Below are 144,179 nucleotides of genomic sequence, written 5' to 3'. Positions count from 1 at the left end.
AATGACACATGAAACTTTGGAGAGATGAGATGCAACAAATCGTGAGGAGGGCGTGAGCAGGAAGGCGCCGAAAAATGCGCCATGATGTTGATCATGCTCCTCCCTGCCTGCAAACAACCCTCCTGTTTGACATTGGCCCTTGCCTACACTCCGTATGCTGATCATATCGCCGCCCTTCGCCCGTCGAATGGTGGCCTGGTTTGAAATTTCTGATTCTAGTCTTTCTCTCTCCTCCCTCTCTCTCTTCTAAAGGCAAGATCATGTGGGGAGAAGAAGGAAGAAGAAAGAATGATGGAGGCTTGTCCGGCATGGACCGGATTGCTCCACGGGCTGAGAATGGTGATTTGTGATGTTGCTGGACATGAAGTGTTGCTGTTTTCCAAATCTACAGCCATGGAAAAAAAAACCCGAAACACGCGTTTAAGCGGTAAACCAAAAAATTACAAAGAAAATTTAGTGTTTTATGCTTTTGATTGATGGAATGCTGTTCATATGGACTAAGATTTGATTATGCTGCTGATTCTTCTGAGTTCTTACTGTTTATAACCAGAAATTATGAAAAACATGCATTTCATGGCTCGAAATAATGTCAAGAAACCCGAAAACGCATGAAAAAGGGGGAAAAACAAGGGTTTTGGGCATATAAATGGGGAAAATCGTCGATACACATCAACTAATCTTTCAATTTTGTTGCAAATGAACTAAGGGCCACAGCCCACAAACTGGTTTTCATTTTCAGCAATTTAAAAAATACAAGAAAATGAAGAAAATGGGGGAAAATGATAAAAAAACCATGAAAAATAGGGGAAAAATACATTTGGGACTACGAAAAATATAGAAAAATAGGATTTATGTTTGTTGATGTATAACAAGGCTGGGGCATGAAGTTATGCTTCAGTTCAGCCTTGTTTATATGTTTTGGTGCGTGTTTCCTTCCTTTCTCCACATAAAATGACAAGGAAACCCTAAAAGAAATGAATGCAATGATGCACTATCAACGGGGAAGGGTAGAGTTGTGGGAAAAATGGTTAAATGCCACTGAGCATGAGGGATAATTTCCTGATTTTATATGCATCGCATCTAGGACGGAATAATAATGATAAAAATTAAAACCTAGTAGCACGAAGATCACTTCGGTGCTAGGTGTTGCAGGGAAGCACAAAGCGGTTAGAAAGAAAAGCATGAAAGAGATGTTTTTGCACTTGCACGCTGCTGGTTTTTAAAATGTTTGAGCACTAGGCATCCACCTCTTTGCATGATCATTTAGAGGAAATTAAAAGTATCAGAGTTAGCCCCTGGATATGCATAGCAATTGTTTTCAGTAGGCCTGTGACCCACCGTTGAGAGCGTGAGGTTCCTATGCTGTAGGATAGACGAGGGTTAAAGGGGGAGTCAAGTAAGGACAATGGTACATTCCTGGACACGTTTATTTGGTACCTTGAGTGACGTTTGTGCGAAATGTCTAAATGTGGAGCGACGCATCGAGGGGCCAATCCCCAAGGTGTAGGAGAGTCGCAGAGGGTTGACGGCATTCAGCCGTAGGAGGAACCCCATGTGTATGTGATTCGAGCCTTTTGGCTATGTGGAAGGGACTCCCTCTGAGGAGTAATATTGGGTTAGGATCTGTTGGACTACAACGTATTACAAACGCAATGTTTAGGAAGGCAGAGATTTTGATAGATGCTCCTGGCCGTGAGGCCGAGGGGTTGTCTTGCGCATAGTGACGAGGTCTGGCTAGTGCATGAGCCAGTGCCGGCCCATTTTTAGGTCCATCAGTGGTGCGTCTGCCGGGAGCTGCTCAAAAGTGGCGGTTCTCGAATCCTGGTTGTTTAAGGACCAACTAGTAGTTTATGCCAGAGGATACTGAGCTTGATCCGTTATTTAGTGATAAGCATCGTCTAGCAGAAATCCAAAAGCAAGAAAGAGACGAAAGAGCTAGGCGACGTGCTGAAATCTTTAGGAGATATTCCCCTAAGCGTAGCGGTGCTGAACCCTTACGAGGGAGTGGATCTAGTGGTCTTAGGACCCCAAGCAGTAAGTTAGGAGAAGGTGGAAGCTCTAGTGCTCCCCTTCCTTCTATAAGCCAGTCCATGTCAAGTACGGGAGGTGTAACCCCACCGGTCTTTATTCCTAGTGCAAATCCAATCCGCGTCATGGCGCAGCCTATTGCAATTCCAGCAGGAACGACGGATTTGCCGGCTCTAGGTTACCCGCTACCCATTTTTAATGGGCTAGTTGAGGAAGATGCGGAACTCCACATTAGGGAGTTTCAAAAGTTGATGTTCAACTGTCGCATTCAAGAGGAAGGACATTTAATGATGTTCTTCAACATGACTCTCAAAGGAAGAGCCGCTATATGGTATCATGGTTTAGAAGCCGGAACCATATTGAACATTGATGCATTTTATGGAGCTTTTCGAAGGGAGTTTGCCCCTGAAAGGGGTGGGCAATATTGGTTGCGTGTACTCAACGTGACCCGCCAAGATCCACACGAGGATATTCGTGCTTATGCGAAGAAGATAAAAGAGGTCTTCCGTAAGTTGGACACCTCTATTCCTATCCCCGCAGCTGCCCAATTGCAATATTTCCTACATGGTTTGGACTTTAATATCCAATTGCAGTTGAGTAGTGTTCCCTTGGGGGATATAGATACTGCCATTACACGAGCACAAGAGGTGGAATCCCGACTACAAGCAGCCTATGCTTCTCGCGGCAATTCGAATATGGGTTTAGTATTGGGAAACAATGTGGCAATGGCCAATGGCAGTAGTGGCCAAGGGATAGCGATGGCTAACCCTAATGGGAGAGGAAACATGATGCAGAATGTTCCTTTATTACCAGCTCCCCCTAGCATATCGATGCCTACGGGCAGCCAAATGGCTCCAAGTGGTGGAGGCCAGGCGGTCAATTCTAATCCCATGCCTGTGGTTCAACAACCAGTGCCTAATCGAATTGTTAGGCCGATGGAGCGACATGGTAATGACCAAGGCTATGAGTCGAGTTCTTCCAATGTTCTTGGCAACGTTAAGGACATGATGAAGCATTATACCGACATGATTACGGAGCAGTATCGACAAATAGCCGTTGATGTCAACTTCCTTAAAAAACAACAAAATTTAATAGGAACTGGATACCCAGAGGAGGGTGCACCGTCGAGGTTTAGTTGCAAATGGTGTGGCGGGCAGCACTATCCAAGAAATTGCCCAAATGTTAAGTGCGACATTTGTGGAAAATCCGGCCATCTAGCAGCTACTTGCTGGAGTAAGATCAGTTCCCTCCAGCGTGGTAGTCGGCAACCAGGGCCTGTTAATCATCGTGCCCAAGGAAATGATTCCCAGCCAGAAAATGGGCCTAAACAAATACTTCAATGACCAAAGACTACAGTGGAGGAGCTACCAAGTGGTAGTGGGGTTAGTTTGATTGAGGCTGTACGCGTTAATGATGCTGAAACCTCTAATCTACAAGCTGTCCTTACAAGAGGTAAAAAGGGTAGAGAAGCCGACATGGATAAGCCTGTCGACGGAAACCCTAAACAAGGCGACAAAGGAACGCAAGTTTTGGATCCTGCCCTAGAAGGGGGACCTTTGAAGCCCGTAGAGAGTAAAGCCGATAAGGAAGCACCAAAGAAGAAGGTGAAAGTTAAGAAAGAGGCAATAAAGCCAGCTCAGCGACCTAAAGAGCGGATGATTTGGCGTGAAAAGCGAGCTCTTTCGAACTATCATGAATTCGATTTGGCGGGCTCTCTTTGCGAAGTCAAGCCGGATGTGAACCTTTTCAGCTTATTAAGCTTTCCCTAGGAGTACGCAAGGAATTTAGAAAGATCCTACGTACCGGGTATATCGTAGAACCTTTGGGTATTGCGCGAGTTGGTGATGACTGGTTTGAGCATGCTGAGAAGCATTGCCCAAGGGTTGCAGCCTATGTCGATGGGATATTAGTAGATTATGCCATTGTCGACACGGGATCATCTGTTAACATTATGAGTTCTGAACTGATGGAAAGGTTAGGTCTTGCGATTCAAAAAGATACCTCCACAATTCTCAGAATGGCAGATGACAGTTTGAGACAGCCGGAAGGCTGCATTACTAAGGTCCATGTCACTGTTGCAAATGTAGAATGCATGTTGGACTTTAGGGTGATTCGTTTTGCAGGGCGGCCAAGTTACCAAGTATTACTCGGACGACCTTGGATCTTGCAAGCAGATTGCCAAGTTGATATACCTGTCGGTCGATTAATATTCGGCAGAGGTGCCCAGCGTGTGGTGGTTGATGCTTACCCTGAGTCCCCGCAGAGTGAGAGAGCTCCTCTATCTTCTACAGAATTGGAGACATTAGAAGATTTATCTGCTAGTGAGACATCATCGAGTGATGAGTCCAAAGAGGGATCCACCACGGAGGACATCTATCAGATCACTTTGAACGAGCCGATAGAGGGCCAAGAGCATATAAGAGATGCAGATGTTATCGAGCTAGACCTTGGTACGCTTGATGATTCGCGGCCAATCAAATTAGGCTCTATGCTCAGCTCAGCAGAAAGGGAGGACTATGTGGCCTTGATCCAGGAGTTCCGTGATATTTTTGCCTGGAGTTATGATGAGTTGAGAGGCATCCCTCCCAGTCTTGCTGTTCATACAATTCCGTTGAAAGAGGGCAGTCGTCCTGTACGGCAGAAAGTAAGGCGTATGCCTTTCGAATTGAGGGACGGGCTGTTTGAGGAGTTGCAGAAGCTTCGAAAAGCGGGTTTGATTTTTCCTGTGCAACACACGGAATGGTGTTCGCCAGTTGTGATTAGAAAGAAGAAGAATAATCAGATCCGTTTATGTGTAGACTTTAGGGAGCTGAATAAGCAGACAGTTAAGGACTACTACCCATTGCCATTTATTGACCAGATTTTGGATCAATTAGCGGGTAGGGAGATATATTCGTTTATGGATTGCTTTGCAGGATATAACCAAATGGCAATTGCAGAAGAGGACAAGTTGAAAACAACTTTTATCACTGTATTTGGTACTTTTGCGTACCATGTGATGGCCTTTGGTTTATGCAATGCGCCTGGTTCGTGGCAACGAACAGCAGATAAGACATTCGGTGACATATCCCCTGAAGAGTTGAGGGTGTTTATTGATGACTTAGGGGCCGCCACCGTGAGAGAAAGGCAGTTGATCATTTTGAGAAAATGCTTTGAGCGCTGTAGACAATTTTGCATCGCCCTAAACCCACGGAAGTGTGCTTTTGGAGTACCTTATGGGCTATTGCTGGGCCATGTGGTCAGTTCGGTAGGAATTGCGACAGACCCCGAAAAGGTCAAAGTTATAATTGCCATGGGTCCACCACGCACTCCGAAAGAAGTTCATAGCTTTCTGTCTTCAGTTGGTTACTACCGTAGATTCATTAACGCCTTAGCAGAAAGAACGTTGCCGCTTACAAATTTATTGTCCTTTAGCTGTTCGTTTGTATGGGGTGACCCTTGTAAGGTAGCATTCGAGGATGTGAAACAAGAGCTAGCAAGAGCGCCCGTTTTAAAAGCACCTAAAAGAGGTGAGGTGTTCTATATATTCTCAGCAGCCACCATGTATAGTATCAGCTGTTGTTTAGCCCAAATTTGGGAAGAGAAGTGGTACCACCCGATTTCTTTTGCTAGTCGAAAGCTGGGGGTATCCGAAATCAATTACACCTACATGGAGAAGCTGTGTCTAGCGATGGTCTTTGGGACCAAGAAATTCAGGCATTACATTCTCTATGAAAAAGTGGTGCTTTATACGAAGGCGGAGGGACTTCGACTATTGATGAATAAGTTACAGCCGCCTGATCGTTTAGCGAAGTGGTTGATCACTTTGCAGGAATTTGATTATGAAATCAAGAGTAAGCCACCAAGGTTGCAAGGCATCGTGGAATGTCTAGTGGACTTTGGGGAGCCGAAAGAATCTGTGGCTGAAGGTAGTGACATAGAGATGATATTTAAAATAGATACGGCATCTATTCCCTCCTGGTATGCTGCAATAACGCATTATTTATCAACAGGAGAGGCGGGATCCAAATTATCTAAGGCTGAGAAAAGGAAAATTAAGCAGCAAGCGTTAAAGTTTGCCTTGATCGCAGGTACATTATATCGGCAAGGGGTTGATGATATCTATCGCCGATGTGTGACGCCTGATGAGGTGCCATTCATTTTGGAAGAGTGCCATGATTCTGCTTGCGGTGGCCATTTTGCTGGACGGCTTACAGCACAAAAGGCTTTAAGAGCAGGTTATTGGTGGCCTGCCATCTTCCAGGATGCGTTTGCGTATGTTAAGAGATGCGATATTTGCCAACGACATGATAGTCGAGAGAATAGGAAACGACCACTCACCCCTATTATGGCGATACTTCCATTTGAGAAGTGGGGAATAGACTTTGTGGGTCCTATTACTCTGTCATCGACTACGCAAAAGCGGTACATCATTGTAGCAACTGACTACTTCACAAAGTGGTCAGAAGCACGTGCAACAAGGAAAGATGATGCTAAAGAAACTGCTAGTTTCCTTTTAGAGCAGATAATATGCCGGTTTGGTCCGCCGAAAGAATTAGTGTCGGACCGCGGAACCCATTTCCTGAATAAGGTGATCAAAGGTTTGACAGAGTTGTGGAACATCAAGCATAACAAGACAACCCCATATAATCCGCAAGCCAATGGGCAAGTTGAAAGCACCAACAAGCAGCTTGTGGGCATCCTGTCCAAAATTGCATCGGAAAAGAAACGGGATTGGGATAAAAAGTTATACGTGGCAGTATGGGCTTATAATACGACTTTCAAACGAGCCACTGGCCATACCCCGTTCAAGTTAGTATATGGGGAGGAGTGTGTCTTGCCTCTAGAAATTGAGCTGCCGACTATTCGGTTTGCCATCAATCATTCTTTGAGCGATGAAGACGCTCTTTTTGAGCGCTTGACGACACTGGCACATTTAGATGAGCTTAAGTTGCAGAGCTTATTGCACCAAGAAGTGGCGAAGCGCCGAATGAAGAAGCTACACGACCTCAAAGCCAAGAAATACACCTTCAAGAAAGGACAGCTTGTTCTGTATTATGACGCACGACGAGAATTATTTCCAGGCAAATTAGAACCTAAATGGGATGGGCCCTATAAGATCGTTAGAATAGGAAAGAATAAATCTACAGTGTTGTTAGCTGACCTTGAGGGGATAGAATTTAAAAATAAGGTTAATCTTAATAAGATTAAACCTTATTACTTCTCATTGCACTAATGCTATGACTGCCTTGCAGGTCTAGGCAAGATTGATCAAACATCTGCAAGGAGATCGTGATAGAGGTTGATGGGTCGTCTGATCCCTTATTTAGAACACCCATATTTGGAACAGAGATATCATTTGGGAAAGCTCATTTGGTGGAGCAAAGGATACAAGGTGATTGAGCAAGAAGGCGGGACATTTACTTGGGAAATTAAGGTCTTCTGCCATCACTGCTTACAAATTTTGACGAGCCTCCCTGTCGAATTCAATGATGATGGAGGGATGGAGCCTACAGTCCACCCGTTGAATATGCTCAATTTCGATTACCATAATTACGAGTCAAGTTCACGATGGCAGGATATGTAAACCCTTTATGGACGTACACCTTGTACTTTGATGGGGCGTCCAGGGGTGCATGCAAAAAAGGAAGTGTAGGAGTTGTCATCCGCAACCCCCGACGACACATTGTCATGAAGTTAGCTGCTTATCTCGGGGCGAATTTTACCAATAATATGGCAGAATACAAAGCCCTGATTATGGGTTTGAATATTGCAAAGAAGGGTGGTATCCGCCAGTTGTTGGTGAAAGGGGACTCTCAGTTGGTTTTAAATCAACTCAATGGGACGTACATGGTGCGGAACCCGATCCTTTGTATGTACCATCATACTGCCATAGCCCTGCTAGACGAATTCGATCGAGTGTCTTTTCAGCTGATTCCACGAAATTGGAACTAGTTTGCCGATTCATTGGCTAATCTTGCGTATGAAGAGGACCTCTTCTTTAATTGTGGCCCTTGTCCCGATATATCTATTGATGGTGAGACAGGACCTGGTCGTTTGTGGGGTATGCTTTCTGAACATGCCCTCTTTGGCAGACGATGGTTGATTTGGGTGATGCAGAGGGTAAGCGAGACTCATCTACCTTTATTATCTCGGACCCACAGACTGATTCGACAACATGTGATGCGAACACCTCTTGCGATATACGCAGGAGGGATAGGTCATAATTTAATGCACCTAGTTTAGGGCTACAAGCCCTGTTCCCCTGGGAATAGTATGCTTTGATGTCTATCATGGTTGTTTCCAGGTGGATGTTCTGCATAGTATTGTTTTACTTCATTAGGCCACGAGGGCCGATTTAGTTTTGTAGCAAAGTCATGTCTGATTTCATTAGGCCAAGAGGGCCATTTCCCTGTCTAGTGCGGGTGCGTTTAATTGGGTTTTGGTTTAGTGTTGTGCTGGACAGGTTTCGCGGGTTGTGGAATTTTGTGGAGCCTGGAGGAGCCTTTGCTGCGATGGAAGCTTCTTGTGGCCATTCCAGGTGATATTTCTCCTTTACGGGTACCTTTCTTTCCTGTTATATGTGTATTTGTACTTGTCGAGGGGATCTATTTTTTTTGGGGACCGGCAACCAAGGCATGAAGTCCCAGGTTTAGGCTAAGTATGTTTGAGGGAGGTCGGAGTAGTCATTACCTCCTGTAAAGACATTGTTAGGCATTGAAAGACCTGTTTTAGAAGGAAGTCCTAGTGGCCCTGTTCTGCCAGCCTGCTAGGTAGCCGTTCTAGGAGTTCCTGTTAGTAGTGAGGCAGTTAGAGAAGCCTGCTAGAAGATAATAATGATGATGCCAAGAAATCCTGACTGTCCTAAAGGATGACTATTAATACGAAGGTGTGTAAAAAGGGGTTCTAACCCCTATCAAAGAAGAGGAGAAAAGAAATGAAAATATATAAGCAGTTGATCATTGCCTTGCGCAGGCCTGGTAGGTTCCTGGGGACGAGTCAGACCCGGGGCCGATACCTTGTCTTCCTAGGGGTGGCTTCTTGCTGGATAAATAATACCAAAACCAGGAAGGTTGGAGCGAAAATAAAAGTGAGCGTTAGAAAAGGATTAAGTGTTGCCTTGCGAGGGCTTGGTAGGTTCTTGGGTGCCGAGACAGGTCCTGAGACCGATGCCCTGTTCTCCTTGGGTCACTCCGCTCAGCTCCCTCCTTTTTACATGCCCAAGTATGTTCATCCAATAAAAACCCCAAAAGAAGACATGTACTGAATGAAAATATTCCTTTGCTCAGGCTATAGGAGTCCTCGCCTTGTAGGAGCTCCTAGTTGTGTTGTCTTTAGTTGGTAAGTAGTTCAGACTACCACTTAGGGCAACCTCTTTGGCAGTTCTTTTTAGTTTGGCTGTGTTGGAGCAGCTGGTTAGTGACTTGCTTCGGATCTTCTATTAGATGATGGTAGGCCCACTCCTTGTGGATGTTATGCCTTGGTTCTGTCTAGGGATAGGGGGAGCATTGTGCTGAGTTTTATGATGATAATTGTTTTGTATCAGTTTGATGCTTCTTTGGTTGTTTATGTGCAGATATGTTCGTGGATTCGACGGGCTGAGTCGCCCTATCCCGTGGTCGCCAATGAGAGCGGAATTTAGGTGACGGGAAGTGCTTAAAAATAGCTAAAAATTATGAAGATCAAGGGAAAAATATTCACTGTCAAAGGCGGCGGCTCGATCTAGGACGATTTTAAGCGCCAAAGTGCTTTAAAGGCGCCCGAGCGACATTTGGTGATTTTTCATAATTTTTCAGACAGTCGTGCGGGTTGACACAAGCTACTGGCCAATGCGGGATGCTAAGCCGGACGCCCAGGATTTTTCAGAGCTCAATTCCAAGTCCGGACGGGGAAATGGCCAAGAAACCGGTCAAGATTTGAAGAGGTGGACAAAATTTGGCCAAAATGGGCAAGTGACCTTTGGGAGCCCAAAATTTAAATGACACATGAAACTTTGGAGAGATGAGATGCAACAAATCGTGAGGAGGGCGTGAGCAGGAAGGCGCCGAAAAATGCGCCATGATGTTGATCATGCTCCTCCCTGCCTGCAAACAACCCTCCTGTTTGACATTGGCCCTTGCCTACACTCCGTATGCTGATCATATCGCCACCCTTCGCCCGTCGAATGGTGGCCTGGTTTGAAATTTCTGATTCTAGTCTTTCTCTCTCCTCCCTCTCTCTCTTCTAAAGGCAAGATCATGTGGGGAGAAGAAGGAAGAAGAAAGAATGATGGAGGCTTGTCCGGCATGGACCGGATTGCTCCACGGGCTGAGAATGGTGATTTGTGATGTTGCTGGACATGAAGTGTTGCTGTTTTCCAAATTTACAGCCATGGAAAAAAAAACCCGAAACACGCGTTTAAGCGGTAAACCAAAAAATTACAAAGAAAATTTAGTGTTTTATGCTTTTGATTGATGGAATGCTGTTCATATGGACTAAGATTTGATTATGCTGCTGATTCTTCTGAGTTCTTACTATTTATAACCAGAAATTATGAAAAACATGCATTTCATGGCTCGAAATAATGTCAAGAAACCCGAAAACGCATGAAAAAGGGGGAAAAACAAGGGTTTTGGGCATATAAATGGGAAAAATCGTCGATACACATCAACTAATCTTTCAATTTTGTTGCAAATGAACTAAGGGCCACAGCCCACAAACTGGTTTTCATTTTCAGCAATTTAAAAAATACAAGAAAATGAAGAAAATGGGGGAAAATGATAAAAAAACCATGAAAAATAGGGGAAAAATACATTTGGGACTACGAAAAATATAGAAAAATAGGATTTATGTTTGTTGATGTATAACAAGGCTGGGGCATGAAGTTATGCTTCAGTTCAGCCTTGTTTATATGTTTTGGTGCGTGTTTCCTTCCTTTCTCCACATAAAATGACAAGGAAACCCTAAAAGAAATGAATGCAATGATGCACTATCAACGGGGAAGGGTAGAGTTGTGGGAAAAATGGTTAAATGCCGCTGAGCATGAGGGATAATTTCCTGATTTTATATGCATCGCATCTAGGACGGAATAATAATGATAAAAATTAAAACCTAGTAGCACGAAGATCACTTCGGTGCTAGGCGTTGCAGGGAAGCACAAAGCGGTTAGAAAGAAAAGCATGAAAGAGATGTTTTTGCACTTGCACGCTGCTGGTTTTTAAAATGTTTGAGCACTAGGCATCCACCTCTTTGCATGATCATTTAGAGGAAATTAAAAGTATCAGAGTTAGCCCCTGGATATGCATAGCAATTGTTTTCAGTAGGCCTGTGACCCACCGTTGAGAGCGTGAGGTTCCTATGCTGTAGGATAGACGAGGGTTAAAGGGGGAGTCAAGTAAGGACAATGGTACATTCCTGGACACGTTTATTTGGTACCTTGAGTGACGTTTGTGCGAAATGTATAAATGTGGAGCGACGCATCGAGGGGCCAATCCCCAAGGTGTAGGAGAGTCGCAGAGGGTTGACGGCATTCAGCCGTAGGAGGAACCCCATGTGTATGTGATTCGAGCCTTTTGGCTATGTGGAAGGGACTCCCTCTGAGGAGTAATATTGGGTTAGGATCTGCTGGACTACAACGTATTACAAACGCAATGTTTAGGAAGGCAGAGATTTTGATAGACGCTCCTGGCCGCGAGGCCGAGGGGTTGTCTTGCGCATAGTGACGAGGTCCGGCTAGTGCATGAGCCAGTGCCGGCCCGTTTTTAGGTCCATCAGCCAATTAGAAGAGTTCGTGGACATGCGATCGATGGATTGCAGGAGCCAATCGACCACTCGCAAGGCCCATCTATACCGTCAATGCCAGAGGAGACAGACAACCTTCCCGACTTGCCTACAATCTTAGAGCCTGAGATGGAGGCAATGATTGATGCATTGATTCCCATGGATGTTGAGACATCTGACCCGCTTAGAGAGGAAGCATCCATACCATTATATGATGGGTGCCGAGTATCTCGGTTGAAGACATTGCTTGCACTCTTAAGTATGCAAGCAAAATACGGTTGGAGCGATACGAGTGTGACTGAGTTATTCAGGTACCTTGCACACAGACTTCATTGTTTTTTTTTAAAAACAGTATTATTGCAAACATGGATGGATTTTTCGAGGTGTTTTATGATTTTTTCAGGTTATTGAAATATCATATATTGCCACCTGCAAACACCATGCCTGAGTCTCGTGATGATGCACGATATGTTTTACAGAAGCTTGGCATGGACTACAATAACATCCATGCATGTATCAACGACTGCATATTGTTTCGAGATGAATACGAGACTATGGAGACATGTCCAAAGTGTGGTGCTCACAGGTATCGACAGGACTTGCAAGGGCAGACCATCCCTCAAAAAGTCCTCAGACACTTTCCGCTCATCCCCCGCATAAACCACATGTTTCGCACGTCTGCCTTGGCAAGCTTGACAATGTGGCATGTGCAGAATAGGTCGATGGATGGAGTGCAACGAATATCAGCAGATTCGCGCACATGGAGCCACATTGACTCTACCTTCCCAGGCTTTGCGTGAGAGCCAAGGAATCTTCGGCTCAGTCTCGCCATGGATGATGTGAACCCATTCGGTCTGCGCTCGACTTCTTACAGTGTGTGGCCTATAGTGCTTGTCAACTACAACATTCCTTCATGGCTTTCTACGAAGAAAGGACATCTCATCCTTAGCTTGCTCGTCCTGGGCCGCTACAAAGTAAAAAATATAGACGTGTATCTTCGTCCATTAGTCAATGAGCTTAAGATTTTGTGGGAGGAGGGGGTCACAGTGCAAGATATGAGCAGGCGCGATGGTCGGCGGTCAGCCAACATTCGAGCCATTCTCATGTGGACGATGCATGACTTTCCGAGATTGGGAGAGTGCTCAGGTGAGCAGACCTTTGTTCTCGCTGGTAATATCTATATTTTATTTCATTCAATCAAGTACTCACTAGGTCGTGGATCGCCTTGCAGGTCTCGTTACCTCAGGTTATCATGCATGTCCATTGTGTGGGCCACAGTTAGACTCCCGAAGGTCACGAACCATGAAGGAGATGGTATATCAAGGACACGCCACTTTCTTGCCGGAGGATCATGAACTCAAGGAAGGTTTTCTTGGACAACCTCCAGCACGTATGAACGCTGCAAGTTGGTACGAGCTGAAAATGGTAAACCTGGAATCACATCCAAATGGAATGCGACAGTTCTCAGTTTTCTACGAGTTGCCATATTGGACCCACTTACAGGTCAACCACTTGTTGGATCCCATGCATATTTTCAAAAATGTGGGCAGCTTGCTATGGGACCACATCACAGGAAAGAGAGACACTATAGGGTCACGAATGGATTTAAAGGAGGTAGGTAAGATGGAGGCGCTTTGGCCGCAGTTGAGTGCTAAAGGGGGAGTGCAGCTTCCTCGCGCTCCCTGGGTTTTGTCTACCAAAGAAGAGCGCATTGTGAAGCAAGTAATCAAGTCTATCCGCACTCCGACGGGTATGATGCGTTCTCTCAGGTCCGCATTTTCTAAAGATGACCAAATGTCTGGGCTAAAATCCCATGATTGGCATAAGATATGTCAGGTTTGTGAACAGAACGGATTTTAATTAGCGTGGACATTTTGAAATTTGTAATCTTCTATCCAAATCCCCGACAACCTCGATGGTGGTATATTATACCTTCAACTCCTCGAGGTGCGAGAGTATACGATCAAAGCGATGTTCCAGGCATAGATGAAGAAAATATGCAAATAGAGGGATCGAAATTAGAAGGGGTGGAGGCCACCGCAAGCTTGGAGCCCGCATCGGCTAACAATGATGGAAATACAAAAGTCGTAGAATTTTTTGAGAACGAGGCAGACTCGTTCTTTTGTGGTGACATGTCTATCGACCTTCCAGTGTATGCAGAGTTGTGTCAGGAGATTAACATGGGACCATAGAATACTTCATTCTTGGAGAATTGTATTACTCAATTCGTTGTTTAGATCTTCCATAAAGGTAGATAAGATATGCATTTTAAGAGGGATTTTTCAAAAATGATTTATATTAATGTGCTTTGTATAGTTTAAATTGATTATTCTAACATCATTTTTTATCTGTGCAGGTATCGACATTTTCAGGATGAGTTGAGGGATAAGCGATGAGGAGTTTCAAGACATGATGGCACGCATGTCTCCAGATCAGCTCGCGAGATTCAGAGAGATGGCAGATCAGGATCTGTCTTGTTCTTCGTCAGGGCGCTCTGCTAGATCAGCTTCAACGCGATCAGATGCTTCAGCTTCGAGCAGACGATCTCGACGCTCGTGGCTTGGGCCAGAGGGAGGGACTGGGACTGCAGGAGGATCAGGGGGTGCTGCTGTGGAGACACGGACGCGGTGTCTCCGTCTCGTCGTTCAGCTGGAGCTGCGTCACTTCCAGGATTTGTCACACCTGTGGGTTGCACAGCCATCGGCAGATGGCACACCTTTTGGTGGCACTCCTTTTGGTGGCACCCCTTTGAGTAGCACTCCGGGAGAGGGTACCCCCGTCAGTACACCGGATATACAGGGGTCTCCTGGATATGCCCAGGAGCATGGACGGAGATGGGAGAGAGCCCATCTTAGGCATACTCTTAGGGGTTATGGATACCTAGTGGATGGCAGGTCAGGAGCCATCATCATGAATGATGAGGGGAGGAGGGTGATGGCTCACATGAGGGAGTTGTGCCAACAAGTTTTTCGGCACAACGTCCTGGATCATTGGAGGAACATACCGAAGGGGAGCAAGGAGTACATAGTAGCATCCTTGCACGAGGAATTCCCGGTGCCAGCCGCAGTGGATAGATTCTCTATGGGCTGGATGATGGATTGCATGCGTGCATACATGTCACATAGACGATCCGACGCACGCAAGGCAATCAAGAGTGGGGCTCCAAAGCCCGAGTGGTTAGATGCAAACGACTGGCGCCGACTGAGGGAGGAGGCTACAAATTCACCAGGACGTTGGAGTCAGTAGGGAGGCGGCGAGGGCACGAATCGAGGCCGGATCGGTACATCATCTTGGGAGTGGCGGCCACAAGACATATTTGGAGGACTTTGTAAGTTTCTCTTTTGTTTTGCTTATTTGTATTTTTGAGATATTCTTTGTACTGACAATCATGTTTCTAACAATTAGTATTTTGTTTTCTTTGTAGCACTCCATTACAAATCGCGATCCGCAAGGCCTTGAGACTCGATATGCAGAGAGGCATGGTCTAAGATCATTGATCGACCGATTGTATAGATGCGGCATCCCAGTAACTCACTCATCTTTCTTGTCCGTAGTTACCATGAGATATTTGAATGCATTATTGTATGGTGGATTGATATGTTGTTTCTTTTTCTACAGAGTCTATTTGATGCTCCTTGGCAACGGGAAGAGCTTTCGGGGGACGAGGATTTGTAGCTCGCCCTTGGATCCTTAGAGCTCACATACCTTTAGTTTTTAGTCGCCCGATCTATGTAGACATTTTCTATATATTAGTGATATTGTTTTATGATTGTACCAATCGCATTTTATGTGATATCATGTATTTATTTCATCTATCAGTTTTATGATTTCAGTATACATTCTTTTTGTTTGCAAACGCTTTGTATGCAGCAGTGCAGAAACTATTTTCTATGGCTCTCATACAGCACATAGTGCTATATGTGGCAGGGCAGCTTGCTCCCCTGCCACAAATTTTTTTTTCTCTCTGTTACCATCGCTATTTGCGTCGCAAATTTACTGCACGCATCGCTATTGTCGTCGCTATAAGCATCGCAAATTCTCTGTAACCGTCGCTGTAACATGTCCACTAGAATCATCCCAGACACGTCTTAGCAGTCCATCGGAAAGGATGTCTAGAAAGCTCCACCCGGCACTCCCATGGAATGTTACGCGACTTGCGATCTAGGTCTTCCCGCGTCTGCCACGTAGCGGAAGTATCCTGGCCGTTCCCACTTAGGATCGGCCTGAATTTGGGTTTTCCTGTTTGGTCAGCAACTAGCGTCAGACCCGAGCGAACTACTTTACGCAGAAATGCCAGGTCCGAAGCGGATTCACGCTGCACTTGGTTCAAGGAGAATGGGAACGAGAGGGATGCAAAACTCAACCTCTCTGCCATAAGGCATAGTCCCATTCCGTTCCCCTAAAACAGCGTAAATTGGGTAAAACATAATTCTAGGTCATTGCTTTCGATGAACCTCCCGCTGCTCTTCGAGATTTTTGAGAAAAGTTCCCAGCTAACCGGGACCACCCAACCATAGGACGGACCCATGGTCCATCCTCCGCACTTTCCTCGGTTTGTTTTAGTTATGTAATTATCTAACACATGAATTTGACATATAACAATCAGCTTCTTTAATTAATCCTGTTAAGCACTGGTTCCTTCACGTAATCTTATCACATGACATAGAAAAACAATATCAAACAAGTTCTTTTTTTAACATTTCATCATTTTATCTTTGAAATACAAGGAGTTCCGCCCGTAGGCCTGTCCATAATCCGCCCGAAGGCTATCCAGTAATCCGCCAGGGATCACTATTCCAAGCTTCCGCCCGTAGACTAGTATGCGAGCCTCAAGATCCAATCCCGAGTCACGTTAGCCTCTTGTGCAGGACCCGGAAGGCGAGGGATTTACGGCCAGAGCCCCCCCTCGCACCCAAGCATCCTCCTGCTCCAAGTAGAGCTCAACAGAAAGACCTCTCGCGGCGGGTTCGGTCCACGTTCCCGGCGCGGTCAACAACCCCCTTGGTTAGGGTCAGGCAGGCAGTCGGGGGTAACTGAAGCTGCCTCTCCCTTCAGGCCTTCAACCTGAAGCTTTAGATATCTTTTCATCCTTTAGTTCCTTGAGCAAACAATGAAAACAGTGCTTTCTAAACTGTTACAAGCACAATCAATTCCAGGGGTCGTTTATTTGGCCAATTTCTAAGGAGTGAATCCTTCTCTCCGAATGCATCCAGCATTCGATCCGGGATCAATTGCGACTTGGTAAGATCCCCAAGGGTTTGTTTGTTCATCCTATTGTCCTTGGGTTAGGGCCGTACCCTGTTAACCCAACTTAACCAATACCTTAGGTTTTATTAACAGTAAATCCTAGCGACCATGTTGCTCCAATTTATTGATTGATCATTTGCTTCCAAGCAATTACCTAACTTCCCTTTTCTTGGCAATTATTCCCCAAGAAAGGTGATGTAACAGGATGATTACTCATCTTCTTGCAAGTTAAACTTGCGCAAGAACTTGCCAACCTCATTTCAAGAAATGGCAAAACTCTCTTGTGAACAAATCACAAGTCTATGCGACGTTGTAACTTTTTGCACAAGTGTCGCATCTATTCCATGGGATCATTTTACCCATTGAATGGCGTTTTCTGGTCACGGAATTATCTCTAGAAGAGAAGCAGGGTTTAGGGTGTCTTCTTACCCAACCCATTCCTAATTCCACTAGGCCGACAACGTTCGGTCCTAGGAATTCCAACTCAATCCGAGTTTCATCATTTGAACGAGTGATCCTTAGGGTAGAAACCTTAGATCGTTCTATGCATGAGCGTCCAATTGTACCTACATTCCGTGAATGTGGGTAGGACCTTTGGTTCAAGGGTTCGTCTTGGTAACAAGTGCGTGAAACTAGGTCAAGTCCTTAACGTGCTAAACCCTAGTTAGCACTTGGGGTATTTGGTATCGATTTAACCATCCTAAATGAGTCCTTTGCGGTTTAGATGTTTTGGGTAAACCAATTTACTTGTCTTACGACAAGGACGAACTATTCCTAAAGATATTGTCTTGATCGAAGAGGGGAAAAACTAGTAGTAATACATCATAATTCATGTAAGCATGGGATTCATATCCTGTAGATTCGCAATCCCTAACTTTTCTTATTAAGACCAAGCACATGTTAAAATTCGCATAACTTCCATTGATTCTACTAGGATATGCATTCACAACTTATGCTTCTAAGCTTTTAAGGTTTTATGTTAAACAAACCATACAACCTTTTCCTAACTTCATTTTTGAATGAAATATTTGTACGTTGATTGAGAATTACGCAATCTTTCCTAACCACTACGTAGTTGAATTGACTAGAGTTAATCCTACTTTATGCAACCTAGAATCATTTCCATGCCTTGCAATTTCCTACAATTGTTAGCAACTTTCTTAATGAATCATTACGAAGAAAGATTTGTCTAATAATATGACATGCAATGTTTTAATCTTTCCATGGCCAATCGAAGGTGTACAACAATAATCTCGACTTTGTAATGATAGTCATTAGTTATTCTAAATTCGTTACTTTGTAATATACAAAAGCAACTTGCTAAAAATGCATGGACATATTTCGTTCATTTCGTTGGAAAATTACAAATGACCAATCTTTAATCGTGAGTTATTTCTTTTTGAAATAGCCAATGTAATTCTTTCTCATCAAACTAGGTGGATCTAACAAGCACAAGTGTATCCTAATTCCATGAATTAACCATGCGTGATTGTAATACTTCAACGTAAATCAAGAAATAGGAAGAAAACCTGGATTTGTGGGTTTGGTAAAATATCCACAGGAATATTAGGAGATGATCCTCCTGCGGTTGCGCCTTGTGACTTTTTAGGGTCCCATCGTGAATTCGATCTTCGGTTAGCCTTCATGGATTTCGAACTTCTTGCCTTGGCTTGCAGTCTTATGATCTTGGCCCGTCTCCCTCTTACGCGAAAATCCCCTTTGAAGTATAGATCCTTGAAGAAGTACCGGCTTGCAAGATTTGGCTTACGGAAAGCCTAAGGGTTTGGAGCTTGGACCTTTTTTTTTGTGGGAGAGGAGGGAATTCGCAAAAAGGGCTCTTGTGAATGGCCTTGGGGCAATGGAGACTTTGAGAGTTCTTCCTCTTCTTCTCTAAAAATCCCGAGGCTAGGGATGGGCTTGTGGGTGATCAGTGGGAAGGGCTTTATACTTATTTTCTTCAAAATCCCGGGGGTAAAGATCTTGTGGACAGGGGGTTTAAGAAAATCCTCCTGTTCTCTACAAGACCCGAGGGAAAGAAATAGGGATGGCTTATGGGGGGTTTAGTGGGAAGGGTTTAGAGAAACCCCTCTTCTTCTTTACAAAGAACCAGACCTAGGCCTTGTGGGAGATTCGGTAGGAAGGCCTTATAGGCTTCCTCTTCGAAACCCGGGGAGGAGAAAATGATTTAGTGGGAAATCTAGTGGGAAGGACCTTTGTCGCCTCCTTTTCTTCATGGGCTTATTGTGATTTGGTAGGAAGGGGTGTTATGGAAGCCCCTTAGAAGCTTCCAAATAAGAAGCTTCTAGCTTCTGATCATGGACAGCAGCGTGGTATTACCACGTGGGTTGAAATGATGTCGAACAGCCAGATGGGAAAGGATGGACGTTAACTTGGGATGGTGGCGGCGTGGAAGCATATGGCTTAGCTGGCGGCTTTGAGCGATGGCAGTGGCGGCCTCAGTCACAGGCGGCGGAAACTTACGCAGCTCCTTCACCCCACGCAGCTTTGACGTCTCCTTCAGCCTCCTATTCACACGATGGCCTTTTCAGACTGTCGCAGCCTCTAGCTTCTTCCCCTTCGTCAACAATAGCCTCCATAGCCTGTCGCCTTCCTCCTCTCACCTCTCAAGTAGCATGTCGTAGCCTTTTTTCCCCCCTTCAACATCTTAGAAGGTGTTTTTATAGTTTGGGGGGGGAGAGAGGACCTCCCCCCTACGTGGCCCCTCGCATGGCCTCTCCCCCTCCACCTCTTAAATTGCCATAAAAGCCCATCCCCTTCCCTCAGCCACGCATCGGCTGGGGGAAGGTAAAAAAATAAAAAAAATAAATTGCAACAATTTTATCCCAACATTATCCTCTTGACCTCCTCCCAAGAGGGAGTTTACCTATGGTTATGCGGGTTTTTAAACCTCGGTCACCGATTGACCAATGCGGAGTACTCCTTTTCTCGCGTACGATCATAAATCAACTACCGGAAATGGAGATTAATCTTTTCACGAATTTGCGATGTGCGGGAGGTTGGTCTAGTAATATTTCAAACGGAAATATTACATTCTCTCCCCCTTGGAGGAATCGAGATGTCCTCATCTCGAGATGAACTGGGGATATTTATGGTTGAGAGTGCTTTCATCCACCCAAGTGGTATCCTCCTCGGGATAATCTTTCCACTGGACGAGGCATTCTCTCAAGGTTCTGGATCTCTGTTGTCTCTCCCTAACATCTAAGATTCTGTCAGGCCGTAGCTCAAGGAATCCTTGGCTAGGCATTACAATTTGTTGGTCATCAAGTACATGGCTAGGATTAGGTACATATTTCTTCAAGAGGCTGATATGGAATACATTATGAACCTTTAGGTTCTTAGGAAGTTGCAGTCTATAAGCATTAGGTCCTAGGCACTTGAGGATCTTGTATGACCCACAATACCTTGGACTTAGCTTCTTGCAATCTCCTAAGGATAGAGAACTTTTCTTTGCCCATACGTGAATGAAGACCATTTCTCCTTCCTTGAAGATTCTATCTTGACGCTTTAAATCCGCATATGTCTTGTGTCTATCCTTGGCAGCTTGGATGTCCTGTCTTATTTGGTCATCCATCTCTTCCAACATCTGCCTTGAAGCTTCAACCCACAAGGTTGGATCTGAGAAGTTTAGGGAACTTCGATAGTCATAACCATTCAATGCATGGAAAGGGGTCATCTGAATACCTTGTTGATAAGAAGTATTGTAGGCAAATTCAACTGAAGGCAAGTATTGAATCCACCTTTTTTTTTTTTTGGCTTACGTCAGCAATGTGCCCTAAGCATGTCCTTGATGACTTGATTTATTTGCTCCGTTTGGTCATCAGTTTGGGGATGGTAAGCTGTACAAAAATAGAGTTGAGTCCCAATGGCGTCAAAGATAGCTCTCCAGAAGTGTGATGTGAAGAGAGAATCACGATCACTAATGATTCTTCTGGGTAGCCCATGTAGCTTGAATATCCCCTTGATAAACAACCTTGCAATGTTTGAGGCTTTATAGTTTGTCTTTACAGGAATAAGGTGTGAAACCTTAGTAAGCATGTCAACCACAACCATGATGGAGTTGTATCCTCTCAGGGCTTGGGGTAGTCCTACAACAAGAATCCACACTGATGAATTCCCATTTCATTTGGGGAATGTCAAGCGGTTGCAGTTTCTCTAACATCATGACATGTTCGGCTTTGATACGTTGGCAAGACAACACTCAGTGACATATTTGACAATGTCACCCTTGAGCCTCTCCCAATGGTAGCTCTTCATAACTGCATTAAGAGTTTTAGCATAGCCAGGATGTCCTATGAAAGGAAAATCGTGAGCTTCCTACAATATCTTCTGCTTAAGTGACTGGCTTGCTAGTATACACAGCCTTGTTCTCTAGTAGACAAGTCCATTATCAATGGAAAATTCCTAATACTTAGCTTGCAACTTCTGATTCTGCTCCTTGGTAGATATTTTCTTTATCATTGTTTGGTAGGCCAAATCATGGCATGCTTCCTCTCTAGATAGTTCAAGTATGGGGTTGTTTGGCATAGATACTTTTGTAGCTAGAGATCTATCTGTTGATGGATTTTGCAAGATTAGAAAATTAAGGAATGCCTTGTGGCGACTGAGTGCATCGGCAACTACATTTTCCTTTCCTGGTCGGTACTTGATTTCAAAGTCATACTCCTCCAGCACTTCAATCCACCGACGTTGCCTCATATTGAGCTCATTCTGGGTAAAGATCCACTTGAGACTTTTTATGATCAGTCACTAGAGTAAACTTGTTACCCAACAGGTAGTGTCTCCAAAGCAGATGACCTTCTTGCGTGAGCACACATCATAAGGCAAGCATGCTAGTATCAGTTACTACCTCAAACTCCTTACTGTGGTCTAGAAGTTTTTAAGGATCTGTGCTGATACCAAACTTTGCTTCAACCTATGAAAGCTAGTTTGTTCGGCAGTTGACCATGCAATGGACGTTTTCTTCTTCAGTAAGTTTGTCAAAGGTGCTGCAATTAAAGCATAGTTTTTAATGAAGACCCTATACCATCTTGTCAATCCAAGAAAGCTGCGTATTTCTTTGACAGTTGTTGGTATTTGGCCGTTCTAGAACATTTCTGACTTAGGCCGGCTCCACTGAGATTCCTTCTGCTGATATGATGAATCCCAAATAACCAATTTGACGTTTGAGGAATGCACATTTCGTCATCTTAGCATACAGCTTGTGTGACCTCCTTGTCTCAAGGAAAATCCGAAGTTGGGGTTCATAATCTCCTTCCTGTTTGGAATAGACTAGAGTGTCATCAAAGAAGATGAGCACGAATTATCAAGATATGGTCTAAAGATATCCTGCATTAACCTATTGAAGGTGACAGGCACATTCGTAAGCCCTAATGACATAACTAGAACTCAAAGTGTCCATATCTAGTGTTGAAGGTCGTCTTTGGGATATCTTCTTCCTTGATTCTTATCTGATAGTAACCAGACCTAAGATAATCTTGGAGAAGATCTTGGCATCCTGAAGACTATCAAGAAGCTCATCTATTCTGGGAATATGATATTTGTTCTTGACTATTGATTGATTCAACCCTCTGTAATCAATACATAGCCGAAGTGTTCCATCTTTCTTTTTCTGGATCAGTACTGGTGATTCCCATGGTGAACTGCTAGGACGGATGTAGCCCTAATCTAGTAGTTGCTTGAGTTGTTCCTTCAACTCAATTGCTTCCGGTATAGACATTCTATAGGGTCTTCTTCACAATTGGCGCAGCTCCTATTACTAGCTTGATCTCATGATCTACTTCTCTTTGAAGCGGGAGTTCTGTTAACTTTTCAGGAACTACGTTCGCGTATTCCTTTAGCCAAGTGACCAAATAACTTTACTTCTCTATCAATATTCACAGTCAAGACAATCATTGATTTCTTTTTAAAAAAAATATTCCATTCATATCAGCATAGCCTTTTCGAGGTACAATTATTTCTTGGGGCGATAGAACAAGCTGATACATTAATTTGAGGAGAATAAGATGTTGTTGCATTCAGTTACAGGAACTGAGTAGTAGTACGGATTGGGGTCATCGATTTTCAGGAATGGATAGTTCATTGGAAGATTAGGGTATCTTTTCCTTTGATATCCATTCTTCTCATGACGTCCCAACACCTTGATTCGGTCAGCAGGGATTCTTCGAATCACTTCCCCGTACACATACTTATTCTGGTTAACCCTTCGACCTCCAACCTGTAGGGTCGCGTTTGCGTGAGCCTCAACAAAGATGAACAGCTTCACGATCTTCAAATCCTCCATCCACTTGATTCTCTTCAAGTTAATTTGAAGGTACGCAGGTCGATGGGCAACTATGTAATAGATCCCTGAAACACCCATCCATCTCCGTTCCATATATACAGGCGATGGATTGTAAATGCGGTCTAGGATGTTCATCATCTCAACCCTTTGTTGATAATCCGTGGAATGCATCGCGGTCATAAACATGACTCGGAACACTAAAAACCTATTCCATGCTTCATAATTCTGCAAGACAGCATTGAAAGTAAGGAAATGTTTGGGACAATAACATTTGCTTTACTTCTTCTTATTAAAATTTCTCTAAAAAAAGTCCTTTGTTGGTTTGCTCTGATACCAACTGTAATGTGTCCACTAGAATCATCCCGAACACGTCTTAGCAGTCCATCGGAAAGGATGTCTAGAAAGCTCCACCCGGCACTCCCATGGAATGTTACGGGACTTGCGATCTAGGTCTTCCTGCGTCTGCCACGTAGTGGAAGTATCCTGGCCGTTCCCACTTAGGATCGGCCTGAATTTGGGTTTTCCTGTTTGGTCAGCAACTAGCGTCAGACCCGAGCGAACTACTTTACGCAGAAACGCCAGGTCCGAAGCGGATTCACGCTGCACTTGGTTCAAGGAGAATGGGAACGAGAGGGATGCAAAACTCAACCTCTCTGCCATAAGGCATAGTCCCATTCCGTTCCCCTAAAACAACGTAAATTGGGTAAAACATAATTCTAGGTCATTGCTTTCGATGAACCTCCCGCTGCTCTTCGAGATTTTTGAGAAAAGTTCCCAGCTAACCGGGACCACCCAACCATAGGACGGACCCATGGTCCATCCTCCGCACTTTCCTCGGTTTGTTTTAGTTATGTAATTATCTAACACATGAATTTGACATATAACAATCAGCTTCTTTAATTAATCCTGTTAAGCACTGGTTCCTTCACGTAATCTTATCACATGACATAGAAAAACAATATCAAACAAGTTCTTTTTTTAACATTTCATCATTTTATCTTTGAAATACAAGGAGTTCCGCCCGTAGGCCTGTCCATAATCCGCCCGAAGGCTATCCAGTAATCCGCCAGGGATCACTATTCCAAGCTTCCGCCCGTAGACTAGTATGCGAGCCTCAAGATCCAATCCCGAGTCACGTTAGCCTCTTGTGCAGGACCCGGAAGGCGAGGGATTTACGGCCAGAGCCCCCCCTCGCACCCAAGCATCCTCCTGCTCCAAGTAGAGCTCAACAGAAAGACCTCTCGCGGCGGGTTCGGTCCACGTTCCCGGTGCGGTCAACAACCCCCTTGGTTAGGGTCAGGCAGGCAGTCGGGGGTAACTGAAGCTGCCTCTCCCTTCAGGCCTTCAACCTGAAGCTTTAGATATCTTTTCATCCTTTAGTTCCTTGAGCAAACAATGAAAACAGTGCTTTCTAAACTGTTACAAGCACAATCAATTCCAGGGGTCGTTTATTTGGCCAATTTCTAAGGAGTGAATCCTTCTCTCCGAATGCATCCAGCATTCGATCCGGGATCAATTGCGACTTGGTAAGATCCCCAAGGGTTTGTTTGTTCATCCTATTGTCCTTGGGTTAGGGCCGTACCCTGTTAACCCAACTTAACCAATACCTTAGGTTTTATTAACAGTAAATCCTAGCGACCATGTTGCTCCAATTTATTGATTGATCATTTGCTTCCAAGCAATTACCTAACTTCCCTTTTCTTGGCAATTATTCCCCAAGAAAGGTGATGTAACAGGATGATTACTCATCTTCTTGCAAGTTAAACTTGCGCAAGAACTTGCCAACCTCATTTCAAGAAATGGCAAAACTCTCTTGTGAACAAATCACAAGTCTATGCGACGTTGTAACTTTTTGCACAAGTGTCGCATCTATTCCATGGGATCATTTTACCCATTGAATGGCGTTTTCTGGTCACGGAATTATCTCTAGAAGAGAAGCAGGGTTTAGGGTGTCTTCTTACCCAACCCATTCCTAATTCCACTAGGCCGACAACGTTCGGTCCTAGAAATTCCAACTCAATCCGAGTTTCATCATTTGAACGAGTGATCCTTAGGGTAGAAACCTTAGATCGTTTTATGCATGAGCGTCCAATTGTCCCTACATTCCGTGAATGTGGGTAGGACCTTTGGTTCAAGGGTTCGTCTTGGTAACAAGTGCGTGAAACTAGGTCAAGTCCTTAACGTGCTAAACCCTAGTTAGCACTTGGGGTATTTTGTATCGATTTAACCATCCTAAATGAGTCCTTTGCGGTTTAGATGTTTTGGGTAAACCAATTTACTTGTCTTACGACAAGGACGAACTATTCCTAAAGATATTGTCTTGATCGAAGAGGGGAAAAACTAGTAGTAATACATCATAATTCATGTAAGCATGGGATTCATATCCTGTAGATTCGCAATCCCTAACTTTTCTTATTAAGACCAAGCACATGTTAAAATTCGCATAACTTCCATTGATTCTACTAGGATATGCATTCACAACTTATGCTTCTAAGCTTTTAAGGTTTTATGTTAAACAAACCATACAACCTTTTCCTAACTTCATTTCTGAATGAAATATTTGTACGCTGATTGAGAATTACGCAATCTTTCCTAACCACTACGTAGTTGAATTGACTAGAGTTAATCCTACTTTATGCAACCTAGAATCATTTCCATGCCTTGCAATTTCCTACAATTGTTAGCAACTTTCTTAATGAATCATTACGAAGAAAGATTTGTCTAATAATATGACATGCAATGTTTTAATCTTTCCATGGCCAATCGAAGGTGTACAACAATAATCTCGACTTTGTAATGATAGTCATTAGTTATTCTAAATTCGTTACTTTGTAATATACAAAAGCAACTTGCTAAAAATGCATGGACATATTTCGTTCATTTCGTTGGAAAATTACAAATGACCAATCTTTAATCGTGAGTTATTTCTTTTTGAAATAGCCAATGTAATTCTTTCTCATCAAACTAGGTGGATCTGACAAGCACAAGTGTATCCTAATTCCATGAATTAACCATGCGTGATTGTAATACTTCAACGTAAATCAAGAAATAGGAAGAAAACCTGGATTTGTGGGTTTGGTAAAATATCCACAGGAATATTAGGAGATGATCCTCCTGCGGTTGCGCCTTGTGACTTTTTAGGGTCCCATCGTGAATTCGATCTTCGGTTAGCCTTCATGGATTTCGAACTTCTTGCCTTGGCTTGCAGTCTTATGATCTTGGCCCGTCTCCCTCTTACGCGAAAATCCCCTTTGAAGTACAGATCCTTGAAGAAGTACCGGCTTGCAAGATTTGGCTTACGGAAAGCCTGAGGGTTTGGAGCTTGGACCTTTTTTTTTGTGGGAGAGGAGGGAATTCGCAAAAAGGGCTCTTGTGAATGGCCTTGGGGCAATGGAGACTTTGAGAGTTCTTCCTCTTCTTCTCTAAAAATCCCGAGGCTAGGGATGGGCTTGTGGGTGATCAGTGGGAAGGGCTTTATACTTATTTTCTTCAAAATCTCGGGGGTAAAGATCTTGTGGACAGGGGGTTTAAGAAAATCCTCCTGTTCTCTACAAGACCCGGGGGAAAGAAATAGGGATGGCTTATGGGGGGTTTAGTGGGAAGGGTTTAGAGAAACCCCTCTTCTTCTTTACAAAGAACCGGACCTAGGCCTTGTGGGAGATTCGGTAGGAAGGCCTTATAGGCTTCCTCTTCGAAACCCGGGGAGGAGAAAATGATTCAGTGGGAAATCTAGTGGGAAGGACCTTTGTCGCCTCCTTTTCTTCATGGGCTTATTGTGATTTGGTAGGAAGGGGTGTTATGGAAGCCCCTTAGAAGCTTCCAAATAAGAAGCTTCTAGCTTCTGATCATGGACAGCAGCGTGGTATTACCACGTGGGTTGAAATGATGTCGAACAGCCAGATGGGAAAGGATGGACGTTAACTTGGGATGGTGGCGGCGTGGAAGCATATGGCTTAGCTGGCGGCTTTCAGCGATGGCAGTGGCGGCCTCAGTCACAGGCGGCGGAAACTTATGCAGCTCCTTCACCCCACGCAGCTTTGACGTCTCCTTCAGCCTCCTATTCACACGATGGCCTTTTCAGACTGTCGCAGCCTCTAGCTTCTTCCCCTTCGTCAACAATAGCCTCCATAGCCTGTCGCCTTCCTCCTCTCACCTCTCAAGTAGCATGTCGTAGCCTTTTTTCCCCCCTTCAACATCTTAGAAGGTGTTTTTATAGTTTGGGGGGGAGAGAGGACCTCCCCCCTACGTGGCCCCTCGCATGGCCTCTCCCCCTCCACCTCTTAAATTGCCATAAAAGCCCATCCCCTTCCCTCAGCCACGCATCGGCTGGGGGAAGGTAAAAAAATAAAAAAAATAAATTGCAACAATTTTATCCCAACATTATTCTCTTGACCTCCTCCCAAGAGGGAGTTTACCTATGGTTATGCGGGTTTTTAAACCTCGGTCACCGATTGACCAATGCGGAGTACTCCTTTTCTCGCGTACGATCATAAATCAACTACCGGAAATGGAGATTAATCTTTTCACGAATGTGCGATGTGCGGGAGGTTGGTCTAGTAATATTTCAAACGGAAATATTACAGTCGCTATATGCGTCGCTATGTACGTCGCAAATGCGACGCATATAGCGACGATTCTATGGCGTCGTCAATAACGACGCTTTTTGCGACGACGGGGGGAAATTTTGTTCTTTGTATTTTCGTCTCTTTAAACGTCGCTATAAGGTCTATATCTTGTAGTGGTGAAAGTGCGAAGACAATTATTTTCATGATTTCCTTTTTTCTATAATAGTGCTTTGTTACTTAGGGCTAGCACCGAGCTTCCTCGTACTACTAGTCCCTTTAATTTTAAACAACCACAAACTCTATATAAAATGCAGCATAAAACATCAAAATTTAACGTAATTTATCACTCAACAACCCCTACTCCCTACCGTTGAAAAATTTTCTTGCGTTGATAGGTGTAGGCGTTGATAGCTATGAAACCTCACTCCAACGAAGAGATAGGGCTGAACGAAGCCTCATGCTTCAACTTCATCATATGTCCACGCACATTAATATTCTTTTTTCTTATTTTTATGACGTGAAAATATTATTTTTTTCTATTTATTTATTACAAAATGTAAATAATTACTGATTCAAGTGTAGAGTGATTACTTTTACACAAAATGATTTTCTTAGTATGTTTCATTCCATAGAACGATGGATGCACACCAAAAACCCAAAAACCGCATATTCCCCTTAAACCATCTAGTCTCGAGTTTTGCATGTTTTGCATAAAATTATTATACGTGTGATTTTTTATGATTCTTTCAATATGACTAATCAAAGAGAGGATTGGCAATTAAATCCAAGCATTACTAACCATTTCAACAAGAATCCATCATAAAACGATAAAATCTATCTTTTTCTCATAAAACTACTCATTATGATGTGCATTTTTTTATGTTGGAGGCCCTCTGATGCTCTTCCATAGCTGTTGATGATCCATCCAAATCTGATTCACTTCTTTGTCCACTTGTGCATAATCATTTGACCAAAAACATGTATATGAGTCCATCCCCCTCTCTTTTACATTGATCCATGAGAATAAACCATAAGAGGAGAGAGGAGAGGGGAGAGAGAAATACTAAAATCCGATGTTCTTGTATAATGCATCATTTCGAGCACTGTTTGTCATAATGTAGAGCGAGGAATTGGAGCATCCTGCTACCTTGAGGATTCTTTCTTATGCTGATCATAAAAAAATGGCATTATTTTAAGCGTCGAAAAAAACACCCCCCCCCCAATGTTTTCGTTAGTTGTGTCTTTTCATTTTACAAGCTTAAACGAACTTAAAGCTTTTGGTTTAAAAAACTGGTTCACTACTTTGTGTTCACACTCCAGTCCAAGTGGTTTTTTTTCTTTCAAAGGAGCAAACATGTTCGAAATCGAGATCCATCTAGACAAATGGCTTCATGACGTCAAAATCTATAAATTGGGCCACTGTGATGACCTTTTTGGCTCTCGGATCACATAGCTGCTTCATAACACGAAACCTTGAGGGGATGAAATGGGAGGTCAAGTAGACTCCAATCGATAAACTGAGACTTACCTTGGGTTCTTGGCATCGAACTCCATCCAAGAAAACTCTAGCCCATCTAACTACAATCATTTCATTTTGCACGAACATTTGGTCTTTTACAGCCTTCCCAAGCTCTTTTTTGCTTTAAGAATAGCCTTTAAAATCCGCTGTCATTGGGAACCATGGGATAGAGAGAATCATCCCATTGAATCCCACAAACTAATCTACACAAATAACAACCAAAGAAAGCATCAAGCTACCACAAAAAATATACACAACAAAGCATAAGAATAGCTCTCACCCTACCCCCAGCAAAACCAAGGCATGAAAATCCTGAAGGGATAGGCCCATCATAAACTGATAAAAAGCCAGAGTAAGTCGTTAAACCAACTACTCCAACACAGACAGGCTAAAAGAACTATCAAAGAGGTCAAGAACTAAGCAGGAACTCCTAGGTGAGAACTCCTATAGCTTAGTCATCATAAATTTTCTTTTAACACACTTGCTTTCAAAGTTTCCATACTGAGGTGTCTAAAAAGGAGGGAGTTGAGCTTAGAGTGACCCAAGAAGAATAGGGCCCATACATTACCTTTTGAATATACAACCACTTCTAATTTATTTAAATTCTAATATGTCAGGTTATTCTTGTTGGACATAGCTTGGGAGGAGGTGCCATCTCTTATGCAATGGAACATTTTCCAAATAAAATAGATAAAGCAATATTGCTTTCTGCATTTATGCCAAGGAATGGGGAAAGCTATATACCCATACAATATTTCGAGGTACTAGACATAAGACCTATGCTTTCTACAATGTGATAATTTATTTCATGTTTTATTGCATTTTATGACACTCATTTCATACATCAGAATATCATGATTATCATAGCAATGGCTATGGTAATGAATTTAGATGTGCTTATGTTGCAAATATGTAGGCATGTCATGATGGAGTAGCCATGACTAATGAAAGCGTTGTCTAAGGGTTTTCGAAAGCAAAGTCGCGACCACAGAGGACCTTGACTAATTTCACGATAGAAGATCAATCAAGTGAGTTCAGGTTATGCAGGACAACTTGTTCGTTCTCTAGGCTCCCACATCTAGCATACATGTCAACAAGAGCACCTCCAATGAAAAGATCCAACTCTAGACTACTTTCAAGAATATGATTATAGATGTTTCTGCAGATACCTTGAATCATAAAATGATGGTGACCCTATGGAAACAGAGACTAGAAAGATGGAAGTAGAGAGCTCTGAACCCAAAATAGGTGGATAGGCATGGCTTTTAGAGACTCTACGTAACTATGTCAGGCTGCTAGAATATCTGGTGACATCCTCCACCCTATTGGTTCCTTCTACTATGGCACAACTTTTAATTCAGCCTGTGAGTTTGAGTATCTGCATATGAGAAAATCCTGGTCTGCAATAGTTTGTCATTAGTGTAGTACACACCAGGCACTCTTGCACTGCCAATCGTACATGGCTTTTTCTGCTTTTCTTCAATTCTCAAACCCTATATCTCCAAGATTTAATGGCCTCCTTGGTCAGCAGTGGAAAACACCCAATGCAATGTGAAGTTCCAGTATAGAACGTAGACCACGAGCTCTAGTGCTCTTTGCTAGTGCTTTTTGAGCCACTCTTCTCAATGTTGCCTCAGTGTAATGCCGCTTCACATTGTTCATGAAAAACAACTTTTTGTACTGTTTCACAAGGGCATTCTTGGGTTCAGTTAGAACCTGAACTAGCTGTTTTTTATCCAAAGATGACAGACTAACTGGTACAGGGAATCTTCCAACAAATTCTGGTATTAATCAGTATGTGATAAGATCACTACTCTCTGTATATTACAAGAGATTTGACGTGATTGTCGCATTAGTCAAGCCATTAGTCCTCATATTTGCATGCACAGGTTTGCTGGAACTTCCAGTGTTTCGACTAATTCATCATCTAGTACTACATCATCTACTTTTTTCGCATGCACTTACCACATTAGGAGCCTCCAAACATTGCTTCCATAAGAAACTGTTCCAGTATAAATGCATGCACTAAAATTAGTCTTCAAATTTTTTTAAAAATTGAGCTTTCTTCTTCTGGAGACACCTGCCACATGAGCAGGACCATCTTTTATAAAAAAAGAAAAGCATTTCCAGTGAATTGGATTCAGTAGATTGAGATGCCCTGCCTCCTCTGCTATCAGTGCCAGCCTGGCAGCATGGGCCAAAGCTTTTCCATAGAAATATGAAGAATCAATAGTGATTGGTTTAAGCTCACTCACATCATGGTCCAATGCCTCAGCAATAAATCTTTGAGACCCAGGATCTATGATGCCCTTTGAAGAATACCAACCCATAGAAATGGGAACTTCATTTAGAATCCAGCAATCACCCACCACTCCTATCATTTCACCATCCATGCCATTATAAAACAGAGCAGGACATACACGCTGTAGTTGAGTAGAGGACATCATATCTCTGTGCATTGGGACACTCAGCATGAGCAGTTCCCCCCCATATTTCTTCCAGTCATACTTTACTTGGAAAGGAACAGACAGATCAACATGCCCTTGCATAGGATAGGTTGTACTAAACCTATCCAAAATGTCTTTAGCACTATCATCCCCTGTAAGCAATGAAACTCTTAAAAAATCCCTTAAAATTTTGACTTGCAGTGAGGTTTGCAGCATCAGAGTTGTATATTAGCCAGGTTTGGCCATTGTTCATTGTAACCTTGTGCTTGGTGCAACTTTCATCTAATGTAACCTTCAAAACCGCATGAATGGAGGAAATTTTCAACATGTAATACTCATCAAAGATCAATGTGACATAAGGAGACCCTCTCACAAGAGGCACTGTGAGTCGACCTGGAAGCTCAAGAGATACACTCAGATCATCATAGTATGACACAACATGCTTGCCAACAATAGTCTTGAAGCTCTTTGTGGCATCTGTGTTTCTTTCACCAGTTATAGAGTGGCAAAGCACAAAACCTAAGTATGTACAAAGTAACAAATGTCACACACACAACTTTTTGGTGGATTCCACACCTTGAATGCGCAGCAGTACGACATCCACCCCCTCTGATCCTGGGCATCCTCCGGATGGGCCAACCACCCATGATCATTGTCGTCGAATCCACGAACAGATCAATCTCTTCATTGACTATTTCCGGTATATTAGCAAGATTATCTATCATATCATCTTTCTCTTCTACTGGAGTTTCTTCTCGTTGCCCTTCTCTTGCAAATTCTTCCAATGCATAATCCTCATCATCTCTTTTCTTGAAAATCTTGATTCGTTTTCCTACAATGGGCACTCTAAGCACTGTCCCATCCAATTCTGTTAGCTCATATGTTGGATTGTCAAAGACATGTCTGACAATGTACGGCCCAAACCATCTTTTCACCATCTTCCGAAGTGCAGTATGTTGATTTTCAAGGCTGCTATCAAAGACTAATATCCAATCTCCCTCTTCTATTGCTCTAGGCCGCAAGCGATGCCTGCTGTCAAACCTGTCCTTATTTCTTAGTCTAGCAACCTTCAACCTATCAATAGCTAGTTGAATATCCTTTGGTCTTCTCTCCAACTATCGGATCTGAAGAGCTAAGAGCTCCTCTCTCATCAAATCCTCTACCAAGGTAAAACTGACCAAGTCAAAGCACAAGAAGTCTCACTCGGCATAACCGATTTCTAACCATACATCAACTCTGCGGGCATATATCTTGTGGTAACACTGTGAGTCGTACGATCAGCCCACAAAGCAAATGGTAGAAGTCTCAGCCATTCTCCAATCCGTCCTCTACATGCTTTGGGTAATGCTTTCACTATCGACAGATGCCCTCTTTCACTCTTTCCATTTCCCTTTGGATTATATGCTGTGTTTAGAGCTAACTTGATTCTAGTTGAGAGAAAAACTCCCTAGCTTCATCTGCATCTATTTCACCGCGATCTGCAGTGATCTTACCCACACATCCATACCTGCAGAAAATTTCTTCCAATAAGAACTTACACACTGCACTAGTGGTCTTCATTCTCAAAGGTCTACCCTCAACATGATTGGTAAGATCCTCTCTAGCCAAAACAATATATCTCATCTACCATAGACCCATAGGCATAGTAACCAAGTCAACTACCCACTTATAATGAATGCATAGCGGATAGGTCGGATGAAGCTCATCTCGATGACGCACTACGGAATACATTTGACAATCTCTACAAGTCTCTACAAAGTGAGAAACATCTCTGTACATGCCTTTCCACCAATATTTTTCCTTGATTTTCTCATAAGTAGCCCACACTCCTCTATGACCAGCCCAAGGACTCTCATGAAACTCTCTCATCACCTATAATTGGGTCTCTTTATCGCAGACAACCCGCAAGGGTAATCCACCTCTTTTCTTCGGGTGCTTCCAAAGAAATCCGTCCTTGAGAAAATAACCATAGGCTTTTCTTCTGATCTTCTTGAACTCTTCATCTGTCCATTCATCTCTTTTGCTTAGTGTACTAAGGTACTTGCCAATCTATAACCAATCTCCAACATAGAGTTATTCTATGAAAGCCACAATGTCATAGACATGGCAAACATGATCAACCATAGCGGGCTGAAATTTTTGCATCATTCTCTTCTGCAAGTAATGTCTCCTCATCATCATATTTGGCTCTAGATAGCATATCCGCCACTGGATTATCTTTTCCTGCTATGTGTTTAAACTCTGGATTTAATGACTTGATGCATGTAATCCATCTCAGCATAGCTATATCCGAAGTAGAGCAACTCATAATCTTACCTATCAATGGAAAGCAATCTGTCTCTACCACAACTGGGGCTCCAATAAAGTACTGCTTGTCACATTTGAGAGCCATAACAATTTCCAATAATTCCCTCTTGATTTGCGGATACGTCCTCTGTCTCTCATTTAGGACTTTCGCCCCAAACCGAATAGCATACATGTTTCCATCTACATCATCTTGACCCACATCCCAACCTATGCCAATTGGACTAGTGTCAACTATCAATACAATAGGCCTTCCGCAATTATAATCCGCTTTCCTGAGAGTAGGAGCAATCTGCAATAACTTCTTCAATTTCCGCATGGCTCTAGTGTGGCTCTCATCCCAATAAAATTTCTACCCCTTTCAAAGCAGCTAATATAAACAGTCTGCTATGTGTGCAAAATGGTGTATCCAAATCATGTAAAATACACAGGCTCCAATAAATCTCTATACCTCTGAAGTGGTAGAACAATACTCCGTAATCTTGCCTATAGCATCCACCTTCTCAGGTGAAGGTTTCTTGCCATAATACCCACACATATGTCCAACAATGACAGCCTCATTTACTCCAAAAATTGATTTCTGCCCTGATAGTGTCAAGTTCACTTCTTCTAACTTGGCCAAACTCTTTTCACAAGCTGCAATATGATCAGCCACAAAGAATATGCATCCCTGCTCATTTAGACTCTCATTCTTCTCTTCTTCTGCACACCCCTTAATGGGCACATAATCCAAGAAAGGCATGGTAAGCTGAGGTATATACTCATGAAGGACCTTATGCATGGCATTCATCATACAATAGAATTAGTGGCACCTTGAGGCAAGGTACACATCCTGACAAGCCCAATAGGAGTTCTCATTGTGGTTATGTCCCTGCTTTCCAAGGCCAGCTGAAACTGATCATATCCCGAATACAAGTCACCTAAAGAATAGATGGCACGTCCAGCAAATGCTTCTGCAAACTTATCCACAACTGGACCTATACCAACATTCCTAATAGTAACTCTGTTTACTGGCTGCATGTCCTGTATAAATCGAAGAGTACCATTCTTCTTTGGAACCGTAAACCACCTATTTGAGTATGGTGCAGATGACAACTCTAGGATTCCCATCCTGATTTTCTCATTCAACAAGTCAAGTAGCTTTGGCAAGTGTGCCCTAGGCACTAGAATAGGTGGGAGGTTCCATGGAATATGAGGAATAGTAAAGATCACCATACAGGCAACAATATCTAGATTCACACATCCAATCTCATGCGAGAAAAAAGCAAACCACCTTCCATGTCGCTCAAGCATATCCTGAAAGCATTTCTTCTCTGAGGGTAGCAAGAAATCATCATTTCTAATTTTTAATTTAGCAAGAGTCTCTGCTGAAAATTTATGGCCTATATACTCTCGATTCCTCAAAATTGGCTGCTTGGTAGCCCTTTCTATTTGCTGATCAATGTCAGGTGGAAGTGGTCCACCTATCGGCTTCACCTTCTTATCCACAGTCTTGTATTTCGTGTCAACCCTGGCTTCATTATATGATCCTCTGCATTACTCAAATCATGCTGTAAATCAGCAATTCTGCCCTCTGGTGGCTGAATATCCTCAGTCCTCTGCTCTATGGACTGCATAGAAACATGCCTAAACTCTAGATGTTGAAATATTTTAGTAGTAAGCTCTGTTGGCTGAAAGTTTTCAACCCTCTGTGTCTCTGTAGGCTGATCATAATCAGCCGAAAACTCTGTTTGCTGAATTTCTTTAGCACTCAACACTTTTTGTTGAGTCACCTCAGCCTCTGACTCTATCTATGACACAAAATCTGAAATTTCATGAAACATGTCCAGGGACTGCACTGATACATTATTGTGACAACTTTGCATATCAGTTTTTAGCATATTTTCCATCTCTGTCATTGTATCTGCACAAACCATACTATCATACATCCCATCTATATGCATCATCCTCTAAAATACTTGCATTTTTCAAATCTTTCTCCTTCCTACATATGTATTGCGTGGCAACTCTAGGCAACTTAAAAATATTCTGATAACTCATCAGACTGTTTGCTGAAATTCCAAAAAAATTGGAGAAGAAAACACTGCTTCCAGGAGGCGAGAACTCCAATCTCCTCTGCTCTGCACTACTGTTGTCTTGTGGAACAACGGTACCTAATGAAAACCCTAAACCCTCACAGTGGGCAAAGGTGCATCTTGAAGAGTATCCCTGTTTCTAGCATGATTTACACACACAGTCATAAACTGGACTGCTCTCATACCATCTTTACTGCGAATCTGTGCATAAGCAGATCCATCATCCATTACTTTCGTCTCCATGCGCATCTCTGTGATGAATGGTTCTCCTAGGATTATGGGGTAAGAGCATGAATCCTGCACAAAGAAATGGAAATCCTCCTCTACATCTCCAATAGAAATCCCGACACTAGGATAGGCAGCATACAAATCACCTGCAGTGTTGTTGGCATCTCTCATACGCCACCCATGCTCCACATCCATAGGCCATCTATTACTTTCATAAACTCCACGAACTATGAGGTTAATCTCTGAACCATGATCCACCAAAGCAACATAAGGCACCTGTTTCTCTCCAATTTTTACCAGTGTTTCTGTAGTTGCCCTAGCCCAATGACTCCGCAAAAAGTGACTGCGCGGTACCAAAATAGGCTCATCAGTTTTAGCATAATGCATAGGCTGAACTCTCTTCTCTGTCTGCAGAAAAACAGAAGCATTCTTAACCATAACCTCATCCTCATCCTCATCCAACTCCCCAATCAAAACTCCCTGTGTATCAGTAGTAGGCAATGTATGTCTTTTCCTCCTCAGGGATTCTTGGAAATGATCTTGAAACTCTCTTTTTGAGATGCCCAAAACCTCAGAAATAGTAAAAGTCACCTCACTGCCAAGTATCTTATCATTAAAGTTTTTCTTCATGTCCATAGATGTCTCAATATCGGACATCAATCTAAACCCTGGCTGATTTCTCTGTCTAGGCTCCTGCCTCTTTTCTTTCTTTTTAACATCTTCCATTTGTCGTTCTGGCCCTAGTCTCAAAGATGGCCCTGCAATAGGTGGAGTAGAAAATGCACCCCCTTTAGTCTTTTTAGCTGCATTTGGATTCTCTTCATCTCTCTTACGCTTCTCCTCAACAAGTACATCTACTCCCTGAGATTTAGACAAGTAGTCATAAATAGTGTACTTATCAACAAGCGAATCCCAACCTATCTTAGATCTGATGCTAGAACCTGCACTAGTCAAATAGTCTACTGAATTTTCCCCTTGTTTGCCATCTCCAAAGCATATTTCCATAATGCTGATTGACTCTCTAAACCTTTCTCAATCTGGACTCCATATGCAAAAGCATCTCCTCTAGCTGTCACATAAGAAGTACGCGCAACCATATCATCTACTGATTTCTTCATTCTACCTTTCCCAAAATTGGTAGCAAGTGGAGCTCCTGTTTCAGTCAACAATGGACCCCTCTCAACCACGACTATGGAAAGATGATGAAGACTTGAGGATGACCTCTATAATACCTCAAGGAAAAGGAATGAGTAAAGTGCTAACAAAAGAAGAACTTCGTAAGTTAAATAGTTTTTGTGTGCTCAATAGTGATGTAATGAGCAAATGGGTGACACTATATAATGAAGCAAGGGCAAGAAGAAAAAGTGAAAGACAATCATTTCGAACCAGATATGGACATAATGTCTCATTTCCAGATCATCTAAATGCGCTCCCACATCATATTGATATAGATTGGTTACATGAGAAAATGGAGAGAATGGAAAAAGAGGAGGAAATTAATATATCTCAAGAAGAGTGGAAATACGCACGAGGTTGCTTATCAAAGGTGAGACATACTATCAATTAATTTGTTTCTAGTTATATTTTATATAATAAATTGACATGTTTGATCTTAATCTTTTACTACTAGTGCACATTATTCAATGCTATTTGGTGTGAGGTTCAACATCTTCTAACTCAACGTATAGATGAAAAGAGAAATACTCAAGATTGTGGTGTCCTTGCTCACTTCGAGGATGCCAATTGTACTATGGAAGGTTATTGTGGCTTGATCCAAGATATTCTGAAGCTTGACTTCAGACGATTCTTTATATATGTACTAGATGTGAAGTGGTTTAAAGAAGTAGTAACAAATGGTTAGCATTGCACAATCAGACATCATCCAAGTGGTTTTGTAATTATTGACTCTACAAAATTTCATCAAAACAAGAATGACACATTAGTACTACCTCAACAATGTGAGCAGGTATATATGTAAAAGCTAATTTTTTTATATGTATACATGTGATACATATACACAATATAATAAGTATTTAAGTTTCTTTCTTTTGTTTTTCAAATATAGGTTGTGTATCATCCAATGGTAAACAATAACCGATGGTGGTATGTCATCCCTATATCTAATCGTTCAAAACCAATATGTGGTAATATTATCGACATAGAGATAGCAGATGACAATCCAACAATTAATGATGATGTATATGATGACACCATAATGGATGATATGCTTGATATAGTACAAGATGAACCTCGCGAGGATGTTCAAGGAAACGCAGAAGAGGACAATAATGCGGTTTGATGATATTGATGAAGTTATTGAGCAATATAGCAACACATCTGAGAGTGGGATAGACTTATTTGTTTCGTTACCTCTTGGTAACATAGACCTAGAAGTAAATAGTTTAGCAAGGGCTGATCTCATTGAAGATGAGATGGATCATTCATTGTAACATACTTAATTTGATTAATGATTCAATGTGTATTCTTAATTCTATGGAAAATATCATACGCACATGTACATACTCAAGAATCAATAGTCAAGTTGAAAGCTAAATTGAATTTTCCATAATAAAAAGGAAGTATTTTTTATCATCTTCAAGTAGAGAAATTACGAGATACATGCAATGCTTGCTACTAATTGTATAATAAGGTTTGTGTCGCTTGCCGCTAATTACTTATATCAGGCTTTGCTTGTCAACTGGAGGAACTGTCATTCATTAGAGAGCAATGCAAAAATAATTATTAACTCTGGTTTTTTTATTATATTGAGTCCAATTTCAGGTGGTTAAATAATTACGCATCTATAGTCGCGTCTATTTGCGCGGATATATAGACGCAAAATTCGCGTCTATTTACACGCTCTTTTACACGTGCATATAAACGCAATGATAGACGCGCTCGGCTTTGCACATCTAACATGCGCATCTATGCCTCATTTCTGTTGTGGTGATGGATTTTTGTTTTCAATTCTCGTGCCTTCAAATCCATTGTGTTTTTCCCAAATGCACAATTTCAAGTATGGGAGGGGGGAAAAAAAACCAGAGAGCATGTGGTTGCTCTTTGGTTTTTTTTTTCCAGTTCTGTTCTTCGCGTCTATCTGCGCATCTAAATTACAGAAAATGTGCGTCTATAATCACGTCTAAAATGCAGAGTACACACGCTACATAATTTAAATTTAAAAAATAAACTAAATATCTTGATTTAAAAAAGGAGATTTTTGGTTTTACATTCGCGTCTATCGGCACGTGTAAAAGAACATCTATAGGCGTGTCTAGGCCCGTCTAATTTGCCATGTAGACGTGCTAGCAGACGCACAAAAGAAATTAAATAAATAACAATTTTGGTTTTTTTATGCGCTTGTATTCATGCGTGTATGAGCGCGTCTACTTCGCGTCTATTTTTGCGTGTAAATTTCTTCATACATGCGACTATAAACACGAAATTGTAGACGTGCAAATAGATGGCGGGTAGACGTGCCCGTAAGATTTTCTCTCAATTCAAAAATCGCGTCTAAAAGTGCGTTAAGAGGCCTAATCATCAGAGCAACAACACAGAAGTGGTAGAGATACTTGAATAATTCAAAGATATAATGCCAACGAAGCTACTCAAGGGCCTACCACCCAGATGGGATGTGGATCATAAGATTGAATTGATTCCAAGATCTGCCCCACCGGCCCGAGCACCCTACCACATGAACCACACCGAGCTCATGGAACTAAAGAAGCAGCTGCATGAATCAGAGGAACAAGGTTCATCCACCCCAGTAAATCCCCCTTTGGTGCCCCAGTGTTATTTTTCAAGAAGAAGGATGGGAGACTTAGACTTTGTGTAGATTATAGGGCCCTTAACAAAATCACCATAAAAAACAAATACCCGATGTCCCTAGTGGAGGACCTCTTAGATAGATTACACAGAGCCAAGTACTTTAGCCGCATAGACCTTAGATCAAGTTACCATCAGATCCGAATAGTAGAAGAAGATATTCCTAGAACAGCCTTCCGCACCTGCTATGGTAGTTTTGTGTGGTTAGTCTTAGGATTTGGCCTAAGTAATGGACCAGAGACATTTTGCGGCCTCATGGATGGAGTCTTTAGACGCGAGATAGATGTCTTTGTCATTATCTATATTGATGATCTCCTAGTCTATAGCAAAACCTTAGAGGAACACAAGCAACACTTACGCCTAGTCTTTGAGAAACTGCGGCAACATCAGTTATATGCCAAACCTAGAAAATGTGAGTTCGCAGTGAAAGGGTTGAAATTCTTAGGCTTTATTGTAGGAGCAGCTAGTATCAAAGTGGATCCTAAGAAAGTGGAAGATGTCCAAAGATGGCCTGTACTGAAAACTGTAAGAGAACTGTAGGGGTTCCTTTGCTTCACAATATTTTGCCGAAGGCTTATCAAGGATTATAGCCTCATCATTGCCCCCCTCTCCCACCTCACGAAAGAAGATCACTCTTTTACATGGGGGAGTGCGCAACAGGAAGCTTTTGAGTAGATGAAGAAATGCATGAGTCAAACTCCCATCTTGAAGGTACCGAATTTCACCAAACCCTTCGAGATATCCACAAATGCATCTGATTATGGCATAGGAGGTGTACTGGTGCAAGAAGGCCACCCCATAGCTTATGAGTCCAAGAAATTTCCAAATTCTGATACAAGGTGGAGTACACATGAGAAAGAAATGCTAGCAGTCATCCACTGACTCAAGAAATGGAAGCACTATGTTCAAGACAAGTACACAATAGTCTTCACAAACAATATCTCTCTCAAATACTTCCAATCATAACCCAAGTTATTGGCAAAGCAAGCTCATTGGCTAGACTTCCTAGCTGAATTTGACGTGGAGATTAAACACAAGCCTAGCTCCACCAACAAGATAGCAGATGCCTTGAGCCGTAAAGCTAACTTGAAATCCGCCAGTGTGGTCAACAGCAACTTTATGGAGTTAGTCAAGGAGGCCTTGGAACAAGACCACGAGATGCACAAAATTATCCAAGATGTGGAAGTTGACAAAAAGGTGCATGGAATGTACACCCTTGAGTAGGGTATCCTATTTGTAACCAAGAGATTGTATATCCCCAACAATTTGGAGTTGAAGAAACTCATCCTCCATGAAATACATGATGGAAAACTTGGAGGACAAAAAGGGCAAGGCAAAAGCTTGGAGACCCTTAAGAATCAATTCTTTTGGCCCAACATGAAGGAGGAAGTCATCAACTACATCAAAACCTACCCCACTTGCCAACTTGTAAAATCACCATGCTCAAAGCCAACATGATTACTACAGCCATTCCTCGTACCAAATCGGCCATGGGATGTCGTCAGTATGGATTTCATTATGGAACTTCCCAAGTCCCATGGATACACAATCATCTTTGTACTGGTGGACTATTTCTCCAAGCAAGGCCACTTCATCCTAGCCAAACCACCACTGAACGCTAAGGAGGTAGCCTTCCTCTTCTTCACACATGTATTCAAACTCCATGGCTTACCCTTGGCTATAGTACCAAATAGAGATGGAAGATTCATGAGCGACATGTGGAAGGAACTCTTCAAAACCGTGGAAACACAGTTGAGATTCTCCTCATCCTTCCACCCTGAAACCGATGGACAAACAAAATAAATCAACCAAGGCATTGAAGATTATCTCAGAAGCTATGGCCGAGTGGACCAGAAAGATTAGGCCATGTACCTTGATGTCTTCGAATTCCACTACAACAGCTCTGTCCACTCGGCAACGAGTTATGCCCCCTTTGAATTGACAACAGGAAAAGAAGTCATTAACCCACTGGCCTTAGTATCTAGAGCGGCCAAAGCGGAAGATCAAGATGCAGAGGAGTTCCTGAAGAAATCGAGAGATCAAAATGCGATGGCCAAGTAGAGCCTAGAACAAAGTAAAATCACTACGACTGAGAAAGCCAACAAAAAGAGGAAGGCCATACTATTCACGCAAGGAGACATGGTCCTAGTCAGCTCTAAGAATATGTCGCTCCCCAAGAACATGACTCCCAAGTTCAACCACTGCTATTATGGACCCTATCGAATCACTCAAGTGCTAAACGAAGTCACCTACAAACTCGACCTGCCAGATAGTATATGTGCCCATAATGCTTTTTATGCTCGTCTTCTGCACACGTTCTATCCCGACAACCAATGGGGAAAATGTGTAGGAATGCTCCATTCCAATGGTCCTTTTGAAGTAGAAGCATTCCTTCGACACCAGGATCAAAGAGGATACCTCGAGTACCTCACCAAGTGGCGTGGTCATCCACTCAAGGAAGCCAGTTGGATTTCAAAATTGAAAGCTCGTGTAAAGACGTATTCACCCTTTGGCTCAAGGAAAACCCCACTACTCCTTCCAATGCCCCTTGAGCAGCCTCTTCAACAAACAAGCGGTTCTCAATCATAGACCCAGAACGCCTCCACTCCTCAAATGTGATTGAGTCGAGGGTGGACTCGCATGGTAATCCCAACATCAATAACTCCAATAGAGCCCTAAATAAGTCTAGATGGGCAGACATTGACTTGCTAGAAAAGGTTGTGTTAAGACCCCCAAGTCCTACTGCGGCAGACACTCACCAGTCTAATAGTATAGACTGTGTTAAGACCCCGCGCTCACATAGACCGGCAGACACTGACCACCTTGATAGAAAAAGTTGTGTTAAGACCTCGGATTAGTCAAATAAAACACTACCCTTAGATTGCTGAGGACAGCAACCCAGTAGGCGGGGGTGAGTGTAAGGGCTTTGTAGCTATACCATGCCGTTATCACCGGAAACACCTATATAGGGAGTAGTAGTGACTCAAAGCTCTGCCTTGTTTCCACTCTACATGTGATTCCCTATACCCAATGGTAAACTCTCTTATGTACGGCGTCACAAGAGTGTAGTCTTGGGATGTGTCTATGTTGTTCCGTTTCTTTGATTGAATAATACAAAAGTATACCTTGAGCTCACATATCACGTTATCTTTCTGTGCCGTGTTGAGTGCGTAACCAGTAACCAGTGCACATGCATCACAACTAAGAGATCCTTTTACATACCATATCCCTTTTTTTCAAGCGTTTAGTTTCGTTTACTGCTAGATGATAGGCACATGTTTGTGTTTTGCCTAATCCATTGACCGTTTGAAGGTAATATGGATCAAGTTTAATGTAAGCGCGAGCTTCTCAGACAATCGAAATGTTCGTTCTTGTTAGCTGGAGGATCGTATAAACTTCACGAGAATTGGCACCAGAATTATGAGGATCGCGAGGAGCAAGATTAGAATACCTATGCACTTCCATTTACGCGAGCGAGGTTGATACTCCTTAGCCTTTGTCACCTCAACTGTCCCGTCCTTGATGAAAGAGTTGGCACGATTGACATTGCCCTCGATATCGTTCAGCGTCTCCCCTTGGGCATCAACCCGGACCTGCATGTCCGGGAAGATCTGATGCAGCTCTAGCAGGCTCTTCTCGATCTCCTTCACGGTCTCATGCCTCTCTTGCATCTCCCTCATGCTGTCGAGAATCTGGCCTCTCCCTTGCTCCTGCACGGCCGTCTGCAAGAACGTCTCACTCTGCCCCGTGTTAATCATGTAGTCGATCGTGGCCGCATCCGCGTGCTGGCCTGTCACGGTGAAATACCCCCTCTCCACAGTCTCTCTGTACTGAGCCGTGACCCTCTCCCTGACGGAATAGAACTTGTGCATGAGGCTCTGGGATCTGGCCCAGTCCCACCATTTGTGACGCGCGCATGCGATCGACAGAGGAGCCTTGCCCGCAGCCGGGGATCCTGCGGTTTGCGAGGTTGGCCTCGTTGAGTTCTTGCACACGCGCTTTGATGAGTGCGCTGCCGCAGGGCTTTCATGTCGTCCGATCGAACGACCGTCTTGCTGTCGTTGTTGGCTCTCTGCAGGTCCGTGAAGAGAAGCTTGACCTTGTCCAGCTCTTGGTTGACGAGACCCACTGCTTCGTGGAACTTCCTGTCGTTGGGGTCGATGGCCACCATCTCTGTTCCCCGTACGACAGCTCCCACCTCCAGGTCTAGGTCATCTTTCCGCAGATTCACATAGCTCAGCATGCTCGTGAACTTTCTTGACAGAAGATCATTCATTGTGGAGTCTAGCCAGAGAGAGAGAGAGAGAGAGAGAGAGAGAGAGAGAGAGCACACTAAAGACTTTTCATAAGTAACTGTAAACCACTCCATAAATGGTGAACATGAGAGAGAGAGAGAGAGAGAGAGAGAGAGAAAGAGAGTTCCAAGCGCGAACCATTTCCACAGTCGAGAGAGAGAGAGAGAGAGAGAGAGAGTTCCAAGTCCGAACCATTTCCACAGCCGAGAGAGAGAGAGAGAGAGATCAGATCTCGTAAGCAAGCAGCACCTTGCAACTTCGAAACGATTCACATATTTTAAAAAAAATTCTATGGCATATTAAAATTGAGATTAAATTTTCACATGATTTAAAAACTACTTCAATCGGAAATTTTACAAGGAGTGGATCAATTGGAAGACCTACTCTTCTCCTAATCTCTCTCTCAACTTAATGAATGGCAAACGTTTGCAAATTGCAATATATCTTATAGTCCTATTCTATAATAAAAAAATCTAAAATTATCTTATTATTATAGTAATTCCAATAATATCTATTGCACAATCCCATACTATAGATCCCTATCACATTATTGGCCTTATAACTTATAAGAAACTCAAATATTTTTCATAATGTGCACAATCACACTCTGTGTGTGTGTGTGTGTGTGTGACAATGATATGTATATGGTACCTAGCTTTGAAATAGGTGGATGAGTTTTTACTAGCTGATTAAATCATGAAAAATCATAAAGTCTATTCATCTATTGCTCTGATATTTGATTGATTGTTAGAACTAGTGATGATTTGAGAGGATCTAGCTCTATTTGTATTAAAAATGTCATTATAATTTAAAGAAATGTAGTGGGATTTGCAATCAAGGGTGGACCTATAAAAAGCTATCCTTATCGCGCATGCATTCAAAGGGTATTAATCAACACCCTTTAGTTACATATCGTAAAGAAATAATACGTCCCTGTTTGTGAAAGCCTTATAGTTTTCTTAATTACAATAAAAATGCCAGTTTGTAGTGTAATACAATAAATTTTGTCTAATAAAATAATAGTTATTTTGATCACATGTGGAACATTTATATTTTTTAGTAACATCCCCAAAGGGATGTATGTTGCACCCTTGGGCCGAGCATTCCTCGTCGTAAAGAACCTAGTTCATAGATAGCATAAAATGAGGGGAGCAAGGCATCAACCCATTTAGCATAGTCACAAAATCTCATTCCCGTAAAATGGGATTAGATTGAGTTCTAAATCTTATCAAATGTCCCATGACTCTCAAGTAGAGCAACTACCCACCACCAACTTGGGTCCATTGTATATATGATGGGGTTATTTTGACCTCCACTTGGGGGGTTCAGTGTATGTAAACCCTTATTTAAAAATTCCAAATTCACCAATTTTATCATGAAGATTAAAAGAAGAGAGCATCAGAGAAAATGACAAGTTGCCAGCATGCAGAGGTGTGACATATCTAGATGGCAACCATGGGATCGTCGCATTATGGATCGGGTGGCAGGGAGTCATGGGAGGCTGAGTTTGTAAGTATTATTTGATTTCTTTTTTAAAATTAAATTTTGTAATTTGTTTCACTTCATTATGTAGTGTGTTTTAATACGTTGTATGTTCAAATTGTTTTGTAGTATCATATCGTTGGTAGGATGCCTACTCCTAGAGAGGTAGGCTATCATCAAGGTCATAACCGGGCATCCACTTGGCAGCATTTCTACGAGGACGGACTCACCTTGGAGGAGCAATATAATCGCTCCATGAGGATTTCACCACCAGAAGAGGTATGATTTATTTTTTACATGAAAAGTATAGTTAACTCTAATTTATTGTTTCTAATGGTATTTATATACCTTAATCCTTTGTGTAGGCAAACCTTGATGCAGTTAAGGATAGCGAAGGGGGGACTAGCAGTAGCGGTGGCAAAATGGCAGCGGCACAGGCAGCGGTGGTGGTAGCAATGATGATGCCTCTTCTGAGGAGATATAGAGGAGCCCCATGCATGCATGCCTCCCCTTGGCTTGTAATTTTCATTTTTGATATGTGTTACTTTCAGCTAGTGCTCACGACCATGAACATGCTTGAGGTCACAAGCACTAGAACTCATAATGTAAAAAAGTTTCATCTATATATATGAAATTTCATGTTCTACATACATTGTTTTGTTTTCAGTATCCAATCTTCAAAATAATCTTTCTCTATTTTCCCTAAGCATACAATTTGATGTTGATGGGGGGAAAAAGACCAGAGAGCATGTGGCTTGCAAAGCCACATCCTCTCTGGTTTTCTTTTTCATACCTTTGTTTTGCGCGTCTATCAGCACGTCTAAATTGTAGGATAAATGCGCGTCTATTCTCGTCAAAAACTTGCAGAGTAAACACTTTTTAAGACGCGTAGATACATGCGTGTATAGATGCACAATATGAATATATCCACTTTTTTATAAATATGATTATATATTTACATAGCACGTCAATATGCGCATTTATATGCGCATCTACGTGGGCGTGTAACTCCGACTATAAGCGCGCTTTTAGACGTGATACTGTAGACACAGAAGTAGATGTAGTAATAAACGCACCCGTCGATATTTTTTTTCACAGTTCAAATATTGCATCTACAAGCACGTCTATGGATTCTTTTGGTTGTAGTGGTGATCTTCTAGTGAGGGTGATCAGTCGCCACCTCCTAGGCAACCCCCACACAAGCCTCATCCTCCCCCTCGACTCTCCATCCTCCCTCTCTGTCGACTACCCTCTGCCTCGCTGAACACACGTGCTTCTGCAAATGCACGTGCGCCGGCTGACGCTTGTGCTTCAGCTAATGCATGTACAGGTGCTTCACGTGGAGTACCTACAATTGGAGTTTGGACATTTGGTGTTTGGGAAGCAGTGCCAAGCAAAGACGTCAAAGGCGTTCCAGACATGACGTTGAACACCTCCTCTGGTGTGGGAGAGTGGCCAAGGTGTCTAGTCATCTCTCCCATGAAGTCTTCCTTACTAGGAAAACCTCAAAAAATGCATTGATCCCTCTGCCAAACAAGCCCAATGTATCATTCATGCGATCCAAATCTGGGTCAATGTACAAGGAACTTTCAATCAATCCCCATATAGGAAAAAAAGAGAATTCCCCATGGAATTCCCTAGTTGAAAATACATATAAGTGGGAAAAGTAAAAACTAGGGAAAATGGGACATTTCCTAGTGAGAATAAGTAGGGAATCACATAAGACCTTTCCTATGTAGGAAATACTTCCTACATAGGAAAATACAAAATTTTCTATGTAGGGAATAATTCCTATATAGGAAATATTTCATATATAGAAAAAAATTTCTAGAGGTGATTCCCTAGGTATTCTCACTAAAAAATCTCTCATTTTTCCTATTTTTTACATTCCCTACTTATACGTACTTTCAACTAGGGAATTCCGTGGAAATTCTCTTTTTTCCTTATCACTTTATCTACTTTGCCTTTCCTCTTAGACATGCTAATATCAAACAAGAAATTGCACATTAAATTTTTAACTAGAAAATTATATAGAGAATGTCATCATTTCTAAGTAAGGATCAATAACATACATCTAATGATCAAAATAGATTAAACAAATTAAGACATCAACATCTACTTCTAGCAACCAAAATAAAAATGAAAATAATTTTAAAGGAGCATAGAACTAAAAACTAATTAAGCAACATGTGTGTCTTGATTTTTTTATCCCTCAAATCTCCAATATGTTGCAAAGTAATAAATGTTTGTCTACCCTCTTCTCTAAATTTCAACATGGGTGGCCGATAGATATCATCATATGATGGTATGCGTATCACTCCTATTGATACTCAAGTGATCAAATATCATTATTTAGTATAACCATTTCAAAAAATGACTCATTATCAATATAAGAAAGCTGGTAATACCTGATTCTTGGCTTGAAGAAGTGTTAAGGCAAGCAATCTCAATGTCTTCCTTTCTTGCATTGTCTCTTGTGTTATCTTTAGTAACTTGTTTACCTATATATACATAGAGTTAACCAAAGCTCACGATAATACAAGGTTATGAAAAATTTCAATAACACAAAAGAAAGTAATTAGATATTTTGTATCAATTTGGGTCACCAAATTTGTACAAGTTTTTTATCCTTAAAGTTGGTACCTGCATCTTGACTTGAAGAAACATTATTGCAAGTAGCCTCCTTATCTCCCTTTCTTACATTACCTCTTTTCTCACCTTTTGTTGTTCTTTAATCTATATTTATATATATACACACAATTACTCAAAGTTTAAAAATATAAATAACTATGAACACTTTAAATTAGACAAAGAGACTAATTAAAGCTAGTTAATCTCAAAATGAATCACCTAATAAAGCAAGATGTAAAATATATACAAATTTTAATTTTCAAAGTTTAGTAGAAATAAAGACATATACCTATATCGTGATTTGAAGAGACATTAGGGCCAATGACCTCCTTAGCTTTCATTGTTCCATTATCTCTTGTACCATCATTTGTGATTTTCTTACCTTTACGTACACATAATAAACCAAAGTTTAGAAACATAAGAGACATTTGTAAAACATCAAAACACGCATTTGTAAAACATCAAAACATCAAAACACACATACCTTTTTTGCCCTGTTCTTTACACCATGTGATAGTAAATTGAGCAGGTGAAAACAAGAAATTCATTGTTCATACTTTTATGGGCTCACCAACTTCTCCTTCTGATTTGAAGCATCTTACAGACTTCCTGTTGAACAGTGTGCGAGGGAGACGAGGAACAGAGGAAGAGAGAAGAGAAGAGAGACACGAGACACCAGAAGTGGAACCCCAGAAGTGCATCAAGTGAGCACACATTAGCTGCAACATCAGCTCCTTAGCTAGAATAGATAAAACATCAAGTAGAAAAAACATAAGCTTGAAGAGACGAATCAACTGAAAATAGACAAACAACTGGAAACAATGAAACATCAGCTAGAACAACTCAACAGCTGGAATAATAATGAAACATCAGCTGGAACATTTCAACAGCTGGAATAAAAATGAAATCAAATATCATCCCATCAGCTCGAAACATTTCTTATAAACAAAGCGTGGAATAATTTCAACGCATTAGCTGTAATATAGATGAAATGATATGAAACATAGCCTGAAGAGCAAAAAATCAGCTGGAAGAAAGAAACATTTAGAATAATCAAATGATGAACAAAATACCAACAATCATCAGCAAGAGCTCATTAGTTTTCTTACTGCCGCTCAGAGCCCAAGCAAACATCTTAGCAATCTGCTTCTGGGACTCTAGGAACATCTTTGTACGCTTGGCCTCCAGATCATCATGAAATCGCTCAGACTCTCTCTACATCTATAGTTTCATCTCTTCTAATTTGAGAAAGTACTCCCCCAAAGTGCGGATCACAGAGACCAATTCGGAGAGCGGAGTGCTATCAACTGGGGGCTGTTGATGCCGCAAGCTGGACTTTGAAAAAGTCCTATGGTTGAGGAATCTGTCCATCTTGAAAGCCTTCGCGGCCTCATAGTCTATATTGTGGCTGCGCTTCTTATGGAGAGATGTGTAAGAAGTATCATGGTCATCCAGAGACCGGTTGCGATACCAGTATTATCACTTATGGGACCATATGCATCTATGGCTAGACAGGTGGCAATGGTACAAAGCATTCCAAGAGCTGCAACTGTGATCCTGTACATGGCTGCTAGGGTATGGCTGACATAGATGGCAACAGCAATAGCAAATATTGGAACAATTACAAACTTGTAGCCAAGTGCCAAACCAAAGATGACAATGGTAGCAGCTCCTGTCCTGCAAGAATCAGCAACATCTTGGACTGGTCTGTATGTATTGCTAGTAAAATACTCTGTAACATAGCCAATTACCAACCCTGCCCAAAGCCCTACTCCAACGCAAAAAAATAGTTTCCAGTTTTGAACCATCTTTGCACCACCGTTAGGATCATATATGTAAAACATGGACGATAGTGCCAGCCAACAAACAAAAGCTGCACCGAATGTCATTAAGATGGTGGATATTAACATTCTCTTCAGTGTAGATTCAATATCCCTTAGATTTGAGATCTTGAACACATCAGTTGCGAACAAGGTTGTGATGAGGCACACCACAATGCCCATAAAGCTAATGAGTAGAGGGAAGCACATAGCAGTGAAGTCATGATTTGTGCCAAATGATGACATGGAAGCCAGAACAAGAGCTGCGCAAGAAGCTTCAGCAAAGGAGCCAAACAAATCTAAACCCATTCCAGCAATATCTTTCACATTATCACCCACATTGTCAGCAATGATCGTTGGATTTTGCGGATCGTCCTCTCGGATATTCCTTTCTACTTTTCCAACAAGATCTGCTCCAACATCCGCAGTTTTGGTATAGATTCCACCTCCAACCCTTTCAAATAGAGCCACGGATGAGCATCCAAGCCCATAGCCAGTGATGGCCTCAAAAAGGCCCTCCCAATCATCCTTGTAATACAGCTAGAACTTTTTTATAGTGATGTATAAAACTATGAGGCCATTAGCAATAAGAAAGAAACCCATCACCGAACCTAATTGAAAGGCGATTTTGAATACTTTGCCTATCCCTTTTCTGGCTTCCAAAGTTGTGTGAGCATTCGCATATGTTGCGATCATCGTGCCCAAAAATCCCGACACTATGGACGTCAAAGCTCCCAATATAAATGCAACTATAGTGAAAATTGTTGTAAAGAGAGTTGGGGCACATTCTTGCTTTGGATCGTATCTGCAAGGTTGGGGCTTAGTACTGAACCCCTTCACAGATCCCAGGAACAAGAAAATGACAGCAGCAAATATGCCCATGAAATAAACCAAATACTTGTACTCTGTCAGCAAAAACGATGTGGCTCCTATGGATATGGCTTGTTGAATTTCAACGCATTTCCTAATAGCTGCTACATCTGATTCCTCATCCAATCTATCATCCTCGTCACAATCAGGAAATCAGTGAAATGCCTGTTGGTTCTCGCCCACAATGCCTGCATGTCAAATGCCTATTGGTTCTCACCCACAATCAGGAAATCAGTGAAAAATTAATTGCCCTTCTCGTCATTGTACTCAAAGGCATATGCCATGATGCTTCCTTCTGTTAGCCCTGAGCTTCTGCCAACTTTTATTACCCTCCTCCCCACGATGTTGTTGATGCTTGCTTGCAAGTCAATAGTTATAACATCTCCCATCTCACCTACCCCTTTGATAGTAGTTGTGACTTTGGAGACATCAAAATTGTCCCCGAATGGAATGAAAGCACCATCAACTCGCACAAATGTCTCTGCCCCATGAGCAAACATCATCAAGTATCAATATTGTCATATCAAGAAATGGAAACCAGAATTCTTCTTTCAACTCACAGAGAAGTTTATAAAATGGACAATAAAGAATGCCTTAACAGCAGACAGCTCAAAAACAAGTAGCAAAGAGGGAAACCTAGATTCACACTTGTAAAAATGCCATACCACCTCTCATCTGTAATAAAAGACGTTGCCCTTTTCACTGCACCCAAATAAACACCAGGTCCAACATTTGGAGGCAATGGATGGAACATCTTCTGGTTGGGGTAGTCAAATCAACCACAACATGTCGATTTGTCAGAAACCCAACCTGACGAGTCCCTCTCCTACTCTGTACTATGGCTCCAAGTGTACCAAATGTCTCCTGACATGCAATCCGTGAAATTCACCAGAGAGAGAAACGTATCAGAATTGTCAAACTAGTAATGATGCAACAATTATTTGTTGAATAGTGCACGAGGGAGACGAGGAACGGAGGAAGAGAGAGGAAAAGAGAGACACAAGACACCGAAAGTGAAACCCCAGAAGTGTGTCAACTGAGCACACATGATAGAAATATATAGAGGGGACCTAGGGCGCTATATATAGATAGACTATATATAGCTAACACCCCCACTCAAATAAAGGTCCCTTACTATGGATGAAAAAACCCTTGGGGGCTCAAGGGAAAAACCCACAACTCTATATAGGCCTACCGTTATATTAATATTCAAAATATAAAATTACAAAATTGAACTTACAAGAGCCTATTCATAGGCGTCAAAGGAGCTACATCACTCGTGAATTACAACATCAACGGAGAAGGAGCTACATCACTCCTGAATTACAACAACCTATGCAGAGGCATCAAAAGAGCTTTATCACTCCTAAAAATACATGTAAAATAAATAAAATCTCCAAGAAATTCCTTCAACTGAACTTGGGATGTAGGCAGTATATCTGTCACATCAAAACTTAAAGAAAAACATTATAGTGACATTAGAACAACACAAGGTATATAGAGACGGTTCGCGACGCCGCTCTATAGACAACATAACACATGTGGGGCCCCATGAACAGAATATAAATAAAATAATTTGTCATCAGCTGGAATATAGACGCTCATCAGCTGGAAAGAATATAAACGAAATAATGTGTCATCAACTGGAATATAGACCCTCATCGGCTGGAAAGAATATAAGCGAAACAATGTATCATCAGCTAGAATATAGACGCTCATCAATGGAATAACGAACGAGGACGATCATTATGAAGCATGGCAATATCAACATCCAAAAGTAATGTTGATGCTGAAATGTAGAGAGAAAGGCAAGCCAGCCATATACATATCCAGTTAATCAAAAGGCTGGTTGAGGTGATCACTCCCACAGCTTCATGCGGATCCATTTGGCTCTCTTTGGGGTCTTCATCCCCTGTACAGGTGCCACAAGATGAAATCCTCCAAGCACATCATACAAGATGGTGAAAACAACTGCAAGTTGGCAAGACCAATACAACTGAATGCAAGGCATTGACAAACAAGAACCATCAACAGTGTACAAGGACAAGAACCACCAACAAGATAAACATACATCATGATCAACAGAGATGAACATGGTTGCACAATGATCTACACGACAGTAAGTATATGGGAAAGACTAGATACCGATTCCCAGGAAACTGCATTTGCATTTGAATCTTTGTCCTTTAAATAAAGACAGTAAGTATATGGGACAGACTAGATACTGATTCCCAGGAAACTGCATTAGCATTTGAATCTTTGTCCTTTAACTAAATTGAGGAGACCATACAATGATAGAAGACACAAACCTCTTTCTGTAGAGAAGCTCTACAACACCGTCCTGCAAAGGCTCAGCAGAAAGAAGCCAGGACCTAGTTGCCTTGTAAGCTTCTTTATAAAACTTCTCCCACTTAGACTCTTCATGTGTGTGTGTTCTTCTCTCTTTCTGACATTTTTTGAACCATATTTGAAGGACCTTGGCTATTGTTCTTCTCTCTTTCTGGCATTTTTTGAACCAGATTTGAAGGACCTTGGCTGCCTTTTCCTGCTCAAACAAGATATTCTCCAAATCCTATGGATCCCCACATCTTCCACTTCCACTTCTGAGTTCACACTGTTCAAATGGGCATCCTCCCAAGCTTCAAAATCAGCTACATTCTCCAGCTGAATCTGATCATTTACTGGGGACTCATTGATTTTGATTAGAGCACCATTTCTATCAACTTCAAACTTGGATTTCACAGGATCAGAAAACCAAGATGCCGATTGCTTTCCAGCTAATTTTACTGCAGCACCTCTAGAAAAGGTCCATAGAACTATGTAAAACTGGATATCTGAAGTAAATTTGAGAAATTCGGAACTTGTAGTCTCTGGCTTAGCCACAATAGTTGTGGAAACATTCTTGATACATCATATTTTGTTCCTTTCTTGGAAGATGAGAGCAAGATAAAACAATGACAGTTTGAATTCGCAATACTGCTGCTATTTTTTGGTCAATGTAATACCAAAATGACGATCTGTTTTCCCAAAAATAAAATGCCAATTCACATGTCGGTGGGGATGCGCAAAAAGTGGAAGTCATGTGCCCTGATCTTGGAGTCGAAACAGGAGCCCGGGATGTTCGAAGTGGAGAGGCTGAGGGTGCCGTTGACATGGACCCAAGTTGGAGGATCTAGACAACACATATAGTGCCTCTCTGAGCAGAAAAACCGAGTAGAAAAAAAAACATCTCCTGATTCTTACCAGCCCCTTTTCTTCTGGCTCTACATTTCTTACTACCGTGAACTGAAGAGCCTAGGGAACGTGGTGTAGATGCATTTGCATCCTTGTCTAACAATCCACTGCTAGCTGAAGAGGCCTGAGATTGAAGGCATGCACTCACATCTCTTTCAAGGACAGTGGAAGGGGTACTGCTCTGTTCAGGATTGGGAATGATCTCCTACGCGCAGGGAAGTATCCTTCTCTACTGTTAGGCAGTGTCACAAAGTACCCCACGGGGATGACATCCTTGATGGGGAACTGCTCTGTTCAGGATTGGGAATGATCTCCTACGCAGGGAAGTATCCTTCTCTTCTCCCTGCAGTAGAATCTCATCTAGAAAGTTCATCTGCAAATTTGATGTCAATTGACCTTGGCCCTACGCCATGGCAACTTCCACTGCAGCCTGGCGAGACTCCACAGATCCATGGAAGGGAACTAAGTGAGGGGGATCTCCTACCCCCTCGTGAAGCAGTCTTGCGCACAGGAGAGAGGCTACAATCCTTACCTGGAGAGCGACAAGCTATGGTCTTTAGGAGATCGACTACCCCTGTCAGCATATGGCGATTCCTTTATGTCATAGGAGGACAAGCTACGGTCTTTAAGAGATAGACTACCCCTATCAGCATATGGTGATTCCTTTCTATCATAGGATCGGTGCTTGGGACGATCATCAGTACCCCTGCTAGGGCTTCTACTACGGCTCCAGCTTGGACTTCGAGCAGGGCTTCGGCTCCTACTACGACTAGGACTTCGAGTCAGACTGCGGCTGCGGCTCCTGCTGCGTCTGCGGTAGGAATCCCTGTCCTGAACATGATATCGATCATGATCATACTTGTCCCGGCTACATCCATGTCTGGCAGCAATGGTCAGGTCACTACGGGGAGGCAGAGGCAAGATATATATATTGCAACTAAAAATCTGTCAATCTTCACCTCTACAGTGTAAAAAGCACCATCAGTTGTTTAATTGATATATGATGAAGCATGTACACACTCTGAGCATTTCTCAAAGTTATGGAAAGGAGGGGAAAAGTGTGCGAAAAACATCTAATGACACCAAAAACACAGAAACACATGAGATGGTCATTTCTATTTTCTATACACAAATATGGACATCATCATGCTACAATTGAGTATATCGGTAAACAAAATGATGATAGATTCGAGAGTGATGCCCCTCGAATATCAATGTAGACATATCAATCTGCCACTAAACTGTACACTATCATAATGCATCAAATGCCCTCATTTGAGACTGTACTCTGTAGGTGCTTAGCAAACACATCCTGTGCTTCTGCAAGTAAGCCACACTTAGCGTACATATCAACCATTGTGTTGGTGACAAGCACGCCAACCATTGTGTTGGTGACAAGCTGGTCTGTTTCCAGTCCCTTTTTGAAAACATCAGTGCTTTGTCATTGGCTTACTTCAATGGATTGCATATCAGCACAAGCCTTGAAGCTACAGGCAAATGTGATGACATCTGGAGGTGCATCTTCCAATTGCATCTGTTCAAAACAATCCAGTGATTCCTTACCAAGGCCATGTTCAACATATCCTCAAATAAGAGAATTCCAAGAAACTGTATCCCGAAAAGGAAGCTTTCCAAACACACTACATGCTTCCTCGGTACCATATGTCTCAAGCTATTTACTAGTTGCGCCCCAAGTCCCCACCTTCAAGAAGAAGGTTCACCACTTGCACTTGATTTTGTGAGAAGTTTGCAACAAATCAAACAACACTTTTGAAACTAATCAATGATCTGAATCAGACCTAGAAAAGATGTATGCCTTCACTAACCTATACAATGACATACAACACATCTAATCATACCAGTTAACATTGTAAGGTATGCTCACATGTAACCTCAGGGTAGAATCAGATCCATTTAACATTGCAAGACAGTCAAAGGTGCGCTTAGCAAATTTGTGCTCTTACTGAATGTGTTGTATTGAAACAATTTTTACCGAAGACGTCCTGGGTGAAATATACTCCTCTTGGATCACCGTGGTCAGCAAGAAGTGTATCATCGAAGTTCCACAAAACATTATCTTCCTAGACCAAGTGCTCCAAAACTCTCAAGTCCACCTTCAACAAGAAGTTCCACCACTTGCACTTGATCTCATGGGAGTTTCACAGGATCAGGAAACCACCTCATCCCACTTTTGAAACAAAATCGATTATCTGAATCAAAATAGAGAAGTGAGCCACCTTTAGCATACATATCCACCAGACTATTACCAATGTATTGGTCATTTTCCAGTCCATTTTTAACAATATCAACATGTATGCCTTTGTTTCGTTCCATGTCTTGTAGCTTAGTACGATCTTTGAGCAGGGCAAGAAACGTATAATTGGTAGGTTGTATGCAAGCCTCTTGCATTTTCTGGTACAGATGGAAAGCATACTCTGTTTCCTCATAATTGATATAGCAGAAAATAAGGGAAGTCCAGGAGTACACATTGTGACAGGCATTTTCTGGTACAAATGGAAAGCATACTCTGTTTCCTCATAATTGATATAGCAAAAAATAAGGGAAGTCCAGGAGTACACATTGTGACATGGCGCTTCTCCACATTCTGCAGCGGCAGAGATGAGGGATGTCCAGGAATAGACATTGTGATGGGGCAGTTTGCCAAAGATCTACAGAGCATCGCACAGGGCAGCACACTCGACAAGGAGCGGCACAAGGTAGTTGCTCATGAATCGATGAGTATCGAGGCCGCGTGCAAGCATACAGGCGTGTAAGTGTCGAGCCATACAAAGATTCTTCTGCTGCCTGCATTTCTACAACAAGGAAAGGCTCGAGGTGATGGAGTTGAAGATCATGAGCATGGCCATGATGCTGTAGACCCTCTTGCGGCCTAGCTTGTGGCCCAGCCAGCCGAAGAAAAGCTGCCTGACGAAGGCCCCCAAGAGGGAGATCCCGTTCACGACTGCGTTCAAGCCTGGCGGCAATGTGCCAACCATGGCTTTCTTGTCAAAGCCATCTTCTCCCGTCAAGCCAAAATTGGGGAGAAGCAATGCGATTAAAAATGCAGATTTAATCCCATCGGATTTGTCTCCCTCCTCTCATGGAACGCCAGATTCGACGCGTTTCCGCGTATTGAATCATGCCTACTCGCGGAGCTTCAGAGTTGATGGACAGGACAGCAAGGAGGAACTCAATCAACTTTTGAACATCCTAGGGCTTTTAGATGGGCCTGATGCATTTGGCATCTCTCTTGAGGCTTGGGAGGCTGGAAAACTGTGGTCTGGATCGTCGGAGCGGTTTTACCGGAGCACAGCACACTCGGTCTAGGTAGATTGAGGAGCAGCATCAGGTAGGGTTTTCTGGTCGGACATCTGGCGCAGAGAGAGGAAGCTCGCTTAGCTCTCAATTGCGACCAACCAGCCCTGTTGTCCAGTCCAGCTCATCGTCATCAGACAATTCTTTCTCATCGAATGCAAGCAGCTCTGATACCATGTTGGAAACTGCGAGGAAGACAAGAGACGAAAGGAAGACATGAGAGAAGAGAGATATGAGACACTAGAAGTGGAACCCCAGAAGTGTGTAAACTGAGCACACATGACATATATAGCGCCCCAAGTCCCCTCTATATATTCCTATCATGTGTGCTCAGTTTACACACTTCTAAGGTTCCACTTCTAGTGTCTCATATCTCTCTTCTCTCCTCTCTTCCTTTCGGTCTATATATAGCGCCCTTAGGTCCCCTCTATATATTCCTATCATGTGTGCTCAATTTACACACTTCTGGGGTTCCACTTCTAGTGTCTCATATCTCTCTTCTCTCCTCTCTTCCTTTCATCTCTTGTCTTCCTCGCAGTTTCCAACAGGCACTTGTTCAAAGAGAGTGAGAAGTGGAAGAGAATAAAATGTTGATCCCCTTGCGGATAAGGCATCATCTCACATTAGCCCCCCAAAAATGAAGTTAAGCCTCATATATGTCCTACTAAATTTGGAGGATCATGTATTAATAACTCCATCTAATGTTTAGAAAAGCTACCCAAATTATTAGGTCCATCTAGCCATAGATGATTGGTCATCAAGATTGAGGTATTCTCATGTTCGTTGATGGGATTTATTTTACTTATCTAATTAGCAAAGGTACCATACTATTACAACATAAAAAAGCAGCTTCCTTTTATTATCATGTTACATAGGGTCCATTAACACAACATCTAGCACATGACAAACACTTTGGAAAACAACATTCTATTGCACAAAAGATAATATATAAAAACACCATTCCATGAAGTAGTATAAAATCCATATCCCTACAGAGAAAACAATTGTCTAGCCTAGGATGTGAGCTTCCAACCCCATAAGATTGGGTTGTATGTGATTACACTACTTCTGTCAACAACACACAGTAGGGAACTTATTAACTTAGAGCCATGATAAGCTTCCCTCAGCATTGAAGGTATCCTATATAATAGGGTCACTTGGCCTTTTGCCTTCTCAAGCACTCATGTAATCAAAAACACCTATCTCCTAAAAGATCATGGGATCCCAACCCACTAGTGAGTATTTTGGCATCTTATAGGATGCTAAGGCATATTGGGATGGAAATGCCAATGGCTTGAACTACAATGATAAAAATTTTGTCAGATTGTTCCATGAAAAATAATAATTTTAGAGAATAATTTCAAAATATTTGTTATAATTAGACAAAATGATAATTTCATAGAGTAATTTTAAAATATTTGTAATAATGTTTTTTGGGGCCATAAATATAGTCGTTGGGATATGATCTTCACAAGTATATATGAATGGTCTTGCTAAAAATTCATGTATCTATTATTTCTAACGATAGAGAAGGGATATGATAGTGCTCATGAATTTTCTTGAGTTGTTCCAAGATTTTTGGGAGCTTTGAATTACCTCTAAGGCTTGACTTATAGGAATAAGGGCTAGAGCAAGTTAGGAGGGATTAGAGGGTAGCATAAATAGACTTGTCATGGATGTTACACTTGATGTTTGTTATGACCACAAGATGATACTAGCCAAATAGGTGCCTATAGGAGAAGTTGCTACACAAGATTGCACACATCATAATTTTTGAATTGCCAAATGCATAGCATGATTGAAATCCTCACGGAGAGTACATTAAGATCCTCTAGGGGTTCAGCCTCTCTTGTAGAGATTCAAACCTATGGTTTTTCACCCAACATGGAAGGTTTAAGATGTATAGGAGAGAATAGCCCAACATGCTTTCCTCCCCTCCTTGCTTTTTATAGTACTCTATTTTAATATTGGCCTTGTTGAGCATGTTCTTAGCACAAAAAGCATGCCTTTCTTTTAGCTCTCTTATTTTTTCTCAAAAGATAAATTCAAAATTTTTCCAATCTTAATTTGATCTTCTTTTCCTCTTGTGTTTTCCTTTTATTATGATGCACTTTCAATGTTCCATTGAGAATTTGCAAGAGTTTCTACATTGTTTGAATTATTTCACCTACCTTTGAGATTGGTGAGAATTTGATATGCTCCCATTGATACTTTTCTATGGAATTTCTCAACTTCAAACCCTAATAAAATGAGAATATCCAATGAGGATTTCTTTGTTTTGGAGCACTAGTTCTTTGGAAAGGTAATATACTTCCACCCTTGTAAGGCTATTTAGGTGTAGCCTTCTTGTTATTCAAGTCACCTCATAGTGAACCTTAAAGTAGCTTCCCATCTATCATGTTGCAAGCTTCCACATAGAGCTAGCTACAATAGTTGGCAATCACTAGAATCCTTGGTACTTATATTTTTGTGTTAAGACATGAAGTTTATAAGTTTAGTGTTATTTGAAAGGTGATAATATAGCAATGTAGTTTGCTTTATTTTCTATAGCCACATGTTTTGGGCAATGCAATTTAGCTTTTTCTCAATATGGCCATGCGCTTTACCTTGGTGGTTCTTTTTTTCCATGTGCACTTCCATGACCAATATGGTCATGCACTTGGTAATGTGCTTTCCTTTTTAATATGGCTATCTAATTTTCATGATAGGGTATATATGATTGTGTGGTTTTCTTGCCATGAACTTTGAATGTTTGCTCTTGTTGCTCATTTGGACAGTAGGGAATATGATGTTAGTGTGTGGAGTTTCTATTTAATCCATTGGTGCAATATGCTTTTTTCTCACTATTATAATCATGAGCTTTGCAATAAGATGGATGTCATGGCCATGATATATGTTTGGTCAATGTGGCCATGTACTTTGCTCAATTTTGTAAGTGTTATTGTTGCTAAATGCAATGACTCTGTTGTTGGGGCCACACAGTTTGTGTTATTCATGTGTACTAAACATCTTTCTTTTAATTTTCTTTTTTGTTATTGTGATTACCTTTCAACAATTGTGGTCTTGCTTTTGTGTCAATGTGAAAAGCTTAGCTGTGAGTAAGTATTATACAAATGTAAATGTCTAATCAATGAATATTTATTTACTAATTATACCTAGAAAAATCATGAGTTCCAAGTTAACTTGATAGAGTATCTATAATTCCCTAGTTAGAGGATAGTACTTGCTAGTTATGACTAGTAAAAAGTAAAATTTTCTAATTAGGTTGATATTATTACTAGTTATACAATAACTTGCTAGATAATGTTGCTAGATAGGGCTTCAATTTTCTAGATACTATCTAGGAAAAGGATGTTACTAGTTAGAAGAGACTAGTGATGGCAAAATTATCTAGTCATAACTAGAAAATTCTACATTCTTCCTAGTTTGGTTAGTAATCTTCCTAGTTATAATGTGAACTTTCTATATAGTAAGTGGTTTAGAGTTTCTTGTGACCTTTGTCCTTACCTTCTTGAAACCATCATTATCAACTTGAATTGAGAAATAGAGAATTGTTATAAACATCATCTTTATCTTATCCTCATTGTACCTTTAATTCCCTATTACATAAAAGTAAGGAATCACATCCTTATAATTCTTTATGTAGGGATTTTCAAAGGAATGTGGGGAATGCTCTATATTCCCTATTATAAGATGTAGGGAACGTAGAGACTTTCAAAGGAATGTAGGGAATGTTCTATATTCCCTATTATAAGATTTAGGGAATGCAACTTCCTAGTTATAGATGGGGAATACGTACTTGTCTACATAGGAAATATTGGAGAATTTCCTATATTTCACCAAATTGCCTATGTGGGGAATGATTGAAAGTTCCTTGAGTTGCTAGATGAATCAGAATGCGACATCTGCAAACAAAACATAGGAAAAAGACAAATTCATACAATTCTAGAAATAAAAATTTGTTTTTTATCAGAGCTGGCTGGCACGTGTATAATCGCGTCTAAAATGCAGGATAGACGCGCTCTCAGACGCATCCCTCAGGTCAACCCTCTTGTTAGAGCGTGTGTATATCTGCATCTGAGATGCAGAATACACCCGCCTGGAGATGCGACTCTGAAGTCAAAGCTTCTGGGCAGGGTGCATGTATTCCTGCATCTCACATGCAGGATACACGCGCCTGGAGACGCGACTCTGAAGTCAAAGCTTCTTCTATGTAGAGCGCGTGTATTCTCATGTCTCAGATGCAGAATACACGTACTATGAGACGCGATCGCAGACGCAATGACAACAAACATAGCTCCACGTCTATACCTGCGTCTGTACTGAAATTTAGACGCGCTGGCAAACGCGCTCAGTCGGTTGATTTCAATCCGACGATCGCCATTCATGATTTATTTGTGCTATACAAAGTTCAATCATAGATCCTAATATATATATATATATATATATATAGAGAGAGAGAGAGAGAGAGAGAGAGAGAGAGAGGGAGAGGACTCACCTTGAGTGTTTAGTGTGGTGGATGGTGGCACTTCTTCCTTCTCCTTCTTCCTCTCCTTGGTGAGTTACTCTCCCTTGATGCTTGCTTGCTACTTGTTGTCTCCTCCCTTTGCTTCTTCTTCCTCTTATTCTCGTCTCTCTTGTTCTATCTTTTTTCCTCTCCTTGGCTTTCCTTTTTCCCCTCTTGTCTCTTTGAAGTGAAAGAAGAGGTGAGTCATGAGGAGGTGAGGCATGAAGAGACTGCATGTCGGCTAAACTCGAGCTTTAGAACGTGCAAAAAATGCAGGAAAGGAAAGGCGCAGTTTGAAAAGAAATTATTCAAGTATCTTTTGAATTTTGATGTTTGCATCTATTTTTGCGTGTATATGCGCATCTATGTTTACGTAAACGCGCGTATAGACGCGAAGTTAGACATGCAAATAGACGTAGATTTAGACGCGTAGGTAAATACAGATATAGACGCGCATTTAGCTTTTATCATGAATTTTTGCTTTTAAGATAAGTTTGATAGTAAGTTCTTATCATAAGTTTTTATGTATTTATGATAACTTTTGTGTATTTAAAATTGAGATCTTAGAATAATTAATATGCCAACTTAAAGTTTTTATGTAAACATATGAATAATAAAATTGATGTTGTCATGAATTAGGTGATGTCGTCGTCATCACCTAGTGCGGTGCATGTTGATGAGTCAACGAGCACATCCTCAAGTGAGGATGAAACATTAGGTCTTCGTAATCGAGATGGATGGCTACGACGAAAATTTAAATGCATATGTGATCGTTGTCAAGGGTGTATTTTTTGAGCACGTCGAGTTGCAATGTCACACCTAAGCATGTATGGAGAATGGGGACCGAGAAAAATCACCGGTATTCATTGTTTTTAAAAAACACTAAGATTGCTAGTCTATGTTACTCAATATATATTAACGTACATGAAACTCCCTTTTGTGGTTGAGCAAGATGCAGTGCCACATCCTCAGATGCTCCCTCCCAGGTGTCGAGAGGCTGCAAAACGTTGACACGAGGAGGCAGAGTCTTCGAGAAGAGTGAAGACTGACAACCATGATAGTAGCCCTCATGAAATGTCCCATCAAGTTTTAGAGGATGAGGATTTGGACAACATGGTACACCATCTATTTTCACAACCAGTTGAGGGAGAAGGTCACTCTACGAAGCCAGATGACCCACTATACGTAGCGTCATCTACTCCATTGTATGAAGGCTGTACGTACTCCGTTCTTCGTGCGTCCCTCGAAGCCAGCAGGATTACTACAGCCATTTCCCGTACCAAATCAGCCATGGGATATCATCAATATGGATTTCATTGTGGAACTTCCCGAGTCCCATGGATACACAATCATCTTTGTGGTGGTGGACTATTTCTCGAAGCAAGTCCACTTCATCCTAGCCAAACCACCACTGAATGCTAAGGAGGTAGCCTTCCTCTTCTTCACACATGTATTCAAACTCCATGGCTTACCCTTGGCTATAGTATCAAATAGAGATGGAGGATTCATGAGCGACATGTGGAAGGAACTCTTCAGTAGCAATGCTCCATTCCAATGGTCCTTTTCAAGTAGAAGCATTCCTTCGACACCGAGAACAAAGAGGATACCCCGAGTACCTTACCAAGTGGCGCGGTCATCCACTCAAGAAAGCCAGTTGGATTTCAAAAGTGAAGGCTCGTGCAAAGACGTATTCGCCCTTTGGCTCAAGGAGAACCCCACTACTCCTTCCAATGCCCCTTGAGCAGCCTCTTCAATAAACAAGCGGTTCTCAATCATGGACCCAGAATGCCTCCACTCCTCAAATGTAATTGAGTCGAGGGTGGATTCGCATGGTAATCCCAACATCAATAACTCCAATAGAGCCCTAAACAAGTCTAGATAGGCAGACATTGACTAGCTTGCTAGAAAAGGTTGTGTTAAGACCCCCAAGTCCTAGTGCGGGAGACACTCACCAGTCTAATAGTATAGACTGTGTTAAGACCCCGCGGTCATATAGACCGGTAGACACTGACCACCTTGATAGAAAAGGTTGTGTTAAGACCTCCGATTAGTCAAATAAAACACTACCCTTTGATTGCTGAGGATAGCAACCCAGTAGGCGGGGGTGAGTGTAAGGGCTTTGTAGCTATACCATGTCGTTATCACCGGAAACACCTATATAGGGAGTAGTAGTGACTCAAAGCCATGCCTTGTTTCCACTCTACGTGTGATTCCCTATACCCAATGGTGAACCCTCTTATGTGCGGCGTCACAAGAGTGTAGTCTTAGGATGCGTCTATGTTGTTCCGCTTCGTTGATTGAATAATACAAAAGTATACCTTGAACTCACATATCGCGTTATCTTTCTGTGCCGTGTTGAGTGCGTAACGAGTGCACATGCATCACAACTAAGAGATCCTTTTACATACCATATCCCTTTTTTTCAAGCGTTTAGTTTCGTTTACTGCTAGATGATAGGCACATGTTTGTGTTTTGCCTAATCCATTGACCGTTTGAAGGTAATATAGATCAAGTTTAATGTAAGCGCGAGCTTCTCAGACAATCGAAATGTTCGTTCTTGTTAGCTGGTGGATCGTATAAACTTCACGAGAATTGGCACCAGAATTATGAGGATCGCGAGTAGCAAGATTAGAATACCTATGCACTTCCATTTACGCGAGCGAGGTTGATACTCCTTAGCCTTTGTCACCTCAACTGTCCCGTCCTTGATGAAAGAGTTGGCACGATTGACATTGCCCTCGATATCGTTCAGCGTCTCCCCTTGGGCATCAACCCGGACATGCATGTCCGGGAAGATCTGATGCAGCTCTAGCAGGCTCTTCTCGATCTCCTTCACGGTCTCATGCCTCTCTTGCATCTCCCTCATGCTGTCGAGAATCTGGCCTCTCCCTTGCTCCTGCACGGCCGTCTGCAAGAACGTCTCACTCTGCCCCGTGTTAATCATGTAGTCGATCGTGGCCGCATCCGTGTGCTGGCCTGTCACGGTGAAATACCTCCTCTCCACAATCTCTCTGTACTGAGCCGCGACCCTCTCCCTGACGGAATAGAACTTGTGCATGAGGTTCTGGGATCTGGCCCAGTCCCACCATTTGTGACGCGCGCATGCGATCGACAGAGGAGCCTTGCCCGCAGCCGGGGATCCTGCGGTCTGCGAGGTTGGCCTCGTTGAGTTCTTATATAGCTTGCACATGCGCTTTGATGATTGCGCTGCCGCAGGGCTTTCATGTCGTCCGATCGAACGACCGTCTTGCTCTCGTTGTTGGCTCTCTGCAGGTCCGTGAAGAGAAGCTTGACGTTGTCCCTTGACGAGACCCACAGCCATTCATGATGTCATTCTGCTTTTTATAGCAGTGTTTATTTCAAGGTGCACTTATAGCTCACATATAATTTTAGATAAGGTGGACCACATGTAGCCAATGTGCACATGTCCTCTTTTCATCATCTTTAGCTAATGTGTCCACTTGTTGGTGACTAAAATAGATCATTGTAAGGATACTTTGCAATACCAACAAGCCAACTACAATTCTCTTATCTATGAAATGTATAAGTAAATTAACTTGGTTAATTTGATGAGGTCAAGTTTTCCTTCCATGGACAGTGTGGTTGGCTATATTCTACTTCAAGGTTATAGGAACTTACAGAAGTCAATGGAGCATCCTAAAAATGACAATACTCTAATTACTATATCAAGTCACTTCATGTACATATCTTTGATTGATTGATGGATAATATGTCTTTCTCTATCTCTTTCGTATACACCTTCATTGCATTATCTCTCTCTAGCTAAAAACCATTCATGCTTTATCCACCTATTCATACTTGCATGCAATTGTAAGTGGGATGGTCTAATAAGTCACCACATATGTGCCAATTGACTTGCCAATGTGTTATCTCTTATCCTCAAGCTTTGTTATATATGTCACCACATAGGTCAATTGATTCCCTAAATGGATGCATTGATACTTACAACATGGAGGCAAACATTTTGATATTGAAAGACTGGGAAAGTCATGTCATGTTGATCCAAAAACAACCAAAAGCTAGCATCTCATCAGTTTAATTGTTCGTGCGCGTCTGTAAGCGCATGTAATAGGTATTATCTGCACATATACACACACAATTACACGCGCTTACAGATGCGCCACGCAGGTATAGAAAACATTTGAAAAAAGTTGTGGCTTTCTTTTCAAACCTGTGCTTTCCTGTGTTTTTTGCGCATTTTCTGCAGTTCGAGCTCGACATCACTACTCATGTCTATTTATCACTTTATGAAGAGAATGAGGCAAGGAAATAAGAGTAAAAATATGACAAGAGGAAAGAAGAGCCAAAGAGTAAAGAACAAGAGCCAAACAAGGAAGAGAAGAAGATTCAAACAACTTACCAAGGGAAGGGAGAAGGAGAACAAGGAGCTTGCAACCTACCTGCCACCCGTTGGAACAAGCAAAGAAGGTGAGTTCTTCTTCTCTCTCTCAATCTTCTTTACTTTCTCTGTCTATTTGTCTCTCTCTTCTCTCTCTTCACATGCTGGATCCTGTCATCTATGGAGGTTTTTTTGCACTTTTTTTAACCAAGTTTAAAAAGAAATGGTCCGACTGTGCGCGTCTATCAGCGCGTCCAGATGACAGTGTAGACGTAGGTATAGACGCGAAAATAGATGCGCTGACAGACACACAAAGAGACGCAGATATAGACGAAGCATGCAATATGTTTTATATACACAGGGTAATATGATTTTTCTTGTGTAGATGTGGAGTCCTAGATCCTCTAGTACCCCATTCAACAAGGAGCAGTTCATGGGGGAGATGGCCAATTATCTTGGTCGCCCTCCCACTGCAGAGGAGGTTTTCAGTGTGATGTCTGGGACACCTATCACATCTTTGCCTACACAGGGGTCAGCTGAGGTACATGGATTAGCCGAAGCACGTGCATATGCAGAAGCACGTGTATCGAGTGAGCTAGAGGGTAGTGCCCGTCGAGGGAGGAGGGAGAGTCGTGCGGGAGGACAAGGAGGTCAAGGGCTTTGTGGGGGTTGCCTAGGTGGTGGCTCTCGATCACCCTCACCGGAAAATGAGAGAGGTGAGTCTCCACAAATGTACTACTCTGTCACTGATGTTGGTGGTATCTTGCATGACTCTGAGGGGAGGGAAGTGATAGCCTACTTGAGGAGTGTCGTGCATGCCACATACAAAGATTGCATGATTCCCGTCAAGCACCAAAGAAATGGTTTGTGGCAAGAGGTGCTGCGGACAGTATATAGAAGGTACCCTAATCCCGATAATTCACGATTCTCAAATAATTGGGGACGGTCAAAGGTGAGAGACGCACTTCATAACAAGAGGTCTCACCTTATGACGCGTGCCAAGGAGTCACTAAAGAGACAAGAGAAGGGGCGCTTTGGATATGGCCAACCACCAAATTGCCACTGCAAGGAGTGGAAAGAGGCCAAGAAGAGAGCAGCGCAGAAAATGACAAGTCGCCAGCATGCAGAGGTGCGACGTATCCAGATGGCAACCATGGGATCGTCGCATTATGGATCGGGTGGCAGGGAGTCATGGGAGACTGAGTTTGTAAGTATTATTTGATTTCTTTTTTTAATTTAATTTTGTAATTTGTTTCACTTCATTATGTAGTGTGTTTTAATACGTTGTATGTTCAAATTGTTTTGTAGTATCATATCGTTGGTAGGATGCCTACTCCTAGAGAGGTAGGCTACCATCGAGGTCATAACCGGGCATCCACTTGGCAGCATTTCTACGAGGAGGGACTCATCACGGAGGAGCAATATAATCGCGCCATGAGGATTCCACCACCAAAAGAGGTATGTTTTATTTTTTACATGAAAAGTATAGATAACTCTAATTTATTGTTTGTAATGGTATTTATATACCTTAATCCTTTGTGTAGGTGAACCCTGATGCAGTTGAGGATAGCAAAGGGGGGACTAGCAGTAGCGGTGGCAACAACGGCAGCGGCATATGCAACAGTGGTGGTAGCGATGATGATGCCTCTTCTGAGGAGATATAGAGGAGCCCCATGCATGCTTGTCTCCCCTTGGCTTGTAATTTTTATTTTTGATATGTATTACTTTCAGTTAGTGCTTGCGACCATGACCATGCTTGAGGTCACAAGCACTGGAACTCATAATGTAAAAACATTTCATCTATATATATGAAATTCTGTGTTCTACATACATTGTTTTGTTTTCAGTATCCAATCTTCGAGATAATCTTTCTCTGTTTTTCCTAAGCATACAATTTGATATTGATGGGGGAAAAAAAACTAGAGAGCATGTGGCTTGCAAAGCCACATGCTCTCTGGTTTTTTTTTCATACCTCTGTTTTGCACGTCTATGAGCGCGTCTAAATTGCAGGATAAATGCGCGTCTATTTTCGTCAAAAACTTGCAGAGTAAACGCTTTTTTAGACGCGTAGATACACACGTGTATAGACGCACAATATGAATACATCCACTTTTTTATAAATATAATTATATATTTACTTAGCGCGTTAATACGCGCGTCTATATGCGTGTCTACGTGGGCGTGTAACTCTGACTATAAGCGCACTTTTAGACGCGATACTGTAGACGCAGAAGTAGACGCGGTAATAAACGCGCCCGACATTTTTTTCCACAGTTCAAATATTACGTCTACAAGCGCGTCTATGGAGCCTTTTTGTTGTAGTGAACCGTGTTTGGATCCGTTGCTCGTCGTCGGCTCTCTTGCTCAAACCTTGCCATGATACCATAGTCCATTGTGGAGCGCATTTTGTCAATACGCTCCACGCGAAAATGCCATCCGCACGACCACGTTGCACTATATATTTTGTATTGTACATTGAAACACTCAAATTAGATGTCGCATATAAAATTTAGATACGACAAATTCTAAACCCCTCATCACCTTTGGACTACATCCCCTCGAGAATTCCCACTCCTCCATTGAGACCTCTATCCCTTCATGAGACGCTGCGGTCAAAGCTCCATGCAACCATCGCATTGACATAAACCACGGCATCTCCTCCATGCCTTCGGGATATCGAATCGGTCGATGACGCATACTACGTCGGAATTCAGCTCGTGCTTCCTCTCGATCTTGCCTAGCGATTTGGTACTTGGCGAGCCACATCTCCATAGAGGCATGGTGCAACATACAAAAGTGATTCACCTTCTCTTCCATTGAGGCATCCATTCTTTTTTCTACCCCATTTCCAACCACCACATCTCTAGTCAGTCTATTATCGTCCTTCAGTGACCATAGCATTTCATTGTCTGGTTTCACCATTGGTAGCCATTGTGAAATATGCACTAGCGCCTCAAACACCAACCAACCTTCGGCCATGCTACCTTCTGGCCGAGCTCATTGTCGCACAAAGCCTTTCAAGGTTTTCATGAAGCACTCCAAGAAGAACATCCATCGCATATGGACAGGTCCAGCAATCTCCACTTCATCTACAAGATGCACAAGAAGGTGGATTTGTATCATGAGCATGCTGGTGGGCAGGTATTTCTCAAAGAGACAGACCATCTCCACTACTCCCTGCCTTGCGGATTCAATAGAGGACATCTTAATCTCCTTCTGTGAAATCCATTGCATCAAAGTTGACAACCTGTAAATGGCCCCGCGTATTTCTGGAGTAAGACATCCTGCGATTGTGATCGGTAGTACAAACTGCCACAAATGAGAAAGCATTATGAATAATGGCTACATTCCAAATAGCAAAATAACCATGCTAATTACAATCCATTCGTAGTAAAAACCTGACATATCTTATGCAAATCGTGGAATTTTAGCCCTGATAATTGGTCGTCTTTAAAAAATGCGGACCTGAGAGAATGCATCATACCCGTCAGAGTGCGGATAGAATTGATTACTTGCTTCACAATGCGCTCTTCTTTAGTGGACAAAACCCAAGGAGTGCGAGGAAGCTGCACGCGACCATCAGCACTCGACTATGGCCAAAGCACCTCCATCTTACCTACCTCCTTCAAATCCATTCGTGCCCCTATAGTGTCTCTCTTTCTCGTGATGTGGTCCTATAACAAGCTGCCCACATTCTTGAAAATATGCATGGGATCCAACAAGTGGTTGACTTGTCAGTGGGTCCAATATGGCAACTCGTAGAAAACTGAGAACTGCGGCATTCCATTTGGATGTGATTCCGCGTGGACCACTTTCAACTCGTAGCAGCTTGCGGCGTTCATATGTGTTGGAGGTCGTCCAAGGAAACCTTCCCTGAGTTCACGATCCTCTGGCAAGAAAGCAGCGTGTCCTTGATATACCATCTTCTTCATGGTTCGTGACCTTCGGGAGTCTAACTGTGGCCCGGACAATGGACATGCATGATAACCTGAGATAACCAGATCTGTTCCAACACCACGACCTAGTGAATACTTGCTTGAATGAGATAAAATATAGATATTACCAGCAAGAATGGAGGCGTGCTCACCTGAGCACTCTCCAAATCCCGAAAAGTCATGCATCGTCCACATGAGAATGGCTCGAATATTGGCTGACCGCCGATCATCGTGCCTGCTCATATCTTGCATGGTGACCCCCTCCTTACACAAAAACTTAAGCTTATCGACTAATGGACGAAGATATATGTCCATATTTTTGACTTTTTAACGGCCGCGGACGAGCAAGCTAAGGATGAGATGTCCTTTCTTCGTAGAAAGCCATGGAGGGATATTGTAATTGACAAGGACTATAGGCCACACACTATAAGAAGTTGAGCGCAGACCGAATGGGTTCACGCCATCCATTGCAAGACCAAGCCAAAAATTCCTTGGCTCTCGGGCAAAGCTTGGGAAGGTAGAGTCAATGTGGCTCCATGCGCGTGAATCTGCTGATATTCGTTGAACTCCATCCGTGGACCTATTCTATGTATGCCACGTTGTCAAGCTCGCCATGCCGAACGTACAAAACATGTAGTTTATGCAGGGGATAAGCGGAAAGTGTCTGATAACTTTTTGAGAGATGGTTTGCCTTTGCAAGTCCTGTCGATACTTGTGAGCACCACACTTTGGATATGTCTCCATAGTCTCGTATTCTCCTCAAAACAGTATGCAATCGTTGATACATGCATGGATGTTATTGTAGTCCATGCCAAGCTTCCGTAAAACGTGTCTTGCATCATCACGAGACTCAGACATGGTATTTGCAGGTGGTAATATATGATATTTCAATAACTTGAAAAAAAATCATAAAACACCTTGAAAAAACACAAATTTTTGTAATAATAGTGTCGAAAAAAAAAATCAATGAAGCGTATGTACAAGGTACTTGAATAACTCGGTCACACTCGTATCGCTCCACTCGTATTTTGCTTGCACACTTAAGAGTGCAAGCAGTGTCTTTAGCCGAGATACTCGGCACCCATCATAGAATGGTATGGATGCTTCCTCTCTAAGCGGATCAGAAGTCTCGACATCCATGGGAATCAATGCATCGATCATTGCCTCCATCTCAAGCTCCAAGATTGTAGGTAGGTCTGGAAGGTTGCCTATCTCCTCTGGCATTGACGGTATAGATTGGCCTTACGAGTGGTGGATTGGCTCATGTACTCCATCCATAGCACGCCCACGTACTCTTCTAATCGGCCGCAAAGGGTGCACTCCCCCTTAGGACGAGACATCACCTCCCTGGATAGAAAATTTGCAGCGAGACCCAATCTTATTGTATATGGTATTCAATTAGCTTGCGAGTACAATGCATGATTGATATTAACTTCAAATTACCATTTGTTGAAAATCTGCAATCGCTTGATCAATGATCTTAGATTGAAACTTGCCAAATCATCGTACGTGTTCTATAGTCAATCAGCGTTTTCGTCTAATTGTCATCTTACATTGAGAGCAAAGACATGGGACACGCTGATTAAGATACGCCTCGCGATCTTGAACAACAGGACCTTCTTCGTTTTCCATTTTCAGCCAATTATGGGATTTTCACAAGAGGGACGAATTGATGAAATTGCGCACATCACGATCGTTCTAAACAGACTGAAATTTGTACATTGAACTGAAAGAAGAAGAAGGAGTGATCTAGGAGATCTATGAGCAAGTGTCCTGAAGTTTTACCCCCCTTTCAGAGCCAACGGAGCCATTAGATTTGGGTTCCGAGTAGCAGAGAAGGAGCTATAATTTTGATGCACATTTGTTCTATGAAGAAGCTCTAGGAGATCTAATGCCTGGAGATTGCTTCTAAGTAGTGCAAAGATTCCAAGTTCTTTCAATACGTATTGATTCAATTCTTTGTACTTTGTCTTTGTAGTGTTTACCACTTGTATATTCTCTATCTTCTCTTCCATCTACTATCTCTACTTCCTTCTACTTCTGATCCCCTATGGATTCGACCTTTCGACAAAAACCCCTCTAACATTAGTGAATCCGACGTGAAAGGTCATCAGAAGAAGGAAAGACAAGATGGGAGAATCTTCGAATACAATCTCCAATGATGTTTTGCAATAGTTGGTGCAAAATATGAATATGCTTATGCAGGTACAATAACAACAATAGGTGATGCAAGCTTCACCTCAAACAAAAAGTGTTGTGATGAATGCTTTGCAAGTAGTTGAGCGTGAGGTGAAGTTATTCAATGGCAGGAATGTATCTACATATGTACATACCTATGCTCAGAAGATGGAATTATTTGGGGTAGCTCAATCTGCATGGAGCCGGTATTTTGTACGTGTTACTATTCGTAAACTCAAAGCATGGATTACTGAATTATACTTGCAAAATGCTGACTGGGTAGCCTTCAAGAAGACACTTAGGGAAGAATTTTACATTGAGGATACAAGTTTGATTACGTACAAGACTTTTCAAGAGTGGGTTTTACAACCCACTAAGGGACTTGTGGCTATAAAATTGCTAAGAGAATTTGAAAGTTGATTTGAGCAGTTGGATCTTGCAAAATAGCAAGCTCTTGCAAGTTAGAAAATTGAATTGTTTCTACAGGCAGCTGATCTTGAGCTTCAAGAGAATCTTGATGATTTGCTTGAGGATCAAAATATAGAGACAAGTTTGAAAATAGAGTGGAGACATTTCAAGGAAGCTGTTACTGCACTTGTGAAGAAGCATAGAAGAAGAGAAAGATTGTATGTCTCTAGCTTGCTCACTGTTACAGGCATGATAGTTGATGTATCCAATAAGCCACCTACTTATGTGGCTAACTCTATGGCTGTACTTGCTATTGTTCCCTTTGTTAAGGGAAGATGTCTTAGATGAATTGGTCAAAGGCATGCGGGATCTTCAATTGAAGGTTGCAAAATTGGATGAAAAAGGACAAGAGGAAAGGGGACGGGCAGCAGCCCCCAATCCTGGAAAAAGATGTATGTGGTATGATAGTTTGCAGCACGAGAGAAAGGATTCTACTACCTATTAGGAGGCCTTGGCATGACAGCTCATCTTTTGGAAAGATGGAAAGATCCATGCATAAGAAATAGCATTGCCTGTTGCTTTGAATTTTTGAAAGTGAGGTATGCAAAAGTTGTTAAAAGACTTGGCTGCCCGAAATGCTTATGCGGTGGTACATGCTTCTACTTTTGGTCTACAGCTAGATAGAATGCATGGCCAAGTGATGGTTGGTCCAAAGGCTGAAATATGGACACATGCTTTACATGCTGCTAGAAAGAGAAAGGTCATTGATAGTGAAATGTCTCATGCAGGGCAAGACATTCACGGCATAACTGGTTGGGAATCACCGATAGATACCGCCCTTTTACATGGAATTTATTGTCTCTTGTATCCAAACAATTTGTATGTGCATGAATGGATGAAGAAGTTTGGATTGCATATTCAGTGTATGCATATTTAGCAAAGGTACAAAACACGGATATACTTGTGGAAGATAAAAGAAAAAGAGATGAAGTTATTGCAGGGACATCTAAAAGAATGACAAGAAGAAGTGTGGATCAGCCTAAAGCTGCAAATTAGCCACCTCCCGAGCATGCTATGGAAGAGGTCAGTCAGGAGTAAAAACAGGATAACAAACAAGAGGGCAAAAAAAGGGCAAGCAGCCAGGATATAAGTTGCAATCTAACATTGAGACAGCACGACAGATCTTAAGAAGGTTCTTGAAGAACAGATCTTAAATAGCCGGGTGGAATTCACCTTGGGAGAGGTGCTTGGCATTGCCAAGTGAGAATTTCATGATGAGATCATTAACAGATTCTTGGTGATACCACTAGTGCATTGCTGCAATTTGAAGAGAAAACTGGTTTGTTTGGTATTCGGGGTTAATATGAGCATGAAGTAAGTACAGGATTGTCTATGATGGATGCTACTAATCAGTGGACAACATGTGGAAAAGAGAAGAAAGTGGCTAAAAATTCATTGTCTTGGAGCAATATGCATGGTGGAGTAACACAAATGCAATAATATGGAGAAGAGACTCTAGGATTTATTCCTCAAAGTCACTACACAAGGAATTATTGGGCTAGAGCTACCACTAAAACGGTAGTGAAAATAGGGGAGCGTGAAACTCCTTGTGTTGCTTTACTTGACCATGGGTCTGAGATAAATGTCATTGAGTGTGGATTGTATGAAAATGGTGCATGGCCTGTAGACACTGATCATGGTTGGCATATGAGGGCTACAAATAGTTCTTCAAGGGAGCTTTATGCTGTATGTCCTAATGTAAATGTGACAATTGGTGATGTACAAGAAGAGCAATACTTCCTTGTGCAAGATAATTCCTCATATGCAGTGATTTTGGGATAGCCCTATATTACAGGAGTGAGTATGGAAACAAAGGTGCTTGATGATGGTTTTGCTTATGCAAGAGTTAGAAGCAAGGATGTGAGAAAAGTAGTCCAATTTCTTACTGTTTGTGTTAATCATCCTAGAGTCTCCTTTGGCTCCAAATGCAAGGAAATTCAAACTAGACCTGGATTTTCATTAAGCATTATTGTAATGCGGGGCTACAGTAGTGCTATTAAGAGGGTGTACTCACCTCTTGATGAAATGAAGCATGTATTTACTATTGGTAATTCTCAATTTATAGCAAACAGCTCATGTTGGTTTAAGCCTATGGAAGCTATGTGCAGGGCTGAACGCATATCTATGAAATGGGCTACTAAGGAACTGAGAACATTGGGTTGTTAGCTGAAAATGATGGCATTTTAGGTATCTTTTATGGGCTGAATATTACTGACACTATGGCTAAAATTTCATAAACTATACATGCAGAAAATGAGGCTGAAAACAGAGTGTTGTCAGTATGTTCTTTGGATATGTATGATGTTATAGCATTGTTTGCTCAATAGGAAGGATTACAATGGGATGAAGCACTTGTGGAGACAAAGTATAAGACAGTTGAAAAAAAGGTGAAACCAATCGCTTTGCCACTTCCACCAGAGAGTGAGAGTATGTATGAAAAAGTGTTAAGGCAACCAAGCTTACAGGATCCTAAAGATATAGGTCATTAGTTTACATCTAAAACATTACACGAATTGAAAGTTAGTGCAGAAGGGTTTCTTTTGCATGTTGAGAGAGATTGTTTTATGCGGATGTTGGCTGGACATGGAAAGGCATTTGTATTTCAGCTAAGTGAAATAGGTTGTGTGGATCCAAATGTTGTCTCTCCTATGGTCATATTTACAGTGCCACATGTACCATGGAACTTGAGGCCTATTCTAGTGCCTAAAGCTTACTTGCCAAAGCTGATGGATTTGCTAAATGAAAAGATTCACATGAAGATCTTGGAGCCTTCTTCAGCCCCGTACTCAAATTGTTGGTTTACTATGCCCAAAAAGAATGGGGCTTTGAGATTTATTCAAGACATGCAACCAGTCATTAAAGTAACCATAAGAAATGTGGGTGTAGGTCCTCTGGTTGATGAACTTGCAGAGGCTTTTGCAGGAAGAGTGATTTATTCTTTGGGTGATCTTTACTCACGTTATGATCAGTTTCAGCTTGCAATTGAAAGCAGGGATGTCACAACCATGAAGACTCCTTTGGGGTTAGTACGGATGTGTACTCTCCCACAGGGTGCAACAAACTCAGTGGCACACATGACTAATGCTATGAATAGGGTACTCATGGATTTTATACCACAATTGACTATTCCCTTCTTAGATGATGTTCCAATCAAAGGGTGTGCAATAGATGAAAAGAATGAAGAGATGGATGGTCATGGATGCAGACAGTTTGTTGCAGACCATATTGTGGATTGTGAGAGGATTTTGACACGTCTAAAAGAGGTACATTTAACTCTTTCTAGACAAAAGTCTGTCTTTGGAGTTGAAGAGGTTTTGATTGTTGGGAATATGTGTGGACCTTATGGGCGAAGACCATCACCAGCAAAAATAGATGGGATTGATAGAATGCAAGATGTATGCACGAATGTATCAAAGGTGCGTAGATTCTTGGGTGCATGTGTGTTCTTTTTTATATGGATTCCTCACTTTGCACATATAGCCAATGCTCTTTATCAGCTTCTAAGGAAAGGTTAGAAATTTCATTGGTAAAAGAAGCATAAAAAAGCAATGAAGAAATTGAAGCAACTCTTAAAATTTGCTCCTACATTGAGAAAGGCTAACTATTCACATGGAAAGCCTATCATTATTACTGTTGATACAAGTCCAATTGGGATTGGATGGGCAATTGGGAAAGATGATGAGGAAGGGCAAAGATATGCAATTCGCTTTGGTGCTAAAGTATTGACTGAACGACAGAGAAGGTATCCACAGGTTAAAAGAGAATTATGGGGAATTGTGACAGCCCTTAAATGTGACAAGGAGTATTTTATGGGTGCTCATGTAGTCATTGAGACCACAGTATTGGGTATGATTACTAGTTGTGCTACTCCAGACATTGCTATGCTCCAATGGATTGCATATATCAAATCTTTGAACCCTAAATTTCAGCATATTGCAGGAAGAGATAACTTAGTGGGCAGACATGTTATCTCGAGCACATTATGAGAATGAAGATGGGATGATGGATGAGGAGGAAGAAGATGACTTTCTTACGGCTGAAAATGATGTTACAAGAGTGAATTTAGCAATGCAACGTGTCCTACAACATTAACAGAAGCTTGGACAACAAAGAGGAGACACTTTAGATATTTTGCATCTTGTGTAGAAGTGTTTCTAGAAGACAAATATGCAGGAGAGTGGCTGAGAATTGGTCAATACCTCAGTACATTAACAAAGAGAGATGAATGGTCAGATGAGGAGTTTAAGAAAATCAAGAGGAAAGCATATGGATTTTTCTTAAAAGATGGATACTTATGGAAACATGCTAAAAATAAACAGGGTATGCCATTGCAAGTTTTGGGTGGCAGAGCTTCACAAGTAAAAGTAATGCCAGAATTTCATGAAAGCTTATGGCCTGGTCATAGAGGTGTTTGGGGTACTTTTACAAAGATCAAAGAAAGATATTGGTGGCAGGGTATGTATAAGGATATTGCTCACTTTGTGGAAACATGTATGACATGTCAAATGTATTCATCTGTGAGACATCGGGATGGATCGCAACCCACATATTCATTGTCTCTTCATTTTAAGTGGGTGGTGGATTTGGTCACAATGCCTACAGGTCTTTGGCAAATGAGGTATCGTGTGCTTGCTCGTGAATACTTGACTAATCAAGTGGAAGGGAAAGCTTTACATACTAAGACAACAAATGTTGTGTGTACTTTTCTCTTAGAAGAGACCTTTTGTCAATATAGCAGATAGGGATGAGTTGGATGCAGATGAAGCTCATGATTTCTTTGCACGGCTGGGGATAAAGCTTTATTTAACTTCAGCCTATAACCTTGAAGAAAATGGAAAAAGTGAAAGAATCAAAGTATTCAAAAGGCGAGAATCTACTACCTATGAGTTGCCAAAGTTGGAAGAAAATAGTGTTCATGATACAGGGGCTAGCCAGGAAGATATGGAAGATGAAGAAGCAAAGGATATGATTACAGAGGATGAGAAGGACTCAAAATCCGGTGACAACTAGGATTTTAGCACATATCGGAGGATGTGCAGGTTCAGAGGGGGTGGATGTCGTGATATTATAAGGAAACAGTGTGAAAAAGCATGGAATGCATCATCATCCGACTTCTTTATTGATCTAGAGAGTCAATGTGACAAGTATTTCCTTTCAAATCAAATGAGAGGTGAGATGTGTGAATGGAGTGTTGCATGTATAGGATGGGCTTCTCAATGAACAACGCACGATCTATTCCTATGTACTGAACCATAAGGCTCCATGGCCTTCCTTCTTGCAATGTATGCCGATGTAGGGCGGGATGCACTGTTGCACCATCAAATGCGCACAAGGCATACAACCTCTACACAAGTGAATGTAAGGATTACATCAATGGGTTTTAGGAATGGGCTGCCCTCTGTATCTTTTAACAAAGTGTGAGACACAGGGTGGGCTAAGTGTGACTGGTGTTTCTCCTCAATCAATTTTGAGAGTGAGATTGAAGGATGTTACGACAATTGGAGTCAGGTACGTTTCCGTTTCCCTATGCACAAAACGGAAGGGTCTCTACTGCCATCACAGAACACATCACCCTATTTTGTACACTACACTACAAGGCTCCTTGGCCTTCCTGCTTGCCCTTATCCCAAACAGGATTGGACACACTAATGCACCATCAACTGTATACCCTGGCATAGTCCCTCTACACCATTCCCCTTGTTGATTTCTAAACTGGGTGTGAGATCTGGGTTACCATCAGTACTATCTCAAGTGATGTTAGTAATGGGGCGAGTGATTGTTCCTTCATTTCCATTTGAGTGCTGCAAGCTAAGAGACTATCCTTCATCCACGATACCTACTACACATGCTTTATCAATCAGCTACCTCCTTGGGTGCTACTGCATGGTCCCTGGTGCGTTGGATGTATACTGTGAAGACACCTTGGTACCCCCTGTAGAGCCAATTGTAACACATGAAATGACATCAACCATAAAATGCAATGCTTGGCGAAATGGGCCAAGCTTTTCTAACCCTATCTTTATGATTGCAAGTGTATGTAATGTTTTAAGTGTAAGGACGTTAGAATCCAGTCGGTTGATGAGTCTTAGGTTACCTTGACGCATTTTACTCTGTCTGTTAAGGTTTTAAGTGTGGGGATGTGTCCCTGCACGTCTATGACGTAGGCCCCTTACATATGTGTCAAGTTGATCATGCATGTATGCCATGACCTATTTTTACCCTCATGGGGTCCCTTTCCCATCCACACGTCTAACTTTATGCCACCCTTGGGGCCGTTCCTTCACTATTTTTCTTTATCCCTTGTTTTGACGCTTTGTATGTGAACGCACCCTACATTCACCGGAATCCAAATCCAACCTTACAGCCCTGTTTGTCCCTTTGAACTACCCATTTTTTCCTTCTTACCAACCCTTTTTTCGACACATGGTTCTTGAGATATTAATTTTGTGACGCCTTTTGCATAAATTAGACGATTTTCCATGTGAATGTGCCTTCATTATTTCGGAACTGTGGTTTAATATGGCAGCCCTTACAACCACCTTCTTCTTGAAATTTTTTGTTTTTAATCTGTGTCATTCTGATTCACGGTTGGTCTGATATTAATTTTTGCGAGTTTTCGGGACATTTTCGCGCATAATTTCCACATTTTTCCCACGTGCACATGCCCTGTTTGCACCGAACTTCCAGTTTAATTTGAAAACAGTGTCCAACCAACCTTTCCCCATCTTTTTCCTTTTTTCTTTCCCCTATTTTGACTGCCAAATTTTTAGTTATTAATTTTTCATGTGTTTTTTAGTGTATTTTTAGTGTTTTTTGCATGTGAACCCCTCCTAATTCCCCCGGAACTATGTGTTGATGTGATAGCCTTGTCACTCCCTTTCCCTTGGACATTTTTCCTTTTTGTTGTGCTTCATTCTAGGAACTAGTTCTTTCCGTACTAATTTCTGAGTCTATTTTCACATTTGATTTCTAGGTTTTTCCCATGTGAACGCATCCTATCTTAGTTGGAACCGTGTTTTGACATGATAGAGTTGTTGGGCACATTATTCTACACATTTTTTCTTCTTCCCACACTTCATTCTAAGGAGCAGATTTTTCAAAATTAATCCTCGAATGTGTTTTCAGAGCTGTTTTTCATTTTCTTCCCATGAGCACACCCTGCTTTTGCCTCGGACATCCTGTCGTACTTTTCCATCCTTTTCTCTTCGTTGCCCCACACATTTTTTCTTTTTATGGCATTACTTTTTGCCGAATGGTTAGCAAGTTATTAATTGTTCTTTGTTTTGCCGTGTTCTCGCGTGCCTCACCTCGCACATGAATGCACACATTTTTGGATTTATGCATCTCCAGATGCCCGTCGGCTTCGTGCCCTTTCGTACCAATGTCCCAACCGTGTTAAATCCCGTCAATGCAAATTTTTTACACCCACCCCGTGCATACGCACAAGACGGGGGTGTATTTCCCTTTTTCAGGTTTTTATTTTATTACTTTAATTTATTTTCCCCCCTTGTTTACATTAACTATCTCCCCTAAGTATTATTTTAATTTTCCAAAAAAAAGACAAAAAAAAACAAAAACAAATGAGAAAAATGAACACGACAAAATGACAACCATTTAAAAAAAACAAGGGGTTTTTTCAATTAATTATCATTAAAACTAAGAAAACCACCAACAACAAAGAAACACACAAACCACAAAAAAAAACACACAAAAAATAAACAAAAAAATAAAAAAATAAATTGAAATTTTTTATCTATTAAAAAAAACTAAAAACACAAAAAATGAAAAAAATAAAACACAAAAAAATGAAAAAAATAAACAAATAACCACACAAATCTAAGATAAAATAAAATAAAAATAAAACTCCATTATTAAAAATTCATTCTCATTCAAAAAATAAAAATCCAACCCTTGTTGCCCCATCTACCCCCACTACCACCCGATTGGAGGAGTCGCCCCGTTTGTGCCTGACGTCGCCCGATTGGAGGAGTCGGCCCGTTTGCACCCGACGCCGCCCCCTCCTTCTCCTCCAACTCGTCCTCCTCCTCCACCTCCTTTGGCCGCCCTGCCTGCGCCCGACGCCACCTCCTCCTCCACCTCCCACCTTGTCCTCCTCCATCATCCTTGTTCTCCACCTCTCGCCTCGTTGTCCCCCTTCTCCACCTCTTCTTTTGCCACTATCTCCTCCTCCTCCTCCTCCACCACATGCACCTCCTCCCCCACCCACCCCTACCCCAAGCCCCCTTTCCCCCACCCCTACCCAAGCCCCTTCCCCCACCCTCTATTAAACCCCCCTTTCCCAATCCCCTCTTAAGCCCCCCTTCGTGCGCAGTAGAGTTTTTTTTTGTGTGGTTGCGGGTCTTCGTCGCGGCTAATCCCACACAGCTTTGTGTGGTCATGGAATCCACGGTCTTTGCGGGCGTTCAAGCATGAGGACGCGCGTTGAACTCGTTCGTGGGCGTGCATAGTTTCTTGATGTTCACACGCGACTGTTCACCCGCGCGTCCATGTATTCATTTTTGAAATCCCGAAAATAATTCCAAAAAACAACATTTAAAAAAATCTAAAAAAATTTACAAAAAATCTGTGAAATTTTTTCCCATAGTGTCAAAATTTTTCTTCAATAAAAATGTCTCTAATTAATTACTGAAAATTCCAAATTGCCTAAAATTATTCACAAAATGATGGAAATTGATAACAATTCCAGAAAAATACCTAAAAATTTAAAAAATTTATAGAAAATCACATTCACTTTCTTTTTCATTTTGGATATTTTTTTGGAATGAAAAATTACTAACATATTTTTTTGAAAAATAGTTCTTTTTTGGAAAAAATTTATGACAATGTAATTGTCATAAACACATCCTTTGAAACTCCCAAACATGATAAGAACATTTCCATCACATTGTAACAGAATGGGTTTCAACCCTCATAGTAGGACAAATTGATTTCTTGCTTATTATTTTAAAAAAACAATACAAAACAAAATACAGTAAAACAACACAAACCAAACCAACGAAACAAACCCTCCTTTTTATTTACTGTTTTTTTTACAGTAACAACAAATAAATTATAAATTATGAATTATTATTTTTTTAAAACACACAAAATAAAAACAAGAAAACCACACCAATTAAAATCCCACTAAAATTCCAATCCACATCTTCTCCTTTATTTTGGTCATGTGTATCATTATTTTTGTTTAGTTAAGGTATTAGTTAGTTTTCGTTTTTTTCTATCCAACAGGACAACTATTGTAAGTCAACCTTTTGTCCATTTTTGTGGATTTGCGTGGATTGCGCATTCCATTTTGGAGGACGTGGTTTCAGACCTTGCATGTGTCCACCCACACATTGCCATGTTCCTTTCTTTTTTCCCTCTCTCACTTGCACCATAACACACCGTTAATTGTAAATAAAATCCATTGACCATTGCACACACCCAACTAACAGAATGCACTTCATAAATTTATAATTAAAACAAACCAAACGTTAATTATAAAAGGAACCCCTCTGTTGCACGTGCACCTTTGCAACCTAACTCATGTAATTTGTAAATTAAACTCCATTCACAAGTGCACACGCACATGTGTTACAGACACATTAAATTGTAATTAAAATAAACCCCTTGAAGTCACTCATGCATGCAGTCAAGTGTCACACATCATGTAATTGTAACAATTAATTGCATTAGTAAAGACAAGTCGTGTCAAGTCTAAGAGGGGCTAGGCTACGTTTTCAACTCACCATGCATTAACGGATTAACTTAACAATGAATTGTGTTTAATAGATTATCTAATAAAAAATGAGTCGTTAGTTTCACCCATCCACTTCACTGCACTGTAGGACGCTATATGTTACGTTGTCGGAGGGGTTTTTTTCGAAAGGTCGAATCCACCAGGGATCAGAAATAGAAGGAAATAGATATAGGAGATGAAAGACAAGATAGAGAATACACAAGTGGTAAATACTACAAAGACAAAGCACAAAGAAATGAATCAATATGTATTGAAAGAACATGGAATCTTCGCACTACTTAGAAGCAATCTCCAGGCATTAGATCTCCTGGAGCTTCTTCGTAGAACAAAACGTGCATCAAAATTACAGCTCCTTCTCTGCTGCTCAAAACCCAAATTTAATGGCTCCGTTGGCTTCGAAAGGGGGGTAAAACCCGAGGACACCTGATCACAGATCTCCCAGATCACTCCTTCTTCTTCTTTCAATTCAATGTACAGTTTTCAACCTGTTTACAGTGATCGCGACGCGCACGATTTTGTCAATCTGTCCCTCTTGTGAAAACCCCATAATTGGCTAAAAAAGCAACTAGCTTTTTTCATGCCATCCTAATCTAGAAGCATTTCCAACTTTTTTGAATTTTTGTAATAAATAATATAAAAAATAAGTTAAAATTATCCAAAAATTTAGTATTTTTGGATAATCCATGCAGCTCACACTACCCTTTGTCTCACACTCTTTTGATAGATATAGAGGGCAATCCATACTCACATCCCCATCCTATTAAAATAAAAGCTTGCATCACTTAGGGGGTTGTCAATGAAGATCGTGTTGGCTATTGTTGTCACTAGAGTGTTGAAGATGATGCGTACCCAAGGAGGTAGCTAACACGTCCGGTACTTCAATGATTTGTATAAAAGATTGTCTGTTAAGGAGGGCAGACTAACTGATATTGTAGAGACAGCGCACCAAGTAAGGTGGCTTCAAATTGCTTCTCGAAAGGTTCTACTAGTGAATGAGCTATCCTAAACTGCGAGGTGTTACCACCTTTTCCACAGTCAGTTTCCTGCCCAATGGTGTTTCCACCTTTTCTTGGAACGAGACCTGCTATGACATGGAATTTCTTCCTTTTCTACCATAATAGTTTTCTTTTCTCTTTTTTTTTCCCCTTTTTTTCTCTTAACCTATCCATGAGGGTGTCTCCATGTTTTCTTAAAGAAATAGGCTGACACAACAGGGACCACTGTTCTTTTCTTCCATAATCCTTATATATATATATATATATTCTTTTTTTTCTCTCTTTTGTTTTTTTCTTTTGTTTTCAGAAGGGAAATGGTAGAAACACCATTTGTCAGAACCATCCTCTCCACCGCGACTGATTGAAAGTAGAGGATAAAAGATTAGGGACAGGAGGTGGGCTGAAGGGGAGAGAGGGTTGCATGCACCTCTTCAGGAGTGGCAGAAGAACGGCTATCAAAAGTACCATCGGAAGAATTACAATGCCACGCCAATGGAGGAAAGAATGGGGTGACTGTGATTGTCAAGACCTCCAAGGAGAGGAGTACTTCTTTAGGTGATATCCATTAATCAGGAAGGGATCATTAGAGGCATCAATGATCTGCACCTGAATAGAGCCATTAGGGTTGACAGCAACTACCTTGTATGGGCCCATCCACCGTTATTGAAACTAGTTAGGAAACTTGCCAGATCTCGAATCATAGGCCAGAACCAGATCACTTTCGTTGAACTCCTTGTATTTGATGAAGTTGTCATAGAAAGCCTAACGTCGAGCTTGCGTGGCTTCCATGCACTGTAGAGCCATCCTGTGAGTCTCGTCTAAACATTCCAAGTGCAGGAGGCGGTGTTGCAGTGACTCATCATATCCCCAGTATTCTTTGATAGCCAATCGCTATGGGAACAATTCCAATTCAACCGGGAAAATAGCTTCTCTATCATACACCAGTTGGAAAGGAGTTTGTCATGTAGCATCCTTATGGGAGGTTCTGTACGCCCAGAGGGCCTCTATAAGACAATCATCCCAATCACGACGATGTACTGTTATCTTTCTTGTCAAGATTGAGCAGAGGATGCGCTTGGTGACTTCAACTTGGTCGTTGGCTCTAGGGTAGTAAGGAGTGGACTTGAGATGGTAGATCTTATATAGCTCTCTCAGCTCTTCCATGATCTTGTTAAGGAAATGAGTACCTCTGTCACTAACCAGCTTGAGGGAACCGCCACAACTTGTGATAATATTCTCATACATGAATAGGGCTACATTGTTACCATCGTCCCGCTTCAGAGCTTTTGCTTCACACCACTTTGTGATATAATCGATACATACCAGGATGTATCTATTCTGCTTCCGTCATGTAGGTGGATCAATGGGAACCATGAAATCAATCCTCCACTTTTCGAACGGCTTTAGGGGAAGGATAGGTTGCACTGGCATGGCACTTTTTTTGGTGGGTTTCGCCATTCACTAACAAGCATCGCATCTCTTGCAATAGTCATATGCATCCTTGCGAAGGGTTGGCCACTAGTATCCCACTAATAGAGCCTTCCTGGCTATTCCTTCTCCTATGAAGTGTCCACCACATGGTTCTCATGGCATGCTTTCAATACTATTCCGATTTTGTCTCCTGCAACACATCTTCGCAACACTTAATCTTTGCCTCTCTTGTACAATGCACTGCCTAGCAAGGTGTAGGGGGCTAATTCCAACAAAAACTTCTTTTTCTCACGGCTCAAAATGCCCGGTGGATACTGTTGAGTTTTCAAGAGGTTGGCTATGTCTATGTACCATGGAGTAACTATGTCGACTAGAAACAATGAAGCATCATAAAGGTCTAGATCATCATATTCCTCTTCTGTTGTTTTAGAGATCCATGTGTCAGATGATTGGCTAGGACATGGGAACGACCAGGCTTAGTGACCACTTTAAAATCAAACTGTTGGAACAAGAGCAACCATATCATCATTCGTCCTTTAACATCTGCTTTGTTCATCAAGAAGGGCAGGGCTTCATGATCCATGTAGAACTTGAAATGCGTTGACAGTAGATAGTGCCGAAACTTCTCCATTACAAACACCATTGCTACGTACTCAAGCTATGTCAGTGTGTAGTTCCGATCTTGATCAGTTACTTTTCGACTTGCATAATAGATTGGTTGATCTAATTTAGAGGGGCAATTTTGACATAAGATAGCACCTAGCCCTTCAATTGATGCATCTGTGTGCACATGGAACTCCTTCATGCAATCAGTAGGCTGCAAGATAGGTGCTTGGATGAGGCACTATTTTAGGGTATTAAAGGCTTATTCGCAATCATCACTACAAAGGAAATCTGCATCTTTCCTTCAGAGCTTGTGGATAGGGGGTTGAGGTTTGTTGGTGCTGTCAAGGTGGCAATCTTCTCAATCTGTAATCCCTTTTGCATAGACAATATGGCCTAGAAGAACTCCTGATGAGACACCAAAGACACATTTGTCGGGGTTGAGAGAAATCCCATACTCTTGGCATCTATCAAAACATTGCTCTAGGTGTCCCTAATGCTCACGGATTAAGCTATAGACACACCTCAATGAAATCATATAGATGATTCTGGAAGGCAGCTATCATTACTCGTTGAAAGGTGGTAGGAGCATTACAGAACCCAAGCGACATCACTCTATAGGCATAGGTTTCCCATTCTGTTGTGAGGTTGTTTTGGATTGATCCTCTTCTGTGATTTGGACTTGGTTATATATGCTGAATCCATCCAAGAGAGAATATAGCTCATGGCCAGCCACTGTGTCCAACACTTGGTCTATGAAAGGGATAGGAAAATGATCCTTCTTTGTCTTCGAGTTGAGCTTTCGAGAGTCCACATATATTTGAAGTTTCCCGTTCTTCTTGGGTACAACCACAATGGGCGAAACCCATTTACTGTTAGCCACAGGATAAATGAACTTTACTTCAAGTAGCTTCAATAATTCAGCCTTTACCGCCAGAGTTGAATAATTAGGATTCATACGCCTCTGTCTTTGCCGCACCGGTTTGGCATCTGGTTCTAAATCAATGTGGTGTTCGCATACTTTGGAATCAATCCCCTTTATATCTTTTTAATGACCAAGCAAACACATCTAAGTTCTTCAGTAGGTCTCACAGAACCACTAGTTCTTCTTTTGGAAGATTTAGATCCACTTTCAGGTGACGTTTAGTACCGTCAGTATCCAGGAATGTCAATTGCCTTTCACCTTCCACTTCACGGATAAATGTCCCACAGATTGCTTTTGGATAGAGGTATGACTCCTTCAATGGAGTAGTGTTATCATTTGATGTTCTATTAGAACCTGCGTCCTCCTTCTGAACAAATGACTCATTTGTCTGCTCTGGGATTGCTAAAAGGGTATCAAAGCTTTGTTTGTTTTTATGTGAGTGGTGATTTCTTTTGGACTTAGGGATTCATCTTCAGAGGATGCGTCTAGGAATGTCACATAACATGGACCTTATATAAGCAGTGGCTCTGATGGCTCTAGCTTCTGTTGTTGAAAAGAGGCATCATCATCATCTTTTCTCCAGAATGAATTGTCAGGGCGAAGGAGCCATTGGTAAACTTAATTTTTATACATTTGATCCATTGCTTATGCAAATTCTACATACTTTGTGATCCATTGGTCAACCCAAATGGAACCATAGTCATTTCATCCAACACCCCGAGATCTTCAGTCTATGAGATCTCTGTAGGGAGATCAACAAGATCGTCCACTATCAGAGAAACTTCTTCATCTACACTTTCATAACTTGCTTCGTTTTCCTCCTCATCATTTTCATCCTCTTCCTCTGGAGGCTCTATCTCTGCTTTTGTAGAGGCTCTGTAGGAGAAGAACAGATCCTCCGTCTCTGTTTCTGCTTATGCTTTATCTTTATCTCTAGCTCTATCTGTGCTTCTTTCTCTACTTCAGACTCTGCGCGACTGCCATGTAACAGGGAGAATAGTACATCCATGCTTCTATTTCACTGTCAGAGGTGATTTTAGAAGTCACTTCGAGTTGAGGCAAGAGGTATTTTTCCATGGACAAAAACTTTGCTTCCTTTGGTAGTTGGCTTATAGTTCCCATTATTAGGGACTGTGCCTCTGTTTTCTTGGGAAAGATCTGTTTAACAACCTCTTCGTCTCCTGATGTACCATCTATTACTTCACTGGAGGATTCTGTTATGACTTCGATGGATATGGATCCATGACCTTTTTACAATCCATACAATTCCAATATCACTTTATTGGGTCCTTTGCCTAGGGTTAGGGTGCCTTTGAATTAGTCTGTCATGGCTCTTGCTTCAAAAATCTAAGGTCTTCCCAAATAGAAGAGGGTATGAGGGCCCATAAGAATTTGGTTTGACCACCAAATGTGTCAGCCAATAGTCTCTTCCTCCTAGACTTGTTTTTACGTATGGGAGGATGCCCAATGGTTTGATTCTAGTTTGGTCTGCCAATTTGATAAGCCACTAGGTAGGTTGCATTCCTTGCAAACCTAGATCCTTCATTTTCACATCCATCATTATGTTTACTGATGAGCCTCCATCAATCAATGCATTTGAAATAAAGCATCCTTCTATCCATACACTAGTCTCTGGGTTCCAAGATCTAGGAAGGCATTATCCACCTCCACTTCCTTTGCAGGTTCTGAGGCTCTGTTGGACTTTATTGTTGTTGGGAGAGCAATCCTTAGTCCGCGTCTTCTTGTCAAGATTATTTTGAATATTTTTCGACAACTGCAAGATAGCATCAACAAACTGTTCGAAAGTAAGGTTTGGTTTAAAGGTGTCTAGGTCTTTGACCAAGTCATAATCTTTGATAGGATCCACATACTTTTCCAATCGATTGGGAAATGGGGCCACACCCACTTTTATCTTCCCTTTGTCTTCCAGGAGGGGCAACATATGCACTTTGTCTTCATGAGGAGGGATTTCTCCATCCTCTATTTCCTGGACCTTTGGTTCTACCTCTGCGACTCTCTGTTGCTCTTTATGGCTCTATGGTGCTCTGTACTTCCTTATTTTGAATTGCATTTTTTGTTTTTCTCGAGGGAGGTTGAATTTCATGGTCTTTGGAGAAGGAACGTTCTCTTTTGGAACTACGGTTCTCCTTTCTTTGTTCGCGTTATTGCGGCCACCTCCAATTCCACCAAATTGGAAGCAGGTTCTTGGGTCTTATGTTGGGTTTCAAAAGTAGATTTCACAGGGGTTGGAGTTGGACAATCTTTTGCAGTATGGCATTCTCCTTTGCATCCGCTGCATAAGGACTTGTAATCCACAAATCTTCTAGGGTTTGGAGAATTTGGGAAGATATGACCATTTTTCTCCACATTTGTAACATTCCACCTCTGATCTCTAACTACCACCAGACTGCCGTCCTTTGTAACTTCGAGAGGGAAACCTCCTTGGATCAAAATTAGGACCAAAATCCTATTAAAGGCTTTGGTCCAATGTCCTGTGTTGTCATCTTGGATTCTAGCAAGTTGAATCTTGCATTTTCATCTTTTTGTCTTTGTTTGTGCATCTCTTTTAGAGAGCAAATATCCTCTATATGGTTCTTCCTCAAAAAATATGATCAGAAGGCTCCAAGAATGGTTGGTTTTTGGGTACATTCAGTGGCTAAATGTCCTGCTTGATGGCACTTTTCGCACTATGTATTAGAACGCATCACATCTGTCCCACCTCCTACAGGAGTGGATATATTGGCGGTATTCACCTTCAACACCTATAGCTACTTTGTAATCACATCCATAAGCTCTTTCTTGATACTTGCGCAACTGAGTTGGATTAGTCCCTCATATTTTCACTTCCTAGAGTACTTGTAGTAGGGTTTTGGAAAGCTTCTGTAATTACTGCATATACAGGTTGGGTTGATCCAAAGGGTCCTCTATTTTGATTCTGATTCAAAGCTCTTGTTGAGACTTAGGGTTGTTGATTCCAGTCGGTAGGGTTCCACTGTTGTTGAGTGACATTTGGAGGAACTATTTGAGGCCACTGTTGTTGTGGTTGAACCATCATTTGAGGCATTGTTGTCTGTGGCCACTATGAATTAGGTACATTGTACTGCGACACTGTTTGCATCTAGGAATAGGGATAGGGAACTGTCCCTGGGACTGCATTTGATGGGCATACCATTCCTGGCATGGGAGGAGGTAAAACTCCTCTTCTTGGAGTCATTGACAACCTTACTTCAACTTCGTCATACAATCTTGCATCTTCCACTGCAGCTTGCAGATTGAATGGTCTTCTCAATTCCATGAACTTGTGAGCTTCTAGTTGTAGGCCTCTGAGAAAAACTCCTTTCTGGATACCTTCATCCAAATGATGGTTAGTCCATCTCTCCAGGATGGATTCCATTTGCGAGACATAAGCTTCTACTCTTTCTCCAGAGGATTGACTTAGGTTCATGAACTCCTCACGCATCCGCTCTTCAAAACCTTCATGTCTGAGTTTAGTGAGGAAGACCAACTTCCAGTTGTCCCATGTGCCAAAATTTCCTACTGCTTGTCTCTCATACAATTGAAACGCTGTGCCTTTCAAAGTGGCCGAGGAATATTGCTAACCAATGCTCAGGGGTTATGGCATTGTTAGCCACACATGTGACCATAAACTCTACTATATGAAAATCGGGATCTTCACTGTACTCTCCCTTAAAAATTGGCAATGGGACTACATTTGCTGGTTTGTCATCAATATTTCCAAGACAAATCTGACTAGGAAGGGGACCTTGAGTTTCTATGGGGACTTTTGTAAAGAGTTCTTTTAGGGTGTCAAAGGAGGCTTTTGTTGCAAGCTCATTCTCAGCCTTGATTCTTGCCTTCTCTCTTCTCACGTACCTCTAGACTCATTCTAACGCTTGCCTCCTGATTGCGTCATTCATTAGGGGGTTAGCTCTAACGAGTTGGTCTGTACTCAACAGAATAGAATCAGAAAGGGGCTTCAGTCTCTCTGGAGGATTCTCTTGCCAACATCTCTTCCACTTCCTTCTTTTCAACATATCTAAATTCAGCTTTCAAATCACTACATAGGGGGAGATATTCCGTTTTGAAAGTATCAAAACTCATTCTTCTTAGGATCATTATTGTGCCATCATCATAATAATGCTAGCTCTTCTGATGGTTTCAATAGTGTATGTTATGAAAAACACTCGGTCTACCAACTTTCAGTGGGTTATTAATTGAACAAACAGGAGGTTGTCAGTGCACTAAGCATCCCACATATCTTGTTGTTGAGCATCCATGAACAAATTCCAACTCTTTTCTTTCTTATTTTCGTGAACTCCATTGACCACGACTCCTGAAACTTCTTCACGATATCACACTTGATGATGTCTGGAAACTTCTCAGTGAACGTAAAATCTTCCATGGGTGGTCATTCTCCCTATTTTTACCCTTCAGTTTGTTCCCAAACAATTTGCCACCAACATGCAAGTTTATGTTGCTTCAACAAGAAGAGGAAATAGTCCATCACACAAAGCTTGCATCATGATGGTAATATGTTTCCTCCATTGTGGGATGAACTTCTTGTAGAAAGTGGCTTTGGAAATAAGAATCTCCAACTCTTCAATGGAAGAAGAAACTTTGCAAGCATCCATTGAATTCTCCTCTTCTTGGTAATGCCATTTCCTTCATTTTTAGCCTCTTATGATGCTTGTTGATGGCAAGTTTCCCCGGCTGCACACCAAAAACATGGAGCCCCAAGAGGAACACCAAGGAAAAGGGGTTTCTACTACAAGAAAATCTATCTTGTATTATCAACAAGCTTTTGTTTCATTCTTTTGAGAACCACAACAAGGAAAAGAACAAATCTTCACGCAGCATCATAGTAGATATCTCCCACATATTTAATAGAATCAATCATAATCTTCAATTTATTCATAAAATCCATCAATAAAAAAAGAAACACAAAAGAATATACCATTTTTGAATGGAAATAATCACATAGTATTCATCTTCATTTCTTCATATTTCTCTCTCTATCTCTCATAGTAGATACATTGTTTTTAGGTATAGAACTGAGTTTCTCTCACTTCTCTCTCTCACATACTCTTTCTCTCTCAATAATACATCATAGCCTCACTACAATACTAAATAATGGCACTCAATTCTCTTCTCTTGATCGTGGATACACCTCCCAAAAGGTATGTCTAATATGAAAGGGCACTAGAGATATCATAGTGTCTTGTGAGATCTGGCTTCTATCACTGTTCTGCTGTAACCTTCTATGAATCTTCATCAGCTACTTCTTCACTTCAATTATCTTGAATATAGCTTCCATTCATCCTTTCCTAAAAAAAAGAACTTCCCAAAACATACATATATCCAACATAACACTCAACAAAAACTAATAGAACAGACCACAGAGCAATAGAAATACAAAACAATAGAACCACAGAACCTTACAGAAGATCAACGAAGACCATAAAAACCATAAAAACCAAAACAAAACCAATTAAAACTTTCATAAACCTTTTAACACAACTTCAACCATCTCTCAAAACATTCATTCAACCATCTCAACTACCAAAATAGAAACAAAATAGAAGAAAACAGAAGAAAATCAGACCTTGCAGAACCAAACAGAAAAAATTACAAAACCCTACAGAATAACATATCCTTAGAAAAAACCATCATAAACCCTTCAAACATACTCAAACCATTCCAAACACTTCAAAACATCTTCAAATTCAAAAAATCCATCACCAAAAACAACCATTCAACAACAAAAACAACAAAAAATCAGCCCAAAAAAACATATCATTTCAGTACTCAACACTATCCCATCTTGTAGACTTTGAGATACACCTTTCATGTCAGGTTGGGGGTTGAAAAGGAAAATATCTAAATTTGTTGGGGATCAAGGAAAAGAGAACACAAATGGAAGAAAGAAATACCAGAACAAGAACTCTTGAATGTATTGTAGAACACAAGAAACATATAAATCCAACAAGCAATTGTATTACTCTTCTAGACAACTATAATAAATCCCTTCAAGTTTAATGAGAGTTGAATATACGTTGCACCTAGAAGATAGCTTAGGAAAATTTTCTTTGAGATGATAGCTAGATCCCACTCTTTTCCCCAAAAATAAATTATAACAATAAGTATAAATGAAAACTTTTTGTCCTCACCTACAATAGTAGATAAAGAAATCTTCAGATCCGTCCTAAAAATTACCTCTTATAAGCAAAACTTTCTAGGATAAAGCCACTCATAAAAAGGTAGAACCACTTGTCTTTTACTTTAGCCTTTTTAATCATAGCTATAGACCACTTGTTTATTTTCTCAAGCTTGTAATAATATCTTAGATCTCTATTTTTAACCATTTACAATAGTTTAGGACAACTCTTTACTATTGTTCTTCATGCTTTTTACCTTCTGAACTCTTGTTGGTTTCTTTTCTTGTATTTATTTTTTCTATGCTTTGCTGCAACTTGTTCAACCATAACTTTCACATACAAACTCAAAATAGAATAACCAAGATGTTTATACATCATGGGTGCATAGTGCACATGCACTAGTGCACAATACACTAGGTTTGATGCAAGGTATAAGATTGCTTACTATGAGGTGTGTACCTAAGAACAAGGCTATGCATAGATGGATATGCAAGGAGTGTGTAGATGTTTTTATAGTAAGGTTCAAGGGTTTATGAAAGGCTTTAGCATGTTAGTGAACTAAACATTGGAATTAGTGTGCAAGGTGGAAGCTAGTGCACTTGGATGCAAGGTGTAAAGGTGCACTACATAGGTTAATGCATGATGGTGTGCTAGTGTGCTAGTTTGTGTCTATGTATGTATTTGGTAGTGTGGTGCATAGTGTACTAGGATGAATGTGCGAGTGTAACCAATGCACTAGATGTAGTGCAGCAAGGCATGCTCAATGAGTATGCAATGCACATCAATGTGTCATGTATTGTGGATTGTGAAATGTTCCATATGTAATGTGCTTGACGTAGTGTGTAGCATTCACATGCACTAATGTAGAAATCACAAACATAAAAAATATTTATCTCAAACTATATGTCATGAAGCTAAATACTTTCCCCCTTCTGTACATGGTGAGAATTAGAGGATTTATAGTGTCAAGTGCCCCCCTCTCACTCTCTTACTCTCATCCCTTCAATGCACTACTCTCCCCAATTATTCAATCGATAACATGCGGCCAATGTTCTATTCCTGGAACCGTATGACCATAAATTGTACCTTGCTAGTTCATGTGACTTCTGTAGCTTCTCCTTCACTTCATTCTACCGAAGGCTTCTCTTCTTGCTTAGTGGCTCTTCCACCTTGCAACATCGATGCAATGGTGTTGAATGATCATTGCATCAGTTTTTTCTTTCAACAATGGACATGGTAATAGGGTTTAGATATTGGAGATAGAGATAGGAGGATGAGAAGAAGAGGGAGAAAAGGGAAATGAGATAAATGTTATTTGGGTATAGGTAGTAATACCTATATGGCAGAAGTGGTGAATAGACTAGCGGTGGAAGGATTATGGTGGATGAAAGAGACTAGAGAGGTAGAACAAAGTAGAGATGGGGATGATGATAGTGGATAGGAGGTGGTCCATGGCTAAGATGTTTGTGGGGAAAATGTTTGTGGTAGAGCAAGATAGATGCCATGAAAGAGAGAGTGTAGCAAACCTTGGGACCCTTTTTCTTGGGCTTGAACAATTAGCTATAGGTGATGACAACTGGACATCACAAAAATTGTTGGCAAGATAATGGCGTGCCTTTTTTGTTTCTAGGGGCAAGACGTACCCCATTAGATATGAAGCCTTCTTGATTCTTATTGACATAAAATGGGGTGCCTTTTTTTTTCTAGGCACAAGAAGGGTTGTTAACCAATGTCAATAGAGTAAATGATACACAATCATGAGGATTGCTAATCCTCTTAAGGAAACTTTTGTGGTAGTGCAACCTTGAGTAATCAAGTGTAGGGTTCAGTTGTTCTAGGCATGGAGATAACCAAGAGGTGGTGGCCAAATTAGCTAAGTGGAAACCTTGAGAGGAGCTATCAAACATTATCACTTCAGTGGTTAAGATCTAGGTGGCGTGCAGGGCAGCACTAGAGGCCCATTTTTTGGCACTCCAAATGGTGATTCCTACTAGCACTAGTGGGGAAATATTTTAAACCGAAGCGGTCTTCATTAGCACCATAGATGGTAGATGTATGGCCCAAGCGACTGTGATGAGCACCACAAGGCAGAATCAGGTGGCATGTTCTAGTTGATTGATGACGTATCGATCCACATGTCCTTGAATATTGTGGTTATTATTACTGTGATGAGCTACATATCTATCATATGTCAATTGTTGCTTTGGCTTTCTTACTCTACTTGACCTTGATCACTACCAAGTTCTTTAGCATCCTCTTGTGCCTTCTGTACATGAGGTATTTTAATATATGGAATCCCAAAATCCTCATACAAGCTCTGCTTAGAGCCATCTAAATCAACATTAATATGAGACAAACTTGATGATACATCTGTCATAATAGGTGAGTCTCTAAATTTCTTTTTACCTTTTCTTGATATTTGTGATGCACTTGGTGGAGTAACCTGTGACCTCAATCTACCACTCCAAGGTCTATCAATAGAACCAAGACTAGGAGACTCTTGTGTTCCACTCAAGGTGTGTGACTGCTAACCTATTTTTTGCACAACCACACTCTCATGCTCATTAGTCCCAAGTGCATTTTGCACAGTACTATAGCACCTACTCATTTTATAAAAAACAACATCCCTGCTAACTCTCAGCTCATGTGTAATAGGGTTATAACATCTATATCCCTTTTGTTGGAGAGAATATCCCACAAATACACATTTTTCAACTTTGGGATCCCTCCAAGGAAAAAACAAATGCAAATTTTTGTGAGTGTCATTGAATGTGATAAAATGTTTCTTCTTCATTATGATGTCATTTATGAGAATATATCTCAACTAAAATTCTTATTTCATGCAAGACAAAGTGGTTTCTTCTAAGCAATAAAATAGATTCTAGTTATTTCATGCATGTTTAGAGTTGGTACATATGCACCTTTTCCTATTCTACAACATGAAGCATGCAAGTGACTTTGTAGTTGATGTGCCCTTGGTCTTGGCTATTCAGAAATGAGACATAGATAGAGGAGAGGAACCAAGAGCTCAGTCATGCTCTCTATCTTCCATTCATTATTCCATTTTTCTTCTTCACTTACTAAAGAGTAAGTTATACACTAGATTTAACTAACCATGAGTAACTCTAGTTAGGTCACACCAACTAACCTGATTTATTTTAATATCCCACACTTGTTGATACAGCTTGACATAGCTAAGACACTATCGGTCACAAACAAGAGCTTGAAGTCTCAACACTCCCCCTCAAGCTCAAGATAAAACTTGTACACCAAGTAGCTATCAAACTCGACTAAACTTATCTCTACCCAGAGACTTAGTAAAGATATCTACTATCTGCTCATCCATCTTCACATGCATAAGGCCCACTTTTTCTATAAGAACCATCTCTCTGATAAAATTGTATTGTACCTCAATGTATTTAGTCCTCGCATGCTAAACTAGATTTTTTTCCAGGAGTACACTAATGAGATTGTCGCATAACAAGGTCACTAGAGCATTTACATGCATGTCCAAATCAGCCATAAGCTTAAGTAGCCATGCAATCTTACATGCTACCAATGCAGCACCCCTATACTCTATCTCAGTTCTAGACAATGCAAAAGTTGGTTGCTTCTTACTACTCTAGTTGATCATTCCACTTCCAAATGCAAAGGCATAACCACTTTTAGATCTACGATCATATGAGCATCCTGCCCAATCTGCATCCATGTATCCAACCAGTGTGACAAGGGCTTATCTTCCACATAAAATAGCTCATAATCTACATTGGACTTTACATATCTCATAATCTACCTAATAGCATCCAAGTGTGGCTCTCTGGGCTTCTACATGAACTGACTTATGAGCCCAACATCATAACTCAAATGAGGCCTAGTGATAGTTAAGTAGATTAAGCTTCCAACCATCTGCCTATACATAGTCACATCATCAATTTCATCTCTAGTGCTAGTATCCAACTTGACATTCCGATCGATAGGTGTATCCGGTCGTTTACATTCAGCCATGCCATATTTATTCAACATTTCTATGGCATAGTGTTTTTGCATAATCCATAAACCATTTTTAGCCTTGATCACCTCAATACCCAAGAAATACTTCAGTTCACCTAACTCTTTCATATCAAATTTAGATTTTAGTATTCGCATAAAATGTTGTATCCCCAAGTCATCATCACGTGTGATTATCAAATCATCAACATAGATAACTAGTAAATAGACTATGATCAGCCCTGCCAACAATGAATCCCAAAATTTGCAAGTAATTACTGATCCTTGCATGTCAGGCTCTCAGAGCCTGCTTTAGCCCCCATGCAATGCTTTTTTCAGTTTGGATACATAATGCTAAAAATCAGGGTGTATACCCTTCAAACTGATTCATATAAACATCCTCTACTAAGTCACCATTGAAAAATGTATTCTTAACATCCACCTACTGCAAATTCTAGCCTTTAATAATATCCAATGCAATCACTATTTGTATGGTTGCCATCTTGGCAACAAGGTTGAATGTTTCCTCATAGTCCAACCCATACTAATAAGCATATCCTTTAGCAACCATCCTAGCTTTGTACCTCTCTACACTACCATTTGACTTGCATTTCATCTTATAGACCCATTGCAGCCAATGATCTTCTTTCCTTGTAGCAGCGGCGCAAGATCCCATGTTGTATTTTCAGGCAAGGTAGGTATTTCCTCATCCATAGCTATGCACCAATTTTTATCCATCATTGCTTTAGCATATGTAGTAGGTTCTTTGACCTCCCTCACTTTTATCATGTAAGAATAATGCTTCATAGAATAACCACTATAAGTCAGCCTATCCACAAGGTACCTGACTCTTTGCAAGCATCTAAGCTATGGTGCTCTACTCGATTCCCCTCTCTCATGAGGCAAAATGTACCTATTCTGCCTAGTGCCAAGCATGTACATAGTTGAAATACAAAGCTCATTGTCTAGACTATCAGCTCAGTCATTGCGTGAAGTCATCCTGCTAGGTGTCATCACACCAGATGTATCATTTGAATCTTGTTATTTTCCTTTGTTGTCCACCACATTATATCTCCCCCTCATTGACATAGTGGTGTCAGTGGATGGTGAGCTAGAGCTTTGGAATCTCCTTGTCCATGGAAATACTGTCATACCACTAGAGCCTGTCAATGTAGTACTCTACTACGAAACAAATGTAGAAACATGTGTAGAAGGCATATCCAATGGCATTGCAACCGGTGATGCATACCAAGATGCCATCTCATCAAAGATAATATCTCTGCTGAGACTAGTGTCTCCCGAGTAGAGGGATCATAGCATTTATATGCATTCTTCTCCTGCGAATAACCAATAAAGACACACTTATGTGCTTTTGGATCTAGCTTCTTCCTCTTATCATCTCAGGGATGTCCACATAAGCAAGACAACCAAATAATTTCACATGATCGATATCAGGCTTGTAGCCATACAACTTCTCAAATGGTGTCATATCATGAATACCTACAGTTGGAGTCCGATTTAAGATCTACATGGTTGTCATAATAGCCTCAGCCGAATAATAGAGTGGCATCTTCTTCTCATTCATCATTGCATGCACAACTACCATTAAGACCCTGTTCTTTTGTTCACCTACCCCATTCTGCTATGGAGTATAGCTACATGTAAACTGTCTCATATGCCATTTTTAGCCAAAAGACTATTCAACTCATTTGACACATACTCCCCACCACTATCAAATATCAAAAAAGAGATATAGCAATCAACTTTCTTTTCAACCTATTCCTTAAATTGTTGAAAAACAACAAACACCTCATCCTTTGTTTTCAGTATAGTATAGCAATTGAATTCATCAATGAGTGTCACATAATACTTAGAGCATCCCATAGATGCATTATGGGTTGGCCCCCACACATCAAAGTGAACTAATTGCAATGGTCACGTACTATTTCTTACATGCTTGACAAATGGCAACCTTGATTGTTTACCAAATTCACAAGCATCGTAGACATGACCAATATTCGTGTAAGCAAACTTGAGTAGACCTATAACAAGATTTATTTCCTGCATCATTTGCAACCACTGAAGATTAACATGCCCTGCTCTTTTATGCCATATTTCTAAATCTCTAACTAAGCCAGAACCATGAGCAAACATGGCTAATTTCAACTGTGAAAGTGGTATCAAGAGTAAACATCTTGCCATAACCATGACCATGAACAATCAATTTGCAGCCATCACCAACTCCTCAATGAAGCAACCATGCTTATTAAACGTAACGTATAAATTTTCTCAATATTCTGGCCCACAGACAATAGATTTTTGGTAATTGATGGGGAATGAAATACAACATGTAAGTTCTTTTTCTTGCCATCATGGATTACCAAAGGCACTTTGCCTTTATGTTCAATGCTATGTTGCAAGTCATCTCCTATGCATACATAGCCATTCCTCTCAAGCACCATATCAATAAACCAGTCACACCATGAGGCTTCATATGATTTGATGCCCCCAAATCAATATACCAAACAACATCCTGAATAGACTTCTCAGCATCCCTGTCTTTCACATATGTCATGGCAAACAGTCTATCCCCAAAAGCATCGTCTGTCTAATTGGATGATGCATAATGTCCATGTTACTTGCCCTTTTGATTGTCCTTCTTCTTCCAGAAGTCCTTGGAAATATGACCATACTTTCCATAGTAGTGAAAATCCTTATCCTCATTAGGATTGGTAGATGGACGTTCCTGCTACTAGGAGCCTCTGCCTCTAGGGCTAGATCTCCCCCTGCCTCTGAAATTTTCACCTCCTCTTGCATTTGAACCCTACTAGTTATTATTGCCATAAGATACATTTTTGTGGCCTCCTCTCTAGGATTTTAGATTCAGCTTCAACACTTGTCACCTGTAGGATTTCTCTTTGGGATTATGTGTACAGTAGTGAATTTGTGCACTGTAGTAGGTCTATTAGTATCTATATGAGAAAAGGCTTTGTATACATCAACCAAAACCCTTGTCAGTATAGCAGCTGAGGAATCGTAGATCTAGATATCTAGTTTGAAGGTCAGTAGGTATTGGCACTAGCAATGAGAGATCAAAATGTATCTATCATGAAAGGAAAGAACGAGCTGCAGATATGTAGACAACAATGATAGTGAAGGACTAGACCACCAGATAAGAAATTATAAGTATGGATGATGCGGTAAGGAATAAGAGAGATCATGCCATGTTCTGGGGAAGATTGTAAGTTCAGTGTAGCAATAATAGTAAAATTGCAGGTCTATATGCATAGGTAGGTTCATATCATAATAACAGCATCAGTGACAATGCTTTACAAAGGAGGGGCTACATCAAGGAGTACACCTAGGCATGCAATTTCATTTTACAAAAAAGAGCTTGATTTGAAATTTTTGCATGAATTGCAATAATTCTAGCGTGACTCATAATGTAGAGAAGAATCAAACTAGTTTACACTGGTACTTTAAATTTTAGGTTTGAAATGCTTTCCATTTAATCTCCGCACATTTGTCATGATGGGTATGCATGTTCAGATCAAGAAACTAATATGAAATCACTACTTGCAAATGCATTTGACTGATACTATTTTTTCATTTGGACTATGAACTAGCCTATTGTTATTATGCTCATTTCTTGAATGAATTTATGCAGTATACCAACTGACTTGGAAATAGGATAGAAGTTGTTACTACTAGAACTTGGCTTGTAAGCACTACAACTCTCGCAATCAAGTTCAGTGTGTGAGCCTGATGGGACATTAGTTAAGGATCATCATACATCACATAGCTCTCTAGACTCCTAGCCTAGTGGGACTTCTTACTTGAGTCTAAAAGCTTTGGAGATGTATGCTATTTCATTGGGCCTTTTTGTTTTCCTTTCCATTTAAGTTTCAATATTGTTTAAAAACAAGTTAAGATGTTTGGTTAGTTCTGCAAAAAAGGTTTTGGGAAATTGTGCACACATTATTCTTTGATGAAGAGGACACTCTAATGGATGATTCCATTCAGAGAGTTACCAGCTTAGGCCTATAGCAAGCATTGGAGATGAGTTTGATCAAGGAGATCTCGATAGTACGTTTGATCAAAGAGATCCTTGATAATAATCAATAGTGATTGAATCTCAGAATCAAATGGTATGGTAGTTTATCTTTTAGATTATGAATTAGGTTGTAGGTCAGAGCCATCCAAGAATGTCACTGATGGAAATGTCAAGCTAGATAATCAGAATTTGGAGGTTGGTCTTGAAACCCCTACTCCACTCACTTATATGGTAAACAATAGAAATAGAAGGGCATTAACTGGTTTTAACAATCCAAAATAGCTAACTCAAAAACGTAATCTAAAATCAACATTTGAGAATAAGGTGATAACTGGAGAGCTCTAAAAAGAAACTCCTACAACTATTCCAATTATGCAAACCTGTTTAGTTTCAAGCTTTTGAAGTTCATGCACCTCTTCACAAGTTGTTCCAAAGCCTGAAAGTCCACCTCATCTTGAGCAATTTCAGGATTTAGGAATACAAGAGAAGTAGCTTCTTGGAATTGGGTTACAAATGAGCCAAAAAAATCATCCACTTTATTCTCAAGCAAATTAAGGTATTGCAAGGCCTTGGGGTAATTGAGTGGGCTTGCTAAAGGCACAATGGATTGATGAGTGAGGTAGTAGAATCTCAATAAGAAGCCAAGATAGATGTATGCATAACTGACAAGACCTCACAAAGGTCACTGTAAGGCCGAGACAAGTGTCAACTCAGATCACTCACAAAGGTTATTGTATGGCCAAGATAGATGTATGCATAACTGACAAGACCTCACAAAGGTCACTGTAAGGCCGAGATAGATGTATGCATAACTGACAGGACCTCACAAAGGTCACTGTAAGGCTGAGACAAGTGTCAACTCAGATCACTCTTCTATCCAACTGTAATATCTATGTGTCAAGTAGCTTCTCCCACTAGAACAAAAGTTGAATGATGCTCAACAAGCAAATAAATCTCAAAACATCATGGGGAAGGCATCCATACATCCAAGATTAGGTAGCATGTGATAGGATCGTAGACCTCAAGGTAACCTGAAGCTCATAGGTGTAAACCAATGTAGCATTAAAGCATAACCCATGAACATAATATTAGTGAGTTTGGGAATCTCCCAATTCCCATTTTTTGAATACTAAAAAGGTGGCACATGGATAACATGCCCATAAGTTTCTCAAAACCATACGATGTAACCTATCATTGGAAATCACTTGAAAAATGGAATCTATTGAGCTATAGACCGCTCAATTTGGAGTTATAGTGTTCAAGTTATGACAAATCCAAAGAATTGACCATGTGTCCCAAACTTATGGAAAATTCCCATTGTAATAATTCCGGCCATGCAAAGTTTCGGGAAAATAATAAGGTTACAGTGAAGTTTCGGACGGGATAGTCTAAACTAACACACCTCCACTGAGTCCATACAAGTCACGGCTTTTCGAAACCGTGTATTTCCCATAAGAACCTCCTCTTGGGAGGAGGAAAAGGGATAATAATGGGAATTTAGGTAAATTTCTTTTTTTTTTTCCTCAGCCGAAGCGTGGCTGAGGGAAGATAATGATGCCTAACTAAGATGGAGTAGTCGTGGAGAGGAGGGAATCCATGCACGATCCACGTGGGGAGGGAAGGTACCTCTTCCCCCCCTCCTATATAAAACCTGAGGAAGGAGGAAAGAGGGAGAGACGATGCCCTTCACCCTGTCGAAGCCAGGAGCTGTTTGAGAAGGGAGGATGCTGCAGGAAGCTACGGATCGCCACATTCGTGAGGAAGGAAGAGTTGAAGCATTGATGTGCTGATGGAGGCCGTGTGGTAGTCGTATAGGGAGAAAGCCATTATAACTAAAGGACTCAGCAGCAAGGAGAGAGGCGAGGGGGCTGCCGTGGAGCAAACGCCGCCAGCCAGCAGTCGACGATCAGCCGCCATCCTCGCCTTCAGCCGCCATCCTCGCCTTCAACCGCCATCGGACGCCTGACTGCCACGTACTCCTTGGTCCTTCTTTTATCCCACGTGGCTTCTTGGAAGCCTTGGGAAACTTCCAAGGGGGGGGGTTTCCTAAGCCCCCTTCGTGTGGACTTTGAAACTACCCTATCCTTCCCAAATTTTTTTTTACCCTAAAGGCCCTTAGGCCTCTTACTAATAGCCTTTAAGGCTACCTTATTTTCCCTTTTAAACTCCTCCCTAAGGCCTCCCCTTAGGGTCTTTTTTTTTTTTTCCCCCTAGGGTTTTTCCCTTAGGACTGTATAAAGCCTTTTCCCCCTTGCGATCTTAACAAAGGGATTCTTAACCCCGGTTTTTAAAAAAAAACCCTCTTAGCTCTTTCTATGGTTTTAAATTCCCCTTCCCCGGAGTTTAGGCCTTTCCTAAACTTGTCCTACACCCTTTTTCCGTCACAATTTAAGGCCTTTCCCCATTAAGACCCCTTTCCCTAGTGATTTAAAGCATTATATACTCTTCCCCCTTGGGTTCCGAATCATTCCCCCCTTTTTCGTGTGAAAACCCGCATGAGCTTAATTGCCTAAAAGTCCTTAGACCTTTACTTATAATCTTTACGGCTATTAATTTCCCTTAAAGCTCTCCTATACCTTGCGTCTTTTTCCACACCTTGATATTCCCGTTCGTGCAAGCTTACTAAGGCCATTAAGCTTGTCCCATGGCTTTAATGCGTCTTAGTGGTAAAAGTTTCTAAAACACCCTTTTCAATTCCCGAATTCAAGGAGGGAACCTTCCAAAACTACTTTTGACGAACGGTGCAAGGAGCGACGGTGGAATTCTAAGGAGAAGTTATAAAGCTGCTTCCACGTTCAACGGACCACACTTGCGATGCCTCCTAAGAAAGTCCAAGGCGTAACCGCGGGAGGGTCATCTCCCGGTATCCATGTGGATATCTCACCTCAAAGCCAGGTTTTCTTCTTGATATTAATTTGGGTTTTAGTCAATCATGCAAAGAAAAATTAAGGAAATATATATATGTTCGAATCAATTCTAACGAAGGAGTGAGCTTATGAATGACAATATATTCAAATTAGCTTCCATCAAATTGCATCAAGCATTGTAAAATAATAGGCAATACTATCCGTTACTATAGTATTATAGTCCAAAAATGAAGAAATTATATCCTGCTTCATTAGTCTTATTCTTTTCTCAACGGATCATGGCAAAACGGCTAAATTCATGAAAAGTTTCCTTCAAATGCTCAAATTATTAGAGAGTTATCTTTGCTAGTTGCAAGGCAACTGCTGTAAATTGGCATGAGTTTATCTTAAAGAAAACGGAAGTCAAAAGTTAGAATTTAACAAGTATAAAAATTAGACATACGAAATCATTTGGAAAGAAAATGTAATGGGAAATTGCTGGATGAGACTTTATTAACACTTTTTCCCCTCCAAATAGAGGACTTGGAACAAATAAAGTGTGTATTCACCAATTCCTTAGCTAGATATTTAGGAGTATCGTCACTTTTTTTAATGCTATATGCCAAATCAGACTGTATTGATTGAGAAGGTAATCAAAGATAGTAAAAACCATGACAAGATGAGTAAGATTACCCTCCTAAAGTTGACAAAACCAATCTTTCCAAAAGATAACCGGACCAATCTAAACATAGAAACATTCATACCCTAAAACACTGGACTACTTATCTTACCGCAAGGACAATAAACTCATAAAAATAAGAAATTAGGGTCGTCCCTAAGGCTCTCAAATAAAGAAACCCTAGGCCTGATATACGTCAGATTATGGAGTCTAAACAGACTATTCCATCATCTCACTTGCGCAACATATATGAAATCATCCTTTTCGACGACGGCAGATCCTTACACAAGTTATCTTGCAAAAAGACGTCGTTTTTGGATATCCTTCAAAATAAGAAAAGTTGTAAAATAGAAATTAGCATATCTAAGGTACTTTAAGGTAAGCCAAACTAGGTATACTCTACATCCGAATGTAAGGATCCTTGCCAAAGTTACAAGATATCTTAAGAACGACTGCCGATACACTCAAAAAGGAAAGAACACTTCTTTAGCAGTTTGCCATACAAATGGGTTGGTTAATGGAAATGTTTGTGCTTGCTAGAGATTTTAGAGCTATGTTTGATTTATGAATTACAAATTAAATAAGTATCTATACTTCAGGTTAAAAACCTTAAGGGAGAGGCAGCTTCAGTTACCCCCGACTGCCTGCCTGACCCTAACCAAGGGGGTTGTTGACCGTGCCGGGAACGTGGACCGAACCCACTGCGAGAGGTCTCTCCGTTGAGTTCTACTTGGAGCAGGAGGACGCTTGGGTGCCAGGGGGGGCTTTGGTCGTAAATCCCTCGCCTTCCGGGCCCTGCACAAGGGACTAACGTGACTCGGGATTGGATCCCGGAGCCCGTATACTAGTTGATGGGTGGAAGCTTGGAATAGTGATCCCTGGAGATTACTTGTTAGTCTTCGGGCAGATTATGTATAAGCCTACGGGCGGAACTTATTGTAATTCAAAGATAAAATGATGAGATGTTGAAACTACTTGCTTGATATTGTTTTTATATGTCACGTGATAAAATTACGTGAAGGAACCAGTGCTTAAACAATATTAATTAAAGAAGCTGATTGTTATATGTCAAACTAATGTGTTAGATAATTACATAACTAAAACAAACTGAGGAATGTGCGGAGGATGGACCATGGGTCCGTCCTACGGTTGGGTGGTCCCGGTTAGCCGAGAACTTTTCTCATAAATCTCGAAAGACAGCGGAGTGATCATCATCATCAAAAAGAATAACAAGAACGATGACCTAGAGTTACATCTTACCCAATTGACGTTGTTTTAGGGGAACGGAATGGGACTATGCCTTATGGCAGAGAGGTTGAGCCTTGCATCCCTCTCGTTTCCCATTCTCCTTGAACCAAGTGCAGCGTGAATCCGCTTCGGACCTGGCGTTTCTGCGTAAAGTAGTTCGCTCGGGTCTGACACTAGTTGCTGTTAACTAGTGAACCATTAGGAAAACCCAAATTCCGGTCGATCCTAAGTGGAAACGGCCAGGATACTTCTGCTACATGGCAGATGCGGGAAGAACTAGATCGCAAAACCCGTAACATTCCATGGGAGTGTCGGGTGGAGCTTCCTAGACATCCTTTCCGATGGACTGCTAAGACGTGTCCTGGATGATACTAGGGGACACGTTACAGTTGGTATCAGAGCCGACCAACAACGGAATTGTTTTTATGAGATCTCAACAAAATGAAGTAAAGAAATTGTTGTTGTCCAAACATTTCCTCATCATCAATACTGTCTTGCAGAACTATGAAGCGTGGAACAAGTTTTTGGTGTTCCGGGTCATGTTTATGACTGCAATGCATTCTCCGCATTATAGACAAAGAGTTGAAATGATGAACATCCTGGAGCAGATTTATAATCCATCACCTTTATATATAGAACGAAGATGGACTGGGTCTTCAGGAATCTACTACATAGCTGCCCACCGGTTCGCTTATCTACAGACCAACCTGAAAAGGATCAAGTGGTTGGAAGACTTGAAAGTCATGACGCTGTTCATTTTTGTGGAAGCTTACGTAAATTCGACTTTGCATATTCAAGGTCGGAGGGTTGAATTGAACTTATATGTATATGAGGAAGTAACCCGTGAAATCCCAGCCGACAGGATTAAGGTGTTGGGCCGCCATGAGAAGTATAGATTCCAGCGGAAAGGATATCCTGAACTTCCAATGATTTATCGTTTCCTAAATATCCATGACCCAAAACCCTACTATTACACAGTTCCTGTAGACAAATGCAATACAACGTTGTTCTCCCCAAACTGAATGTAATGATTGGATTATCATCACACGAGATGTTGTATAAGGCTACGCCCACGTAAATATAAATAAGGACTTCTTTTATCATTATCCGACTGTGCATCAAAGTTGTTAAAAAAAGTTAAGTAGCTTCATGATTTACGAGATAGCTGAACTAAAGATAAGCTAATGTCAATTATCATACAATAACGTTAAGAAAACTTTTATCCAGGCACAACCCCAGGTACAGGTTCCAAATTCGGCCCCTACATCAAGTACTGCTGTGATCCAGGAGAAGAAGTTCCTCCTCAAACAGATAAAGCCACCCGAGTTTGACGGGAGAGGCAGATTCGTCCAGTCTGATGCTGAAATTTGGATTGAATCTATGGAGGATTACTTTGAGGCAGCTGGTACTACACCTACCAATCAGGCCATGCTCGCCAAATTAAAACTCACCGGTGAAGCTAGACTATGGTGGAAACAATGGTGCAGGGATCAAGGGACTTCAGAGGGGTCCGTTACCTGGGAGAAGTTAAAGAAAGCCGTGCAGGGGAGATATTTGCCACCTGCATATCGTACACAGAAAATGAATGAGTTCTATGAGCTAAAACAGCTAGGACTCACCCTTGACGCATACTACTCTAAATTTGTCTCACTCTTAAAGTATGCGCCACAGATGGACACGACGCAGCAGGTGTCCAAATTTTGCGCAGGCTTAAATCCACCTGTAAATACCCGTCTCGAATCTATGCGTCCGTCAGATCTTCAGGATGCACTCATTCGAGCGGCACCAATAATTCAGGAAGTGCAAGCTAGACCAAGGGGTAACAAAAATTGGTCTTATAGCGACCCGAACAGAGGAGCATTCAGACCCCAAGTAAAGAGAGTTCAAAGTCACAATCAGGGACAAAGGAAGAAAGCAAGGACAAATAACGTCAACAACCTTGTTCCTACTCACAGTAATGGCCGAAACCTCCGATGTTTCCACTGCAACGAACTCGGTCACTTCAAAAGGCAATGTCCCAAGCTCAGCGAGGGACATCGTCAAGGTGCAGGCCGCGGTCAAGGAGCCGCCACCCGTGGAAGAGGAAGAACTGCCTGCATTACCAATAGGCAAAGATGCGAAGCAGAAGAAGAGGAAGATCCAACTATGGAAGCAGAATTCGAAAGAGCGACAGTCCATGCCGCTTTACACAAGAAGGGACCGAATCGCCAGTTTTCGGTGATTCAAACACCGTCGGACTATCAAGGTAAAAGTTTCAAAACCTTGATTGATTGTGGCAGTACACATTCCTTTATCTCACCAGCGTGTGCAAAAAGATTAGGAATAGCCACAGTAGAAGCACCTACCCTACTTGTGGAATTGGCAAACGGTCGTGAGGTAGCTTGTACTAGGCAAACTGCTATGGAAGAATTCTTTCTGGGGGGAAAGAAAACCTCAGTCAAATTCAGAGTCATGAATTTAGATATCCATGAGTGTCTACTCGGGATGGATTGGCTTAAGCCTAATGACGCCCACATCCACTGTGGAAAGGGTCAAGTTTCCTTTCGAAACTCTGAAAAGGAGATTGTCACAACTCAAGGTGAGGCAGGAGTGCCAAAAATCCAATTAGCCAAAGTATCGCGGATCATAAAAGGAGTGAGAAAAGGATTACCCGTTTACCTGATCAAACTCAACAAGTTAGATAAAAAACAAGAGTCTCATGAAGGACCTTCTTGGCTAAAAGAATACGCTGACGTATTCCCTGAGGAATTGACTGAACTTCCACCTCCAAGAGAAGTTGATCATGAAATAAGGCCAGTGCCTGGAGCTGCGCCAATTGCAAAAAGACCTTATAGAATGTCCATACCGGAAGCTATTGAGTTGAAGGAACAACTCAAGCAACTGTTAGATCAGGGTTACATTCGGCCTAGCAACTCACCATGGGGAGCTCCAGTACTATTCCAGAAAAAGAAAGATGGGACACCTCGACTATGTATTGATTACCGTGGGTTGAATCAATCAATAGTCAAGAACAAGTATCCTATTCCTAGAATAGATGAGCTTCTTGATCGCCTTCATGGTGCAAAGATCTTCTCCAAAATTGATCTCAGGTCAGGTTACTATCAAATAAGGATCAAGGATGAAGATATTCCAAAAACGGCCTTCAATACAAGATATGGGCACTTTGAGTTCTTGGTTATGTCATTCGGGCTTACAAATGCACTTGCCACCTTCAATAGATTAATGCAGGATATTTTTAGACCATATCTTGATGATTTCATGCTTGTCTTCTTCGATGACACTTTAGTTTATTGTAAACAGGAAGAAGATCATGAACCTCAACTTCGGATTGTCCTTGAGACAATGAGGTCTCATAAGCTATATGCAAAAAGGAAGAAGTGTGCATTCTTCAAGCGCCAGATTGAATATCTAGGATACATAGTATCGTCAGAAGGAATATCAGTAGACCCAGCCAAAGTCAGAGATGTGCTTGAATGGCCAATACCAGTATCCGTCAAAGAAATACGTAGCTTTCTTGGCTTGACAGGATGGTATAGGGTCTTTATCAAAAACTATGCTTTGATTGCAGCACCTCTTACCGACTTACTAAAGAAGCAGACTTCTATTACATGGTCAACTCCCGAACAAAATAGCTTCGACCAATTGAAGCAATGTTTGGTATCAGCATCTATTCTAAAACTTCCTGACCTCAATAAGGAGTTTGAGGTAGTAACTGATGCCAGCATTCTTGCCTTGGGGTGTGTACTTATGCAGGAAGGTCATCCAGTAGCATATTCTTCAAGGAAATTGAAGAGTCATGAAAAGAATTATGCCACGCATGATCTGAAATTATTAGCTGTCATCCATGCTCTAAAGCTTTGGAGACATTACCTGTTGGGTAACAAGTTTACTCTAGTAACCGATCATAAGAGTCTCAAGTGGATTTTTACCCAGAACGAGCTCAACATGAGGCAACGTCGGTGGATTGAAGTATTGGAGGAGTATGATTTTGAAATCAAGTACTGACCAGGGAAAGAGAATGTAGTAGCCGATGCACTCAGTCGCAAGGCCTTCCTAAATTCCCTAATCTTAAAAAATCCATCAACGGCCAGATCTCTGGCTACAAAGGTATCCATGCCAAGCAACCCTATACTGGAACTAGGTAGAGAGGAAGCAAGCCATGATTTGGCCTACCAAACAATGATAAAATAAATATCTACCAAGGAGCAGAATCTGAAGTCACAAGCTAAGTATCGGGAATTTTCCATTGATAATGGACTTGTCTACTACAGAACAAGGCTATGTATACCAACAAGCCAGCCACTTAAGCAGAAGATATTATGGGAAGCTCATGATTCCCCTTTCGCAGGACATCCTGGCTATGCAAAAACTCTTAATGCAGTTAGGAAGAGCTACCATTGGGAGAGGCTCAAAGGTGACGTTCTTAAATATGTCACTGAATGTTTGTCTTGCCAACGTATCAAGGCTGAACATGTCATGATGCCAGGAAAATTGCAACCACTGGACATTCCTCAAATGAAATGGGAATTCATCAGTATGGATTTTGTTGTGGGCTTACCCCAAGTCCAAGGAGGATACAATTCCATTATGGTTGTGGTTGACATGCTTACCAAGGTTGCACACCTGATTCCAGTAAAGACAAACTTTAAAGCCTCTGACATTGCAAGATTGTTTATCAAGGAAATATTCAAGCTACATGGGTTACCTAAAAGAATCATTAGTGATCGAGATTCTCTCTTCACATCACACTTCTGGAGAGCTATCTTTGAAGCTATTGGGACTCAACTCTGTTTTAGCACCGCCTACCATCCCCAAACGGATGGACAAACAGAGCGAGTGAATCAAATCATTGAGGATATGCTTAGGGCATACTGCTGTCGAGAGCCGAAGAGGTGGATTCAATACTTGCCATTAGTGGAATTTGCCTACAATGCTTCTTATCAGCAGAGCATTCAAATGACCCCTTTCTAGGCATTGTATGGTCATGATTGTCGAAGTCCCCTAAACTTTTCTGATCCAACCCTAAGAGTTGAAGCTTCAAGATAAATGTTGGAGGACATGGATGACCAAATAAGGTCAATAAGACAAGACATACAAGCAGCCAAGGATAGACAAAAGGCATATGCGGATTTGAAACGTCAAGAGAGGGTCTTCAAAGAAGGAGACATGGTCTTCATTCGGGTACGCCCTAAAAAGAGTTCTCTATCCCTGGGAAAATGCAAGAAGCTAAGTCCAAGGTATTGTGGACCATATGAAATCCTCAAATGCCTAGGACCCAATGCTTATAGATTGCAACTCCCTGAGAACCTAAAAGTTCACAATGTATTCCATATCAGCCTATTGAAAAAATATGTACCCAACCCTAACCATGTACTTGATGACCAAAAAATTGTAATGCCTAGTCAAGGAGTCCTTGATCTAAGGTCGGATAGACTTCTAGATGTTAGGGAGAGACAGTTAAGATCCCGAACCTTGAGAGAATATCTCGTCCAATGGAAAGGATTATCCCGAGGAAGATGCTACTTGGATAGACGAAGGCACCTTCAACCAACAATATCCCCAATTTAACTCGAGATGAGGACATCTCGATTCTTCTAAGGGGGAGAGAATGTAATAATTCCGGCCATGCGAAGTTTCGGGAAAATAATAAGGTTACAGTGAAGTTTCGGACGGGATAGTCTAAACTAACACACCTCCACTGAGTCCATACAAGTCACGGCTTTTCGAAACCTTGTATTTCCCATAAGAACCTCCTCTTGGGAGGAGGACAAGGGATAATAATGGGAATTTAGGTAAATTTCTTTCTTTTTTTTCCTCAGCCGAAGCGTGGCTGAGGGAAGATAATGATGCCTAACTAAGATGGAGTAGTCGTGGAGAGGAGGGAATCCATGCACAATCCACGTGGGGAGGGAAGGTACCTCTTCCCCCCCTCCTATATAAAACTTGAGGAAGGAGGAAAGAGGGAGAGAGGACGCCCTTCACCCTGTCGAAGCCAGGAGCTGTTTGAGAAGGGAGGATGCTGCAGGAAGCTACGGATCGCCACATTTGTGAGGAAGGAAGAGTTGAAGCATTGATGTGTTGACGGAGGCCGTGTGGTAGTCGTATAGGGAGCAAGCCATTATAACTGAAGGACTTAGCAGCGAGGAGAGAGGCGAGGGGGCTGCCATGGAGCAAACGCCGCCAGCCAGCCGTCGACGATCAGCCGCCATCCTCGCCTTCAGCCGCCATCGGACGCCTGACTGCCACGTACTCCTTGGTCCTTTTTTTATCCCACGTGGCTTCTTGGAAGCCTTGGGAAACTTCCAAGGGGGGGGGGGGGTTTCCTAAGCCCCCTTCGTGTGGACTTTGAAACTACCCTATCCTTCCCAAAAAAAATTTTACCCTAAAGGCCCTTAGGCCTCTTACTAATAGCCTTTAAGGCTACCTTATTTTCCCTTTTAAACTCCTCCCTAAGGCCTCCCCTTAGGGTCTTTTTTTTTTCCCCCTAGGGTTTTTCCCTTAGGACTGTATAAAGCCTTTTCCCCCTTGCGATCTTAACAAAGGGATTCTTAACCCCGGTTTTTAAAAAAAAACCCTCTTAGCTCTTTCTATGGTTTTAAATTCCCCTTCCCCGGAGTTTAGGCCTTTCCTAAACTTGTCCTACACCCTTTTTCCGTCACAATTTAAGGCCTTTCCCCATTAAGACCCCTTTCCCTAGTGATTTAAAGCATTATATACTCTTCCCCCTTGGGTTCCGAATCATTCCCCCCTTTTTCGTGTGAAAACCCGCATGAGCTTAATTGCCTAAAAGTCCTTAGACCTTTACTTATAATCTTTACGGCTATTAATTTCCCTTAAAGCTCTCCTATACCTTGCGTCTTTTTCCACACCTTGATATTCCCGTTCGTGCAAGCTTACTAAGGCCATTAAGCTTGTCCCATGGCTTTAATGCGTCTTAGTGGTAAAAGTTTCTAAAACACCCTTTTCAATTCCCGAATTCAAGGAGGGAACCTTCCAAAACTACTTTTGACGAACGGTGCAAGGAGCGATGGTGGAATTCTAAGGAGAAGTTATAAAGCTGCTTCCACGTTCAACGGACTACACTTGCGATGCCTCCTAAGAAAGTCCAAGGCGTAACCGCGGGAGGGTCATCTCCCGGTATCCATGTGGATATCTCACCTCAAAGCCAGGTTTTCTTCTTGATATTAATTTGGGTTTTAGTCAATCATGCAAAGAAAAATTAAGGAAATATATATATGTTCGAATCAATTCTAACGAAGGAGTGAGCTTATGAATGACAATATATTCAAATTAGCTTCCATCAAATTGCATCAAGCATTGTAAAATAATAGGCAATACTATCCGTTACTATAGTATTATAGTCCAAAAATGAAGAAATTATATCCTGCTTCATTAGTCTTATTCTTTTCTCAACGGATCATGACAAAACGGCTAAATTCATGAAAAGTTTCCTTCAAATGCTCAAATTATTAGAGAGTTATCTTTGCTAGTTGCAAGGCAACTGCTGTAAATTGGCATGAGTTTATCTTAAAGAAAACGGAAGTCAAAAGTTAGAATTTAACAAGTATAAAAATTAGACATACGAAATCATTTGGAAAGAAAATGTAATGGGAAATTGCTGGATGAGACTTTATTAACACTTTTTCCCCTCCAAATAGAGGACTTGGAACAAATAAAGTGTGTATTCACCAATTCCTTAGCTAGATATTTAGGAGTATCGTCACTTTTTTTAATGCTATATGCCAAATCAGACTGTATTGATTGAGAAGGTAATCAAAGATAGTAAAAACCATGACAAGATGAGTAAGATTACCCTCCTAAAGTTGACAAAACCAATCTTTCCAAAAGATAACCGGACCAATCTAAACATAGAAACATTCATACCCTAAAACACTGGACTACTTATCTTACCGCAAGGACAATAAACTCATAAAAATAAGAAATTAGGGTCGTCCCTAAGGCTCTCAAATAAAGAAACCCTAGGCCTGATATATGTCAGATTATGGAGTCTAAACAGACTATTCCATCATCTGACTTGCGCAACATATATGAAATCATCCTTTTCGACGACAACAGATCCTTACACAAGTTATCTTGCAAAAAGACGTCGTTTTTGGATATCCTTCAAAATAAGAAAAGTTGTAAAATAGAAACTAGCATATCTAAGGTACTTTAGGGTAAGCCAAACTAGGTATACCCTACATCCGAATGTAAGGATCCTTGCCAAAGTTACAAGATATCTTAAGAACGACTGCCGATACACTCAAAAAGGATAGAACACTTCTTTAGCAGTTTGCCATACAAATGGGTTGGTTAATGGAAATGTTTGTGCTTGCTAGAGATTTTAGAGCTATGTTTGATTTATGAATTACAAATTAAATAAGTATCTATACTTCAGGTTAAAAACCTGAAGGGAGAGGCAGCTTCAGTTACCCCCGACTGCCTGCCTGACCCTAACTAAGGGGGTTGTTGACCGTGCCGGGAACGTGGACCGAACCCGCCGCGAGAGGTCTCTCCGTTGAGTTCTACTTGGAGCAGGAGGATGCTTGGGTGCCAGGGGGGGCTCTGGCCGTAAATCCCTCACCTTCCGGGCCCTGCACAAGGGACTAACGCGACTCGGGATTGGATCCCAGAGCCCGTATACTAGTTGACGGGTGGAAGCTTGGAATAGTGATCCGTGGAGATTACTTGTTAGCCTCCGGGCAGATTATGTATAAGCTTACGGGCGGAACTTATTGTAATTCAAAGATAAAATGATGAGATGTTGAAAGTACTTGCTTGATATTGTTTTTATATGTCACGTGATAAAATTACGTGAAGGAACCAGTGCTTAAACAATATTAATTAAAGAAGCTGATTGTTATATGTCAAACTAATGTGTTAGATAATTACATAACTAAAACAAACTGAGGAAAGTGCGGAGGATGGACCATGGGTCCGTCCTACGGTTGGGTGGTCCCGGTTAGCCGAGAACTTTTCTCATAAATCTCGAAAGACAGCGGAGTGATCATCATCATCAAAAAGAATAACAAGAACGATGACCTAGAGTTACGTCTTACCCAATTGACGTTGTTTTAGGGGAACGGAATGGGACTATGCCTTATGGCAGAGAGGTTGAGCCTTGCATCCCTCTCGTTTCCCATTCTCCTTGAACCAAGTGCAGCGTGAATCCGATTCGGACCTGGCGTTTCTGCGTAAAGTAGTTCGCTCGGGTCTGACGCTAGTTGCTGTTAACTAGTGAACCATTAGGAAAACCCAAATTCCAGTCGATCCTAAGTGGAAACGGCCAGGATACTTCCGCTACGTGGCAGACGCGGGAAGAACTAGATCGCAAAACCCGTAACATTCCATGGGAGTGTCGGGTGGAGCTTCCTAGACATCCTTTCCGATGGACTGGTAAGACGTGTCCTGGATGATACTAAGGGACACGTTACACCCATATTCCTCAATATGGTGTTCATGAAAGAAGTGGCAGTCCCCATGACATCTAAGGCAATGTATTCGAGCTCCAAAACTTCAAATGTAGCCCAAATATGAAGCTCAAACTTTTTCCATAGCATAGTCAAATGTGTGGTAGCAATGGCATCCAATGTAATCCCCAAATGGCATAAGTGCTTCAATACATAGAGTTGCCCAAGTAAGTGATAGGCTAAAAGAAATGGCCAACAGTAGAAATCTCTATATAAACTCACATATGTCAACCCAACATGAAGCTCAAAAGCATATCCAAGACTTATATAACATCCAATATCATAGCCATGTCCACAATAAGCATCAATGAAGCTCGTGATATGAATTAGTGGTGGTTGTCCTTGTGAGTAACTAGTATGTTGCCTCGGGGGGTTCACTCATGAATATATGTATATATAATGTGAGTTCAAAATAAGGGGTTTTTAAAAGACCATTTTTATACTTTTTTTACATACAAAAGGGTGTCATATAAAGGGGTTACTTAGAAATTGAATAGAAAAGGGTTTGTTTTATTCAAGAAAATTTCACATATTAGGATATTTATAAATAGGCCATGAACGTAGATTATATAGAGAAGATATATATAGTGAACCCCCCCGAGTATGTTGCCCTGCTTTTAGCAATGATATATGTGTAAGACTAAGACAAATTTGGGCTTTGATCAGTCCCAAAAGCATGGAAAAACTTTACCACAACATCCTATCATCAAAGAAACTATATATGGGAGGAAATGGCATCATTATTTAAGCTCCAAACATGGAGAAGTGACTGCTTCTGATAGGTTTTAATTGTTCAGAGAGTAGAGAGAGAGAAAGGGAAAGACTCCATATCCATGAGCCTTCAGGCTCTCAAGCTCATTCCTTCATTTCCACACACTCTACTGAAAAGCACACACACTCTACAAGATAAAGTGACCTAGTGTAAATGTGTAGCTATGAAGTCTTCCCAACACTCAATCTCTGTCCCAACATCAATCTGCAGCTTGGCATTCTGCTCCAAAGGTGTATCCATAGGCTTGCAATCAGCCATACCATATTTCTGTAACATGTCATGAGCATACTGCTTCTGTAGCAGCCATATGCCTCAAGGTGTAGAGACAACCTCAATCCCCAAAAAATATTTTAGCTCTCCAAGATCCTTGACCTTAAACTTAGCATGTAAACATGTCTTTATTTCTGCAATCCCATTTTCATCATCTCCTGTAATGATTAAGTCATCAACATAGACAACTAGAAAAACATAGCCACTATCTGTCTTCTTCGCAAACAGACTATGATCAGCATCTCCCAATCGGAAACCATGTTGCTGTAAATAACTGCTGATGCGAGCATTCCATGCTCTGGGTGCCTGTTTCAACCCATATAATGCATTTCTCAGCCGACATACATGTGCTGGAAATTCTGGATGTACATAGCCTTTAGGCTATTCCATGTAAACCTCTTCCTGTAATTCTCCATTGAGAAATGCATTCTTTACATCCATCTACCATAGTTTCCAGCCTCTAGCTGCTGCCAAAGCAATCATAGTTCTAACTGTAGCCATCTTTGCTACAGGGCTAAAAGTCTCCTCATAATCAAGACCATACTACTGCGCATACCCTTTTGCAACCAGCTTGGCCTTATATCTTTCCAATCATCCATCTGATTTACATTTTACCTTATACACCCACTTGCATCCAATAGGTGTTTTGCCCTCAAGCAATTGTACCAAATCCCATGTACAATTTTCAGCCAAAGCTGAATATTCGTCATCCATAGCAGCACGCCAATTCTCATTTGAAACTGCCTCATCAAACTTACTTGGTTCTCTAAAACCTGTTACTTTCGTCATATAAGCATAATGACGGGCTGAATATCCAGTGTAAGTATACCTGTCAACAGGTCGTCTGACCCTCTCTGATCTCCTGAGCTATGGCTCACTGTGAGCTCCTCTCATGAGGCGGCACATAACGGCTCTGTCTAGCACCTAGCGTCATAACAGACGTAATCCCCAATTCACTATCTAAGCTGTCACTGCTAGATGAATCATAACCTGCAGTGAGTGGACCTGTGACATCTTCAAAAACCTTTTCTTTTCCCTTATCTGTTCTCCCCCTCACTGACATATCCGTGTCAATGGATGCAGTAGTGCGACTCCGTAATCATCCTGTCCAAGGACTCACTGTAGATGATACATCACCTGTCTGACCAGTCATGGAAGTACTCTCTACAAGAGTATTTTCAGCATGACTCATACTGGGTGAGCCATCAGTAGGCACTGCAACAGGATTCCCATACCAAGATGCTAACTCATCAAATACCACATCTCTGCTTATGAGTGTCTCATGCGTAGAAGGTACATAATACTTATAAGCTTTCCGTTCCTGTGCATATCCAATAAACACACTTTTCACTGCCTGAGGATCCGATTTCTTCCTCTTCTCATTTGGTATATGCACATATGCAATGCTGTCAAATACCTTCAAGTGTGAAATATCAGGTTTATGACCATACAGCCGTTCATACGGAGTGACATCATGAATCCCTGCTATAGGGGTTCGATTCAGCACATATACAACAGTCACCAGTGCTTCAGCCCAATAACCATTTGGCAGACATTTTTCATTCAGCATAGCTCTAGCTGACTCCATCAAAACCCTGTTTTTCCTCTCTACAACACCGTTTTGCTGCGGTGTATAACTGCATGTGAGCTGTCTTTTGATCCCATGTTTAGCAAGATACCTGTCAAAGTAGTTTGAGACATATTCATCTCCTCCATCTGATCTCAAACATGATATGTAACAGCCCAATTCATTTTCAGCATGTTTCTTGAAGTCTTTGAATGCATCAAACACATCATCCTTATGTTTCAAGATATAAAGCCAAGTATACCTGCTGAAATCATCAATAAATGAGACATAATACCATGCACCGCCAAAGGAAGCATTATGTGAAGGACCCCAAACATCAGAATGTACCAACTGTAAAGGCCTAGTGCTGTTTTTTACATGTCTCATGAAAGGAAATCGTGCGTGCTTCCCAAACTGACATGCAGGGCATACATGACCAAAATCATTATACTTGAATTTAGGTAATCCAAGTACTACTTCTTTCTGCTGCGTAGATTTCAGCTTTTGTACATTGACATGTCCGATTCTCTTGTGCCAGATCTCTACATCTCTGATTGCACTCTCATCATGAGCAAACATAGCTGCTTTAAGTTCAGGAATGGTTGCTTCCAAAGTAAACATCCTGCCATCCCTTCTGCCCTTAGCAATTAGCTTGCAGCCATTTCCATACTCCTTAATGAAACATCCATCCTTGTTAAACCTCACTTGCATATTTTGTTCTGCCATTTGACCCACAGACAACAAATTCTTTTTTATGGTCGGTTTGACCACATGTGGAACATTTATATTTTTGAGTAACATCCCCAAGGGATGTATGTTGCACCCTTGGGCCTAAGCATTCCTCATCCTAAAGAACCTAGTTCATAGATAGCATAAAATGAGGGGAGCAAGGCATCAACCCATTTAGCATAGTCACAAAATCTCATTCCCGTAAAATGGGATTAGATTGAGTTCTAAATCTTATCAAATGTCCTATGACTCTCAAGTAGAGCAACTACCCACCAACAACTTGGATCCATTGTATATATGATGGGGTTATTTCAACCTCCACTTGGGGGGTTCACTGTATGTAAACCCTTATTTAAAAAATCCAAATTCACCAATTTTATCATGAAGAATTCACTACAACAAAAAGGCTCCATAGACGCGCTTCTAGACGCAATATTTGAACTGTGAAAAAAAATGTTGGGCACATTTATTACCGCGTCTATTTCTGCGTCTACCGTATCGCATCTAAAAGTGCGCTTATAGTCAGAGTTACATGCCCACGTAGACGCGCATATAGACGTGCGTATTGACGCGCTACGTAAATATATAATCATATTTATAAAAAGAGTGGATATATTCATATTGTGCATCTATACATGCGTGTATCTACGCATCTAAAAATGCGTTTACTCTACAAGTTTTTGACGAGAATAGACGCGCATTTATCCTGCAATTTAGATGCGCTGATAGGCGCGCAAAACAGAGGTATGAAAAAAAAACCAGAGAGCATGTGGGGCCACATGCTCTCTGGTTTTTTCCCTCCCATCAACATCAAATTGTATGCTTAGGGAAAATAGAGAAAGATTATTTCGAAGATTGGATACTGAAAACAAAACAATGTATGTAGAACATGAAATTTCATATGTATAGATGAAATGTTTTTATGTTATGAGTTCTAGTGCTTGTGATGTCATGATCGCAAGTACTAGCTGAAAGTAATACATATCAAAAATGAAAATTACAAGCCAAGAGGAGGCATGCATGCATGGGGCTCCTCTATATCTCCTCGGAAGAGGCATCATCATCGCTACCACCACCACTGCCTGTGCCACTACCGTTGCCGCCACCGCTACTGCTAGTCCCCCCTTCGCTATCCTCAACTGCATCAGGGTTCGCCTACACAAAGGATTAAGGTATATAAATACCATTACAAACAATAAATTAGATTTATCTATACTTTTCATGTAAAAAATAAGAATCCTCATGGCGCGATTATATTGCTCCTCCGTGATGAGTCTCTCCTCGTAGAAATGCTGCCAAGTAGACGCCCGGTTATGACCTCAATAGTAGCCTACCTCTCTAGGAGTAGGCATCCTACCAACAATATGATACTACAAAACAATTTGAACATACAACGTATTAAAACACACTACATAATGAAGTGAAACAAATTACAAAATTTAATTTTAAAAAAGAAATCAAATAATACTTACAAACTCAGCCTCCCATGACTCCCTGCCACTCGATCCATAATGCGACGATCCCATGGTTGCCAGCTGGATACGTCACGCCTCTGCATGCTGGCGACTTGTCATTTTCTCCGCTGCTCTCTTCTTGGCCTCTTTTCACTCCTTGCGGTGGCAATTGGGTGGTTGGCCATATCCAGGGTGCCCCTGCTCTTGTCTCCGCAATGACTCCTTGGCACGCATCATAAGGTGAGACCTCTTGTTATGAAGCGCGTCTCTCACCTTTGACCATCCCCAATCATTTGAGAATCGTGAATTCTCAGGATTAGGGTACCTTTTATGTACTGCCCGCAGCACCTCTTGCCACAAACCATTTTTTTGGTGCTTGAAGGAAATCATACAATCTTTGTATGTGGCATGCATGACACTCCTCAAGTAGGCTATCACTTCCCTCCCCTCAAAGTCATGCAAGATACCACCAACATCAGTGATAGAGTAGTACATTTGTGGAGGCTCACCTCTCTCATTTTTTGGTAAGGGTGATCGAGAGCCACCACCTAGGCAACCCCCACAAAGCCCTCGACCTCCTCGTCCTCCCGCACGACTCTCCTTCCTCCCTCAACGTGCACTACCCTCTACCTCACTCGATACACGTGCTTTTGTATAGATGCACGTACTTCGGCTGATCCATGTACCTCACCTCATCCCTTTGTAGGCAAAGATGTGATTGGTTCCCAGACATCACACTGAAAACCTCCTATGTAGTGGGAGGGCGACCAAGATAATTGGTCATCTCCCCCATGAATTGCTCCTTGTTGAATGGGGTGCTGGAGGATCCAGGATTCCACATCTACACAAGAAAAATCATATTACCCTGTGTAAATAAAACATATTACATGCAACGTCTATACCTGCGTCTCTGTGCGCGTCTATATATGTGTCTCTGTGGGTGTCTGTCAGTGCCTCTATCTCCGCATCTATACCTGCATCTACACAGTCATCTGGACGCGCTGACAGATGTGCACAGTCGAACCATTTCTTTTCAAACTTGCTTAAAAAACGTGCAAAAAAACCTCCATAGATGACAAGATCCAGCATGTGAAGAGAGAGAAAAGAGAGACAAACAAACAGAGAAAGCAAACAAGATTTAGAGAGAGAAGAAGAACTCACCTTCTTTGCTTGTTCCAATGGGTGGTGGCTAGGTTGCAAGCTCCTTGTCCTCCTTCTCCCTTCCCTTGGTAAGTTGCTTGAATCTTCTTCTCTTCCTTGCTGTTTGGCTCTTGTTCTTTACTCTTTGGCTCTTCTTTCCTCCTGTCCTCTTTTTACTCTTATTTCCTTGCCTCATTGTCTTCATGAAGTGATAGATAGACACAAGTAGTGATGTCGAGCTCGAACTGCAGAAAACGCGCAAAAAACGCAGGAAAGCACAGGTTTGAAAAGAAAGCCATAACTTTTTTTAATTTTTTCTATACCTGTGTGGCACGTCTGTAAGCAGGTGTAATTGCACGTGTATATGCACAGATAATTCCTATTACACGGGCTTACAGATGCGCAGGAACAATTTAGGGAATCAATGCATGCATTTAGGGAATCAATTGACCTATGTGGTGACATATATAACAAAGCTTGAGGATAAGAGATAACACATTGGCAAGTCAATTGGCACATATGTAGTGACTTACTAGACCATCCCACTTACAATTGCATGCAAGTATCAATAGGTGGATAAAGGACGAATGGTTTTTAGCTAGAGAGAGATAATGCAATGAAGGTGTACACGAAAGCGATAGAGAAAGGCATATTATCCATCAATCAATCAAAGATATGTACATGAAGTGACTTGATATAGTAATTAAAGTATTGTCATTTTTAGGATGCTCCATTGATTTCTGTAAGTTCCTATAACCTTGAAGTAGAATATAGCCAACCACATTGTCCATAGAGGGAAAACTTGGCCTCATCAAATTAACCAAGTTAATTTACTTATACATTTCATAGATAAGAGATTTGTAGTTGGCTTGTTGGTATTAGTCACCAACAAGTGGACACATTGGCTAAAGATGATGAAAAGAGGACATGTGCACATTGGCTACATGTGGTCCACCTTATCTAAAATTATATGTGAGCTATAAGTGCACCTTGACATGATTGGAATAGCTTGCACATGCACAAGCCAACTGATTTACATCAATCTACTCATGCTATAAATTGGCATGCATGGCTAGGTTAAGTGCACAACAAATGAGACATGTGAGTGTATTGATCAGTTCTCTCTCTCTCTCTCTGTATATATATATATATATATATATATATATATATATATTGCAAATGCACAAGTCAACCTTTGATCTATATATACATCCAATCATCATGCCCTATCCAATCACATTTGTGTAGGGCATGATTGGATGTATATAGGGCATGAAATCACATATATATAATTAGCTTTGAATGATTGGATGTATATTTGTAATACTCAGAAAGAAGTAAAGTTGGTAATGTATATCATGTCCTATACATGTATATGCCCTATACATGTATATCATGTCCGTATGATCCTATACATGTATATCATGTCCTAGCGTATGATCCAGGTGTAATTATGTCGTATATACATCCAATCATGCCCTATCCAATCATGCCCTATTCAAACAAATACTAGCTGTTAAGAGGTTTGGTCATATTTAGGGACTTTATGAGAAATGAAAAATATGTGCATTTATTTTTGCATCTATAAGCACGTTTATCAGTGCAGATATATAGACACGTTTTTTTATACTAGCGTGAATAGACGCGCTGATACACACGCTTATAAACGCGCCCGCTTTTTCGCGTGTACAATGCGCATCTATAGGGCCTTTCTCTTGTAGTGTCGAAAACATTCTCTTTTCCTACCCAACCTATGAATACCCTAAGGGGTTTAACTATGCATAAACCTTACTAACATGTGCATTAAAGGATTGACATAAAAGCACCTTAGCTCTCACCAATTTATCATAAATAAATTACACCACCTTTCCATTCAACCTATGAATATCCCAATTAACTTATACCTTTCTATATCTAAAATTTTCTAAAAAGGGATTTCATTAATCCATTTTGTTGAACCTATGTAAGATTTACATATTCATGAGTAATATCCCTAAGGACAACCCATAGTAGAATGATGTCCTTCTATCTAAAATATTTCCTAATGAAGGGAGTTTCAAAATATATTCTATTGAATCCATATGATATACTTACATAGTTTGAATGGCCCCTTTATAGACCTCCATCCTCTGCTTTTTTTCTTAGCATTGGCCACTAAGCCTTGAAATGTATAGATATTTTTCTTTTCAAGAAAGAGGAGTTTATTTTAGATATATATATATATATATATATATTGCTCGTGTAAAAAAATGGTAATGCTCTTGCGTGTACTAGTATGCCCTTGTTTAACAAATATTTAGTTATTTAGTTACTATCACAATTTCTTTAACATATATATTTTCTCATTATATTATTTATATAGTTTTTCTTACAACAATGTCCCTTAATAATGAAATATGCACCAATAGTCATTTCCTAGAAAGTAAAGAAATATTTATTTGTCTTAGTACTCTTTTACAAAATCTCCAATCCCATTAGCCAAAAAAGGTTGTTGATAACCTAGGACCCCTAATATTCTAGTCCCTGACTAGCTATACCCTCTAGGACTATATATCTCATTCTAAGTAGCTGGTAAGGCATCGCATGCTAAACAATAGCTCTTGTCAACCCAACATTCAACATTTTGGATCCTTTAAGGGTGCTAAATTCTAGGGTTGAGATTATTGATAAAATGATCACACGGTCCACCCTTGGTGGCCATCCTAATTTAAAGCTAGAGGGATGTCTTGATTATGTAATAAAAAACACATTTTCATGTCAATGGAAGTGTATTATGAAGAGCCTATGATTCACTTCTTTACCATGTGAAATGATCCAATCTTTAGAAAGTTGAATCTAGTTAACTTAAATGTAACATAACTAGTAATCTGAACTAAGACAACAATAATTTGGTTTTAAGATGAAGATTGTTTTTGCAAATAAAAATGAAAAATAAATTTTACTATAAGAGTACCAACTATCCATTTATCCCAACCAAGTTGTTATCTTTAGGCCATCATCTTGCATGGATCACCAGGCCAAAAAAGGAAATGATGCGCACTCCATGAATCCAAGCACATGCTATAATTCCTCGCTATCTGAAAGCTCATCTTGATGAATGGAGCATCAAACAAATTCTGCAATAAACAACAAGAGATTAATCCACAATATATAATGCATCACAAAAAAAAACTTATGATGACAAACAAGAAAGAGGATTGACTTCCTGGGCCACTATGTGAATGTAATCTATGGATGAGTACAGTGAGGCTGTGTCTCTCTGCCTAATCGAGTCTCTAAACCTATAGAATTGTGGTTTGTGATGGAGTGGTGTAAAGAAAATAAAGTAGTATTGTTAGAAATACGGTTGTTAGTACAAGTGATATTCTAAATAAGAAAAGTGACAAGAATAAAAAGAAATCTTACAAAATCCTCCAAATAAGTTCTACGGCCACCACTCCCTAGATGATGCATGACCCGTGCCTCCAATCATGCCCTTGTTGCCTCCCTCTCTATTGCTATATAACGTGATCACTAGTATCATCCAGGACACATCTTAGCAGTCCATCGGAAAGGATGTCTAGAAAGCTCCGCCCGGCACTCCCATGGAATGTTACGGGATTTGCGATCTAGGTCTTCCCGCGTCTGCCACGTAGTGGAAGTATCCTGGCCGTTCCCACTTAGGATCGACCGGAATTAGGGTTTTCATGATTGGTCATTAACTAACAGCAACTAGCGTCAGACTCGAGCGAACTACTTTACGCAGAAACGCCAGGTCCGAAGCAGATTCACGCTGCACTTGGTTCAAGGAGAATGGGAAATGAGAGAGATGCAAAGCTCAACCTCTCTGCCATAAGGCATAGTCCCATTCCGTTCCCCTAAAATAATGTAAATCGGTTAAGACATAACTCTAGGTCATTGCTTTCGTTATTCGTTTTCTTTGACGATCATTCCGCTGTTCCTTGAGAAAAGTTCACGGCTAACTGGGACCACCCAACCGCAGGACTGACCTATCGTCCATCCTCTGCACTTTCCTCGGTTTGTTTTAGTTATGTAATTATCTAACACATTAGTTTGACATGTAACAACCAGCTTCTTTAATTAATCCGTTAAACACCGGTTCCTTCACGTAATCTTATCACATGACATAGAAAAAAACAATATCAAACAAGTTCTTTATTAACATATCATCATTTTTATCTTTGAAATACAAGGACTTCTGCCCATAGGCTTGTCCATAATCTGCCCGGAGGCTGTCCAGTAATCCCCAGGGATCACTATTCCAAGCTTTCGCCCGTAAACTAGTATGCGGGCCTCGAGATCCAATCCCGAGTCACGTTAGCCTCTTGTGCAGGACCCGGAAGGCGAGGGATTTACGGCCAGAGCCCCCCGTAGCACCCAAGCGTCCTCCTACTCCAAGTAGAACTCAACGGAGAGACCTCTCGCGGCGGGTTCGGTCAACGTTCCCGGCATGGTCAACAACCCCCTTGGTTAGGGTCAGGCAGGTAGTCGGGGGTAACTGAAGCTGCCTCTCCCTTCAGGCCTTCAACCTGAAGCATTAGATATCTTTTCATCCTTTAGTTCCTTGAGCAAACAATGCAAACAGTGCTTTCTAAACTATTACAAGCACAATCAATTCCAGTGGTCGTTTATTTGGCCAATTGCTAAGGAGTGAATCTTTCTCTCCAAATGCATCCAGCACTTGATCCGAGATCAATTGCGACTTGGCAAGATCCCCAAGGGTTTTTTTTTTTGTTAACCCTTATATCCTTGGGTTAGGGCCATGCCCTATTAACCCAACTTAACCAATACCTTAAGTTCTATTAGCAGTAAATATGTTATTCCAAATTAGTGATTGGTCTTTTACTTCCAAGCAATTATCTAATCCACTTATCTTGGTCACCTTTCCCAAGAAAGGTGCTATATCAGGATGATCACTCATCCTCTTGCAAGATAAACTTGCGCAAGAATCTGGCAATCTCATTTCGAGGAATTTGGCCATTCCCTTGTGGTCAATCCACAATGTCATGCAACTTTGCAACTTGTTGCACAAGTGTCGCATCTAATCCATGGGACTATTTTACCCATCGAATGTCATCTTCTAATTACGAAATCATGATTAATAGGAAATAGGGTTAGGGTGTCCTCATATCCAATCCATTTCTGATTGCACTAGGCCAACCTTGTCGGTCCTAGGGTTCCAATTCAAACCGAGTTTCATCCTTTTAGTGAGCGACCCTTAGGGTAACAAACCCTAGATCGTTTCTCGCAAGTATGTCCTATTTTCGCTACATTTCATGAATGTGGGCAGGTCTTTAGGGTATGAGAGTTTCAACTTGGCAATAAGAACAACTAGGTTACGTCCTCAACGTTCTAAATCCTAGTTAGCACTTGGGATATGTTGCTTTGATTTAACCATTTCTAAGCAAGTCCCTCGCGGTTTAGATGTTTAGGGTAAACCAATTTACTTGTCTACTCTTGAAGATATTTCCGATACCATTCTCATAATCATATGATTCTTTGCCTACAAATGACTAGACTTACCAACCCTAACTTTCCTGGTTAAGATCAAAGCGTAGGTCAAGTTACGGCATAATTTTTCATTGACCCCTCTAGAACATGCATTTCATGATTTATGCTGCTAGGCTTTTGGGGTTTATATTAAAATGGACCATGCAGCCTTTTCCTAATTTTATTTCTGAATGAATTATTCGTAGGCTAAATGAGCATTACACCAACTTTTGTAACTACTTACGTAATTGATTGAGATTTATGCCAAAAAACCTAGAGCTAACTTATTCCAATTTACAATCCATGCCACACGCAAATTTCTAGAATCATTTCTAGGCTCTTCTATTTTCTACTGGATTAATGACTTTCCATAATGAATCATTCAATGAAGATTTGTCTAAAAATGCAACATGGGATTAATCTTTCCATGCCTAAACGAATGATTTTGACTTTATAAAGATGATCTATAGTTTATCTAAATTCGTTACTTTGTAATGCATTAAAAAAAACCACTTGCTAGGAATGCAAAGAGATCTTATACTCTCTTTTCTTTCATTCGTTTATTTGAAAAATACAAATGAATGATTCTTTGATCGTAAGCTATTTAGCCAAAGTATTTCAATTGAAAAAAAGTGCAACCTAATTTCATAATTTAACCATGCATAATTGCAATATTACGACGTAAATCAAAAATAGGAAGAAAACCTGGACTTGTGGGTTTGGTGAAATGTCCACATGAATATTAAGCGATGATCCTCCTGCGGTTGCGCCTTGTGCCTTTTTAGGGGCTATCGCAAATTCAACCTTCTTTCCTTGGCCGCAGTCTTATGATCTTGGCTCGTCTCCCTCGTATGCGAAATTCCCTTTTGCGGTACGACTTCCTTGACTGAAGCACCATCTTCCGGAATTGGGCTTTAGAAATGGGAACTTATGAACTTCTCCTTCCTTTCATAGAAGTTCTAGGGATAAGGATCTTTGTGGAGGAGTGTGGGGGGGGAAAATTAGGGATGGGCTTATGGGGGAATTCGAGGGGAAAGGGGCTTACAGAAACCCCTCTTCTTCAAAGCCGTGAGGGGCTTAATTGAGGATCTAATGGGGAAGCCTTATAGGCTTCCTCCTCTGTAATATTTCCGCGTACCCCGTACCGCAAGTATTAACTTCCCGCACGCCGTGTAAACCCTGTGCAAGAGTATTCCCTACTTCGTGATTATTGGTAACCTAATCCACACCATGCACGCTCGAAAATGAGGTCTCCACGTCGAGAATTAAAGGCCGGGGTTGAAGACCGTAAAACCGCGAGGAAACGACCGCTTGGGAAGGGCAATTGGATAAATTCAAGGCAAATTTTTTTATTATTATCCCTTCCCCCAGCCGATGCATGGCTGGAGGAGAGGGAGTGTGGGGGGAATGGCCAAGAGGGAGTGAAGTGGGACTGCATGAGGGGGAGTCCTCCACGTGTGTGGAGGCCCTCTTCCCCACCCCCCATGCCTATATAAACACCCCCTAGCAAGGGGGTGTGCTAGAGGAGCTGTGGGAGAGGAGCTGAAGGAGAGAGGGCCGTGCAGAGAGAGGGAAAGCGTGGGAGGTGGAGGTCGTCGTGCTGATCGAGGTGGAGGTCGCCACCGTGCTGCAGTCGCCAGTCCGCCAACGCTGCCGCCAGTCCGCCATCGCTGCCGCCCAGACTGCCGCAGACCCACCGCTTGGATAACGACCCCCCCCCCCCACGTGTTCTGTAGAAGCAGAAGCTTCTCACAAGCTTCTTTAGAAGCTTCTAAGGAGGGGGCTTCCTTAAGGCCCCTTCCCACCACATTTCCCAAAGGCCCATTCATACCCTCCCCGGGACTTTGAAGAGGGGAAGGTGAAGCCGTAAAGACCCCCCACTAGACCCATTGAAAAGGCTTTCGTAAAAAGACATTAAAGACGCAAGCCATCCAAGAATCAACTCCGTGCCAACCCGGGGTTTTCCCTAAAGATCTTCTAAAGCTTTTTCCGCAAGCGCCATCCCGCAAAGAAATCTTCCACATACGAGGAAAGGTAAAGGTTGGAAGGTTGCATGCCAAGGCAAGACACTCCGTAGACCACAAAGGCAAATCAAAAGTCGAATTTACTCCTACAATGGCCCCAAAAAGATCACAAGGTGCGACCGCGGGAGGCTCATCCCCGAATATACAAGTGGACATCTCCCCGAGCCCTCAAGTCCAGGTTCTTTCGAGTTATTTCCGCATAAAGAAATGATTAGGCGCGCTTAGTTCATGAAGGGAATTGCATTTTTACGCTTAATGCATATGGAAATTGGAAAAAAATACATTTGATAAAGCATCTCTTGAAACATTAGGCAAGATTGGAAATATATCATGAATTTGAACGAGTTATCCACCTTAGAAGACTAGTCGCATGTAGTTTTTTTGGTACATTATCAAAGTAATGAGTCTAAACTTAGGCAAAGAAATGGAATTTATAAGTGCATTCTCTTTCGTCCTAGACATGGTAGGAATAAGCGTGTGCCGCATGTTAGGCAACATCCTCCTCGTAATGATTTCATGAGGCAAGGTTAACACCATAAGGTATTATCCGAAAAGGAAATAATAGAATACGAAAATGATCTTATGAACTTGCAAATAGCATGTAAAATAGAATGAGTTGACACTAGCTTTAGTTTGGTATAAACTTCGTTAACTACATTGTAGCTAGGAGAATGTTGCGTATTGCATAGTCATCATGCGAAAACGTCATCCATCAGAAGCCGCATTTAGGAAAGGTTGCATGGTTCGTCAAAGCATAAGATTCGAAGGTAGACAACAAGGTTGTAGGTAAGATTAATTGATGTAAATCCTAGTAGGACCTAGGAAAGTTAGTGTACAGATTATCAAGCATTTTACCTTACCAAGGAAGGATAGGGTTATCGTGAACCATGTGATGCATAGAAGCAATAAATCGCATGTTTACGCGTATTGGTGTAGTTGTAACTATTGTTCGCCATTAGATTTAGTTTATTACCTTGAGGAAAGGATCATCCTTGACGCAAGACAAGTTTATTGAGTTGACTAGGTCACCTAAACCACAAGGATTCATATGGGCATGATTGAGTCGATATGATAGGTATCCCAAGTGTTAACTAGGGTTTAGCGCAATAATAATTTGACCTAGTTTTACACTGGTTGCCAAGACAAAACCTGCGAATCTAAAGATCTTACACACGATCACGAAATGTCGAAGCAATTGGATGTTCCTGCATGAAATGATCTAAGGTTTAAGGATCATTCGTTCAAATGATGAAACTCTGACGGAGTTGCAAACTTCTAAGACCATGGGCCAACATAATTAGGAATGGGTTGGAGGATACCCTAAAACCCTGCTATTCGGCTGGAGGTAAATTCCGTGACCGGAAAACGCTAAGCAATGGGTAGAATGATCCCGTGGAATAGATGCAATACATGTGCAAAAAGCTGCAATATTGTATAGACTTAAGATTTGTCCACAAGAGAGTTTTATCATCTCTCGAAATGAGGTTGGCAAGTTATTGAAAGAATTTAACTTACAAGAGGATGAGTAATCATCCTGTTACTCACTTTTCTTGGGGGATAATTACCAAGGAAAAGGAAGGTTAGGTATTTGCCTTGGAGCAAATGACTTGACAATAAACTAAAGCGACACGGCCGTTGGAACCTACCACAACAAAACCTAAAGTATTGGTAGGGTATGACCCTAACCCAAGAATACTTGGAATCTTGCCAAGTTGCAATTGATTCCGGATCGAATGCGGGTTGCATTCGGAGAAAAGGAGTCACTCCTTAACAGTTTGCCAGCTAAACGACCACTGGAATTTGATTGTGCTTGTAACAGTTTAGGAAGCACTGTTTGCATTGTTTGCTCAATGAACTAAAGGACGAAAACATATCTAAATACTTCAGGTTGAAGCCTGAAGGGAGAGGCAGCTTCAGTTACCCCCGACTGCCTGCCTGACCCTAACCAAGGGGGTTGTTAGCCGCGCCGGGAATGTGGACCGAACCCGCCGTGAGAGGTCTTGCCGTTGAGCTCTACTTGGAGCAGGAGGACGCTTGGGTGCCAGGGGGGCTCTGGCTGTAAATCCCTCGCCTTCCGGGCCCTGCACAAGAGACTAACGTGACTCGGGATTGGATCTCGAGGCCCGCATACTAGTCTACGGGCGGAAACTTGGATTAGTGATCCCTGGTGGATTACTGGATAGCCTTCGGGCGGATTATGAATACGCCTACGGGCGGGAACTCCTTGTATTGCAAAGATAAAAGGATAAAATGATAATAAAGAAGTTATTTGGCATTGTTTTCTTTATGTCCTGTGATAAGATTACGTGAAGGAACCAGTGGTTAACAGGGTTAATGAAGGAAGCTGTTTGTTATATGTCAAACTAATGTGGTAGGTAATTACATAACTAAAACAAACCGAGGAAAGTGAGGAGGATGGACCATGGGTCCGTCCTACGGATGGGTGGTCCCGGTTAGCCGGGAACTTTTCTCAAAGTCTTCGACGAACAGAGAACGATCGTCATCCCCAAAGCAAGTAACGAGAACGATGACTTGGAATTAACTATTACCCGATTCACGCTGTTTTAGGGGAACGGAATGGGACTATGCCTTATGGCAGAGAGGTCGAGCCTTGCATCCCTCTCGTTTCCCATTCTCCTTGAACCAAGTGCAGCATGAATCCGCTTCAGACCTGGCGTTTCTGCGTAAAGTAGTTCGCTCGGGTCTGACGCTAGTTGTTGCTAGTAAATGACCAAACAATTCCGGTCGATCCTAAGTGGGAAACGGCTAGGACACTTCCGTTACGTGGCAGACGCGGAAAGTCCTAGATGGCAAAACCCGCAACATTCCATGGGAGTGCCGGGTGGAACTTTCTAGACAACCTTTTCGATGGACTGCTAAGACGTGTCCTAGAGGATTCTAGTGGACACGTTACAGTTGGTATCAGAGCCGACTTACAATGGAATTGTTTTCATAAGATTTCATTAGAAGAGAAGTAAAGAAATTGTTCCTGTCCAAACATTTTCTCATCTTCAATACTGTCTTGCAGAATTACGAGGCGTGGAATAAGTTTTTGGTGTTCCGGATCATGTTCATGACTGCGATGCATTCTCCGCATTATAGGCAGAGAATTGAAATGATGAACATCTTGGAGCAGATTTATAATCCATCACCTCTATATATAGAGCGAAGAGGGACTGGGTCTTCAGGAATCTACTACATAGCTGCCCACCGGTTCGCTTATCTACAGACCAACCTGAAGAGGATCAAGTGGTTGGAAGACTTGAAAGTCGTGAAGCTGTTCATTTTTGTGGAAGCTCACGTAAATTCAACTTTGCATATTCGAGGTCAGAGGGTTGAATTAAACTCATATGTTTATGAGGAAGTAACCAGTGTAATTCCAGCTGATAGGATTAAGGTATTTGGGCCGCCATGGGAAGTATGGATTCCAGCGGAAAGGATATCCCGAACTTCCGATGAATTATCGATTCCTAAAGATACATGACCCAAAACCCTACTATTACACAGTTCCTGTAGACAAATCCAATACAATGTTGTTCTCCCCAAACTAAATGTAATGATTGGATTATCATCACTCGAGATGTTGTATGAGGCTACGCCATATAAATATAAATAAGGACTTCTTTTTATCACTATCCGATTGTGCATCAAGGTTGTTGCAAAAAAGTTAAATAGCTTCATGAGTTACGAAATAGTTGAACTAAAGATAAGCTAATGTCAATTATCATATAATAAGAAAACTTTTTCTCAGGCGCAACCCCACGTACAAGTTCCAAATTCACCCCCTACGGCAAGTACGACTGTGATCCAGGAGAAGAAGTTCCTCCTCAAACAGATAAAGCCACCCGAGTTTGACGGGAGAGGCGGATTCGTCCAGTCAGACGCTGAGATTTGGATTGAATCTATGGAGGACTACTTCGAAGCCGCTGCACTGCACCTACTAATCAGGCCATGCTCGCCAAATTAAAACTCACTGGTGAAGCCAGACTATGGTGGAAGCAATGGTGCAGGGATCAAGGGATTTCAGAGGGGTCCGTTACCTGGGAGAAGTTAAAGCAAGCCGTGCAAGGGAGATATTTGCCACCCGCATATCGTACTCAGAAAATGAATGAGTTCTATGAGCTAAAACAGTTAGGACTCACGCTTGATGCATACTACTCTAAGTTTGTCTCACTCTTAAAGTATGCGCCACAAATGGACACGACACAGCAAGTGTCCAAATTTTGCGCAGGCTTAAATCCACCTGTAAATACCCGTCTCGAATCTATGCGACCATCAGATCTTCAGGATGCACTCATTCGAGCAGTACCTATAATTCAAGAAGTACAAGCTAAACCAAGGAATATTAAGAATTGGTCTTATAGCGACCCAAGCAGAGGAGCATTCAGACCTCAGGTTAAGAGAGTTCAAGGCCACAATCAGGGACAAAGGAAGAAAGCAAGGACAAATAACGTCAACAACTTTGTTCCTACTCACAGTAATGGCCGAAACCTCCGATGTTTCCACTGCAACGAACTTGGTCACTTCAGAAGGGAATGTCCCAAGCTTAGCGAGGGACACCGTCAAAGTGCTGGCCGCAGTCAGGGAGCCGCCGCCCGTGGAAGGGGAAGAGCTGCCTGCATTACCAATAGGCAAAGATGTAATGCAGAAGAAGAGGAAGATCCGACTATGGAAGCGGAATTCGAAAGAGCAACAGTCCATGCCGCTTTACACAAAAAGGGGCCGAATCGTCAGTTCTCGGTAATTCAAACGCCGTCGGACTATCAAGGTAAAGGTTTCAAAACCTTGATTGATTGTGGCAGTACACATTCCTTTATCTCACCAGCATGTGCTAAGAGATTAGGAATAGCCACAGTAGAAGCACCTACCCTACTTGTTGAATTGGCAAACGGTCGCGAGGTAACTTGTGCTAGGCAAACTGCTAAGGAGGAGTTCTATCTGGGAGGAAAGAAAACCTCAGTCAAATTCAGAGTCATGAATTTAGGTATCCATGAGTGCCTACTCGGGATAGATTGGCTTAAGCCCAATGACGCCCACATCCACTGTGGAAAGGGTCAAGTTTCCTTTCGAAACTCTGACAGAGAGTTTGTTACGACTCAAGGTTAGGCAGGAGTGCCGAAAATCCAGTTAGCCAAGGTATCGCGGATCATAAAAGGGGTTAGGAAAGGATTACCTGTTTACTTGATCAAACTTAACAAGTTAGATCAAAAGCAAGAGTCTCATGAGGGACCCTCTTGGCTAAAAGAATATGATGACGTATTCCCTGAGGAATTAACTGAACTTCCACCTCCAAGAGAAGTTGATCATGAAATAAGGCTAATACCTGGAGCTGCGCCAATTGCAAAGAGACCTTATAGAATGTCCATTCCGGAAGCTATTGAGTTGAAGGAACAACTCAAGCAACTGTTAAACCAAGGCTACATCTGGCCTAGCAATTCACCATGGGGAGCTCCAGTCCTATTCCAGAAAAAGAAAGATGGGACACTTCGACTATGTATTGATTACCGTGGGTTGAATCAATCAACAGTCAAGAACAAGTACCCTATTCCTAGAATAGATGAGCTTCTTGATCGCCTTCAAGGTGCAAAGATCTTCTCCAAAATTGATCTCAGGTCAGGCTACTATCAAATCAGGATCAAGGATGAGGATATTCCAAAAACGGCCTTCAATACAAGATATGGGCACTTTGAATTCTTGGTTATGTCATTCGGCCTTACAAATGCACCGGCCACCTTCAATAGACTAATGCAGGATATTTTTAGACCATATCTTAATGATTTCTTGCTTGTCTTCTTCGATGACATTTTAGTCTATTCTAAACAGGAAGAAGATCATGAACCCCAACTACGAATTGTGTTGGAGACAATGAGGTCTCATAAGTTGTATGCAAAAATGAAGAAGTGTGCATTCTTCAAACGTCAGATTGAATATCTAGGATTCATAGTATCATCAGAAGGAATATCAGTAGATCCGGCCAAAGTCAGAGATGTGCTTGAATGGCCAATACCAGTATCTGTCAAAGAGATACGTAGTTTTCTTGGCTTGACAGGATGGTATAGGATCTTTATCAAAAACTATGCTTTGATTGCAGCACCTCTTACCGACTTATTAAAGAAGCAGACTTCTATTACATGGTCAACTCCCGAGCAAAATAGCTTCGACCAATTGAAGCAATGTTTGGTATCAGCACCTATTTTGAAACTTCCTGATCTCAATAAGGAATTCGAGGTAGTAACCGATGCCAGCATTCTTGCCTTGGGGTGTGTTCTTATGCAGGAAGGTAATCCAGTAGCATATTCTTCAAGGAAATTGAAGAGTCACGAAAAGAATTATGCCACTCATGATCTAGAGTTATTAGCTGTCATCCATGCTCTAAAGCTTTGGAGACACTATCTGTTGGGAAATAAGTTCACTCTAGTAACCGATCATAAGAGTCTCAAATGGATTTTTACCCAGAACGAGCTCAACATGAGGCAACGTCGATGGATTGAAGTATTGGAGGAATATGATTTTGAAATCAAGTATCGGCCAAGAAAGGAGAATGTGGTTGCCGATGCACTCAATCGCAAGGCGTTCCTAAACTCACTAATCTTGCAGAATCCATCAACGGCCGGATCTCTGGCTACAAAGGTATCTATACCAAGCAACCCTATACTCGAACTAGCTAGAGAGGAAGCATGCCATGACTTAGCCTACCAAGCAATGATAAAAGAAATATCTACCAAGGATCAGAATTTGAAGTTACAGGCCAAGTATCATGAATTTTCTTTTGACAATGGACTTATTTACTATAGAACAAGGCTATGTATACCAGCAAGCCAGTCACTTAAGCAGAAGATATTGTGGGAAGCTCATGACTCCCCTTTCGCAGGACATCCTGGCTATGCAAAAACTCTCAATGCAGTCAGGAAGAGCTATCATTGGGAGAGGCTCAAAGGTGACGTCCTCAAATATGTCACCGAATGTTTGTCTTGCCAACGTATCAAGGCTGAACATGTCATGATGCCAGGAAAATTACAACCACTTGACATTCCCCAAATGAAATGGGAATTCATCAGTATGGATTTTGTGGTGGGCTTACCTCAAGTCCAAGGAGGATACAACTCCATTATGGTTGTAGTTGACATGGTTACTAAGGTTGCAAACCTGATTCCAGTAAAGACAAACTATAAAGCCTCCGATATCGCAAGAGTGTTTATCAAAGAAATATTCAAGCTACATGGGTTACCTAGAAGGATCATTAGCGATCGAGACTCTCTTTTCACTTCACACTTCTGGAGAGCTATCTTTGAAGCTATTGGAACCCAACTCTGTTTTAGCACTGCCTACCATCCCCAAACAGATGGACAAATAGAGCGAGTAAATCAAATCATTGAGGATATGCTTAGGGCTTACTGCTGTCGAGAGCCAAAGAGATGGATTCAATATTTGCCGTTAGTAGAATTTGCTTACAATGCTTCTTACCAGTAGAGCATTCAAATGACTCCTTTCCAGGCATTGTATGGTCATGATTGTCGAAGTCCTCTAAATTTTTCTGATCCTACCCTGAGAGTGGAAGCTTCAAGACAAATGTTGGAGGACATGGATGACCAAATAAGGTCAATAAGACAAGACATACAAGCAGCCAAAGATAGACAAAAGGCATATGCGGATTTGAAGCGCCAAGAGAGGGTCTTCGGAGAAGGAGACATGGTTTTTATTCGTGTACGCCCCAAGAGGAGCTCTTTATCTCTAGGTAAATGCAAGAAGCTAAGTCCAAGGTATTGTGGACCATATAAAATCCTCAAATGCCTAGGACCCAATGCTTATAAATTGCAACTTCCTGATAACCTAAAAGTTCACAATGTATTCCATATTAGTCTCTTGAAAAAGTATGTACCCAACCCAAATCATGTACTTGATGACCAACAAATTGTAATGCCTAGTCAAGGAATCCTTGAACTAAGACCGGAAAAGATTTTAGATGTTAGGGAGAGACAGTTGAGATCTAGAACCTTGAGAGAATGCCTCGTCCAGTGGAAAGATTATCCCGAAGAGGATGCTACCTGGATGGATGAAAGCTCTCTCAATCTTCAATATCCCCAGTTTATCTTGAGATGAGGACATCTCGATTCTTCTAAGGGGGAGAGAATGTAATATTTCCGCGTACCCCGTACCGCAAATATTAACTTCCCGCATGCCGTGTAAACCCTGTGCAAGAGTATTCCCTACTTCGTGATTATTGGTAACCTAATCCACACCATGCACGCTCGAAAATGAGGTCTCCACATCGAGAATTAAAGGCCGGGGTTGAAGACCGTAAAACCGCGAGGAAACGACCGCTTGGGAAGGGCAATTGGATAAATTCAAGGCAAATTTTTTTATTATTATCCCTTCCCCCAGCCGATGCATGGCTGGAGGAGAGGGAGTGTGGGGGGGAATGGCCAAGAGGGAGTGAAGTGGGACTGCATGAGGGGGAGTCCTCCACGTGTGTGGAGGCCCTCTTCCCCACCCCCCATGCCTATATAAACACCCCCTAGCAAGGGGGTGTGCTAGAGGAGCTGAAGGAGAGAGGGCTGTGCAGAGAGAGGGAAAGCGTGGGAGGTGGAGGTCGCCGTGCTGATCGAGGTGGAGGTCGCCGCCGTGCTGCAGTCGCCAGTCCGCCAACGCTGCTGCCAGTCCGCCATCGCTGCCGCCCAGACTGCCGCAGACCCGCCGCTTGGATAACGACCCCCCCCCCCACGTGTTCTGTAGAAGCAGAAGCTTCTCACAAGCTTCTTTAGAAGCTTCTAAGGAGGGGGCTTCCTTAAGGCCCCTTCCCACCACATTTCCCAAAGGCCCATTCATACCCTCCCCGGGACTTTGAAGAGGGGAAGGTGAAGCCGTAAAGACCCCCCACTAGACCCATTGAAAAGGCTTTCGTAAAAAGACATTAAAGACGCAAGCCATCCAAGAATCAACTCCGTGCCAACCCGGGGTTTTCCCTAAAGATCTTCTAAAGCTTTTTCCGCAAGCGCCATCCCGCAAAGAAATCTTCCACATACGAGGAAAGGTAAAGGTTGGAAGGTTGCATGCCAAGGCAAGACACTCCGTAGACCACAAAGGCAAATCAGAAGTCGAATTTACTCCTACGATGGCCCCAAAAAGATCACAAGGTGCGACCGCGGGAGGCTCATCCCCGAATATACAATTGGATATCTCCCCGAGCCCTCAAGTCCAGGTTCTTTCGAGTTATTTCCGCATAAAGAAATGATTAGGCGCGCTTAGTTCATGAAGGGAATTGCATTTTTACGCTTAATGCATATGGAAATTGGAAAAAAATACATTTGATAAAGCATCTCTTGAAACATTAGGCAAGATTGGAAATATATCATGAATTTGAACGAGTTATCCACCTTAGAAGACTAGTCGCATGTAGTTTTTTTGGTACATTATCAAAGTAATGAGTCTAAACTTAGGCAAAGAAATGGAATTTATAAGTGCATTCTCTTTCGTCCTAGACATGGTAGGAATAAGCGTGTGCCGCATGTTAGGCAACATCCTCCTCGTAATGATTTCATGAGGCAAGGTTAACACCATAAGGTATTATCCGAAAAGGAAATAATAGAATATGAAAATGATCTTATGAACTTGCAAATAGCATGTAAAATAGAATGAGTTGACACTAGCTTTAGTTTGGTATAAACTTCGTTAACTACATTGTAGCTAGGAGAATGTTGCGTATTGCATAGTCATCATGCGAAAACGTCATCCATCAAAAGCCGCATTTAGGAAAGGTTGCATGGTTCGTCAAAGCATAAGATTCGAAGGTAGACAACAAGGTTGTAGGTAAGATTAATTGATGTAAATCCTAGTAGGACCTAGGAAAGTTAGTGTACAGATTATCAAGCATTTTACCTTACCAAGGAAGGATAGGGTTATCGTGAACCATGTGATGCATAGAAGCAATAAATCGCATGTTTACGCGTATTGGTGTAGTTGTAACTATTGTTCGCCATTAGATTTAGTTTATTACCTTGAGGAAAGGATCATCCTTGACGCAAGACAAGTTTATTGAGTTGACTAGGTCACCTAAACCACAAGGATTCATATGGGCATGATTGAGTCGATATGATAGGTATCCCAAGTGTTAACTAGGGTTTAGCGCAATAATAATTTGACCTAGTTTTACACTGGTTGCCAAGACAAAACCTGCGAATCTAAAGATCTTACACACGATCACGAAATGTCGAAGCAATTGGATGTTCCTGCATGAAATGATCTAAGGTTTAAGGATCATTCGTTCAAATGATGAAACTCCGACGGAGTTGCAAACTTCTAAGACCATGGGCCAACATAATTAGGAATGGGTTGGAGGATACCCTAAAACCCTGCTATTCGGCTGGAGGCAAATTCCGTGACCGGAAAACGCTAAGCAATGGGTAGAATGATCCCGTGGAATAGATGCAATACATGTGCAAAAAGCTGCAATATTGTATAGACTTAAGATTTGTCCACAAGAGAGTTTTATCATCTCTCGAAATGAGGTTGGCAAGTTATTGAAAGAATTTAACTTACAAGAGGATGAGTAATCATCCTGTTACTCACTTTTCTTGGGGGATAATTACCAAGGAAAAGGAAGGTTAGGTATTTGCCTTGGAGCAAATGACCAGACAATAAACTAAAGCGACACGGCCGTTGGAACCTACCACAACAAAACCTAAAGTATTGGTAGGGTATGACCCTAACCCAAGAATACTTGGAATCTTGCCAAGTTGCAATTGATTCCGGATCGAATGCGGGTTGCATTCGGAGAAAAGGAGTCACTCCTTAACAGTTTGCCAGCTAAACGACCACTGGAATTTGATTGTGCTTGTAACAGTTTAGGAAGCACTGTTTGCATTGTTTGCTTAATGAACTAAAGGACGAAAACATATCTAAATACTTCAGGTTGAAGCCTGAAGGGAGAGGCAGCTTCAGTTACCCCCGACTGCCTGCCTAACCCTAACCAAGGGGGTTGTTAGCCGCCCCGGGAACGTGGACCGAACCCGCCGTGAGAGGTCTTGCCGTTGAGCTCTACTTGGAGCAGGAGGACGCTTGGGTGCCAGGGGGGGCTCTGGCTGTAAATCCCTCGCCTTTCGGGCCCTGCATAAGAGACTAACGTGACTCGGGATTGGATCTCGAGGCCCGCATACTAGTCTACGGGCGGAAACTTGGATTAGTGATCCCTGGTGGATTACTGGATAGCCTTCGGGCGGATTATGAATACGCCTACGGGCGGGAACTCCTTGTATTGCAAAGATAAAAGGATAAAATGATAATAAAGAAGTTGTTTGGCATTGTTTTCTTTATGTCCTGTGATAAGATTACGTGAAGGAACCAGTGCTTAACAGGGTTAATCAAGGAAGCTGTTTGTTATATGTCAAACTAATGTGGTAGGTAATTACATAACTAAAACAAACCGAGGAAAGTGGGGAGGATGGTCCATGGGTCCATCCTACGGATGGGTGGTCCCGGTTAGCCGGGAACTTTTCTCAAAGTCTTCGACGAACAGAGAACGATCGTCATCCCCAAAGCAAGTAACGAGAACGATGACTTGGAATTAAGTATTACCCGATTCATGCTGTTTTAGGGGAACGGAATGGGACTATGCCTTATGGCAGAGAGGTCGAGCCTTGCATCCCTCTCGTTTCCCATTCTCCTTGAACCAAGTGCAGCATGAATCCGCTTTAGACCTGGCATTTCTGCGTAAAGTAGTTCGCTCGGATTTGACGCTAGTTGTTGCTAGTAAATGACCAAACAATTCCGGTCGATCCTAAGTGGGAAACGGCCAGGACACTTCCGTTACGTGGCAGACGCGGAAAGTCCTAGATGGCAAAACCCGCAACATTCCATGGGAGTGCCGGGTGGAACTTTCTAGACAACCTTTCCGATGGACTGCTAAGACGTGTCCTAGAGGATTCTAGTGGACACGTTACATCCTCGAAGCTCGGAGGGATGAAAAATTATCTCTAGGAGGTTTGATGGGAAAGCCCTTAAACCTAGCAAGGATATTGGCCTTGAGATGGATGAAATGAAAAAGGCCTTTAAATTCCGGATATAAAATGGCCTTCATGGGAAGGGATAAAATGGCTTTAAAGGACTTATGTGGGAAGGGGTTTAAAAGGAAACAGGGGGTAAAGTGGTCTTAAGGAGATTCAGCGGGAAAAGGGGTTTAAAACCTGCTCTAGAATGGCTTTAAGTGAATCCATGAAAAGGGTTTATGACTGGGTAAATGGATTTTTTGGGATGCAAGGGAAAAATAATGCTTAAAAACCTGGGGAATAAAATATGGACTTGTAAGGAACCCCACGGGAAGGGTTGCTTAAATCTCGGGGGAGAGGGGGGTATCAAAAAAACTCTTTGGAAGGGGCTTATAAAAGCCACAGGAAGGGGGGCTTTCTTAGGCCCTTAGAAGCTTCCCAAGAAGCTTCTGGGAATCGTGGAGACCACGTAGACAGAGAGGAAGGCGGCGGATTCTGGCAACTGGTGGCGTCATGACCCTCCTCACGACTCCTCCTTCGGCGCAGCTACTCTCCTCCACGGCAGCGTCACAGCTTAGCTCATTCTCTCTCTCTCTACCATGGCCTGGCGGCGTTACCTTCCTCCCCACTGAAATACACGACTCTCTCCTTTCTCATAGCAATACTCGACTCTATCCTTTCTCTCGTCCCAGCGGCGTTCTGGCCCTACTCCACGGCAGGGCTCTCCTCTTGTTCACTCCCCCCCCCACAAGGCTTTTATAGGTGAGGGGAGGGGACCTTCCCGGCGCCACGCGGCCATAGTGCATGGCATATCCCCCTTGCACGAGCTCCAGAGAGGAGCTTACTCATCCACGCCACTCTCCCTCTCCTCCAGCATGACCGTCGGCTAGGGAGAGGGGATAATTTTGAAACAAAAATTACCGTAATTCCAACAATTATCCTTTTGGCCTCCTACCAAGAGGAGGATCTTATGAAGAACGCTAGTTAGGAATCGGAAATATTACATGCTACCATTATCCTAGAGAGTCTATTGCCTCCTCCTTGAGTCTCTACCAATTCTTTGCATCCAACCACTTTGGCTTTGAGATGCCACTCTCTTGATTTCCTTGTGTGCATAATATGATCATCTATGTGATATGTATACATGCATACAATCCATCATCCACTCAGTGTAAAACCTCTCTGTCTTGTTGTAGGTACCAAGAACTCGTTGTGCAAGGATGCTACTACATAATCCTTGCCATTCACGATTAGGCTACATGTCTTTTCCTCTATGAGGTATCCATACCCTATTGGGGTATGTCTAAGGTGCACCCTTTCCCACCTATTGTGGACCATGCTCCTAGGCATAACTAAGAGACCCATGTATATGTGGCGTACCTAAGGGGATGATATCTCTTGGATTAGCATCGAGAGGGGTGCCACATGTGGACAGTTGAGAAAAACCTGGAGTAACAGAAATAGATAACCCTATAGGTGTGACAAACCCTAGAGATGACAAGTGTCCACTAGATCGACAAGATGGGGATACTACATTGGTGCCTCCACAATACCCACTTGAGCCACCCTCTCTAGAATCAGAAGGAGAGTGAGGAGCCAATTGTGGGCACACAAAATATATATATATCCCTAGCACCTCCTATAATCACTCCCTCCCTCCGGGGAAAATCTAGAGCATCGACTCAAGATCAAACTTGGGTGGTTCACTCATGAATATTTGTATATATAACATGAGTTAAAAAGAAGGTGTTTCTAAAACACCATTTTTATAAAATTTTACATACAAAAGGGTGTCATATAAAGGGATTACTTATAGATTGAATAGAAAATTTTTGTGTTTTATTCAAGAAAAATTCATAGATTAGGATATTTATAAATAGGTCACAAATGCACGTTATATAGAGAATATATATAGTGACCACCCCCTCCCCTCGAGAGATCAAAGCATTAGAGCGCATTGAGATAGACTGCGTAGAACGACTAGACGATGACTATGATAACTCATGGTCTTTCACGTCTCTAAAGAGGGCCATTTAATCTAGAAACATACGCATGAAGATCTTCTACAGATCCTCATCTATCATCCCTCAAATCATCGTGCTATGTGGGTATCGCCAAAGGTAACGTGCACAGTCAAAAAATGATGTTAGCGTAATCAATATAAGGATTTAGTTAAAGCATGATAACCAAATTCTCCAAAAATGAATATTAATTAAAGCTCACATACTAAAGTATCCTTAAAAGTGAATTATGAACAAATTAAGAAAGTGGATGCAAATACAATCAGACCTATGGTTCGATATCAAGCTCTTGGCATAGCTTAGTGTACATTGGAAGGTCTATATATAGGTCTTCACACAAAGAGAAGTCCAATTCATTCTCAAAAAATTCTTTGCCTCCTATCTCTTTGTCTACATTACTCATGCATGTCTCCTTTGCATGCTCTAAGCCCTCCCTCACTCCACCCCCCCAACATTGATCCCTCTACCTGCATACTCTCCTCGTCCACACTGGGGACATTGCTTTCATGATACACTCGCATGCTTTGTGGTGTGGGAAGGCACAACATATCACCATCAAGGTTGCCACGGATTTGGATAAAAGATTACCTATTTAATATCACACTCATATCACATATAGCACCCAGGAATGAGCAAGCTAAGGGTCTTCCTTTCCTTTCTTCATAGAAATCCATGGCAGGATGTTATAGTTTACAAGAACTACATGCCACATACTATAAGAAGTTGAGCACAGATCGAATGGATTCACGCCATCCATAGTAAGACTAAGCTGAAGATTCCTTGGCTCTCATGCAAAGCTTGAAAAGGTAGAGTCAATGTGGCTCCAAGCACATGGTTGTGATAATATTCATTGGACTCCATTTGTGGATCTATTTTGTGCATGCCACATTGTCAAGCTTGCCATGCCTAATGTATGAAACATATGATGTAAATACGGTTTCCTAGTTAAAATCTAGAAAATGGTAGTCGTACCTAGCAAATTTATCTAGCAACTTATTGTAAAACTAGTAATAATATCAACCTAACTAGAAAATTTAGTTCTCACTAGTTATATCTAGCAACTATCATCCTCTAACTAGGAAATTCTAGATAGTCTTCCAAGTTCACTTGGAAACTTATGATTTTTCTAGGTATAACTAATAAATAAATATTATTTTATTATAAATTGACGTTTGTATAATACCTACTTACATCTAAGCTTTCACACTTACT

The 144,179-nt window shown here is 41.6% G+C and overlaps 2 pseudogenes; both read right to left on the bottom strand.

Moving 5' to 3' along the window:
- Window positions 1-50,079: 50,079 nt before the first annotated feature.
- On the bottom strand, window positions 50,080-56,940 carry LOC148032521 (pyrophosphate-energized vacuolar membrane proton pump 1-like; annotated as a pseudogene).
- An 8,048-nt stretch (window positions 56,941-64,988) lies between these two features.
- On the bottom strand, window positions 64,989-112,258 carry LOC148032520 (syntaxin-125 pseudogene; annotated as a pseudogene).
- Window positions 112,259-144,179: the final 31,921 nt, after the last annotated feature.

This window comes from Lygodium microphyllum, chromosome 8, assembly GCF_053477565.2.
Source record: "Lygodium microphyllum isolate KBCC chromosome 8, Lygodium_microphyllum_v1.1.10, whole genome shotgun sequence".
Taxonomy (NCBI): domain Eukaryota; kingdom Viridiplantae; phylum Streptophyta; class Polypodiopsida; order Schizaeales; family Lygodiaceae; genus Lygodium; species Lygodium microphyllum.
The sequence above is the reverse complement of the archived record's forward strand: the minus strand, read 5'-3'. Positions and strand labels throughout refer to the sequence as shown.